Source organism: Musa acuminata, chromosome BXJ1-5 (assembly GCF_036884655.1).
Source record: "Musa acuminata AAA Group cultivar baxijiao chromosome BXJ1-5, Cavendish_Baxijiao_AAA, whole genome shotgun sequence".
NCBI lineage: Eukaryota > Viridiplantae > Streptophyta > Magnoliopsida > Zingiberales > Musaceae > Musa > Musa acuminata.
In genome coordinates, this window is record NC_088331.1 from 3,331,959 (window position 1) to 3,472,309 (window position 140,351).

General features: G+C 39.4%; 15 protein-coding genes and 1 long non-coding RNA gene across 22 annotated transcripts; 8 read left to right on the top strand and 8 right to left on the bottom strand.

Annotated features, from left to right (window-relative positions):
* The first annotated feature begins 7,244 nt into the window (after window positions 1-7,244).
* On the top strand, window positions 7,245-9,032 carry LOC135673035 (CBL-interacting serine/threonine-protein kinase 5-like). Its single transcript, XM_065181710.1, has one exon. The coding sequence runs from the start codon at window positions 7,630-7,632 to the stop codon at window positions 8,962-8,964; it is 1,335 nt and encodes a 444-aa protein (XP_065037782.1). The 5' UTR covers window positions 7,245-7,629; the 3' UTR covers window positions 8,965-9,032.
* Window positions 9,033-9,559: 527 nt separating this feature from the next.
* On the top strand, window positions 9,560-10,732 carry LOC135673036 (probable CCR4-associated factor 1 homolog 7). The gene has a single exon (XM_065181711.1). It carries the CDS (start codon window positions 9,815-9,817, stop codon window positions 10,640-10,642), a length of 828 nt encoding a protein of 275 aa, XP_065037783.1. The 5' UTR covers window positions 9,560-9,814; the 3' UTR covers window positions 10,643-10,732.
* Window positions 10,733-17,684: 6,952 nt separating this feature from the next.
* LOC135673037 (uncharacterized) lies at window positions 17,685-21,663 on the bottom strand. Its single transcript, XM_065181712.1, has 5 exons — window positions 21,007-21,663; window positions 19,975-20,011; window positions 19,084-19,320; window positions 18,899-18,946; window positions 17,685-18,160 (listed from the first exon to the last, which is right to left on the bottom strand). Exons 1-5 carry the CDS (start codon window positions 21,309-21,311, stop codon window positions 17,900-17,902), a joined length of 888 nt encoding a protein of 295 aa, XP_065037784.1. The 5' UTR covers window positions 21,312-21,663; the 3' UTR covers window positions 17,685-17,899.
* Window positions 21,664-25,501: 3,838 nt separating this feature from the next.
* LOC135673038 (serine/threonine-protein kinase VPS15-like) lies at window positions 25,502-34,870 on the bottom strand. 3 transcript variants are annotated; one of them, XM_065181713.1, is made up of 12 exons: window positions 34,356-34,870; window positions 34,213-34,287; window positions 33,713-33,835; window positions 33,484-33,529; window positions 33,232-33,392; window positions 32,507-32,586; window positions 31,456-31,561; window positions 31,033-31,209; window positions 27,777-30,950; window positions 27,017-27,264; window positions 26,826-26,925; window positions 25,502-25,946 (listed from the first exon to the last, which is right to left on the bottom strand). In XM_065181713.1, the coding sequence occupies exons 1-12, from the start codon at window positions 34,551-34,553 to the stop codon at window positions 25,770-25,772; spliced, it is 4,665 nt and encodes a 1,554-aa protein (XP_065037785.1). In that variant the 5' UTR covers window positions 34,554-34,870; the 3' UTR covers window positions 25,502-25,769. The 3 variants fall into 3 exon arrangements, with proteins under 3 accessions (XP_065037785.1, XP_065037786.1, XP_065037787.1); XM_065181714.1 differs by lacking the exons at window positions 34,213-34,287; window positions 34,356-34,870 and having other exon boundaries at window positions 33,484-33,564; XM_065181715.1 differs by lacking the exons at window positions 32,507-32,586; window positions 33,232-33,392; window positions 33,484-33,529; ... (1 more) ...; window positions 34,213-34,287; window positions 34,356-34,870 and having other exon boundaries at window positions 31,033-31,250; window positions 31,456-31,546.
* A 196-nt stretch (window positions 34,871-35,066) lies between these two features.
* On the top strand, window positions 35,067-46,730 carry LOC103983928 (26S proteasome regulatory subunit 6A homolog). Its single transcript, XM_009401286.3, has 10 exons — window positions 35,067-35,236; window positions 35,347-35,463; window positions 40,278-40,385; window positions 40,990-41,181; window positions 41,419-41,610; window positions 42,464-42,582; window positions 44,052-44,139; window positions 45,141-45,260; window positions 45,389-45,529; window positions 46,356-46,730. The coding sequence occupies exons 1-10, from the start codon at window positions 35,120-35,122 to the stop codon at window positions 46,431-46,433; spliced, it is 1,272 nt and encodes a 423-aa protein (XP_009399561.1). The 5' UTR covers window positions 35,067-35,119; the 3' UTR covers window positions 46,434-46,730.
* Window positions 46,731-47,262: 532 nt separating this feature from the next.
* LOC135673041 (phosphatidyl-N-methylethanolamine N-methyltransferase-like) lies at window positions 47,263-50,918 on the bottom strand. The gene is made up of 2 exons (XM_065181717.1): window positions 50,633-50,918; window positions 47,263-47,699 (listed from the first exon to the last, which is right to left on the bottom strand). Exons 1-2 carry the CDS (start codon window positions 50,890-50,892, stop codon window positions 47,450-47,452), a joined length of 510 nt encoding a protein of 169 aa, XP_065037789.1. The 5' UTR covers window positions 50,893-50,918; the 3' UTR covers window positions 47,263-47,449.
* Window positions 50,919-53,690: 2,772 nt separating this feature from the next.
* Window positions 53,691-58,720, top strand: LOC135673040 (serine carboxypeptidase 24-like). Its single transcript, XM_065181716.1, has 9 exons — window positions 53,691-53,999; window positions 56,767-56,874; window positions 56,953-57,048; window positions 57,127-57,219; window positions 57,288-57,373; window positions 57,461-57,861; window positions 57,948-58,043; window positions 58,136-58,241; window positions 58,345-58,720. Exons 1-9 carry the CDS (start codon window positions 53,753-53,755, stop codon window positions 58,486-58,488), a joined length of 1,377 nt encoding a protein of 458 aa, XP_065037788.1. The 5' UTR covers window positions 53,691-53,752; the 3' UTR covers window positions 58,489-58,720.
* A 4,918-nt stretch (window positions 58,721-63,638) lies between these two features.
* LOC135586408 (hydroxycinnamoyltransferase-like) lies at window positions 63,639-66,459 on the bottom strand. Of its 2 annotated transcripts, none has more exons than XM_065181718.1 (3): window positions 66,353-66,459; window positions 65,605-66,087; window positions 63,639-64,831 (listed from the first exon to the last, which is right to left on the bottom strand). In XM_065181718.1, exons 2-3 carry the CDS (start codon window positions 66,013-66,015, stop codon window positions 63,905-63,907), a joined length of 1,338 nt encoding a protein of 445 aa, XP_065037790.1. In that variant the 5' UTR covers window positions 66,016-66,087; window positions 66,353-66,459; the 3' UTR covers window positions 63,639-63,904. The 2 variants fall into 2 exon arrangements, with proteins under 2 accessions (XP_065037790.1, XP_065037792.1); XM_065181720.1 differs by lacking the exon at window positions 66,353-66,459 and adding an exon at window positions 66,182-66,322.
* A 1,456-nt stretch (window positions 66,460-67,915) lies between these two features.
* On the bottom strand, window positions 67,916-69,427 carry LOC135673043 (noroxomaritidine/norcraugsodine reductase-like). The gene is made up of 5 exons (XM_065181723.1): window positions 69,270-69,427; window positions 68,933-69,140; window positions 68,557-68,776; window positions 68,358-68,464; window positions 67,916-68,254 (listed from the first exon to the last, which is right to left on the bottom strand). Exons 1-5 carry the CDS (start codon window positions 69,341-69,343, stop codon window positions 68,078-68,080), a joined length of 786 nt encoding a protein of 261 aa, XP_065037795.1. The 5' UTR covers window positions 69,344-69,427; the 3' UTR covers window positions 67,916-68,077.
* A 567-nt stretch (window positions 69,428-69,994) lies between these two features.
* On the top strand, window positions 69,995-70,453 carry LOC135673044 (uncharacterized). The gene is made up of 2 exons (XR_010513215.1): window positions 69,995-70,133; window positions 70,252-70,453. It is a non-coding gene; the product is annotated as an uncharacterized LOC135673044 (long non-coding RNA).
* Window positions 70,454-77,413: 6,960 nt separating this feature from the next.
* LOC135673042 (heat shock 70 kDa protein-like) lies at window positions 77,414-79,521 on the bottom strand. Its single transcript, XM_065181722.1, has one exon. It carries the CDS (start codon window positions 79,519-79,521, stop codon window positions 77,551-77,553), a length of 1,971 nt encoding a protein of 656 aa, XP_065037794.1. The 3' UTR covers window positions 77,414-77,550.
* A 1,010-nt stretch (window positions 79,522-80,531) lies between these two features.
* On the top strand, window positions 80,532-93,074 carry LOC103983935 (translation initiation factor IF3-2, chloroplastic). Its single transcript, XM_009401292.3, has 10 exons — window positions 80,532-81,018; window positions 81,476-81,515; window positions 81,601-81,660; window positions 88,794-88,855; window positions 89,092-89,147; window positions 89,228-89,261; window positions 91,107-91,179; window positions 91,252-91,344; window positions 92,445-92,620; window positions 92,743-93,074. The coding sequence occupies exons 1-9, from the start codon at window positions 80,750-80,752 to the stop codon at window positions 92,583-92,585; spliced, it is 828 nt and encodes a 275-aa protein (XP_009399567.2). The 5' UTR covers window positions 80,532-80,749; the 3' UTR covers window positions 92,586-92,620; window positions 92,743-93,074.
* A 300-nt stretch (window positions 93,075-93,374) lies between these two features.
* Window positions 93,375-96,666, bottom strand: LOC135586655 (putative leucine-rich repeat receptor-like serine/threonine-protein kinase At2g24130). The gene is made up of 2 exons (XM_065181721.1): window positions 93,980-96,666; window positions 93,375-93,911 (listed from the first exon to the last, which is right to left on the bottom strand). The coding sequence occupies exons 1-2, from the start codon at window positions 96,522-96,524 to the stop codon at window positions 93,493-93,495; spliced, it is 2,964 nt and encodes a 987-aa protein (XP_065037793.1). The 5' UTR covers window positions 96,525-96,666; the 3' UTR covers window positions 93,375-93,492.
* Window positions 96,667-98,211: 1,545 nt separating this feature from the next.
* On the top strand, window positions 98,212-104,739 carry LOC135673045 (pentatricopeptide repeat-containing protein At4g30825, chloroplastic-like). 3 transcript variants are annotated; one of them, XM_065181725.1, is made up of 4 exons: window positions 98,212-98,293; window positions 98,437-101,540; window positions 101,828-102,064; window positions 104,472-104,739. In XM_065181725.1, exon 2 carries the CDS (start codon window positions 98,473-98,475, stop codon window positions 101,350-101,352), a length of 2,880 nt encoding a protein of 959 aa, XP_065037797.1. In that variant the 5' UTR covers window positions 98,212-98,293; window positions 98,437-98,472; the 3' UTR covers window positions 101,353-101,540; window positions 101,828-102,064; window positions 104,472-104,739. The 3 variants fall into 3 exon arrangements, with proteins under 3 accessions (XP_065037797.1, XP_065037798.1, XP_065037796.1); XM_065181726.1 differs by lacking the exon at window positions 101,828-102,064 and having other exon boundaries at window positions 98,437-101,566; XM_065181724.1 differs by lacking the exon at window positions 101,828-102,064.
* Window positions 104,740-105,817: 1,078 nt separating this feature from the next.
* Window positions 105,818-111,772, bottom strand: LOC135673046 (uncharacterized). Of its 2 annotated transcripts, XM_065181728.1 has the most exons (7): window positions 111,369-111,772; window positions 110,948-111,199; window positions 110,324-110,497; window positions 110,135-110,241; window positions 107,597-107,928; window positions 106,122-106,669; window positions 105,818-105,992 (listed from the first exon to the last, which is right to left on the bottom strand). In XM_065181728.1, the coding sequence occupies exons 1-6, from the start codon at window positions 111,525-111,527 to the stop codon at window positions 106,140-106,142; spliced, it is 1,554 nt and encodes a 517-aa protein (XP_065037800.1). In that variant the 5' UTR covers window positions 111,528-111,772; the 3' UTR covers window positions 105,818-105,992; window positions 106,122-106,139. The 2 variants fall into 2 exon arrangements, with proteins under 2 accessions (XP_065037800.1, XP_065037799.1); XM_065181727.1 differs by lacking the exon at window positions 105,818-105,992 and having other exon boundaries at window positions 106,007-106,669.
* An 8,856-nt stretch (window positions 111,773-120,628) lies between these two features.
* On the top strand, window positions 120,629-135,191 carry LOC135673047 (protein REDUCED CHLOROPLAST COVERAGE 2-like). Its single transcript, XM_065181729.1, has 24 exons — window positions 120,629-120,966; window positions 121,037-121,134; window positions 121,237-121,298; window positions 121,436-121,528; window positions 121,780-121,852; window positions 122,440-122,811; window positions 122,909-122,973; window positions 123,097-123,228; window positions 123,315-123,356; window positions 124,118-124,651; window positions 124,731-124,891; window positions 125,044-125,524; window positions 125,868-125,930; window positions 126,026-126,127; window positions 126,270-126,590; window positions 126,675-126,767; window positions 126,846-126,947; window positions 127,044-127,148; window positions 129,689-129,822; window positions 131,341-131,524; window positions 131,713-131,844; window positions 131,954-132,066; window positions 132,349-132,430; window positions 132,520-135,191. The coding sequence occupies exons 2-24, from the start codon at window positions 121,065-121,067 to the stop codon at window positions 134,599-134,601; spliced, it is 5,598 nt and encodes a 1,865-aa protein (XP_065037801.1). The 5' UTR covers window positions 120,629-120,966; window positions 121,037-121,064; the 3' UTR covers window positions 134,602-135,191.
* The last annotated feature ends 5,160 nt before the right edge of the window (window positions 135,192-140,351 follow it).

A 140,351-nucleotide genomic window follows, 5' to 3' on the forward strand; every position in this document is an offset into this window, starting at 1 on the left:
GCATCATTATCATAAGTTGAAGTATTGCATGTATAATACCAAATCATTATATATATTTTTAAAATATAAAATTATCATTACATGCATGATTCCAAATCATCATTCATAATTACATCAATATTCCAATCATTATTTCAATCATAAAAAATGAAAGATCAAGTCTAAAATTCAAGAAATCAATATCATAATCTGAAAAATGTATAAGAATAATTTATGCATTTGGGAGATCTAACATATCTTAGTTTATCATTCAAGCTAGCAAATTTGGTTCTCTTGAGATGTTACCTATTTTCTTTTCCCCTTTTGTCATTGTAAAATATTTTAAACATTTCAAGATATATAAGCCATAAATATAAAGAAATCATGTCATGAAAGATAAGATCACTTGAATACCAAAAGATATGATTCATATAGTAAATCTCTTTTTTAAATAAAATACCAATAAAAAATTATAGGAGTACAAAGAAGAGATCTTGTTTAAAAAGAATCTCAAGTAATAAATCCAAGAACTCACAAGAAAAGTCATGATTCATTTAGAAAATCTTCTCTTAAGAAAATACCAAGTAGAATCGTAGGAGAACAATTAATAAAAAACCTTGATTTATAATAAATCTTAATTTGTAAATATCAAGCAATCAAGATCATGATTTGGATAAAAAATTATTTAAATTTAAATCATCAAAATCATTTTCAAAGTCCAAGAGATTCGTAAAAATGATACAAATAGATTCATCAAAATCAATAAGATAGAGAAAAAGAATTTTCAAGAAAAATGTTTTCCATTTTTAGTTGTTTCAATTCATGTGGTTTATTTCATTTATGTCAAATAAAAATATGTATCATGTTTAAAACCAAATGTGTAAGATTTATTCGACAAAGATTAATAAGCCATAAATCACCCAAAAATCATCGTTACTTTAAATCATCATGTATAATTTTGAAAGATAAATTTATTAAGCACGATCATTATGCATTACTTCAAATCAAACACGATTTCATTGATCATAGAGCATCTTCAATCAAAATCGAAAAACAATACAGAAATCAACATGATACACATTAATGCTTATTAAAAACATATATAGGATTTATCTTAAGAATTAGATTTAAGTCTAATATTTTATTCCTTTATCATAAAATATGTAATTTTCATTATCAATTTCAAAATTAGCATATTCATTATATTATTAAACATATAATTTTTAAGAAAAATATTTTTTCTAAACTAAATTAAGAATAACTCATGAAAAGTATCATGTAATTTTGAAATAAACTAAGGGGATTTTGATTACCTCATCGTCGAAAGCCGTTAAGGCGTAGTTTGCCACCTCGCCTTTGTTGATTTTCTCCTCATCTTCGGAGGAGCTCGATTCATCCCAAAGTGCTTCCCTCTTCTTGCATTCATAACAAGTAGTTGTGTTCTTTTTGTTTTTTAATTTTTGTTTCATGAACTTTTTAAGTTTCATAGTGAGGAGTTTAAGTTCACCATCGCTTGAGCTTATGCTCGAGTGGTCTTCGATTATTATAAGTCTGAAATCCTTCCTATTTTTTGGAAGGTGATTCTTAAGTTCTTCACGTGCATTACACGTCATTTCATAGGTCATCAAAGACCCTATAAGTTCTTCAATTGAAAAATTGTTCAAGTTTTTTTTATTCTTGAATAGTCATTTCTTTTTAATCCCATGTTTTAGAAAGTGAGCATAAATCTTTATTCACAAGTTCAAGATTCAAAAAACATTTGTCAAGAGCTTTTAAACTATTGATGACATCCGTAAAGCGGGTGTATATGTCAACAATAGTTTCGCTCGGCTTCTTTTGAAACAACTCGAAATCATGCATTAAAAGATTAATCTTCAAAACTTTTACTCTACTAGTGCCTTCGTGTGTGGTTTCAAGAATGTGTCATATATCGAAAGTCATTTCGCAAGTAGAAACCCGATTAAACTCAGTTTTATCCAACGTGTAAAATAAGGAATTCATAGCCTTTACATTTAAAGAAAAAGTCTTCTTCTCCAAATCATTCCAATGGTTTATTGGAAAAGAAGACATTTGAAAACCGCTTTCGAAAATATTCCATAAAGTCAAATCCAAAGAAAGCAAGAAAACTCTCATTCGAGTTTTCCAATATGTGTAATCCGTCCCATTGAACAAGGGAAGACGAATGAGAGAGTGACCCTCTTGAAAGTCAAAAAGAGCCATTTCTATTGGGTGTTAAACCAAATGAGAAATCATGAGGCTCTGAATATCAACTGTTAGGAATGAGTCGGCACTAAGAGGGGGGGAGTTAGTGTAGTGGTAAGAGCGTTAGTTTTGTAAAATCTTCGTTCGTCGAAACCATTTCGTAAAGATAGCTTGAAAGCATTTTCATAAGGTAGTGAAAGCAATAAGCAAGTAAGATAGTTTGCAGTTAAGGTAAATAGCAAAATAGAAAATGCAAACTAGATTTTATAGTGGTTTAGTCATCGTGACCTACATCCACTCCTGATTCCTCCTCCGTCGAGACCACCGACATCCACTATCGATCTTCCTTCAATAGGCGAAGACCAACCACTTTTTATAACTCAATTCTCCTTTTACCAGGTTTAGGAGATAATCCTTACACCCCCACTCACTCCTCTCTCAAACTATTCTAACACTTAAAACTTTGAGAGGAGTTCACATAAGATTATAGCAGCATTTCTTTCTTTTTCACTCTCAAGTCTTGTGTTGCTTAACCAAGGATGAGAGGGGTATTTATAGGCTTCAAGTTGATTCAAACTTGGAGCCTAAAAATATCTCATCCCGAGTTTCCTAGTTGTTGGGCGGTACCACCGCTAGTGTCAGTTTGACACTAGGTGGTACCACCGCCTGATAGGGATAGTTGCCACCTCCTGGCACCCTACCACTGGGCGGTACCACTGCCTGCAGCCTCTCGGAGACTGTGTCTGGGCGGTACCACCGCCTGACATAGTCTTGGAGACTATGCCACGACGGTGCCACCTCTTGGGTCACTATTTGGGCCTTTTCATTGGGCCCAACATAGTTCATACATAGGCCCAATTAGCCCATAATTGGGTTGGCCTAATTTTAATCTCAATTATGTGCTAACTACGAATTCTAAGACATTTACTAAGCTAAACAAGTCCGTAAGTCTAGTTTTTTCTAGCGATCTTCCAGCGAACTTCCGACAATCTCTCGGTAATGTTCCAGCGGACTCCTGGCAAGCTCCTGGACTTCATGACAATTTTCTTGGCGAGTTCCGACAAGTTTCTTTGGCAAGCTCCTGGACTTCTCAATCAATTTCGGTAGAACTTCCGACGAACGTCCAGACTTCCAACGAACTCTCGAACTCTCGAACTCTCAACGAAATCACGTTCTTGACTCCGAGACTTTATTTTGCTTTATGCCTTGCTATCGTAGTTAATTCTACACACGTAAAACACACTTTGATCTAGAAAATTATTACTAAGTATGAATCATGTTGTTCGGCATGTCATTGGTCCATCGACGCTTTGTTCGATTTTTCGATGCATCGTCTTCTCTTGCGGCCTATTGCCCAATCGTCCATTTGACCTCGGCAACTCCGATATCCTTGGCACAATATCTGCTCTTCTTGGCTTGATGCTCGAACTCATGGCCCGAAACCTTCATACGTCGACCGATCCTCCGGCCCGACGTCCAATCTTCTAACATGTTTCTCTGGCCCAACATGATTCTTCCTACTTTAATTATCTCTCCCTGATCAAAGCATCCTATATCACTCAAAACATAGTTAAATCATAAATAATTATCAATTGGTTTCATCATCAAAATATGAGATTCAACAATATATACATATGATATTGTATGTTGGGTTATATCTATGAGGAAAGAATTCAAATATTGCTAAATGATGGATACCTAGGTCCATTTGATTATGAATCATATATAACCTACAAGTGTTTCCTTCAAGGAAAATAGACTAACTCTCTATTTAGTGGAACTAGATAGAGAGCCATTGAGTTGCTATAACTTGTATATATTGATGTATGTGGTCCTATGTCGACTTAGGCCATAGGTGGTTATTCATACTTCATTACTTTCACTGATGACTTCTCTAGGTATGGACATGCGTACTTAATGAAGTACAAGTCCGAAGCCTTCGAGAAATTCAGGGAATACAAGAATGAGGTAGAAAATTAGACTGGAAAGAGTATTAAGACTTTTTGATTAGATCGAAGATGAGAGTACTTGAGTATAAAGTTTACCAAGTTCCTCAAAAACCATGGGATCCTATCCCAATGGACCTATCCTTATATATCTCAGCTCAATGGTGTATCGGAAAGGAGGAACCGTACACTATTGGATATGGTGCGGTCTATGATGAGTTTTACTGATCTACCTATCTTATTTTGGGGATACGTTATAGAGTCCGCAGCTTACCTTCTTAATAGAGTTTTATCTAAGGTGATAGTATCTATACCATATGATATATGAAAAGGAAAGAAGCCCGATCTTAAGGTTGTTAAGATTTGGGGCTGCCCTGCCCATGTTAGGAGATACAACTCCTACAAATTGGAATCAAGGACGGAACAACGCAAGTTCATGGGATACCCTAAGGAGACTTATGAGTATTATTTATATTATCCCGAAGACCAAAAGGTCTTTATTGCTAAGAGAGCAGTATTCCTTAAGAAGGAACACATTCTTGGTAGAAACTATGAGAGCGTGATAAAATTGAGTGAGGTTGGAGAACCTAACTCAAGCACCATTCTATAGGACGAGTTTGTTCAAGTACATAGGAGTGGTAGTCAACCTTACGAGGGCTATTGAGTGTCGATAGAGGATTATCCGTTTTTAGTATCATAAGAAGAATATCTCATGTGCTCTTGCTCAGACAAATCCTTGGCCAAGGTCATTCGTATTGAGAGAGAAATAATTCTCTTAGAAAATCTGATTAGAGTGAGACTCGAGGAGAAACCATATGAGCTTGATAGCACCACGCCCAATATATGGTATCTGAGATATTAGATGGATAAGGGACTATATGTACATGGTAATTGATGATAGATAGGTCTAAATGATTGAATTCCCTTATATCGTCTATGGACTATGGCGTAATGACCTAGTACATCTGTAGTTGATGAGTCAAGTGAATTATTATAGAGATACTAATTCACTAAGCTAGAGGAGTTCTAACAGGTATGACTCATTGCCAACTCGATATTGGGCCTAGAGGGTCACACATATATGGTAGGTGTTACAACGAGTAGAAGTTCAAATATGAGATATCCGTCGAAGCCCTTATCTTATTGGATATCCAATAAGCCATTGAATTATTGGATCCTATGGATGAGATCCAATAAGAGCCAATGAGAGATTATCGAATAAAGATCCACTAATCTAAGAGGCTTCAGATGAAGATCCAGTACCCAATAAGGCTGGATCAATTAGGGTTAAGTTAATAGGGGACCTTTATAAATAGGAGAGAACTAAAGGGTCATAGACTAAGCTTCTTGGTTATCACCTTTTATTCTCCTCTCCCTTTCTCCTTAGATGGTAGATGTGGAGATTTGAGTAGTGATTTGAAGAGCATCTTCGTAATCTCAGTTTCACTTACTAGTTTTTACACACCTTTGAACGACGATGAACTTCCGCTGCACATGTGATGCCGCCCTTAGATTTTTCTATACCTAACATATAAGTTCGAACTTTGCATAGATCTAATAGAGAGTCTAACCCTCCTAAAAGATATATAGGATATATCAAAAGTAATGATATTGAGAATATCCATCACCAAACTCGATTAAAAATAAAACAAACGATGAACTATTCCTCGGCAATAAATATCACTCACCATACTGAATATTCTCGGTTGCTGCCTCGCTATCCAGTCCTCGAGAGCCTTATCCATTGCTCATTACAGGCCAATTCTAAGGTACTGAAAACACTGTAGATAATGCGGCTAGCGACCTGATACTTGGTCCCAATCTATGCTGGTCTCCCATTGACAACGCTCGTCTGAATTTTTCCTTCATTTGCAAGTTCCTTTGTCTTGTGATTTGGACTGCCACTTCTAAAGAGCTACGGAGGATGGCGTCAATGATGGCCCTTTTTTGTTCTCCGATCACTCTGCTGCTGCTTTGTGAGGTGAAGTTGTTTTGCACTGCTAAGTTAGCGAAGGCATCATCACATGAAGTCGAGACATGATAAGGAAGGCTGACTGAGACCACTGTTTCTTGTCAGTAGCGAGAGGAGGATGGATTCAACGAGTGGCCTCCTGCCCTTTATGATTTGGCTTCACTTGGGTGGGGCCACTCGCCCCTCGTGCAACCATTCGGTGCCATGTGTCGACTAAGGAATGGTCATTCTCGGCATCCATTATTTTTTTTTATTTTAAAAATAAAATAAATAAAATTAAAATCGAAGAGAATTTCAATCTTCATCGATTCGACATGATAATTGAACCAAAAATGTCGAAAGATCATATAACATTGAATCATTCAACAAGATCGATCAAATTAAAAATCAAAATTTTGATGAATACAAAACAAACTCATAGTTCAAGTCTAAGTTATTAATTTTTTTATGAATAAAAATGTTCAAAAAAATAAAAAAATATATTTATTTGAATATTTTTTATCTTTAAAATATTTTTTTATCATTGGTCTTATAAAATTAAACTAAAAGAACTCCACATATCTTCTCTCACGTTATTGTGGTGATTGGTTCTTGTCAGCTGGTGATGGTGTTGTTCAGAGGATAAGTATTATCCTATTAAGCCTATGGAGGTTGCTGGATAGAGAATGAAGTGAGAGAACATAGAACGTAATCCAAAGCCGACTTCCAGTCATCTTTGAACCATTTCTTCGGAACCTATCCATGACGTCATTCGTGGACCTTCTCGATGCTGCGATGCACCACCAAACCATTTTTCCTTTATTTATTTATTAATATATCTTATGTAACTATTCTAATGAGGAGATTGGATGTGAGATAACGTTAGATTTTGGTTATCTTTGTGTGTCATGAGAGAGAGAGAGAGAGAGAGAGAGAGAGAGAGAGAGCAAAGCTCATCTTTGAGAAGAACCATCCATCGCAAAGGAGAGTTGAACTTGGATGACAAACAGATCTCGAACTTGTTCTTAAGATTTGATGGACTTGTACATAAACAAAAGATAAGAAAGATTAATCTGTAGATAAGGGATAGGTTGATGAAGACTTGTTTCTCGTATGCTCTGCTCTCTCTCTCTCTCTCTCTCGGAGTCGAGAAAACGAGAGTAGCACAGCAGCTGATGAGCCATCTCCCTTCCCTCTGCTCACTGGGAGCGTACTAACCTTCTCCCGACAGTTTGATTCGAGTACGGTGACAGGAGGAGGGGAATAGGACTAAGAAGTCGGCAAAAGAATCCATCTTTGTGCAATGTGGAAACTAAGGACGAGGGAGAAGAAGCGGCGGCGGCAGAAGGAGAAGAAGCAGGCCCCATTTCGCACCATTTCGGCGCGTGGGCAATGCCAACTTTTGTTGCTTTAAATGTCGACAGAGGCGACGTGATGGGAGCAATGGCAAAGGTCGCGACTTTCTTCGACATGGTTGTGTCCCCTCCTCGCCTTCGAGTCGGAGCAGAGTAGAACAGCCGAGAGGAAGGAGAGGTGAGGTGGACGACGGGAATGGGAAAGGAGGGGGAAGGGGCGCAGAAGCTGGTGTTCGGGAAGTACGAGATGGGGCGCGTGCTGGGAAAGGGCACGTTCGCGAAGGTGTACTACGGCCGCGAGATCAGCTCTGGCGAGAGCGTTGCCATCAAGGTGATCGACAAAGAGCGGGTAAGCAGGGAAGCCGGAATGATGGAGCAGATTCAGCGGGAGATCGCGGTGATGCGCATGGTCCGCCACCCCAATGTGGTGGAGCTTCGGGAGGTGATGGCCACCAGGTCGCGCATCTTCTTCGTCATGGAGTACGTCCGTGGCGGCGAGCTACTCGCCCGCGTCGCCCGTGGCCGCCTGCCTGAGGACCTGGCCCGCCGCTACTTCCATCAGCTTATCTCCGCCGTCGACTTCTGCCACAGCCGCGGTGTCTACCACCGCGACCTCAAGCCCGAGAACCTCCTACTCGACGGGCACGGCGACCTCAAGGTCTCCGATTTCGGCCTCTCAGCGCTCCCCGAGCAGCTCCGCCACGACGGCCTCCTCCACACCCAGTGCGGAACCCCCGCCTACGTCGCGCCGGAGATTCTTCGCCACCGCGGCTACGACGGCGCAAAGGCCGATCTCTGGTCCTGCGGCGTCATCCTTTTCGCCCTACTCTCTGGGTACCTCCCCTTCCAAGACGAGAGCTTGACGGCGATGTACTGCAAGGTGTTCAAGGCGGAGTACCGAATCCCGCCGTGGTTCTCCAGAGAAGCCCGCCGCCTCGTCTCCCGCCTCCTCGTCGTCGACCCCGAGAAGCGCATCTCCATCACGGCAGTAATGCAGCACCCGTGGTTCAAGAAAGGGCCTCGGCGCCCGGCTCCGATCCAAATCCCTCCGCCACCGCCAAAGGCGCCAGAGGAAGAGGAGGAGGACAACCCAAGGACTCCGAGATTCTACAACGCGTTCGAGCTCATCTCCTCCATGTCCTCGGGCTTCAATCTCTCGAGCCTATTCGAGAGCCAGCGGAAGGCGGGGACGGTGTTCACATCGCGGTCGCCCGCGTCGGCGATCGTGGAGCGGCTGGAGGGAGTAGGGCGAGCCCTCGGGTTCGGCGTGCAGCGAACCAAGTCGTACAAGGTGAAGATGGAGGGGAAGGCGGAGGGGCGGAAGGGGCGGCTGGCAGTAGCCGCGGAGGTGTTCGAGGTGGCGGCGGGAATAGCAGTAGTTGAGTTTGCCAAGACTTCGGGGGACACCTTGGAGTACGCCAAGTTCTGCAACGAGGGCGTGCGGCCGGGGCTAAAAGACATCGTTTGGACGTGGCAGGGCGATGACACAGCCTCCGTCGGCGGCGCAACCAACGGCGACGTCTCCTTCTAATTCTTCCATGCAAATAACTGTCGTTTTAGCTCTGTGTAAAAATGGGGAAGAAAAAGAATTCATGAAAATGCTGAGGCGGTAATTCTATGATTTTTTATCTTATTATATATATATTTTCTTGTACTAAATATTTTTTTAAAATGATTTTTATTAGCTATAATAATATTTTTACGAGAACAACTGATGATAAAATAACTTTGTAAAGTAAAAACTTTTGATGATCAAAGTGAAAAGGTGTTCAATTAAAGAATTGGAAGGTAAATTTTTTTACTGAAATAAACTCTGAATGTCTGTAATTTAATTAAGGATAATAAACTAATCAAAGTCATTCCGATTACTTAATGACACAAGAAAACCGACAAATAACAGACCCACCAAGTGGGCCCCCTGGACTCCAGCCGGGACCCAACGCGATGCACTCCCATGGAGCAGAGAAGACCCGACCCGCAACGTGAACCCGGGCCGCAAACTGCGCCGGAGAGGACCCTCCTCGTCTCACCAACCAGAGTTCGCCATGCAGCCTCTCCTACCCGGGCTTAACCGCTGCTAGCGGTGCACCAGAAACGCGTGACGCCACACTATTTCGCCCTCATCTCTTTCCTTTTCTTTCTCCTCCTCTTCCCTTCGTTGCCTCCTCCTCCGCCATCTCCATGATCGGACCTCTTTGAGGGCCGGCTGATGCCGCGTCCTTAGTCACCACCGCCCGCGCTTTCCCCGCCCCTCCCCTTTGATCCCACGAATACGATCCCTTCTTCGTCCTCTGATCCGATCCCTCAAACCCTAAATCCCCTCTCCGCGTCCTATCTAGATCGATCTATTGGGGTTCTTAATCTTGATTGATGTTGGTGCGATGTCGTCGATCCTTCCCAAGAGCGAGACTGTCGAGATTCGCGAGGTGTGGAGCGACAACCTGGAGGCGGAGTTTGCCCTGATCCGCGAGATCGTGGATGATTTCCCCTACGTCGCCATGGACACGGAGTTCCCCGGCATCGTGTGCCGACCCTTGGGATGCTTCCGGACCAGTTCCGACTTTAACTATGCCACCCTCAAGGCCAACGTCGACATGCTTAAGCTGATCCAGCTCGGCCTCACCTTCTCCGACGAGCTCGGCAACCTCCCCACCTGCGGCACCGACCGCGGCTGCGTATGGCAATTCAACTTCCGCGAATTCGACATGCAGTTGGACGTCTTCGCGACAGACTCCATCGAGCTCCTCCGCCAGAGCGGCATCGACTTCAAGAAGAACAACGACAAAGGGATCGACGCCCACCGCTTCGGCGAGCTCCTCATGTCGTCGGGTATCGTGCTCAATGACTCCATCTACTGGGTCACCTTCCACAGCGGGTATGACTTCGGCTACCTTCTTAAGGTGCTCACTTGCCAGAACCTCCCCGACACCCAGGCCGGCTTCTTCAATCTCATCAGGATATACTTCCCGACCGTGTACGACATCAAGCATCTCATGAAGTTCTGCAACAGCCTCCATGGGGGGCTCAACAAGCTCGCCGAGCTGCTTGATGTTGAGAGGGTCGGGATCTGCCACCAGGCTGGTTCCGACAGCCTGCTCACGTCGTGTGCTTTCAGGAAGTTGAAAGAATCTTTCTTTAGTGGCTCTACTGAGAGATATGCAGGCGTGTTATATGGGCTGAGTGTTGAGAATGGACAGACTGCTCATTGAGCCAAGAAAAAGCAAGGAAAATAAAAAGTGAATTATTAAAAAGGCTCCTCTGCTGGCATACAGAAGCCTTGATCTCTCATAATTACCTTATATCTTGTTGTGCATTGGGATGTAGATTCTTAGTATTCTAAGCATCCATTTTGTGCAAATTTGAATAGTCTAAACTGCTCTAACTAAATTTCCTAAACATTACGCATGGGTGTCCTGCCAATGACATGGGATAGTGTCCTCTTCAATGGGACCGGCCAAAGGGAAACTATTTCTAGGTATGCATCGATTTCTCGTTGAAGTTACACAACCAATGCAGTTTATAGATTCAAGATAAGTTATAGTTGTTTCTTTCCTCTTCCTCTTAATATAGCTCCTTTTGTAAAGCTTGTAAGGTATTTTATTTCCTTGTGCATGTCTAAAGCTGCTGCGGAAAGAAACTAGAGAAGCAATAATTGACCTTTCAGTTGATACCTTATGGGTAACTTGATATCACTGAGCATGTTGATCCCGTTCATCTCAGTGTCTTCTCATTTCAGAAATTTTGGAGGTTCTCAATGGTGGGATGTGCTTAAGGTTAATAGCATCATGTAGGTTTGATGAAGTGCTCGTGTCATCCTAAAATATATCTGAACTCTAATTCCAGGCCTTCTGCATGCACTTTTTTATGCTATACAGAAGAGCATTGCTTCCTACTTAAGACCTTGTTGTTTTCCCTTATGTTCTTTTGAGAAGATCAGAGGGTAGCTTTTCCCTTGTGGGAGTTCAATTGTATTTATGTTAGCTAAGACTTGAATTTGCACCTGTTCATGTATGGATGCTTATAAAGTAGTCTTCTCTTTTATGTCTTCTGTATAGTGTATATTATCAGAAGCGGATTGAGCTAGTCTTGTTTAGTCAATCAGAAAGATATTGACAACTGCTTGTTAGTTATTTGGCTTGCCTTATTAAATTTGGAATGTATCTATTGGTATTCCTGCTGGCTTACCACCTTTTAACACTATATGTTGTCATGTTGATTGCAACAATTTGTTTTGGTGGGCTTCCTTCATTTGCAATGTGTCAAAAATGCTCCATCATCATTAACAATGGCTGTTTCTTTCTTTTGTACATTTTTAGAGCAGTATTTGGAAGTTTCTTGTAGCTGAAATCCTGTTGCAGAAATTAATTGTCTAAACTAACTATTGGTGTTAGAGGTTGTCATTGTGATGTGAGATGGATCCAGATAAGAGGGGTCACAATTATCCATCTAGGTTGGTTGATTGAATGTATACCATGATTTTATATTATTGAACTTGTGTTAAAATTTGTAGAATGAAAAATGAATTAGAGGCAAAACAAACCACAGACATCCAGAGGATGCTGGTTTTAGGAGCAACTTAAGTAGAATGACATCTCATTGTGGTTACCACTGATGGTTGGTATGTCTCCATGTGAGGTTTGCTTCAATGTATTAAACTTGTGGAATGGCATTTTATGAACTGCAACTGCAAGATATAGGTCATCATTTGAAACCCCCGAGGCAAATGCATAGTGCTGGAACCTTTCCATTCTTGCCTATATTATCATCTTATGTGTATTGCTGCTAGACATGCTACCATAATCATCCATCCATCTCAAAACAAACAGATTTTGTGCTGCTGTAATGGAAGCGCAGCAGAGGAGAGCTTTCTGTTACGAGTAAAATGCAGATAACAAAAGAATTTTGGTTAAGTGGAGAACTTTTGTCCATACCAAGTTAATATGTGGGAATAGGGAAAACTAGAGTGATTAGATAGAGTTTAATGAGAAAGAGGGCAATGACAGGATAACTACATCATCTACCAAAAAAGATCAATGGGTAATAATCTCTCTCTGTTTTAGTAGCACCTGAATCGTGTTGCTATATAATTGTGATTTGTGATTGTTGGTGAATGTGGTGTTACTGAGTGCAAAACACCTTCTGATGGTCTTATCTAGGGCATACTACTTGCAAAGCAGCTTAAAGATATGCTGGCCATTATTGGACCTTAAGCTATGCTAGTTTGTTTGCTTCATGTGAATAATCCGGTACAAATAAGTTGAAAATTATGTAGGTTACGAGTAAAAGGATGAAAATTATCTTTTTTTTGATATTTTCTTTGTTTCCTTTTTTGCCTTTTCTGCTGGAGGAAACTGATGTGTCACCTACTGACGAATGACAACTGATAATTTAATGCTTGGACGATTATAGGTTTCCGTCTAGTTAAATTGCAGTGTTGCCACAGCCGTGTATCTTATAGCTTTATCAAAGTTCTTATAAATTCATTTTGATTATTTCATCGGTCTTCAGTTTAATTCGATTATAGGTCTTCGTCTAGTTTAAGTGTATCTTAGAGATCCAATATTGTTGAGGGTGATGGTCGTTCGTGGTCATCAACCCAATCGTGAGCAACGATTGCATACAAGTGCGCTATTGTATAACAACAAAAGTGTCGTAGTGTACGATAGTCATAAGCGGTCTCAGGCCAGCCTATCTTGATCGTAAGTAGTTGTAGTAGTGTTGCTACCATGACAACTACAACAATGATGCGATTCCCAACTATTGCATTGGTTGTAAGTAGTTGTAGTAGAGTTGCTATGGTTGTAAGTAGTTGTAGTAGTGTTGCTACCATGACAACTACAACAATGATGCGATTCCCAACTATTGCATTGGTTGTAAGTAGTTGCAGTAGAGTTGCTATGGTTGTAAGTAGTTGTAGTAGTGTTGCTACCATGACAACTACAACAATATTGCGATTCCCAACTATTGCATTGGTTGTAAGTAGTAGTCGAGTTGCTATGGTCGTAAGTAGTTGCAGTAGTATTGCTACCATGACAGCTACAACAATGATGCGATTCCCAACTATTGCAACAGTGCTACTAAGCTCGACGGCTACAATTGTGTCCTTACCAACAACTATAGACGTGGAAACGTGGGAACAGCTACATGTGGGTGGAAGCATGGGTCATTGGGAGGCGCATGTGCATAGTAGCAAGTGGACACGATGGCATAGCACAACATGATGATAATGTGGTTGTCAGTCGGTGCACAATCGCGTGTGGGCATGACAGCGTGGCGATGGTGTGGTCGCCAGTCTGTCATAGACATAGCTAGTTTTACCTAAGTCATGCGGCACCTTTGTATATCTATCTATGAAAGGTCAACCTCCCTGAAATCTCTTATGATCCCTAAAGAACCTGCAAAAGAGAAAACGGGTTAGAGAAAACATTTTACTTAAGATCTCACAAGTAGTCATTTCAACAAACACTTGATACGTAATACAAATTATAAATATATATATATATATATCTAATTCATATAAAGTCTCAAACTATTGACGCCCTTATGTGTACATAAATAAAATCAAGAGATAATTAGATAGAAAAGTTAAAATTATCAGATCTAATATATGTGATAAATTTTATGATAGTTATGATCAACTCAATCATAATTCTAATTCTTCTATTAGATTCCAATAAAAGCGAAGTATTTGCGATCAGTATGTTTTATCACAAGTGTCATAGTATAATGTAATTGTTAAAAGGTGAAATTGTACTCGTATGGATATAGTTAGGAATATGATAAGTTATTCTTTTATATCCGAATCAATGTTAAAAAATCTCTAAAGATAATTATATATATCTTGAATATGATTCCTAGTAATTTAATTTTATTAATTTATATAGATCGGTAAGAAACCCAACTTAAGACATTTACAATATTTAGGATTGCATTATGGAGATAAAAGTCTTCAATTCACATGAAAAAAAATAATTCAATGACTATTTTTGGGTATTTTATTATTTATCCAAAAAGATCCAAAAGGTTATATACTTTATTATTCTAAACATAATATGAGGATGGTTAAATATGCACGATTCCTAGAAAATTATGAATAAGTGGGAATATAAATTTTAAAATTTAATCTTGATATTAAGAAAATACATATTGATATTTCTTTATTATTTTATATTCGAAAGATTGTTGTTCCTCAAATCACTAAAAGAATTGACGAGTGAATAACAAAATAATATTGATGAACTCTTATAATGCTGATATTGTTGCTAATAATTTTATAAAATAGCCACAACTAGCAATTTTAAGAAGATTTAAAGGGAAAGGAGACCTATCATTTTTTTATTATTATATGATATATCTATAAGAATTATATTATAATATAGGAATCAAAAGTATCTCTCGTTGTTTTCATAAGTTATAAAATATAACGATTTTAAAAAATGATACATGTAATAAAAGAAGAATAATTGAAATCAATGGACTAAAAAGAGAACTCGTTGAATTATCTAATAATTATAAGACAAAGAGCCGGTTGCAAATAGATCTTTTAAGACAAAGTGTGACTTAAAGAGTAATATCAAACAATATAATGGTCAGACTTTATGGTTAAAAGTTTTACTCATAAGGAATATATCAATTATAATGAGATTTTTTTCTTTAAAATTTTAAATAAACTCATTAAGAATTATCATGACATTAGTAGTTCATTATGATTTTGAGAAAATAAGGATCTAGATTTATCTAGATTAACCTAAACAATTTAAAGAGAAAATAAAAAATATATATATAAAATTTGATATGAAAATTTAGGAAATTCATTTATGATCATAAATAAGCTTCTAGACAATGGTATATAAAGTTTCTTGAAATCATTATTTTTTTATATTTAAAAAAATATATTATTGATTAGTATTTATATCTAAATATTAGTGGGAGTAAGCTTGTTGTATTGGTCTTGTATATGAATAATATTTTATTTGCTAGTAATAATATTGGTTTATTATATCGAACTAAAAAATTTCTCACTAAAAATTTTAAGATATTTGATATGAATAAGTTATCTTATGTTATTGGTATTAAAATATTCATGAATAAATCTCAAGGATTGTTAGGACTATCTCAAAAAAAAAATATTGATCGAGTTTTGAAGAGATTTAGCATACAATTTTTATTTAACAAATGACAAAAGTAAACTTTTCAAAAAAATCAAATAAAAAACTATTTATTATGTATACATAGTTGAAAATTTATTATATGCTCAAGCCTATATCAAATCAAATATCAATTTTGTAATCGAAATACTAGGTATATATTAGAGTTATTAGACATGAAACACTAAAAAGCTACAAAGAAAATAATAAGATATCTAGAAGGGATGAAAGATTATATCCTCACATATATGAAATTTAATTAATTTTAAAATATAGTATTATGATATGTTGATTCTATTAATTATTTTAATAGTAGAAAGTTTACTTTATATTTTATATTTGTTAGTTGAAAGGGCAATTTACAAGGAAAAAATAAAGTAATGTATTATTACGTTATCAACTATAAAACCTGATTTGTGGCATTTTTTAAGACTATTTAACAAGTTTTATGATTATAAAATTTTATCTCAGGACTTGATGTGGTTATTCTTAATTGTCAAGTAATTGAAGATATTTTGTGATATATCACAGTAATTTTTTTCTACAACTACTTTAGTAGTTTTACATATTATAGTAAAAAGTACTTGATGGTTAGAAAAAAATTCAGAAATAATTAATATCAATTAAGAACTTAAAATTCCATATTTGAGAGGATATTATAATTAATATTTTTATTTACATAATTAAATTATTTATTGCTACTATCATATATATATATATATATATATATATATATATATATTATAAGGGTTATTTTAGACAGTATTAGGAAGAACTAATAGTATTATCATACATAAAAGGAAATATGATATTATTGGTAATCAAACTTTATGTGATATTATTATATTTATTGGACTTATTAACTTATTTTATAAAATTTATGAATATATATAAATTATTTTATAAACGTTTTAAAATATAATTAAGTAAGATTATTTTAAATAAATTTTTATTTTAGTTATTTTGATTTTATTTTGTATATCTTATAAATTAATGGGTCGAGTAAGAGAATGTTAGATTATGTGACACTATTTAATTAGATAAGATATATTATAGATATGATTAGATTTTGATTATGATTATCGGTTAACAGAAAGAAAATCCAATTATAATAGGATTACTTGATGAGATGACTGTGATATGTGTAACTTTTCTAGTTATTTATTCTAGACCTTTTGCTCTCGTCTATAAATCGATAGGATCTTCTAGACACTCAATCCGAATATATGACGTGATATTATTAAGAGATCAAGGATAATAGAACGATGAGTCTAACTTTCTTTACAGATCAACATAGATCTATCTTTATTTGATTTTAAATTTTTATTTTAAAATTTTCTATGTAATAATAGTATAATCATTAATTTTATATTTATAAGACTTACGTATAGTGTTTTCCGTTTGTCAAAATGTGCACTGACCATGGTGCCAAGTGGATTGCAAAAATCTTGAGAATGGAAAACAAGCTTGCATGCATGTGGTTGTTCCAGATGAACTGGGAAAGACTTTGTGGTTGCAGTCTAGCATAGAAGATGGGAACTTAAATGTATTTGTGTCTTCTGGGAAACAGATTTCTAGCTAATGGATCAGGCAGCTCGTGGTTGTGGTTGTAGTTGTAGTTGCAGTCTAGCATAGAAGATGGGAACTCTCAATCTCTGTCATCCGCCACTTTTCTCCTCCCAATGATATTTTAGAAGCTACGCAGGTTGGTGGTTGGGACCGAGCTCACTTGAGATTTCTCTCTTGGAATATCATGTAATTGATTGCTCCTCTGTAGAATTTTGTCGACCGAAAGCATCTGATTTCAAATACCATTATGATAGTATGCTTTTTCTCGTCTTTCATTGATTTTACAAGGTTTGTGTCACTTATTGATTTTGTGTCATTTATTGTGTTTATGACATTTATGATAGTATACTTGTTTCCTGTGATAATATGTTCCTCATTTATTGATTTTGGAAGGCTTGGAATCCTTAGTTTACCGGTCTTGCTGCATTGCACAATGCACAGGTGATTCGATGGACTGCGGTGGGTTAGATAATCTTCAAAACAAAATCTACTAACAAAATTACAGCATCAAAGGGAGAACATCGTGGGAAAGATCTAAGAAACAAACCATATATTTTGCTTTGGAAGTGGAAGGTGTTTACATGAGCCATCAATCTGGCAACTCAAACAAATAATTCATTCGATTCATGACCACATACTTGATCCCAGAGGACATGGATTGCTACAGGATCTCCTAAAGATTAGTATTCTGTACTGCACTATGTTAACGCTTTCTTGGTAGAACATGTTCTTACTGAGCCGTCGGAACAGCTATCGCTTGCCAAATCTCAAGCACTTGTTGTGTTTCACCTCTGTGATGGTTGATGTGGGCAGACTGCTTTGCGTCGTCTGTTTTGCGACAGAAAGTTTCTCCATTGCATTGATAAATCTGCGCAGGTGCCGGATATATTGGGGATACGACTCTAAGTTGCAGTGACCACCTCCCTTGATCCATAATGGATCATACTTCTCTTTGGATAATTCCCACAAGCGTTTCCCATGAGTCCAGTCGACGATATCATCAGCAGTTCCCTACAAACAAATGGCACATGATTAAGACCTCATGTGATAGTGGTGTACTTCTAGAATTGAAGTCCTTATTTTTTATATAACATGGATCATGAACATCAATGAAATGGGTGGATTGAAAGATTTGAAACAATATACACATGGTTCATGTTCAATAGTTTCAGGAACACCACAAAAGAATGTCAATGTAAGAAACTTGAATGCTCCTAGAGAAAGTCTACTTTGGCATTTAAATGATACTTTGGACTTATTTTAAGCATGGAAAGCTTCCAACTCCAGAATAAAATTAAAGCAGGTACCAGCGGTCAGCAGAGAAAAAATTAACTAGCATGCACATGACATGCCCTGTGGAAGGTAACCGATACAATAAACATTTTATATTTGCCAGCTAAGTGTTTCGGGATCAGGACAGGTCCTTTTCTTTCCTAATTTTGGAAGTCTATTCAACCAAACTATTTTTGAAAAGGTTGATCTCAGATTGGCAGCTGCTTATAGAATGTCACCAAGTCTTTTAGTTGAGCTTTCTAATTTTGCTGCAAACAAGGTTCAGGAGATGATGAGATGACAAAGTTGGACGTACTAATCATATTATACGATGGCAATGCACTTGGGAATTTCTAGTGCTAATTTGCAAAACTGATGAGTTTATAGGATAATCAAACCAACATGCAATGTAGTATTGCAGTACCTGGTTAATCAAATAAAATCAAATTAATGAACTGGCTGATGAAAAATGCTTACATGTATAACGAGAACTGGGCAGTTTACTTGTCGAATTTTGTCAATGTTCTGCAGACAAAAAGCCCATGTTTCACAGTAATAATTAAAGAACGCATCAAAAAATTACAGGAAAAGCAATAGTATGAACATGAATATGAACAAATAAAGCAGAGAAATAATCGAATAGCGATGAATTCCCAACATACCTTGAAAATATCAAACCAGAATGTCAGTTTCACAGGATATAGGACTCGTATGCCTGACAGGATTGCACTATGGAGGACAACGCCTCGCAGTTTCTGTAATCGTGCAGCCAGGTGCAACGTCGGTCCGCTACCAACAGACTGGCCATACAAAATGAGATCTTCTTGTTTTATCCCATACTCTTTCTTCAAACAATCGTACACTGCTTCTATGTCATAGTACGTGTTGAACTCAGATGGCTTTTGGGCAGGATGACGAGTAACAAGGAAAACAATACACACAGTCAGAAGTGAGAAGTAGGCTACGATGCATGCTTCTGATGACAAACTTTAGTTTATTGAGAACATATCTTATGACATAGAGAGGTACTTGTGGCTGTTGCTGTCAATCTTTATTATCACAGAGTTCTTGAGGAAGCATGTGTAGACTTAGATTGTGATTCCAACATAACTCATGCAACATATCACCTTCACATAGATCGGATGTAACTCATTCCTTATTCAAGCAGTCAATTCTAAGCACCTAAGAGGGTAAATATTTTTGCTGCATACTACTATCTTGCAGGTGTAAATCACCCCTGAAACTTATGGGCACACACATCAAGTTTGCTGGAGAGTGTGTCGCCCATGAAAAACTTCAAGGTATTCACCCTTGCTAGATAGCAGTTTTGTTTGTGGAATTGCTACTGCTATTTACTATCACTATTTTATGGCCCATCATGTGTGATGTTTGCTTGCTTCCTTGAAGGAGAATCATCTATTTAATTCAACTGATTTAGCTATCTCAAGCACAGCATATAACTTTGTTGTCATACTATCATACAACTACAAAGCATACAAAACAAGTAGAGAAGGCAGGAGGAAGAGAACAAGAACATGTTTGCAAATGTTTACCTTCCCTGTCGATGCTCCATAACCTGAGTAATCATAACTGCAAAACAGAACATAGGGTCAGTAATTAGTTCTGACTGCGTTTTCCATCGAAAAGCAATTTCTGATTTCATTTTAAAGTAATAAAATATTTGTCACACTATCCAATTTGAACATCAAAACATCTTAATACTAAACAGATCTGCACATTGCATCCTTGAGGTTGGAGTGGGGAACAAAAGCAACAATAAAATAATAACAACAATCAGCCATAATGGCCCAACTATGTCGGGTCAGCTATATGGATCTTCGCAAGACATGAACTTGTATTCTCATAAACTCGTACTCCAACAATCAGAGATCATCATAGTTCTCCCGACCCATCAAAAACATAAATAAAGCAATTTTCGTACAAAACATGTCCGACAGAAATATTAAACTAAATGGATCATCAAACTGGAGAAAAGGAATCAATTCTGCCTACTTCTGTGACCATTATCTCAGCATCCCTAGAGCAATCCTTTTGTTGCTGTCATACACATACAAAAAGCTCTTCGAGTACAATAAAATATTACATGCACAGGGCTCAGCACCTCACGTTTCATATCTACTTGTAACAAGTTACGGATGGTTAGCAGAGGAATCCATCTGAAGCCACATATAACATTAGAGGGAAGCAGAAATATGTTTAGAAGCCTAATCTCCAATGTTCTTGACAACCATGGAAGCAAGAGATGGATCATATGAAGCGAAGAAGAACAGAGATTAAGCAGGCACAACCTTGGATTCTCTCTCAGAAACCTAGGGGATATAAACATCAAAATTAACCCCTTTTTTCATTCAAAATCCCTAAGGTCCTAATCAATTACCAAGACCAACCAATGTTTCGCCTCCAAAATCTAAATCTAGGAACCAAGCTTATTCAAAAGAACCCATCTTTTGCACAAAAGATCCAATCTTGCGAACTGAGGAATGAGAAAGGGAATGGGAACGGAAGAGAAGAGGACAGGGGAAGAGAAAGGCAATGGTAGACAGAGAAGCTTCTGTGTGCTCTACCTCATGATGTTGACCCGGAGATGAGCGCGGAGCTCGAAGAACAGGTCGAGCATCTGGCCGAGGTCAGCCGCATTGCCGTGGGAGTAAAGGAGGGTGAAGCGGGCCAAGGGGTGGCGCCAGAAGGTGGCCACCACCCGGTTCCCGACCTTGGTCTCTACCAGGTGTACCGCCACGTTCCTCTCCGGCGACAATCCCGACAGGCACAGCCGCCCCTCCGCTCCCCCCTCCCGGAACACCTCGTACGTAGCCGGCTCCGGCGGAAAGAACGCAAACCGTGCCGCCACCGACGACGTCACGTTCCCCATCTCGCCTCCTCCCCAAACGCCCCAAAGATCCCACCTTTCGCCAAATTAATGGCACTATCCTCTCCTCTCAGCTCCCTACCTCCTCCTCTGTCTTCATTTCCTTTCCCAACCTCTCCTCTTCTTCTTCTCCTTCTTCTTCTTCTTCCTTCCTCTTCCTCTCTATCCCACAACGTCCTTCTTCTATTCCTCCCCTTTTTCTTCTTCTTTTGGTGCTGTTTTTGATGGCAATTTGTGAAACAGAGAGAGACAGAGAGAGAGAGAGAGAGACAGAGGAGAAAAGGAAGAGAGAGAGGGGGAGGAGGAAACCAAACCAGGTGGCAGAGGGCGGTTTGTGTTTGTTGTTTGTTAATCGTGTTCTTGGACGCATACACGATCTATAAGAATGGAAGGTGGCGATGTAGAGAGAGAGAAAGAGAGAGAGAGAGAGAGAGAGAGAGAGGGAGGGAGTTGAAACGAATCGAGAGGCATTAAGAGAAGCAGAGATAAATCTGATGAAAGATTAGTTTTTTGATGAGCTGGAGCAACTCAGAATCCAGGATTTCCCTGTCATCTGATGAACACAAAAAGGCCACTGCACGAATCACGAGGGAACAAAGAAAAGTACGATTGACGGCTCAGATTGGGTCAAACGAGGTTCCAAGATCCGTCAGTCGTGACTTGTGGTCAGACATCCTTCGTGGGGCACCAAACCTTTTGGTGGCCGTCATCTCCGACTCACACACACACACACACACACCCACCTCCTCAGATCACATCGTAATTTAGTGTAGATCTCATGGTAGTTTGGACTGGGTAGCTCATTGCCTTTTTTGGAACGTACTTCCATTTGCTCCTCTAACCTCGCTAGATTCTTCTTAGATTCTATTCGCAGATGCGTATTCAAGTCACAAAATCTAGGGAGGCGTGAGATCTTGGATGGACGGTCTTGATGATCGCATCACAAAGCCTTCGTCCTCGCCGTTATGCTTTCATATACGCAAGCTAAGATGAAGCCAATTAAGAAGTGCAATTACAAGTAATTCATGATCAGGATTAATTTGAAATTTGAGCTTCAAATTGTTATCATGATGTATTATCGACTTGGATAGCTTAAATTTTTTTCCTAGCATAGTCCAAACCAAGAGCTAAGATTAATTATTGCCACAAGTTTTATGATGAGTTGGGGGTTAGGAAAACTTTTAAGGGCCAAAAGAGAGGAAAAAAAATAAAAAAGATCCACACTTAAAAGACCTAACTCAACTAGATTAGTTTTTTTGGCTTTATTAAGCAAAATTAGGCTTTGACTCACTAACATCTCTCACAATCATTTTTTGTCAAATACCCCCACAAGTTTACAAATGTTGGAGAGACTCTCAAATGTTAAAATAATGTTGATTATCTTCAAGATTTCTATCAAAGTGGATGAATTAATGTTCAACAATTATTGTTCTATTTTTAACATATTTCTTAAGATATTGGAAGCTTACTCATTCAATCATATGAAAAAAAAAGTTCTTAAGATTAAAAATGAATTTGTTGGATAAAGAAACATATAAAAGATATATGAGAAACTAAATAATACTATGGGAAAGACAATGAATACATCTCCAAAAATATTATATATATATATATGGTAGAGCATTTATCCAATAGATTGAAAAATCATAGGCATAGCTTAAAGAAATGTTCATGCCATCCAAAAATATTAGGTGACTTTTGAAGACCAAGTGACTGATCTCCAAAGAGGAGAATAGCAGTAGTAGTTAACATTGATGTGGTCCAATTTGAACCAAATGCATTGTCACATGTCATATGCAGTGACATTGAAGAGTTGCTACGAGTTGCAATCAATCAGATGCCAATGGAGTTTCTTCAGAGGTGAAAACAGGTGCATGTGATTCTTTAAATTCTTTAATGTGGAGTGTATGGATGAGTTGGTATGCATCCCTTTCCAATTGTGATGTCCCAATTCCTTCTTCTGTAGGGTGGTGACAAGCGGATAAGGAAGAAGTGGTTGTTCCTCCGAGTTCTCTTTTCAATCTAATCATCCTCCTTTTTCTCTGAACAAAGAAACCATAATATTTCATTCGATCAATTAAAAGTTCGCCAAGATAATGAGCACTCTCCGCATAAAACAGTAAGGTCACAATACAATTTAGACAGATCTTAGCGAGTGTAGGTAATCTTACAAGAAACCAGACTAATAAGATCGGTGTTGTAGATCCAACATCATGTTTCGACATATCTGAAAACCCAAAACCAGATCACTCTCATCAGCAAATTAATGTCTTTGGCAGATGATGCAAGTGTTTGTCCCCTTCTCTCAGCCAAGAAAGCATTCAAACCTGTTGAAGCTAAAGGCTGGGGTGATTCTTTTATGACAAAGGGAATAACTGAGGGCATGTTCATGATTGTTCTTGAAAGCATCACAGTACTTTTGAAAAGCTTCTTCGCTCATGGTGGCATTTGGTAGCGTTTAAAGCGGCACGCATGCACCGTAACGCATGTCTCGAAAGAGCTAAAACACATCTCTTGATCTTCGCAGCTGAGGTAACGAGTGCACATATCGGAGTACGAAAGGAAGGGAAATGGAGAAGAACAAAAAGCGAAGTCACATTGTTATCGCTGATTGCTATGACTCGAATAGCATCCAATCTCAATGGGTTTTAAGCCAATAATAAACCATTTGCTTCTGCCGTATATCTGCACAGCTCTTGATTTCCAGCTTTACTGATCAAGATGATGAAACTCTCTTTCGGTGTCAACTGTGTTCGAGAGAGGCCATCAACCTAATGGACGATTTCTACATTGCATTGCGGTGACTTCACAAGAAGAGGACATAAGAGTATGGGTTCCATCTATCTACATCAGATTCAGATAGAGATGTTGCATCTGCTGAAGTGATAAAATGGAATGCTTAAAGATCATAATAGATTCTTCCCATTCACTGCAAAAAACCATCATCAAATTTGTACGAATATATAGATAAACTCAATAGCTTTAACGGAGCCATACAACAATGTGGTTTTACTGAGACGAGAAACCTAGTGGATGGTCCATGTCTAGGAATGTGCGCCCCGTAAGAGAGAAAGATCGGAAGAAGAAGCTTTGGCAAAGTTGAAGCCGGTCCTATGACCCAGCTTTTCCTTACGACGTGGTCATCATCCCCATTCCCCAGAATCATTTCTCTCCTCCACATGAGATGTGGTCAAGAGAGAACTGGGTTTTGTTATCATTCGTCTCTTTAGTGTTCAAAGCAGGTCATGCACACCCGTAACTCTGAGCAGCCATGGCAGGTCTTTTTTCCCCCTGCCTGCACCTTTGTGAATGGGATGGCGATGGGTCAAAGGATAAAGAGACGGGTCAACATAGATGGATTGACAGGTATGGTTGTGGAAGTGCGTGCCCTGAGAAAAGAAAGAGATGAGCAGCACAGGGCCAGCATATGAATATGATGGCATCTTGCAACTTCCATTGCACATCATCATCATATATGTATTGGCGTGGGCCATATGGTCTCTTTTGTTGCCACCTCAGACGGTGGAGATGAGACATCTGCACTTCCCTGTTCTTTCAATCACGCACTCGACACAGTCAAAATCTCACGAGGAAGAGAATTCTTTGCTTTCGGACGAGATTTTTTTGTTATGATATTTTTCTTCTTTTATATTTGATGAAAAAAAAAATCATCTAATCATGACTATATACTTAAATATTATAAATATTAGGTTGATATAAAATATTTTTAAAAAAATATTTAGTCTTAAATTGATTGAGGAGTATGAGAACCAAAGACTCATAGGTCCGTGGAAAGTCTCGTACGTCGCTCGATCAATCAAATTATCCCTTATCTCGTATATATATATATATATACATATATATATATATATATATACATACATATATATATATATATATATATATAATCATAAAATTAATTCTTAATATGTTTGACAAAAAATATAAAAAAATATAAAAGTATATATTGGCGAATATTGAGAATTGAGAAAAATGCATGTCAAGAGCAGTGAAGCAATACTCTAAACTATTAAAAGAAACGTCGAATCATTCATAGTCTTTTATATAATCAAATGGTTATAACGGAATAAATATATAAAAATCTTCATTTTCTCTATTCCCGAATAAACACTCTACAGGTGCTAAATTATATTGATGCACTAATAACAATATCAATAGCACTATTAAGCAGGTACTCCATCAACTGCGAAGAGATGTATTAACTCCTTTGTAGATTAATGTAATCAGACTCAGGTACATGCAGCAATTGACCAATTAAATTATAAGCCAAAACTTGCAACTCCGCGAAAACATATCTAAATTCACTTTGAACGAAAGAAGAGTAACTTTCAACTTTTTGGGCACATGGTTATCCACATGCCTTTAGATCTAATTGTCCATATTCATGTATCTACATATGTACAACGCAATCTTCACAATCTAATTGTTTTTCTCCAGTTCTTATTTCCAGACCTTGATTGCACCATCTCTGCTACTGGATATCAGTAGTCTTTGGCTCAACTTGGCGGATGCTAATGAAAGCACTGAGTCGCGGTGGCACCCGGCAGAATCGGTAGCTGCCATTGAGAGAAGTGCCTTCTGGGCCAACTTGGATGCAGCAGGCCTCTTGTTCATCTCCTGTTTGACATTTTAAACAACCAAGTTGTACCGACAAAAGCGTATTAATTGGCTCATTTTCTACAACAAGAGAATGTAACAACTCCAGGAACGATAACAGCACAAGTTAAAATGCTAAAACCAAGCATGAGCACCAGGTTGGTACATACTAATTAAGATACCAACATGATTCTTCTTTGGGAAAAAATGCATAATCAATGTATATTACACATCCTTCTATGATAATATTCTCAGGTAAATATTCTATCTAATCAATGTAGGATGTAGACAAAACCTAGAGAACAAGTCAGATGCTAGTGAATCAGCATAACTCAATACTTGGAACTGTCTCATAGTGTGTAAAATGCAAGTTGTCTAACGCTAGCTAACCTTCATCAGAATGAGCACAAGATAAATTCAGTCAATGAATTGATAGGAATTAGGATCTTTCTTTATAGAGATAAACTCAATCCCATCGGATTCCGGATAGAAACAATGTGTGTGGCATTGTTAGTTCACATGATCCTCTAAATTGTTTTTAGAAAATCCAATCGAGGATATGTCAAAAATACAGTAGATAAATCTTTTATAACACAGATGCTTAAAAAGAAGCCTATCGGCACCAAATGCAACATAAGCACAAATGACCCATCAAAGTAGCAATCTAGATGAAAGATCACACTCACTTATCTTCAAGTACGCACAAGTACTACATGAATTGAAGAAAAAAAATCAAAGTAGAACTAGATATCTACAGGATTCCATGAATCTTTCATGAGAGTACACAATTCTTTAAAACAGTTCCAGAAATGCAGCGCTTAAACAACATTAGTATGGAAATAGTAGTAGTAGAATTGTCCAGGAAAGAATTGAAATACAACAAAGTTACTTAAATTGTACCTGAACAACTTGTATGCCAAAGCTAGACCTTATATCGTAGTACTCATCATTCCTGACACCTTTTGTTGATGGACCGCATACACAGTAACTATGATCAGGACTGCAAGATCATGAAAAGGAAAATAAAAATCCACAAAGGCAGATTTATTTTGTGAAACCATTTATTATAAATGTTGAATTTAAATGATAACCTAGAATGATCCCAGTATCGTATCCTCAAGTCTGTTCCACCAGTTAACAGGTCTCCTCCAGGTAAGGGAAGCAATGAGCGGATACCCTGAAGACGAGGGGCAGGTTCATTCAACTCATCAGTCCTATATTTGGAACTGGTACCACGTTTCCCATCTGGTTTTGAACTTTGTTTGCTAGAAGGCCTTGCCAGTGCTCGAGTAACATTGGATGTTTCAGCTTCATTCTCACCACTAGCTACTCTCAGCACCTGCAATATTTTGGAAAATATTATGCATAATGGCAAACACAAATATCAGCATTATATTTGCATAACCTTCAAGAATCAATCAATGTATTACTAGTTGGGACAGAAATAAGAAACAACTTCCTACAAAACCTGAGCCCATGATTTATTGCAATATTCAAAGACACTAAATATAACTACTTTTGCAATTAGTAAACTTCAACTTTTTGCATAAGCAAGAATAGAAACACTTATCAAACAAGTAGCAGCTATAACATGAGAAAATTAAACACTAGAATTAAGAAAAAAAAGATAAATTGTAATTCAGATAGAAAAGATCCATTTAAACAAAAAGTGAAGCTTAAATAACCTAAACCATATAACAAATGTACAAAATAGCTCTAGATAACCCACATTCCTACAGTATGTCTCAGTGCAACCCACCATGGTTATCTTCCTAAGTAGATAACTTTTTACCTTCGTATACCATAAGGTATAAGGAACCCACAAGGTACAAAGAAGCATTCTTCAATTACCTGATGGCAACTTCCATTCTCTGCATTCCAGAGGGAGACCTCATTATGCCCAGCAGCAACATAAACTAACGGCCTTGTGACAGTAGACGAGGAATTGGCTGGTGGAATTAGCAAGCATAACTTTTCCACAGGGCATACAGTGGGGTACTGCCAGGAGTTAACAGGCAAAAGGAACCTGAGATCCCATAGTGTCAGAAAACCCCTTGAAGAACCCGACACAAACCAATTCCCACATTGACCCATTACGAGAGATGAGACATATCCCTCATCAGGAACAGCTTTGAATGTCCAAGCTTCTGAGTTCATCCTTGTATCCCAAAGATGGACCCCACAACGCTGGGTGCTGAACAAAACAGTCTGACTTATGCAGCTATCTGCACTAGAACAGTTTAGAAGGCTAAGAATCGCGCCTTCACCAACTTCTCTCTTCTTGATATCAGCAACACCCGAGTACCTTTCAATTACATTACCAAACCCTCTAGATATATAATCCACAGAAAACAAGTGAACTCTTCCATCACTTGCACCAAGAACTACTTGTGCAGTGCCTCGAAGCATAGTTGCACATAAAGCCCGGCTACCATCAAGAGAATAAGTTAACCTAGATCGAAAAGAGATGTCCTTTTCCAACTTTCTAGTATCCCATATCTTAACAGTGGAATCATCTGATGCACTTATGAAAAAGGTGTGGTCATTTGAAATGGCTATATCATTCACAGCAGAACGGTGCTCCTGGAGGTGTGCAACAAGAACTCCACGAGGCTTCCATTCTGTGTCAGGAATTGAAGATGCTCTTGCTAAGGCAGACAACCCACCTAAATCAGACTGTGAGGCATCATCTCCAGCCATAGACGAGCTTCCCTTTAGAGTGTCACAAACAGTAATATCCTGGAACTTGCTGGTCACATAAGCAGATTGCTCAGAGTCCCTGGCTTCTGGATCTTGTGCTGGCTTTTGGACTTGCTTGACATTGTTGCTGATGTTAAAAAAAGAGCTTGAAACAAGTTTAGGAGGAACTGAACTTGATAAGCCAAACTGCTTGTTAACAGGCTCCAGCCAAGGCATGCATGAAGCAGCAACCCCTTTAGGATTCCAGTTCATTGAAGATTCAGAACCTACAGACACTCCAGCTGTGCGCTTATCCACACAAACAGAATACAAGGGTATGCCTTCACCAGGCCCATCACAAAGATAATTATTTCTTGCTGTGATTTGCGCGGAGATGAAGCCAGAGAATTGCAATTTTTCAGATGAAAGAGAGTCTCTTATGTCCACTGAACCAGAGGTACTTTGGAAGGGAGTCCCTGTTCTTATGGCAACATCTTCAATGATAGGTAGAGGCGAATTCTGTGTAATACTATTGACATATTTGCCACTTTGTGCATTGGATTCTCTTTTGACAGGACTCTTAATAGATTTTACATCACCTGCTACCTTCCTAGTATGTTCAACAGTTTCCCACTGGTTTGAATTGGAGGATCTGCAATACCATATTTTTCTTTGTCTTTCCAACATGTAAGGACTCCTTGCATTCTCCACAACTTGATAGTATACCGTCTTACTGACTGGAGGCTTCAGACATGAAAGGAGGGATGTCTCAGAAGATAAAGAAGTTGGCTCTCTGTGGAAGAAAGAGCGCAAAACTGGAAAAAGATAAACATAGGAATCTACTGGTCCTAAGCTCTCGCTGCTGGCAGCAATAAAAGTGACAGCTGACCTTCTAACCCATTGGATTGGATAACATAACAAAGGAAAAGCTTTCTCAATCAGCCCACGAAGCATCCTTTTCTGTAGAAAACCACTCTTGCACAACATGGATAAGCATTCTAAAGCATTCACAATTACAGCCTCCATTTCATCGCTCAACGCCTGTTCGATATAGGGCAAAAGGTATTCCTCAACACTTATTTGACCGACAAAAAAGCAGACAAAAATTATCTGCCCGTAAAAAACTGCTCGAAGTTGCTCATCTCGATCATTAAGAAATGCTGGTAGGATGGGCAACAACAAGTCATTACTATGCCTCTGCCCAAAGAAATAACAAAGACGACCAATATCTTGCAGGAGAGCTCTACGGATATTTGGAGTTTGCTTTGCACCCATTACCAATTCCTGCACAATTTCAGCTATGGATTTTCTCAACTGCACAAGCTGACCATCAACTTTATGGCCTTGCTTCTTTCTTGGTGATTCCATAGGAAGGGATTGCGATTTTTGAACTAGACCAGATCTATCAAGAGGTACTCCATCAGATATGTGCTCGGAGCGAATCAAGAATCTATAAGCAGTCATTGCAATCTTAGAAATGTTACTTGCATAACATATCCTAACACTTTCTTCTGGATCATCAGGAAGCATGGAAAGCATTGGAAGAATATACTCGGGAAATATCATTGCATCACTCGGAGGAAAGTCTTGGACTGAAGGCAAAATGTCACACAATGTTTCAAGAGCAGCACAACGCACAATTGCAGCTGGATCAGAGAGCATCACAATAACATATGGAAGTACATGTTGCAAACGATCTTCATCATCAATGTATGAGGAAGAAGTCTTTAGTAAAATAAGACCAGCCCTCCTCAGCTGTGGTTGCTTTACACTTCTTATGCATGAGCAAACTAAAGATGCAATTAGGACCATGCCTTCGCAGCTGACTTTACACTCTGACCCTGGAAAAGACGGCATGCCATATGTATCTGTCTGGCTATCATATTCATCCATCAGAGCGTCCAAGTCACTTTTAAGGATCTTTCTTAAAAAAATTGTTTCTTTCTGCTTATGTCCTTTGGAATCACCTAAAGCCTGTTCTTTCAAATGCATAAATTGTTTAGAAAATGGAGTGCAGGCGGCGTCAGAGTCATTTGAGGAGATCAATGTAGATTTTCTCTGTGCTACATCCGAATGTGTTTTACGGCTTATGTTTTCTGCATCCTTGAGAAGTGAAGTAATATCTCCAACAAGCTGTATATGGTCAGCAACTGTGACTTTCTCCAACTTCCCTCTTTCATTCCCTCTTGCCGATTGCATGCTTTGTCTCCCACCTTCTGTATGTTGAAAACCTTCATCATCTGTGGATTTTGAACAAGTGGATGGATCAGAAACAATGTCCTCAGATGATCTAAAATTCATCATTTGCTCATGTATCTTCTGGAAGGCGCTTTGTGTGGCTGCAACCTATAACAAAATCAAATTTTAACTTGTTATTTGTATAAGTTTGTAACTAGCTTACAAAAACAAGATCATCAGACTTTCTCACCCTTGTATCCGAGTCAAGAGGAACCAGACAAGAAAAGAATTTGTGAAGAAATGGTGCAAAATAATTCGGAAATATAGAAGACGCATAATTTTGCAAATAACTTTCACATGTTAGCCTTGCATTTGGGTCCAACTGAATCATGTGAAGTATCATTTTCCGGATTCCATCATCTTGTATCTACAATAATTAAGCACATGATCAAGCTCTGCTTAATGAATCTGAAAAAAATGAAAAAAAAAAACAAGCTAATAAAACCTATAGTGATAATGCTTTTCACTATTACGAGAAACTAAAAGAACGAAATTAACTCAAGTGCATGATGACAAAAGGACCACAATACCTGATATTTATTAAATAAAATGGTTAAAATACTTCAAGTTGTTACATGAGACAGATTGAAGTAAATATCAGCATAAAAATAACCTTTTCAAGGTATTGACTAGGGTCATATTGCCCTCGGCGATATGAAAGTAGCTGGGATAACTCAAATAATGGTTGCCCCTCCAGAAAAAGCTCAGCAATAACACACCTGAAAAGACAAGGCATCAATACATTTCATGAACCACGTATAGGACAGAATGAATCTGATGGCCAGATAAACTTTTTAACAACAATAATTAGACACTACCAAGGTTCTTATTTGTGCTCAAGAGATAGACCATGGATTGCCATACAAGTCCATTCCATACAAGCATACATACTTATTGACACATCCACCCTATACTAGGATAGGTCATATTCCTTGGACTGAAGCTACCTGCACTATCCTAACCAATGCATATCAATACATGTCCATGCCTTATTTCAACCTAGAGATCCTAGAATCAATCTAACGCCCAACCTACTAATCGGGTGGTACTCTGTGGAACTCCTAGATTCAAACAACAGATACCATCCTGTAGATGTCAATTCATTCTGATCAAACATGCTAGGCTTTTACACATCATCCACCTTCTACAAACACTGTATTACCTAGATCAAGAAACTTTATTCTTGTAAATCATTTCTCCTCTAAAATTTTCAATAAAAGCTGGAGATTCTAACTGGACATCACAGAATTTTCAAAAGAGACAAAATTCCAAAATATATTTGTGTACATGCGAAATTGCACCTCACAGCTTCATCTTGAAATGGGTTAAGAGACAAGAATATAAGGAAAACAGATCTATCTTATGGGTTGTTTTATACAAAGATACAAATAAACAAGTAATATCCAACTTACGAAATGGTACAATATGAAAAAAGAAATGGTTGACAATTGGGATTATTATAACAATAAATCTTGGAAAATAGATTACTTTATAGAACTCAGATGATGAAATTGTTTTCAAAGAAATAAAACAACTGTGTCAAGTTACAATAGCACCCATGATGCATCATTCTTGTTAAGTCAATCATAGAGATTGAAAATGTAACAATATGCAGAGACAGTCAAATGTAGTGACGTGCTCCTTTATAAAAAGAAATTTCATACCCCAGTGAGAAGATGTCCATAGATGGCTTTAAAGGTGCATCCGCTGCAACTTGTGATTCACTTCCATGATCATAAAATCTCTGAAATAAGTAAAACCATATATAGATCGGTTACTTCTCTAACAAGATACTTATAAAAGATGTAAACAAAACATCCCACCAACTAGAATATGAGACATGGTAGTCCAAAAGAAACACATGAAGTATAACATGATCATAGAAGATGTGCCTAAAATATGAGTGGATAAATTTAACAATGAAAATTAAGGAGAGAATTTGTTAGCTTCAATAAGATGAGTAAACATATATTCATTCGCATATGTCACACCAAGCTCCACATTTGGAAAGTCAATACAATGTTATAATTGATGACTTCATTCTTGTTACATATTCAGAAATACCACCAGCAAATTTTATCTGACAACTTGCTGTGATTTCCAATCTTCATGTCAGCAGTACTCATTGAAACTGGGTCTACCTTGAGATGTGTTATTCTGCAACTTATTAAAGGGTATAACAAATTCGATTTAGAATATTCCATCGCCGTCCACTTCTCTCTTTAAGAAATCAAAACTCCTAAACCATCTCTCTCACAAGGCTATCTTAGGGGATCACTCATACCTCAACCCTCATAATACCTTGATGCAAATTTATTATTTAAACCAGCTATGAAAAAGTTACAAAACCTGCAGATCTCAGGAAAATAGCTAGAAGCAAGAATCCCACCTCAGGTGCGAGATAACATCGCCTCCTCCCACCAGTGTCAAAGAAGAATGAAAAATCTGAAGGGTCATCATCCGGTATGTATGTTGGCTTGAAAGATGCAAAGTCGGCAAGATATAGCCAATTCCAAGAAGTAACAAGAACATTCTCACACTTGATATCACCTATAGTAAGCAAAATGCCTTGTTAATAACAACTTCATGTCAAAAAATCCAAAAGTGAGCCATTTTTCTCCCTCCAGAAATTCCTTCTCACCATGGCAAACTCCTTTGTTGTGACCCTGCTCCACAGCACAGAGTAACTGCACAACCAAATGATCTAAGTCCACAACCATATCTGGAGAACAGCAATAGAAAGACTTATATGACCAATGGACTGAAAGCATTTGGAGACAGTTCTATTAAAGCCGCAGCCAAGTTTAATAAGTACTGCTAATAGTCTTTCTGTTTTCTCCTATGAAGAAGGAACAATTAGAAATATATACCTGAAAAGCAAGCCACTTCTTTTCAATAAGGCTGAGGAAGGGCCTCGTGCTCAGCCGATCATGAAGGTTGCTGAAGAAATATTGCCTCAAGAGATAAGCTGCCTTATCAGTCTCCAGCCAGAACTATATACCACTCAAAACCTCAGAGAAAGGTTCAACAAGAAGCAACACGAGAAATACAAGACCTGATGCTAATGTTTCCAGTGCAGCATAGACCTTTACAAGCTTTATTTTAAGAAATTAGGTAAAAAAAATCTATATTCATTAGCCCAATTAGCATTAACTGCTATTGCATCAATAATCAAATGCACATGGAAGAAAAAAATAAGGTCAATTCCCAGAAAGAACAAATATGCATATCAATATGTGATTGAAATTACTGTCTCTAATGCCACACATAAATTTCAAAAATTCAACACGTAATTCCTCAATAAATCATATATTAAAAAAATGTAATATAAAGAAGTATAAAAGGGATATCAAAGAAGAGAAAAACTCACTTGAAATGGCCAAACATGGGGATGTTGCATGGATTGGAAGATGTCCCTGATCTGAGCCAACCTCCTCTCATACTCCTGTATAACGCAGGCATATCAATGGTCATACTCAACGTCAAGCTCAAAAAGCTAGGGAGGGAAGGGACCTTGAGGTCGAGGGGGTCGCCGCGCTTGAAGTAGACCTTGACAAGAACGAGGCCCTCGTCATGCTTGCAGAGGATGGACTTGAAGAAGCGTCCCCGGCCTAGAATCTCCACAAGCACCAGGTTATAGGTGGATGGGAGGTCGTGGAGGTAGTACTCGGTCGCGGACACCTGGGTGGTCCTCGCGATCTTGTTCCCCATTGCACCGCCGCTCTCCGCAAAATCCCTCGGATCCCTTCACCTCCCCTCCTTCTCCTCTTCCCTAATTGTTCTTCGCCGGCGGAGATCGGGCAGGATCCGCAGACGTCGCCGTGGGTAGGGTGAATTAGGGCTCTCACATGGCGCCTCGGCTCTCGTCGGGATCGAGAAGGCAGAGGGAATTATTAGGCTGTTCGCAATTCGCCTCTCTCTGCCCTTCGTCGTCGCCTCTCCTCCGTCCCTCTCCTTCCTTCGTCTTCTTGGTTTTCTCGTCTCCTCCGGTCGGGTGAAACAAAGAAGACCGGTGACGAAATATCCTGATGCTTCTACCCGAGGGTAGCGTGTACGAGTGTTAACGGATTGGACCGGGCCATGTCGGATTCGGATTCAGATTCGGACGCGAAACGCACTGGATTTGTTCCTAAGTGGGTTACCGGATCAGAATTTTCGTATTGGATCGAATCCTAACTGGGTTACCGGATCATAATTTTAATTCTGACTTTGGTGAGGAGCCCCGCACTTCGCAAATAGAACTCTTGCGCAGTTGCGCTCTGCTTCAACCCCAATCCATGGCGACAGCGATGGCGGAGGATCCCAACTTCGAGGACGACCAGCTCTCCTCCATGAGCACCGACGACATCATCAGGGCCTCTCGCCTTCTTGACAACGAGATTCGAATCCTCAAGGTTTGAAACCCTAGTTGATTCTTCTTCCTTGAATGTAGGGTTTTATGATTTACTCCATTTTTGTCTGTTCGACCCAATCTGATTCCTGAATCTGTTGGCGTTGGATGCAGGATGAGCTGCATAGGACGAACCTCGACCTGGAATCCCTCAAGGAGAAGATAAAGGAGAATCAAGAGAAGATCAAGCTCAACAAGCAACTGCCTTACCTCGTTGGGAACATCGTCGAGGTCAGTTCCTTTACCTTCCCTTTTTTTTCTCTGCATTCGTGAAACCATTAGTTTGCTTCTGTTCCATTTTGGGTAAAACTTTATCCTTCGTTTTCCATTATAATTTCAGTAGGCATATTAGTTTTTTCTTAAATCTACTTGTGCCCCCAAGTTTAGCCCGACATCGGGAAGTGGGTAAAGACTTGAATTGTCCTTGTCCAGAAGGGCTGGATGAGTTTACCATCATTAACCTGACTTAGGATTTTGAGCTAGTGATCACTCTTAATGAGTTAATTAATCAATTATTATATGATAAGACCGTAGGGTTTTATCATAGAAAGGATTTTATCATAGAAGAAAAGAAAGAAAATGGATGATCACTTCGAGGAGATTAGCCTCCTAGGGTTTGCCAAAAGACTGGAATAATATTTCATAGATATATGAAAAGAAACAGATACATTCATATTTATAGAGTTTCACCCCTCGAGTTTATCAGGACTTGGACTCCTAATAAATAAATAAATCTCAAATAAGCCCCTATCCGACTCTTATTGAGCTAGACAAAATAAAATATTATTCAAAGCTAAAAAAATAAAAGGGATCCTAACAATTCATCCCCCTTCAAATCAGTCTTGTCCTCAAGGCTGAGCAACATCAAACTCTAGGAGCTTCTCTTTTAGCACTTCAGTCACACGATATCTGCGACGCATCGCAACTTGTTGATCAAGTAAGTAGGGTTTCCACTTCTTGATAATGTAAGCAACGGGCCGGCCTTCCGGTGTAGTAGTCATTGCAGTCTTTTGAAGAACCCTCTCCATTCGATGGCTAGTGGTAGTTGTGACTTTACTTTCACGTCTTCTCTTTAGGATCATCTGCTTTCCATTAATAAAAAACTTCATAATTAGTTTAGAAAAATTTCAAGAAACATCACCTAGGGTTGATAGTCATTCAATTCCAAGCACCACTTCAAAGTCTTACAAGGGTAACAAAAAGAAATCTGCAACTCTTGGCCTTGTATAATCAACTCTTGGCCAAGCAACTCTTGGCCTTGTATAATCAAGTCTTCCAAGGCTATCACAAGTTAAAATTCGTCCATCAACGACTTTTACTTCGAATTTTTCATAGCCTTCAATGTGGTAGGCCAATCAGTTGGCAACCTTACTGTCCATAAAATTGTTAATGCTACCAATATCAATCAAAACTGTAACAGGTTGATGTTCCAAAGTTCCTCTAACTTTCATAGTTTGCGGGTTAGAGTAGTCGGCTAATGCATGCACTGTTTGTATGATAGGTCCAACATCTTCATCAGAATACATACCTTCATGATCGGAGTCCACATTATCAGCTTTCGATTCCTTCCCAATTGGTTCAATCATTAGAAGTTGCCTTTGTTTACATCGGTGCTTCTTACTCCACTTTTTATTACAGTGCTAGCACAAACCCTTCATTGATCTTTCCTTAAGTTCTTCTCAGGTTAGTCTTCGGATGTTAGGATTTCGACTGAGAATAGATGGGGCAGGTGGCTTGCTGATCATATGTTTGTTGTTACTTTTGTTTCGACGATTCTCTCTGCTGATTTTTTCCTCATGCAAACGTGCAAATGAGATTGCGGCTGTCATAGTACGGGGTTGGCGAGCTTTGACTTAACATCGGATATCTAGATTAAGTCCTTCAATAAATGTTCCCACCAGTTGTCGTTCGGATCAGTCTCTAGCTTGATTTGACAATTGTTCAAATTTTTTCTGATATTCTAACACTATATAAGTTTGATGAATTTTAACGAGCTGCCTATCAACATTCTCGTATTCAGATGGTCCAAATCGAACGAGAAGTCCTATCTTAAATTGCTCCCATGAGGGGACCCCGTGACAGGCTTCATATCAATCATACTATTGGATTACATCTCCATCTAGTTAGATTGAAGCTATTTCTACCTTGGATTATTTTGGAGTTCTGTGAAAACGACAAAATGTTTCTACCCTAGAGATCCAACTGGTTGGATCTATATCTTCCCATCTTGGGAATTTCACCTTCATGCAGGGGTAGCTTATGTTCTGTTCTTGGTTCCTTTTTCCGGTGTCTCTAGGTCGGTTCAACGTAAGACTTGAACTTTCATCTTGTTGAAGTTTGTTGAAGCTCTCCAGTAGGCTCCTTATGAAATCATTAAATTTTTCTTCCATTCTGTTCTCAATTCTGGTTTCCAAGGCTTCTAGTTGAGCTTTCACTGAATTATCGATAGTCATTCCATACCACTCTAGATCTGTAATCCCTGACTCTTGCTTCTGGTGTCTAGTCAAGGGCATCAGCACTGCCCTATTCGGTGTGACTGTTGTGAAGTTTGGCTTGAGGCAGCGTTGAGGGCGTGAGAGATCGTGAAGCTATCGAGGAAGCGGACGTCGAGAGCAGCATGAGGGCTCGCTGCGAGGAGGGCACTGCTGCCAAGGTTGAGAGGCAGCGATGGTGGCGTGGCTAGGAGCAGCGTTGAGGGCGTGAGGGATCGCTGCAATGCTGTCGAGGAAGCAGACACCGAGAGCAGCATGAGGGCTCGCTACGGTCGCTACGGGGAGGATGCTGCTACTGAGGTTGCTTTGTTTCTGTCACTGCGTGGAGGAAAGGTTGTTGCTAAGGCTAAGAGGCAGCGGTGGTGGTGCGGCTAGGAGACAACGACGATCGGTATGGGGAGTTGCCCTGTTTCTATCATTGCGTGGAGGAAGATTGCTGTCGAGGCTGAGGAGAGAGATGGCGGTTGCAATGGCTAGGGTGTGAGATGGCGATGGAAGGGGTTACATATGTCGATCGCGCGCGATCGCTATGTGTGCGGTTGGAGGCAAAAGCGTTGCCGCAAGCGGCTGCGACCCAAGATGAGGCAGCGAGGGTTGCAGGTGACGTTGGGCGCTACTGGCGACGGCGTCTTTGGCAGAAGAAATGGTCTCCTTCTCTGCACTAATCGCTTGACAATAGTTGAGGAGAGAGATGGCGATTGCGGTGGTTGGGGTGTGAGATGGCGACGAAGGGGGTTGTAGATGCCGATCATGTGTGGTCGCTACGTGCGTGGCTGGAGGGCGGCTACAGTGAAAGGTGGGATGAGTCTTGGGCTTCTACAGCAGAAGGTGGGATGAAGAACGACCACGATAACATCTAGGGTTCGGAGCAGCGAGAGGTCGCTGAGGCCAAGAAACAGCGGCGGTGGCCCTTTCTCACTCGAGCGAGATGGGGCACGACTACCGACTACACTTTTTTCTTTTGTTTTGTTTTGTTTTTTTTTTTTTTTTTGAGATGATAGCTGATGATGGCTGCGGCGATGAAGTGATGTGAGAAATTGTAATGAGAATGCTGAGGATTGCTGCTCTGATACCAAAAGATAAGATCCTACGATTTTATCATAGAAGAAGAGAAAGAAAATGGATGATCACTTCAAGGGGATCGACCTCCTAGGATTTGCCAAAAGATTGGAATAACATTTCATATATAGATGAAAAGAAATAGATACATTCATATTTATAGAGTTTACCCCTGAGTCCATCAGGACTTGGACTCCTAATAAATAAATAAATCTCAAATAAGCCCCTATTCGAGTCTTATTGAGCTAGACAAACTCAACAAAACATTATTCAAAACTCAAAAATAAAAGGTATCCTAACATTATCCCTTGATCTGGGCATAATAAATGTCATCAGAGACACTGATCTAAAACTTGACACGGTGAGCAATTCGACTGGGAAGGGGTCATTTGTGTATGAGGCCAAATTCGTGGATGAGGCCAAAGGTACATAATAACATGGAGCCACCACTAGGCAGATTATAATGCCTCCGGTTTAGTCCCACATCAGAAGCAGTTGGAGACTTGAATTAACTTAGAATATGTCTTTACTACTAATTTGAACCTAAGCTTCTTTAGCCAATGGTTTGGGCTCAATAAGTTAATTGGTCCATTATCTTATTGTGAGATAATTTAGATCCTTCAAAACCCTTGTATTTGGGAGCTTAATTATTAACAAAATGTCTTTCTGCTGTAACAGAACTTTATATTGTTATAAAAGCTTCAACGAGGTAAATTTCTGTTTACAATGACTTCAAATTTAGTCTTGCAAAAAAGATAGCTCGTCTCGGCTATTGCTTTGCCATCTCAACTGGGACATGTTCTGTCTCAATTTTATTCTTCTCTTTCTTCTGTTTAATTTTCATATAGTGTGTAACTCTTCTCTCTTGCACAAATATAGAGGGATATTGTTTTGATCTAATACTTGTCCCGATATGCACTGTATGATACAAGTCTTAGCACGTATGGTATTCTGATAATTGAAGCATACGGTTGGCATATGAAACCAAAGTGGCTTCTAGGAAATTAGATACCCACCAATCACAAATTTGAAAAAAAAAAAAAAAGATAACTAATAATTAATTAATTGTAAACTGCTACTGTATAGAACTTGGGATAATTTAGGTGTCATTTGTTGAATTGGAAATAAATCTGCTGTATTCCATTAGGATACTCAACATCTTATTATATCAAATTAAATCTAAATTTGTTCTCATGTTTTTGCATTTTATTTATTTTTGGTCAATAAGATGAATGTTTTTTAAAGCATCATTAGAAGTTTAATAATTAAATTGACACAATGAAACTCTGGTAACTAGAAACAGTACCTTATTCTTTCTTTTATTGTTCCTTGTGAGAGTGGTTGTGGATCCCAGATGGAAATTCAAATATTTTCACCCATCTTATTTGTGTTATAGCATATAATTTTACTTTTTTTCTTTTATTTAGTGAATGTGCATAATTCTAGTAAATTAACTGAGGGTATACTGATCATATACGCTTTTGTGTTGTCTAGATTTTGGAGATGAATCCAGAAGAAGAGGCTGAGGAAGATGGTGCAAATGTTGATCTGGATTCTCAAAGGAAAGGAAAATGTGTTGTCTTAAAGACTTCCACGCGACAGGTAAGCTGGAGCCCTAACTCATTTCTTCATTTTTTTTGTCTGCTTTACGCTGCTTGCTTCTATTCCATATTCTCGGGTGTTTGGTGGATTTGTCTACTGAATGTCTTGATAATTGATCAGCTAAACTTACTGAAAGTCAAGCTGTGGCATACTTTGATAATCATATGGCTGCACAAGTTGCCATTGCTTCTATTCCTAATTTTTACAATTGTTCATTTTGTTTTAGCTGACTCTTCTTTTTGGATTTTGTTAGTTACTTGAAAGTTAATTGTGAAGCATCTCTGTACAGTTTCATGTTCTTATTTGTCCTTTTTTCAAGAAAATTAGGCAAGTGATCGTCTGAAGCTTTCAGAATAATTGTAGTATGTTATACTACAGACTTACTGCTTTCAACTTTAACTAACTGAAAGTCAGTCTTTGGGTAGGAAAATGAAATGTGATAACTATAGGCAGTTCTGAATGGTATATCTCTTGCTTCATTTATTGCAATATGTCACTTCCTGAGAAGCTGTGAGTTGATGGTTGTTCTTGATACCTGACTGTGTTTAGCAATCTACTGAAGGTAATGGAGGCTTATTCTTGTTTGTTTCTTTTTTTTTTCCAGACAATCTTTCTTCCTGTTGTTGGGTTAGTGGACCCTGATAAGCTAAAACCTGGTGATCTTGTTGGTGTCAACAAAGATAGCTACTTGATCTTGGATACTCTACCATCAGAATATGACTCACGAGTGAAGGCAATGGAAGTTGATGAAAAGCCAACAGAAGATTACAATGATATAGGAGGCCTTGAGAAGCAGGTACCTTAAAAACTTCCTGTGTCCATACAAGTAATTTGACCACCAAAATTTTATTTCTGTCATGACTTTGTTGCCAAGACTAAATGTTTAGGCCTCAGAGTTATTGGACCCTTCCCTGAGTTTGTCTTCTTAACTTATATTTCTTCAAGTAAGGAAGTGGTCAATTATTTCTGAAACTCGTTCTTTGTACTAGAGAACCTGTCGATATTAACTTTTTACTTCTGTTTGTAATTTCAGATCCAAGAACTTGTTGAGGCAATTGTGTTGCCAATGTCCCACAAAGACCGCTTTCAGAAACTAGGGATCCGTCCCCCTAAAGGAGTGCTTTTGTATGGACCCCCTGGAACTGGTAAGACTTTGATGGCACGTGCTTGTGCAGCACAAACAAATGCAACTTTCTTGAAGCTGGCAGGCCCTCAACTAGTTCAGGTACTTTTAAAATCAATACTTCTTTTTTCTACGTCGAAATCGTAATAAATTTTTGGCTTTGAATATGTATCAGTTGAATTGCATAACATTTGAATGTTTAATCAAGAAAATTTGGCTTTTGAAATGTTGATAGTTCTGGTTAGGTTTTTAATTTAATTTCACGATTCTTTGCTAGTGAATGATCCAGAAATTATCTGTTATTAGATATTTGTTAGTACTTAATTTTTTTTAGTCAGTTGAATGTTTCCTATTTTAGGGTTTGGTAGGATTTATGAACTTGTAGTCATTGCTAAGTACAGCTAAAAAAATTGGGGTCTATTCTCTGAATTGCATTTTTTTTTTTGTTATTTTTTTTGCTTAACTATCAAGTACATTTTACATTCCAGCATTTGTTTCTTTTGTTATCCCTTTTCCATGGATGCCTTTTGGCACTGTAAGAAGATTTGTACACTTAGACCAGTACATCATGATGATATCACCATGACATTTAAAACTTTTTTTATAAGCCTGCAATAAAGCCTCTTCTAAGCTTTTATATTCATATCAGATGAAGTCTTGGTCAACTTGATGATTAGATGCATGCATTACTACATGCATGATTAACAATGTCATTTTATGATACAGTTATTTCTTTACATTTTACTTTCTGAACTTTTGTGTTGGATTCATATGATCTGATGAATTCTTGGACATCTTGATTATTAGGTGCATGCACTAATACATGCATGATTACAATCACATCGTGTGATGCAGTCATGTCTTTGCATCTTACTTTCTGAAGTCTTGGATTCATTAGGGGACTGATTAATGCTGATGTTTGGCTAATTAGTGATTGTTTATCCAATTAATGCAGATGTTTATTGGTGATGGAGCAAAACTTGTTCGTGATGCCTTTCAGCTAGCAAAGGAGAAATCACCCTGTATAATTTTTATAGATGAGATAGATGCAATAGGGACAAAACGATTTGACAGGTCTGTCATCTCTTTTTTTCTTTAGACTTTTGGACAGTTCATGTTTTTGTTTTTAACAGTTGATAAGGTCTTACAATGTTGCAAGCATGTCATGATCATTTTCTCGGTGGCTAGGTCAATGTAGCACAAAATTTGACCCATGGCATTTTTTCACTGGCACCAACAATATATAAGTCAATAACTTAATGAGCATGACATTTATTTTGAACATCAAATGGTAGGGTCTGACAACCATTGGGCACTTCATTGTTATACGAGTTATCTTCTTTGATGCATTATAATGTCTTTTTTGTTATACTAACAAGTTTATGCTTTTGTTCACTTCAGAATAGGGTAGCATGTTGATGGCTAGCTTGACATATTCATTTCCTGTTCTATTTTTCTTTGTTAGAACAGTTTGTTTGTTGAATTGTTTGCCTTGCAAAGAAAACAAGTAGAAAAAAACAGATATACACACAATTTTCATATTTTAGTCATCTTTAATTATGGCGGTGAGATGGCTAAAGAATCGCCTCTCATGAAATCCTGGGAATTAGGTTCATACTGATGCAGGATGCTTTGAGTCTAATCTACTAATTAAAATTTTACATTATATAAGGATTTGGTATAGCAATTTTCACAATTCTAAAATGTTAGGAGCAGCATATTTGTCAGAGCATTTCAGTTCTTCTGCTAATCTACTATACAGTTAAGAAGCTACCTAGAGCATTCAAAACTTTTGAGAATTGGAAGGAGCTGGAATCACGGAGGGATGCTAAAGAAAACTCCTGGTATACAAGGGTTTGGTTGTAAGATTATGCATTGGCATTACATTTATGTGGAGGGAGTATGTGTCAGTTATGCTGTCAGTTTATGTAATTGGATTGGTGGAGGGCCTTTATTTGTTACCAGAGTAGCTCAAATTTTAGAGTGTTTCCTTTATAAGAGAGCCCAACTCAGTATCGGTGGTAAAACTATAGTTCTCCTTGCCATGGTCATGTGAATAGCTGCATTTTATTATTAGATGTGAAATACAGTTTACATGCACCATATTTAATCATGGTATAGAATAACAAATTATTTGTCATTATGCATAAAAGATGCTGTTGATAACCAGTCCTGGGGATGAGAGTTTTGTTTAAAGCAAGATAGATTTGACTAAGTATTAAATTGCTATTGGTCAAGGAAGGCATTTAGGAAGTTCACTGGATATGGGATTGTTGTATTTGATGCTTATAGGGCTATCTTTCTTAATTAGAAACATAATCACCTACATTGAACTCTCAGGGGCATGTTTTTGAAGTGACTCTATTTGAACCTTTTGACTTCACTGCTTAGCTATTCGTGTGGGTTATTAATGTTATACTTCCATAATAAAAATCTGAGCCAGTGATAGCAAAGAAATTTTTGCACTAAATAATGTCATGCCATAGTTGTTTTAATGACAAGACATGATGCTCGAAAATTCTCTTTTTGCACTACCATTTCAGTGAAGTAAGTGGAGATAGGGAGGTGCAACGGACAATGTTGGAATTACTTAATCAGCTTGATGGTTTTAGCAGTGATGACAGTATAAAGGTCAGTGTTCTTGTTGATCTTGTGATTGGAGCAATATCTTTCCATTTCGATAGAAATACCCATGTGTTTGTAGCTTGAATATGATTCAGTTTAATGTAGTCTTCCCTACAGCACTACTAGCTTGTTTGTCACATGTCCTTTGTTGTTCTTTCTCTGAATCATTTAAAAAAAATTTTGTGCTGCATCATTTTTTTCTCTTTAGACCAAATTTAGTGATCCTGGCTACCTATCTGGATCAAAATTCTTAAACTTCATATGATCTCCTCCTTTTTCCTTTGCATGGCATTGTGCATAGCTCTCCCTAGGTAAAAGTATTTGTCATTAGTTGCAGTAGGTAAGTTTATGGTGAAGCCTATGATAATGTTATGCATGAGATTCTTGGTTGTGTAGTACTAAATGCTATAAAAAAAATGTAATTATTCATGCTTGCTAGAAGTACAGGTTTGAATTTATTCTTTTGAGGATGCAGAGAGGTTTTGGAGTACATAACCAGCTTTTATGTGACTAAATGTAGACCATTAATGCAATAAACTTTAGAAATGTTAGAAACAAAATTGTGTTTTATATATGTCACACATGGTATGCTGATCTTGATTCTTGATGGAATCAATTTCGCTGCACCAGAGAGAGAGAGAGAGAGAGAATATTTGCTGACACATGCGATGTCATTAATTCCAGAAGATTCTTGTCCATTAGGTATTTTTGGTAACAAGCGATAACACTATAGCACTGCACCTTCTGAGAGAGCCTGGATCAAAGTTGTTGGGTTTGGTAAAAATTTGAGACCAAATAACAGCTACATGTGTTAGTCATTCTTAGGTACATGGTAAATTCAAACTATGTAACAGTGTGGTGCTTGCTTTAAGGTGTATTTGCTTGTCTTAGTTGATCTATGAATTTATATAGTTTGTGGTAAATGTGGCATTCTGATTCTCTATTACTTTTTTCTTTCATCTCTCGCTCTCTCTCACACAGACATACATGATATGGTTGGTTGTCAGGTTATAGCAGCAACAAATCGTGCTGATATACTTGATCCTGCTCTTGTGCGTTCTGGACGTCTAGATCGGAAGATAGAGTTCCCTCATCCATCTGAAGAAGCACGGGCTAGAATATTGCAGGTACCATAGTGTTCTTGTTGCAAGCAAATGCTTTACTAAGTTTTCACGTTGATAAAGAAACAGATCTATCATTTAATTTAGAAATACTTTGAAATGAGCGTGTATTTTCTTTTATTTATAAAATTTAGATCCACTCGAGGAAAATGAATGTGCACCCTGATGTGAACTTTGAGGAGCTGGCTCGGTCAACTGATGATTTTAATGGAGCACAACTTAAAGCAGTTTGTGTGGAAGCTGGCATGCTTGCCCTGCGTCGAGATGCAACTGAGGTTCTGTTCTGTTGCTTTCCTAATATTGTTCTTAATTTACACCTATACTGAATTGAACTCTACACCCCACATAATTACGTTAGTTTGTGACTTCTTTATAGAAAAATCTTACATAGTGTCAGATGATTAAGATAGAAATTGTACTGCCTGTTCAATGTATATTCCTTGTAGCTTGTTTCCTCTAGTAAGTACAATCATGCCTTCTGGTCACAGCATGTTGTTCCCTGTTCTATATACATAGGGTTTTAGAAAGCTGTAAGAGTTATGCTGCAAGACTTTATATATACCTGAGATGCTTCTAATCAGGAACACACTATGTTTTCCCTCTGGTTCTTATTGTCATCGAGTCATCAGACATGAATTAGGATGTCAATATCAATCTGGAACTGTGGGAACTAGACCGATCAAATCAGATTTGACCAATTTTGACCAGGAAATAGGTGGGCTCAGGGAACTTTTGAACATTGGACCAAGTCGGTTCAGGGACAGTGTCACTTTTTTTCTGTTCTGCTGTATCCTTGTTTATTCTATATTTATTATATATTTATAATCTAATCCTCACCAAGGCAGGACGGATCAAAACTGATCTAGTCGGTTTTTGTACGAGTCAGGAATGATATTATATTCAGCAACCTGAACTGTGGATGAGACGGGATGGGATAAGATTTTTTAGTCGTAGAGTGGAATGGTCACTGCCTTGTTATCCCTTTGCATGGAATGGCTTTGGTCTTTGCTCTGGATGTGATCAATTCATGTTTCATGGCTCTTTATATTAAGGTTGGTGCGATGAAAGCACTCGTCAACTAATATCATACTTTTGTTTCAGGTGACTCATGAAGATTTCAACGAAGGGATAATCCAAGTTCAAGCGAAGAAGAAATCCAGCTTAAATTATTACGCTTAGTGATGTGCGAGCAGTTAAACAAAGGTGTGCTAAGTATCCTTCCATCTTTCACGGCCTCTTAGTATGTTGTATCGTATTTTACTCGAGTCATCTTGCAACTCAATGTCATGGTCTGGTACATTGGGATCATGCTCCACCGGATTGAGACTTAGTAGTGCATGATCTCTACAGTATTGTATTTATGTTTTTGCATGTATAAAGGTGTATTGAATAAAAATGGTGTCAGTGCGTTCATCAGGTAATCATTATTGTTCTCTGATTGGCTAATTGATATAAAAAGTGTGGCGTCACAGTGCAGATCTGTGTTCTTATTTGATATATCATTTGAGATAATATACAAATGTAAAAGATAATTAATATAGATTTATGTTAAGAAATAATCATGCCTCGACAATGCAAAGGTGTGCGAGGCAGAACCATCTATTACATGCATGGGAAGAAGATAGCAAGCTTACAAGGTCTGACCTTTCATTCAACCCAACTGAAATCATAAATTGAATAAGATAATATTTTTTATCTAAAATTATCATCTCGTTTGTAGAGATGAAGTGAAAAATTAATTATATAATAAAACATACCGAATACAAAATAATAAAAAAAATACGAATGGTATTACACCATTGGTAATTTATTTATGTATTTCGATATCATGGAACAGAATAATAGAAAAAGATAAATAATGAATTATTACAGTCGAGATAGTAAACTGTGCACGGAACATCCAGCTTCAATAATAACATGGAGAGAGGCTTGGAAACAAGCAGTGGAGAGACTTGAGACAGCAAAACACACTTAATTATCGAAAGAACATAGCAAGCCAACCATTCGATCACATCAACCACCACCAATAATAACAAGGATTAATCATGAATGTAACTCTGACAGAAAAAGAATCCCTATGATCAAGTTCATAGATCTCATAAAAGTATACAAATTGTTCATCCAAGCAAAAAGAACTGAAAAGATATCGCTCCGATGTCGGAAAAATGTGCCTCTTGGATTCCTTGACTGATAAATCAGTTTAGGGGCTTAGCTCTGGTTGTTGGATCTTCTGTGGATTCCACCCATATCATAAAAACATATCCCAGAATCCAGAGGAAAATGTACTGGAAAGGGACCCAACATAAGCATGCCAGTAGACTCAGGATGCTTCCAACATATTGCGGATCCTTTATGTACCCAAAAGGGAATTCTGTAACCCAGGGGATATTCTTGCCGAATCGTACACCGTAATAAGTGCCTGCCTCACCGAGCAACTGATACACCCTGAAAAAGGATACGAAAATAGTGTCAAGAACCATAATCAGTACATTATCAAACTGAATTCTCGGTTATCGATCAACCAGGAAACGTTGACAATGAATAATTCCAACTTTGGTTAGAATAAATGAACACATCAGTAATTTCTAAAACTAGCTCCTTAGTTTGACATTGGCATTAACCCAGTTGCATTGACTTTTACTACTAGAATACCAGAATTACATGCATGTAGATCTCAACATTATCCTCGATAACTAAAATGTAATCCATGTGTAGCTGCATAATTAGTAGATCAGGAAAAGAAAAAAGGAACTAGGAACTATGTGATACGTCAACACGATGGCATTCACATGCAGTATAGGAAAAGAAATTAACTAATGATATAAAATGGCTGTTCGATAAGTGACTTTAAGTGTCTTCAAAGAAGAGCATTTTTTTGGTGGATTAAAAAGTGCAATAATGATGATCTCATTTGCTGAAAAAGGTTGAGAGTAACTAATTGCCAATAGACCAAAAAACATTTTGGGTTCTGGTTCATGCTGTAACACCGTTAACAAGCATTACAACACAGCTCAAAATGAATGAAAGTAAACTTAGCTACTAGGATGGAAATAATACTTCAGAAAAACGCTATAAAGAGCAATGCTTGTAATTTATCTAACAGGTCATGTAAAGGACTCTCGACTGTTAATCAGCAGAGGAGCTGGAGAAGTTAAGAGTTGATCGCTCTCGGTGGTGAGAGGAGGAAGAGAAAGGCCTACAAAGACTTCTACAACAAAAAATCATAAAATCAGGGTTGATCTCTTAGTTTGACTAGTGACCGTAAGGCTTGCTACTCTTGTTGCTGAAGATGCTAGAGTAATCCTAGGGAAAACATGCTTGTAAGCATCAACTATCAGATTTTTTTTTTCTATGGCTATCACAGAAGCTCACATAAACTTCTATAAAATAAAACGAGTCTGTTATGGGCTACAAGAGCTTATCTAACGTTCTAATACCCTATCCCATCAACATCCTATGATCTTCTTCGCTAGATTAACGACGCTCATGGCAACAGATCCGGCATTTACTTTGGATGAAAGCATTAGACAAACGAATCATATTTACCACTAACTACTTTTTGAAGTCTTGGCTCCTGAAATCTTATTCTTTCGGCAGGTCAAGATGTTGTGTCAGAGTCTCAGCTTCTCATCATTGTCAAACTATTCCTTGCTCCAGGTATAAGGTATTCATGCTTTCAAATTAATTTTCCTCTTCATAATCTGTTGATACCAGACAAGGATATTAACAAATCATAATTAAACCTTTGACTAGTAATTAATAATCTATTTTGTCAATCATTTTACCATGATAATTTCATTGTCCTCGACATTACTAGTTAGGCTCATTATAGAGCTCAATTGGACAAAATCTACCTGATCCAGTAAAATATTAAAGAAGCTGATTAATCTCGCAGCAAATAAATTAATTAAATTGACAAACTCTGCATGTGTAAGGAAAAACTAAAGCAGGGTGCTAGATTAAACATAGACAATGATGTTCCTTTGGATGTTATATTTTTCCTTCTTTTTTAACATATTCTAATTGGTTAACTGCGCATGAAGAACGAAAGAAACTGATTGTGAGATCAGGTCTCATATCAAGTGCATTATGTTGATCAGTCTAGAGAGACACAACCATAAGTAAATGATGCATAAATCTTGATGACGATATCATGGCAAAAGCAAAGGCGATATCATGGCAAACAGTGTTACAGGAAATTAGTATAAAGAAAATGGATTAATGGTTAAAAGAGAGATAGAGAGGTATATTCAACTACAATCAAGAAATATAATCCTAAATGATGGAAAGGTTCATCTGCTACATTATACTCATCCAAAACAACAAATAATTTGGTAAAAGGAAATAACTTTGGGTTATAAAGCAAGCTTGAAAGCTGCAGAATTCTTCATCCCAAAAGAAAAAGTATAACCATTGACAGGACTTTCTTGTTTGCAAAAGAACGCCGGAATTCTGTGCAATTCAGATCATAGAAAAGTGTTCCTTTCCATTATCTTTCAACTGCTTCACCTCTTCCTAAGCTGGGACTATTGACAGTTACCTACCCATCACAGAAATTTTGAAGTACAATGCTAACAGAGGTTAGCTACTGCTCCACATAACTCAAAAGCTCATCTTACATCAATCACTACAAACCAACCCCACAAATGCTGAACTTCTGCCAAAAGTTTGTTCTTGCCATCACTAGCAATGCTCATGAACAAATATATATAGAATTCCTGGTTTATCTCACCAATTACCAGTGTGTCACATATCTGCATATATATATATATAGCGACAAACAACTCTCAAATAATCATTTCATACCAAGAAAATGAATAATGAACTTTATACAAAGACTCCCACCACGGTGGTGAAATGAAAGAGATTCGTTTAAGATAGTATAGACATGTGCTCAAATGATTACCGTTGGTTAGTGATACGAGGAGAGGTAGAGAAAGACTAAAATGATGTTAATAAAAAAATAAATAAAAATTGAAATACTCTATACTTCACGTATGATTTTATACATGGGATAACTAGCACAGCAAATATATTAGAATGAAATATTCACAAAAGATTGCTTTTTAAAAATGAAAAATTATATGATCAGCACGTGAACTTATTATGATGAAATATTTACAAAAATGAGCTAGCACAAATAAACAAGAAAGAAACCAAAATGCATGTCAAGTTTCTATAGTAACCATCACCAAGAAAACAACTTTTTTCTCCAACATGGTAATTCTAGTAATGCCCTTCCAAATCAAACATAAAAGCCCGCATGTATTAACCCAACATCATCAGTAGTTGAGACAGTAGCACAGCCACGCTGAGTTCCCACGCCATTGTCACAAGTCATTTTGATCCCAACAAGAAGAAGAAGAAGAAGGGCTCACTTGAAGTTGAGGAGCTGGCCGAGAAGGAAGAGGACGACGCAGTACCACGGCGGGCGGGAGATGCGGGCGACGGAGAGGAGGGAGACGAACTGGATGGCCTTGAGGGCGTGAGAGATCTGGGCCATCCGATGGGAGGGGTCCACCCCCTTCCCGCACAGGTCCACCCACGCCTGCGGGTGGTTCCACAAAAGGTAGTAGAATGGGAAAGGTAACACCACCCCCACGCTCACCGCCACCGCCACCGCCGTCGCCGCGCCCATGGTTCCCCCCCCACCCACGCTTTCCGACCCATGGAAGCCTTTTCCTAAATCGAGGTCCAGCGGTCCAATCCGGTCCAGCGTGACATCAGGCGGTTCGAACCGCTCGGTTCGATTTCTAGTTTCCAAGGCTAATTAATGGTTCATAGGCTTGTCTTTTGGGGAATGCATGTGGTGAGGTCTGAGTATTTATATCGTCACTTATGAGAAAATGTGATGTTGTGAATTAAGGATTAATTTCATGGCTCAGTCAGTAATTAAAGGAGGAGCTATACGTACAACGGTTAATTTCAGTTTTTAGTTTATTTGATGTTAATCACCAAGTACAATGGTCTTCATCAGTTTGACTTAAATCTTTTAGGAACACCTAAAAAGTCAACATTGACCACGAAACTTCGGTGTGACCAAAAGAAGAAGATCATAAAAACTAAGTTCATCCAATTAAGACTGATAACGTAGTCAAACCGAGGTGGTCAAACCCAATTATATCGGAATATTTCATTTAATTGTGAATATAAAATTTTATTTGTTTTATTATTAATTTAAATATCAAAAAATATATTTCACGTCTTAAATGAATTTAAAATTTTTAAGATTTAAATTAAGTTATTTGACTTAATGTATAAAAAGAATTATACATTTGAAAATTATTAAAGAATAGAATAGAAGATAAGAACAATTATTGAAGAAATTTTATTGAAAAAATAAAAATGCTTCAATAACATGTTTCCCTCTCCTGTATATACAAATTAGGAGAAATGATTTCACTCAACAGAATAGAGGATTTTTTTCAATAGAATGAGATTTCCTCTTGGGGATCATGTCCCGTGGAGCCTCTTAAGAATGTGGCTGCAACGACATTGGTCACTAGCCGAAGATAAAGACGAAGCTTCACTTTTTTCAACAACATTGATCGCTAACCAAAGGCAAGAGTATCATTTTTTTCAACGACGTTTGGTCAAAGGCAAGAGCGAAACTTCACTTTTCTCACTGCTCTAATACCATGATGAAAATAATAGAAGACAAAAACAATTATGGAAGAAGTTTTATTGAAGAAATGAATATAACTTCAGAAATTACAAGGTCTTCGTAGTCACATCTTCTCCTACCTCCGGCTAAATCAGAATTGACCTTCCCAGGAAGCTTTTGCCAACTCCCAGGCCTGCAATAAGATAATAGAAACTTTTGGGAATGCTCAACTGCTGGCTGCTGGTGAGTTCGTATTGATTTTCCTGCCAATTCACAGCCCATTAAATTCCCCATCCGTCGCTGCTGCTGCTGTTGCATGTGGATAGAACACTGCTCGCTGAACAACACCCACTTGATTCACTCCAGATGAACAGTCATTCCCTTTTTAGTTGTTCATCCTGAGTTACCACACTCTCTATCTTTCATGTCAGAACTACAGCATCAGATGCATGGTTTCAGAAATGAAAACAAGAACAAAGTTTACCTTGTGTTCTCTTTAGTTAGGCTTAGCTGGTCCTGGAACCCATCACTGCTGTGTTTGACCTTGTGTTCTTCCTTCCTGCTTCCTTTTGATGGCAAAGCATGCTCATTTATATCGCCAACCACACCTAGAACTTGAAAAGATCCTGTAGCGCGGCACTGAATTCAAACCTCGAGTAGTGAACCTAAGTAATTCTCCACCTTCTCTCCGCATGGTATCTTGTTCTATGATCAGAGCAGTTAAGGTTTCTGCTGCTAGTAGGTGGTCCTCGGCTCTGCTACTTCCACAGTCAATCCCACCTCATTAATACCACACCCCTGTGTGTAGTAGTATGTCCATGTCCCAGCTTGCAGCCAAGCCTCTTGAGAATAGCACAATGGATGACAGATCTAATACAACCAAATCACCCAAAAATCCCGGTACATGTGACCCTGAAAAGAGACTCCCCAGTGTGGACTTTTGCCCAACCTAAGCCATTGTGAAAAAATAGTAGAGCGAGAAGAACAGCCATGTTTGACCAACTCTGCACTAGTCCGCACATCACATCTTGAAACAAGTGATGATAAGGGTGGCGATGGTTTGGATGGGTTGTAGTATATATATGTATGTAAAACCATTAGTAGACATACAAGCATCAGCTTAGTGCGCGGTATGAGCTTACGCTGAGAACCATGGCTTTAAGAGTGCAATGAAAGAACCCAGCTGAGGAAGCTGCACTTGCCCATGCTTGTCTGCTTCAAGCTAGGGGGGACAAGGGCAGGAAAACCTGTTGATCCAGCAACCAAGTGATAAGATATTTATTTTGGGAGGTCAAACGGTCAAACCCTCACGAACAAGGGTAACCATGAGGGTCCCATTTGTGTGGACGAGCATATATTCCATCTTCTACCTTCACAATTTAGGTTAACATAGCTACTGAAAGAGGTCATCGTTCCTTGACAGTGAATGTTGCAGTATCGTTTCCTGTTTACTTCTAATGAAAACTCAAATGGAATCATTCTTTCTCTCTCCATCTGACTTCAGGACCACATGCAACACTCACAAAACAAATACAGGCAAGAGAGAGAGAGAGAGAGAGAGAGAGATAGACGAACGTACATTGTGTTGCATTTATGGTACTGTTGTTTGGGTCTGCAGTAAATACTAATGGCTAACACATAGAGCGGCTAACCTTCCTTTACCTCTCACCTACATTACATGTGACACAATTGTTTAAGCATTTAACTCCCTTTATGGAGTCCACATAGCTTTATATAAAAACATATTTACAACTTTAAATCGTCATCCGCACAGTCCTCGTTTGGCCTTCTATATATATACACCAACGCATACCTATGAGCCAAACGTCCCCCTCCCTCAAGAGGAACGCAGGAAACAGTGCGTTGAGGGAGATTGCTTTGGCTGGCTGCAATAATGGGTGGACGGTGGAGCGGCCCCTCCCTATCTTTGTTCCTCATCTCTCTCCTCCCTTTGCTCGCTGCCGCCGATCGACAAGCTCTTGACCGGATCTCGGCGCTCCCGGGGCAACCGCGGGTGTCCTTTGCGCAGTTCGCCGGGTACGTCACCGTGAACCAAGAGAGGGGAAGGGCTCTCTTCTATTGGCTTACCGAGGCTGTCACTGATGCTGCCAAGAAGCCTCTGGTTCTTTGGCTCAACGGAGGTCAGTCCTCATCGTTCTATGCTCTCTCTTTTTACTCACTCGAGACTCATGACTTCTTGCTATAATTCAACTCATTCTACTCTTAGCCTTCTTTCTCTCTTCTCTCTACTTGGGTCGTTGGTGTTCGACGAAAGAGAACTTAAGATCTTTTGAGCATGAGTTTAAGATCATGCAGTTTGAATCTTGATCAGGCTATCAAAGAACATAGTCGTTCTTCGTCTGCTCCTTTCTATTGCTAGCCTACCTTTGATCTCCTACTAAGATTAAAGAAAGAGCATATCCTTCAACACTTTCATCAAACTCCTCCCATATTTTGTGTTCCTGTTGTTTGTTTCTAAAGATTTGGAAAACGCCATTGATTTCGAAATGATGAGGAGGCTGTCGTTGGTTTACAATAACTGCGCACAATAAATAGCCAGGCCGACACTTAATGACCCTATCCCAATCTCCTGCTGACGTGGAATCAGATCTGGCTGCCGCCGAGGCATGCAGGAATCCGACAAAACCCTGAAAGTTAACATGCTTAGCGCAGCGCATAAAGGATGTACGCATACATACATAATACATACACAGAGGGTAAAATGGAAACCGTGGAGTAGGAATTTTGGGATATTACAGGGTTGGATTTTCTGAAATGTTTGCTTCTTTGCTTGTTGTGTCTGCATGTCAGCGTGTGGATTCACTATTCTCTAGGAAAGGGTACAAAGGCGTCAGCTCTTGTTATACTAAGCTGAATTATTGTGTTTGTGTTTGATCAACATCCTAAGAAATTAATATTCATTGCTTTAGTTGCTCAGACTATGATAATGGTGGTTGTGATTATATAATTTGAAGTAGTTTCCTTGTATCATATAGGCATTGTAATGATTCATCTTAAGAAATTCTTACTGAGATCTCAGTCTGCCGCAGCATATATAGTATATGGCAGACATGGATAGAACACCAAGCAACTTGTGTGTGTCAGAGTGTGTGTGTGTGTGTGTGTGTCTTCTCCTCCTCCCAAAATTTATATCTCGAGTCAAGATTACTAGCGGGAAGGCACTGGGCAACAAGAGTGGCAGCACTATGTTTTCATTTATTCTGCTACCGTCCACTGTAAGATGCATGAGAGTTCAACTAGACTATTATTGATGGTAATGGCTCTAGATGATATATATGGTCAGCACTTGAAGCTTGAAATGATATATATAGCTCGGAAGTCTCGCACTACCCATATATGATAATGCAGTGTAGGAAAGTTGGAAGCATCCCATTCTGGAAGAAAAGCCTCCACCATGCTTTTCTGCATTCAGTAGTGACTGCTGTGGTCACAAAGTGCTGCCTGCATGTTGGAAGATTAGCTTTTCCCCACACTCTATGCATTGACAGTAAAAGATAGATGAAGCTAGCTTTGAAGTTCTTCAAGCTTAGATACAAGTTTTAACATAAAGGCAAAGTCTCTCCTTGTTTAGATCATCATTTTAAAGTGATAACAAAGTTGTCCAATCTCAAGTTTCAAATGGTGCAGTAGAAGTGTGTTCGAGAGACTATATAAAATAGTCAGTGGGACATTTTGGCCCGAAGAAAAAGGATCAACAAATGGAAGTCTAAGCTGGTACGCTTGTGCACCCCCATGAGCAAAAGATCCAAGGCTGCAAGTTTGCTCATCTTTTCTTCAAATTCTCTTTGTTTCTTCCGCTGTCATCATCACCACAGTGGGGAAAGAAGCAACACCCTGCACAGGTGCAGCAACTTTTGCTTGCAGCTTTGCTGCCAAGTCTTGGTTTGTAGTCTGAAAGGGTTGGGGAAAAGGAATAGATGTCAGTGCCCCCACTGTGTGTTATTATCCTTAAGCTTCCATGTTTAGGTAGTCCCCATGGTTTGACTTGGTGGTGGCAGTGCAAATGGGGTGGGGAGGGGGGGGGGGGAGAAGGAGAAGGCAGAAGGCTATTGCGCCTTTAGAGCACGCGTGGTGGACAAGGATTGAGTTGGGTGGCTGTCCCTCTCATCAACAAAAGTGGAGAGCTTGATGTTTGACGCAGTGTTCTTCTGGGTGACTCATGTTGGGTGTTTCACTCCTGCCATGTGAGAGACACCATGGCTTCTGGAAATATTATTGCCTACCATATATGGGGTCCATAAATAATCAATTAATGAGAGGACTTGAAATTGAAACGACATAGAATTTATCTATCTTCTTTAATGAGTTATTTATGCATAATAACATTTTTCACTTTATATATATATATTTTTTAGACTGCATATTATTGCTTTTATGTTGTGTTATATTGCCCCATAATCCATCCTATAGACTATAATAAGATCTTAAGCTTTTATATTGTATTAGTGCCTTAATTTCATGCTTACTAGCCTGAAATCTCAAAATAGGATTCAAGGGAAGATGAGATATAGCCTAAAACAGTTTCATGTTGCTAGGAGAGAATAAAAAATCACATCATATTATATGGAGTTGACTAAAAATTTATGAGCTTAAGCTTTTACATTGTATTAGTAATCTGCTCGGGGTAAGTTGCACCATAATTATAAGATTTTTGTGCTGTGTAATTGACTCTTTTTTGCTGTGAATCATGGTTTTTTGCTGTGAATCATCACTTGATTTGCTCGAACACTTCAAACTATAGAATTGATATGATCGATAAGTTAAAGATGAGCATCAAACTATTACAATCGCATTATTAGGAATGGATAGATTGTTGTTGGATCCATACCCAAAATTTGCATGACCATGGTGATTGATCTTTTGCTGCCTCGCCAATTCTCGGAGCAGGACCGGGTTGTTCGTCGGTGGCTTACGGCGCTTCCGAGGAGATCGGCCCCTTCCGGATCGACCGAACTGGTTCATCCCTTTACCTCAACAAGTTCTCATGGAACAGAGGTGAGTGACCCCTGCAACATCCCTCGCATCTCCCCATCGCTCGATGTTTGATCCCACATCAACTCCTGATACGAGCAGAAGCGAACCTACTGTTCTTGGAATCCCCGGCCGGCGTCGGCTTCTCCTACGCGAACGTCAGCTCTGACCTCCAGAGCGTCGGCGACGAGCGCACAGGTAAAGGGAAGGCAGGCGGTTCACTCGCTGTGTTGACGTGCTCATGAGCTCTTCCTTCTTGTTCTTGCAATGTTGCAGCTCAAGATGCCTTGGCGTTCTTGATTCGTTGGATGTCGAGATTCCCGGAGTATAAGCATCGAGAGTTCTACATTTCTGGAGAGAGCTATGCTGGCACGTCCCTTATCTATGCTTCGGTACTGTGTCCCATTGCTTTATCTCATTGCTGTGTTTGGTTTCAGGGCACTACGTACCGCAACTAGCAAGAAAGATCGTCGAATACAACAAAGCTTCTTCCAGGGCTTTCATCAATCTCAGGGGAATTCTTGTGAGGATACTGAACTGAACGAAGTCAGCATCTTTTTCCTTTTGTATGTTGATTGATGAAACATTGCTTGGAGCTCCCGTTGTGCAGGTGGGCAATGCTGTCACGGACAACTACTACGACAGTCTCGGCACGGTCTTCTACTGGTGGACTCACTCCATGATCTCGGACAGCACCTATCAATCCATACTGTCGTCCTGCGACTTCAGATCCCCGAGGTCATCCCGCAAGTGCGATCACGTCGTCAACTACGCCGTCAACCACGAGTTCGGCGACATCGACCAGTACAGTATCTACACCCCCTCCTGCGCCGCCCCCAACGCCACCGACGTGCAGCGGCTGCGGTTCAAGAACAGCCTCATCCACCGCCGGCCGGCCGGCTACGACCCCTGCGTCGAGAAGCGTGCCGAGAAGTACTACAACCGGCCTGACGTGCAGAAGGCCATGCATGCCAACACGTCCGGCATCCCCTACAGATGGACTGCCTGCAGGTACATAGCTCACTACTCTCGAGAGTTGTCGGTTTCAGATACAGCTTCAGAGGTCAGCGATGAACACTCTTTTTGGGTTCTTTCAGTGATATACTGATCAAGACATGGGCTGATGCTGATATATCGATGCTTCCCACGTACAAAGAGTTGATCAAAGCTGGCCTAAGGGTATGGATGTTCAGGTAAAGCACTAGAATGTAGCATAATAAGAGGATGTTCCTTCTTCTTCTTCTTTGGTTATACTGTGATTGATGTGAGGTTATCTATATAACAGCGGGGACACTGATTCAGTGGTTCCAGTTACAGCCACCAGGTTCGCCATCAGTCATCTCGGTTTGAAGACAAAGATCCCCTGGTATCCATGGTATTCCAGAAGGCAGGTATGTGATCAAGTGCAATACTCATCTGGTTGATTGAAAGATGGCATCCGAGCTTCTTCTTCTTCTTCTTCTTCTTCCTTCTTACCCTGTTGCAATTGTGCAGGTTGCAGGGTGGACTGAGGTGTACGAAGGAATGACATTTGCCTCGGTGAGAGGAGCAGGGCATGAGGTGCCTCTCCTGCAACCAAGTAGAGCACTCCAGCTCTTCCAATCATTCTTGGCAGGGAAACCGCTGCCCAAGTCCTAAACAGCCAGCAGCCACATTGATGTCTCGGTCTCTCATTTCATCTAAAGCAGATGAACATGTGAGATTTGTTTGCTCACACATAAAGGGCATAACTCATAAGAAATCTTCGGATTCCTTGGTAGGTGATTTGTGGGAGATCTCTGATTTGTGATCGTTGGGATCCGAAACATTTTCTTATAAATGTATCGAATTGAATGAAATAATTGGAACTCTCTCTCTCTCTCTCTCTCTCTCTCTCTCTCTCTCTCTCTCTCTCTCTCTGCATTATCAAGAATCATATCATATAGGATTAAAATAAAAGCCATGACAATGTTATCTAAACAGCTCAACTTTTCTTATTTCTTCTGTTCAGTAAGAAAGAATGTAATGCCCAAAAAACAGGTGAATGTTGAGACATTCACCAACCAAGTAAGAAATGCATTCACCAGGTCAGAAAGGTAGAATCAATTGCTTGGTTTTTCAGGTCAGTATTTTTTTTTTTTTTGTTTATCCCATTCAAATTATTTAGCATGTATAGTTCCAGGATTATAAAGCAAAACTATGATCACTTGGAACACTTACTAGAGCAAAGACTACAATACAACAGCAGTCTAAAATTTATATAACAGTATGATGCAGAACAGCATAATTAGAAAATATTGCATAAGTGACATATTAGCTTAAACATAGGGTTTGTAGTGGTGGATGGCTGTTTCATCTTCCAACAGGCCACTTTACTGAGAGATTGGAGCAGTAATTAAGTAGTAAGTAATGGGGCTTGATCTTCCATGCACATGTATTGTCCTGCTCATTTAGAACGAGACTACTTCAAGAATGGCACAAAGAGTGAAACTTTCTCTGCCAATTGGAAGAAAGAAGAGAGCTGCAAGCTGGTTCCCTGTGACTGTGGTCATAGAGAAGGAAAGCGATGCATCAGAGGAGACAGCTGAAAGGTGGAGCAGTTCGGTGAATTCAGAGATCATTATATAAGAACTCTTGTCCTCTCCAGCACCACCATGATCACAATCAGGTCTACCAAGGCAACAGCTGCAGCATCTGAGAGAAGTAGCAGACACTTGTCTTCTGCCTGAATGCAGCTCTTCTCTTTCATGAACCTAGAGGAAAGAAAGAAGCAACAGAGGATAAATAGCACAAGATAGCCTCTCAAGCTTGTAGCAAAGGAGACCATGTCCTGTGCGCTCCTATATCTCTCTCGATCCATCTATCTATTATCTATTTATTGGCACTGTCGGACCAAAAAATAAAGTATCGAAAGAAAAGAAAAGGAGACGAAAACTATTGAACTCTTTAGAAAGAAGGGATAAAATTGTCACAACAAGATAAGATATTCTATATTTTACTCATAGGTTTTTATAATTTCAGAACTCTATGTTTTACGACTTATGAATTTATATAGTTTCCAAAGATATATTATATTAATTATATTTAAAATAAATTATTCTTAAAAAATTTATTCAAGAATCAATAATCAATTTGACTTCTCCTTTCATAGATATTTAATTTATTTTTCTGTAATGAATCTATCTCTTAATATAATGAACATGAAATTAATTTCTTTATGACACTTCGACAAAATTTAATTCCAACATTCTTCACCCTTAAACTTATTCCATCTAACATGTCAAGTTTCTTTCAAAGTTATTGAAATATATATCTCTTCTTCAATAACTCTATTAAGAAATATTGATTTGACATCCATTTGTAAAATTTTTCATTTCATTTGAGCTACTAGGGAGATAAGTAATTTTTCTGTCTTTAGTCGAGCAACTAGTACAAATACTTTTTCAAAGTCAATCCCGTATTGTTATTTATATTCATTTGCAACAAATCGAGCCTTGTATTTCTTCACATCTCTTTTTGTATGTTTTTTTTTTATTTTGAAGATCCACTTAACACCGATTACTTGGTGGTCTTTTGGAATTGTAATAAGCTTCCATGCATTATTTTTGTTAATAGTACAAATCTCCTAATTGATAGATTGTCTTCATTTATTTTTTAAAGACAAAATAAAGATGGTTCATCATTGTTAGTATCAATCCTTTGAGTCACATCATATAACTCTTGAATCGGTCTTGTCCTTTTTATAATTGGACTTCTTGAATCATGTGACCTAGCTGATCTAGTTGATGATTTCAACAAAGTCACTTCGATGCTTGATTGTATTATATCATCCTTTTCTGAAACTATAGCTTTCTTATGCTACTCATCACTTTTTCAGTTTCAAATATGTTGCTCATCAAACTCAACATCTCTTGACATCATAACTTTGTTTGTGATAAGATTATAGAGTTTGTAACTACTGAAATTTTCAACATAACCTAGCAAAATAAATTTCTAACTTTTATCCTCCAGTTTTGTTCTCTTTTCTTTTAGTATATGAGCAAAAAATCTCAAATGATCAACTCTTGGTTTCTATAAGCTACATGCTTCTTCTGGTATAACATTACTAATTTGCTTTGTCGGAAACCTATTAAGCAAATAAACTGCATAAGCAACAATATCTTCCCAAATTTCTTTAGAAATTTTTTTTCCTTTAACATGCATCGAACAATATTAAGGATAGTCCTATTTTTTCTTTTTGAGACATCATTTTATTGAGGTGTGTATGGCATAGTGAATTGACGTAGATTTCTATTATTTCTATAAAAAATTTTAAATTCATTTGATATATATTCACCACCCCTATCCGTTCTTAAATATTTAATCTTATAACCACTTTCTCCTTTAATCAAATCTTTAAATTCTTTTAATTTGATTAAAACTTCTTTCTTTTTTTTTAACATGTAAACCTAAGTTTTGTCACTATGATCATCAGTAAACATGAGAAAGTACTTGCTTCCTCCAAGTGATACTAGACTGATGGGGCCACAAACATCTGAGTGCACTAGATCAAGTCGATGACATGCTTTTTTTGTTCTTCTGATTTTGAAAGGCTTTCTTTTCTGCTTACCTATGATACATACTTCATCTAATTTTGATGGGTCATCAATTCTTGGCATTCCTATCACCATATATACTTTTTTAGAAGTTTCAAAGCCTCAAAATTTAAGTGAGCATATCTAAAATGTCATAATGTAGAATTATCCTCAATATCAGTTTTAAAATAATTTGACTGATCAGAAATATATAAATGCAGAGAAAATATTCTGTTCTTTGCCATTTTCACATGTAAGATTAATTTTTTATTATCATCACAAATAGAAAGAATTATATCTTTTATTTCAATATCATAATCTTTTTCAGGTAATTGCTCCAAGCTTGTAATATTATTTTTCATATCAGAAACATAATAACCATCTAAAATGCATAATTCTTTGTTATTATTAATTCTAATTTTTTTTTTACCTTTGTCTCTTTTTGGTCTTTGAGACAAATCACTAAATGTAATGTTCTTGAAATAAATTATATCTATTTCTGAAAATAGCTCTTTGATGCCACACATGTGATTTGAGGCTCTTATATCTAGATACCATATCATAAATTGATCCTTTTTCAAATTATCATAAGTCATTAGCAAAACTTAATTTTTATTTTTATTTTCTCAATAAAATTTACCTTATCATCTTGATTATTATGATTATAATAATATTCATAGGAGTAACGTCCATACCTTTTGCAAATATAGCATTGTATTTCAGACCTTTTAGAATTTATGTCATGTCCTTAACCATAACTTCGACCTCTTTGGTTAAAATTTTCTTCAACACCTTCATTGTTTGGAAATTCTTGATTGGTTTGATTTCTGCCTCCTTTTCTTCTTTGTCCACGTTCTCTTCTTTTTTTAGAATTTAATTCATCTTTATCTTCAAGAGTAAGCTTGGTTTGTAGTACTTGCTCTATAGTTTTATCTTTTCTTCTTTTTGTAATCCTTTGTTCATGAACTTGAAGAGATCTAGATATCTCAGCAATAAAATCCATAGTTTTATCTTTTCCTCTTTTTAAATGGTAACAACAATAAAATCAAATTTTGGATCTAGATATCTCTGTATTTTTTCTATTACTCTTTGATTATTTATTTATTCATCATTTTGTCTCCTTTGATGAATAATAAAAATAAATTTTAAGAAGTAATAAGAAATAGTTTTGGAAGTACTTTATTGTAATTTTTCAAACTTGACTCGTAAAACTTGTAGACGAAATTTCTTTACCTTATCAATTCCACTGAATGCTTTTTGAAGCATTTCCCAAGCTTCTTTTGAAATATTTGCTGAAGCGATGATCTCGAACATTATATCATCAAGCCCTTGGTAGATCATGAACAAGATATTTTTCTCCTTCTTCCTTCTATCTTTGAGTTGTTTTCTTGCTTCTGCATTCATTGCCCCTTCTTTTGCTGGTTTAACAAATTCATCTTCTACAAACTTCCATACATCTTGGAAGCCTAAAAGAACCTTCATTTGGATACACCATATGTCATAATTTTTTTTTTTTTCAATATGGGGATATGAAGTTGGATGGTATTTGGGGAAGGGTCATAGCTTAACCTATGCTTTGATACCAAATGTTAAACTTGATAAGAAGATAGAGTTATCATACAAAGAAAGAGTAAGATAAGACAAGATATACTATATTTCACTCAAAATTCTTTATAATTTCAAAATTATTTCGATGTATAGAGTTCTCAAATATACATTACATTAATTGAAAATGAATCATTCTCTATCTCTTTCAAGAAATTTTTTTAAGAACCAATAGTCAATTTAACTTCTCGTTCCATAGATATTTTTTAATAAAATTAATCTCACTTGAACAACTTTGATTCCAATAAAAACAATACAGAATTGTGGACTTGTCATATTCTCAACCTGCTGTTCGAGTATGTATGCTTTTTTATGTTCATTAGTTCTCAAGATTGTCTAATAAAGTGGTACAGTTAAATGAGATTCATTAGTAGACCTAACCACAATCACAGTTCTGAACCGGGCAATGGTTCGATGGTTCCGAATCTAATCAGAATCAAGCTTGTTTTGACTGTTTGATTCCGAGAACCAAAAAAATCAACCGAATGTTCGACTAATATGGTAGAAAGAAACCTTATTTAAAAGGAAAAAAGAACCATATATATATATATATATATATATATATATATATATATATATATATATATATATATATATATATATATGAAACCTGCATTATTTACTGACAAATAAGCAATCACCAATTTTTTGTAGTGATCCATGTGCTGCGAAACATAGAGATGCTAATGGAATGTTTCATGGACTATGCTATCTATTGTGTGGACGACACCAACCCACTGGGAAAACACGTTGCTTTCTTCTTCCTTTTAAGGATGCCTCCTACACAATTGTCACATATATCCAAGTCCAGAACGCGGAAAAAGAGGTAATAAATTCGTCGACGTCTGATGTCGCCACTCTCCTTCTCGAGTAGCAGCAACCTCGAATCCTTTTGACTAGATGTCGTAAATGAGCTTCTGGAACTTTTGCATGTGGTCCGGCTGCAAGGAGATGGCGACGGAGAGGCTGCCGTCCCCGGTGGGGCTCGGCAGCACGAAGGCCAGCCCCTCGTAGGCGATGCCGCCGGGCCCCATGAACACCGGCCGCCCCCACCCGAAGTCGGCGTCATGGATGGGCAGCCGTACCCAGCTGGTGAGCCCGATGTTGGGACACCGGAACGTGTGGGCGCCCCGCACCAGCGCCCCCAGGTCCGGCTGCATCTCCAGGTAGTCCAGCGCCGACCACAGGTACTCATTGTCCATCCTCGCCAGCGATTCCTGGATCCTCCCCGCTGCCAGGGCCGGCCCCCCGCCCGCCGCCGCCGCCGCCGCCACCTCACCCGCCAACGCCACTGGCGTCGCCGTGAATATCACGTTCCCGAAATAGCCCTCCGGGAGCTTCGGCCGCAGCCGCTGCCGGCCGTCCGTCGCGATGTACATTTTCGTCGGCTGGTCCGGCGGGAGGTCGCGGGCCAGGCACACGCAGCGCCACACGTGCGCCGCTAGGAGCGCGTACGTGCTGAAGGCGCCGCCCGGGGCCGCCTTGCTCTTCAGCAGGTTCAGCTGGGCTCGGGTGAGCTTGAAGATGTTGACGGCGGTAGCGGCGGCGCCCGCGGCCTTGACCGAGTTGATTGGCGGCGAGGTGGTCGCCGGGGGCGCGTTCTTCATGGGAGGAGCAGGTTGGTACTCGACGTGGGGGTAGGACGGGGTGGGCGGGTCGCGGGCGCGGAGGAGAGTGCGGTCAATGAAGGGCCGGACGGCGATGCCGACGCCACGGGCGACGTCAGACCAAGAGTTGATGAAGTGGAGGCCGGAAAAGCCGTCGGCCACGTGGTGCTGCATGCCCACGCCGAGCGACACGCCGCCGCACTTGAAGTAGGTCACCTGATTCCATTAACAACCCGATCAGGCGACGTTCCATGAACTCAATAGAACAGGTGGTCACCGACCAACAACGCAAAGCGAAAACAATTAATTATGCATTTAATTATATATCTTTCAAAACCTACATGATTTAGAGATTTTAATTCAAGAAAATTAGATCACTAAAGAGGGACCCCAATCCTAAAAGCCATACGTGATCCATGTGCGACGACCACCAAGCCTTTTTAATTATGCCTGTCTGACAACTGACGCTGCTGAGATGTCATCGACGAGGATGGACATCACGCCCCACATGGTTCGTATGTAAACCATGCCTCAAGCTGTCCAAGAATAACAAGGACGATTCTTTCTGAAAACAAAGTGATCACCACATGCCGAAGCAACAACATCTATTGTCCTTTGGAATCTTTTCATGCAAGCCTAAATATATAGTAATTCTATTGGCAGAAATATTACTCCAATTGCGAGTACTATGAGGCTTCTTGTGGTCATTGCTTGCTCATTTTTGAGATCCATGTCACTTTCGACACCAATGCTAACTTCACACATTCACTCACCAAATCCAGCCATACTGCCTACAAATTTTCTGAACCTTCTCTAGAGGAATTGGGTTTTCACTTGTCCTCTCAGTGTCAGATGTAACATGAACCATGTTTATTGGTATATTTATTGCCAAATTGAAGTTAAGCGTGTAAGGTAAAAAAAAAAAGGAATTTTGAGCTGCACGCATCAGATGAATAGATACAACAACTACCGGAGTGCGGTAAGGTTACCTGGAGGACCAGCAGCGGGAATGCGGAAATGTCGTCGGTGTAGTCCACTTTGGGGATGAGCTGTTTCAGTTCCATGGTGGGGGCGAAGTCGCCGAAGTCATCCACCGACGCGCCGGTGTCGGCCTCCACGAAGAGAACCCCCTGGCCGTTACAGTCGATCTCGATCCGGCCGTCCTCGTCCCGGCCCAGCCGCCCGGCCATGGGGTAGAAGAGCACCAGCGCCCGGGCCAGCGCGTCCCGCATCACCGCCGCGTCGAAGAAGTCCGCCGACCCGTCGGGGCGGTAGAAGTAGACGCTCGGCGTGTGGAACCGCGGCACCACCAGATCCAGGTTCGAGTTCCACAGCTGCCGCCGCGGCGTCGGCTCCGCCGGCTGCACCATCGTCGATCGCCGCACGTTGATCTCCACCATGGTTCCGCCGCCGCCCTCTCGACCTCACGAAGCCTCCTCCCGGTGCGACCAACGCACACCGCCCAACAAACCCTAGCAATCGACCGGATCGAGAAATCACAAGTGTCGTTCAGATCGCACCGCTAAAACATAAGGTAATCAATGCTCTCTTTCTCCATTTACATACCCGATATATCGTAGTGTTATCCGACAACAAAACCCGGAGAAACTTAGAAATCGGATATTTTCTCGAAAAATAACAAAATCTGATCGGAAAATGAATCAGCGACGAGAAAAATTACAAATAGATAGATCAGAATTCTCCCAATTCGGGGGGAGAAAAGGGCAACCGAGATACCTGGGAAGCAAAAGCAGGCACGGAGCCGAGAGAGACGCTTCCCTGGGTTGCCATAGCGATCCCAAGGGCCGCTATATACACACATTTTCTTCAATAGAAAAATAGAAAGTAAAAAGGTTAAATGAACGGGGTGGGTCGGGAGGTGGGTGGGACAGCGCCATTTTGGTCACCGGGGCCCACGCGACCCTTACGTGGTGCAAAGAGCGCAATCGTGGGTTGGTGAGATGGTCACCCGACGGTGCTCGATCGGCGGGACCCATCGCCGCGTTGTGGCGCGAGCAACGCGTACGCAAAGGATCATCAATCTCGGGTTCGGGTCGACCTCACCCGATGTGTTCGGGTCCAGATGGAGCCCCAGTCGAGTCTAATTGGCCATTGAAATATCCGTATACACGTGGTTGCCAACAATTGGGACACTTCAGTCAACGTGATCATGGTTGCCACGTAGCTTGCACAGTTCATTGATTTAGATGAATGATGTTGCTGTTCTATATATTACGAGAGAACATGGGGCATGACTTGCTTCTAGAAAAATGATGAAGCGCGGCCACGAGCTTCCAGATATTAGGTGACTCGAACTTTTTTTTGGCTTTTATTAAGAATGGTGGTGAACAAGTCCAACTCAAAGACATTTCTAGTGGTTGTCACGTAAGTGTCTTGGCACGCCATCTGCTTTCGCCCCTCTTTGACCTTATCACTTCGTATTAAGAGTGGAACAACCGTAGATGCTCCTTACAATGGCCTATTTATCCTTGCACTTTCACAAGACAGATGTACAGGACATGGCAACGAAAGAAGCTGTGCCTGCTCTGCACTCTCCTCATGAACACTCGTTGTCAGCATGATGACCATCATAGAGAACAATTTCGAGTTAGGTCAACAAAGTCAACGTTGTTGGGTGTACAGCTCATGCTTGAAAGGATGGCATCCATCTATTGAAAGATCACGTGATCGGTCAATGCACGCAAGCCGAGTCAATCGGAGGAAACCGAAATGATACAAGCTGGTCATCTAATTTCTGCACGCGCGAGTTCATAAAATCTTGGTGGTAGGCGAGATAGCGAAAGAGATCGTAGCGTTGAGGAAGAGTGGTGAGAAACAATCAGTAAATTCAAAGCACAAAAAAACATGAGTTACAGAATTTTCTTGAATTTATATGTATTCATTCGTCTGTAGGAAAACTCGATAAATAATTTAATTTCACTGGATGTCCAAAGTAGTGAAGTTTTCCTTTAAATAGTTATCTGGGACTTTAGATACGCGATGGATAGATAATACATGGTTGGAAGCACTCTTTTAAGAGAAGAAGAAGAAGAAGAAGAAGAAGAATATACTTTGATAGATTTCTAAAACAAAGATTATATATAAGCCAATACCTCAATAATATTTACACAAGAATTTATTTTTGTCTCCTGATGCAATAGAATTTTATAATTGATGACTTTGATTTTTTATTGCAAAGATTTTGGATTGAATAATCTTCAACACTTAGCAAATAAAAGATTAATATTTTTATTATTTATTTATAGAATTTAAATGTAAAACAACCTGAAATGTTGGGAATTGGATAAGGTAGTATGTGATATTATATAATAGAAAATACAAGAGACAATCTATTACAACTTTTATTCATCATCATCGGTAATGCCACATCTTATTCTGGTTTACATTATTGGGAAAGTGATCACCACGACGTTATGAAGCACTAGTATCGTCTGCTGAGTCTCACACATTGCCGTTCACAGTTCGGCCTCCATCAACAGCGATGACTTGGCCAGTGACGTAGGAGGAAGCGGGGAGGCAAAGGAAAGCCGCCACCGCCGCCACCTCCTCCGGCTCTCCCACCCGCCCGAGTGGGACGCGGCCGCTCTCCTTTGCCACGAACTCCTCGTCCTCAAGCAACTGCAAACGACATCGGAACCATGAAGAAGAAAAGCGGTCTAACGAAAATGATGAAGCGTGGAAACTGTTTGAGCTACAGCAAGCTACGGTCGTCAGTGATCACCTTCTCAATTCCAGACGTCCTGATGCAGCCGGGGGCGACGCAGTTTGCTCGGATGCCGTCCTTTGCCCACTCACAGGCCAAGCTCCTCGAAAGCTGGTTCATGGCTCCTTACGGTGGAAAAGAAGACACAAGCAGCAGTGATGTAGCCGATTAATAGCTTGCTTGAGGAAGGAAGTGGATCTACGTGCTCGGCGTGTACCTTTGGTTGCTGAATAGAGGCAGATTCCGTCGAAGCCGACCAACCCTACCACCGAGGAGATGAAGACAATGCTGCTGCCACTTCCCGAGGCCTTGAGCAGAGGGTGGGCGAGCTGGCTCAGGTGGAAGGCAGACTCCAGGTTGGTGCTCATGACGAATTTGTAGTCCTCCGGAGTCTGCTCCGTGGCCGGTTTCCAGATCGCTGATCCGGCGTTGTTAACCTGCATGCAGACAACACAGACTTCGTTGTTCATCCTCCTCCTCGGGCAAATAACAGAGCAAGAAGACTGCAAATCTATTAGATGACGTCTTGATGGGTTCCTTTCTTGGTGGATTTCTATGGATTTCGACTAGGCACAACTCGGCGATCGACTCACCAGAATGTTGAGCTTTCCGTTGAAGATGGACTTGACTCTCTCCACCAGCTTCTCTCTCTCGGTCGGAGATGAGACGTCACAGACAGAGCCTGTGACCTTGAGATGCATGGCTCCCCATCGCTGCAGGCACTTCTCCAGCTCTGCCTCCTTCCGAGCGCAGGTATGCACCGCTGCTCCAAACCTTGCTAATTCTTCGACTATGGCATGCCTGAGAGCTCATGCAGCAACACAAACTCACTTCTTTGTGGCCAGAATCAAAAGCAAAGGTGATAAGAAACTCTTAACACAGATGATGGTGGTGGCGGAGACTATAGGGAGGCAACAACAGGGACAATACCCGATTCCTCTGGTGCCTGCAGTGACTAAAGCTGCTGCTCCCTTGAGAGACCATCTCTCTCTGTCCTCTTCCATCGTTTTGTCCTCTGCTGCAACCCGAAACACCTCACGTTCCCACCACCTGTGAATCAAAAAGGGGATCCCGTAGGAAACTTGGCACGCAGTCTTGAATGTGGATCTTATCTTCCATATGACGTGTGTGATTACGTCATAAATTATCGACCTGCTCTTCTCTTTACACTTTGCAGATCATCTCAAGATAAGTGTGAAGCAATCGACAACCAAATTTGAGATATATATATATTACTTCTAGAATCAAACATGGAACTGTTTGATTGCAGGAGAGGGAAACAAATAAAGTTGATCGATAATAGAAGTTGTGATGGCTGATGAAGATGTAGAGATAAGTTGACAAACTTGAAAGCCACTTCCCACGTATACATAAATCTTAGTCTCCGTGCTGAAGGCGTAGATATAGATAGATAGATAGATATAGCAGTATAGCAGCATCTGTCGAGAGTCATGCGTTCCCGTTCACAGTTCGACCTCCAGCGACGACGATGACTTGGCCATTGATGTAGAGAGAAGCCGGGAGGCAAAGGAAAGCCACCACAGCCGCCACCTCCGCCGCCTCTCCCACACGACCAAGAAGAGCCCGATTGCTCTCCGCCGCCAAAATCTCCTTGTCTTCCAGTAACTGTAACAGAGATACAAAACATTGCTTACATGTTCGAGTGAGAAGATGTTGAAATGGAGATGAGGAAGAAGCTGAGCTACGTGGTGATTGATTGGAGTCCTGATGAAGCCTGGGGAGACACAGTTCGTTCGATTCCCTTCCTTCGCCCATTCACATGCAAGGCTTCGGGTAAGCTGATCCATCGCTCCTGAACACTAGAAAACAAGACGTGATCGCCTGCATCTTCTACATTGAAGAGCTTAGCGGACAAGGGAGAGTTTGACATATGTCTTTCGATGCTGAATAGGCTGATACATTGCGTATGCCGACGATGGCGGCCACGGAGGAGATGAAGACGATGCTGCCTCTTCCTGATGCCTCGAGGAGAGGGTGAGCAAGCTGGCTCAAATGGAAAGCCGAGTCCAAGTTGGTGCTCATGACATGTCGGTAGTCCTCAAGGGTGTGATCTGTGGCTGCCTTCCAAATTGCTATTCCCGCATTGTTGACCTGCAAGGTGAACACATTGCATTGATCCTCTGAATGGTTAGCTGCAAGAAGTCCCATGGATTTATTGTAACATATGGATCTTTGTTAATAGATCTTGTAAACATATGGATGAAAGGAAGAATGGGTCTTAGTTTTCCGTATGCCATTTCAAGTTGCATCACCGGTCACATTTGGCGCGCACTTAGAATCCTGGTATATCTATCTACATGGATTATTATATATAGCTGGGTGTTGAAATATCAATATAGGCTTTATATTAAGTTCAAAAAAATGGTTGAAAGATCAGAAACTTTTAGTAATAAAAAGTCCAATTAATTGCAAATATCGACTGTTAGAGCAAGTTGAAATTTCATTAGGTATCGTGGCACTCCTCAGCTCTCCGATCAACACTTAAAAGCAAAAGTCCGAGAACCATCTACTCCATACGGTCGCTAGTGGTCATGTCGCTTGCTCCAGCTTCTAGGAATGGGCTCACACGAATCATTCCTGACTGATATATTAGCAAAAGGCATGCTTCCGTATTAATGACTAACGACATGGTTCGGTTTCACCAGCTTTCCCTTCCCGACGGTCGATGAAGGGACCACTCCCTGCCTAACCCAAAGTGACAAGAAAGTCAACCTAAAAGCGTCCCCCCAATAGTTTGCTCCAAGCACCAGAGGATACACGCCAACAAACTGCTCATTAATGCCTCCGTCATACAAGGGAGCCTTGGTGAACAAATGTCCATATCACTCAGTGCTCAGGTATAAAAACTAAGCCCTAGACCAAGCTAAGGTAGGCGGGCAAGAGCTCCTCGCTCTCTCACTTATATTGCTAACATTTCTTTCTGTCTCTCTGACTTAAGCATCGGAGGGGTCGAGCCGGGATGTCCTCAGCGTAGATTTGTTATGCAAGACCCCCGACACCATCCGAAGACGTAACCAAGAGGTAGCTCAACAATAAAGATGACCCAGCTCTCTAACCCGACTCCACCATACAACGGTTAGATCGCTCCCAATGAACTACCACCCCTAGTAGGCTCTTCACATTAGCTCATCATGCCAGCTCCTTGAGTTAGCATGGAGGAGTCATTAGGAAAAACCTGCACCTTCAACGGTCGACACCAATTGATGATTTCCATGTGTTAATATGACTAATTTTATTATTAGTATTTCCATGTGTTAAGCAAGTATGATGAAGCATCATTTATATCTAGTGGTAATATTAATACAAATTAATTTTTTTATGAAAATTCTGAAAGAAATAATATTATTTCCATTGGAAGTATGAAATTATTTTATTTTCTTAGGTAAAAAGTTTGGATAGTCAGTCTAATTATTTGTTTAAAGTATATATTGGATCTTTTTTAAAACGACTTACTTCCTTGAGATTTATTTAATTATTACCTAAATAAATCTTCGATCGATCGAGTAGTTTATCAGCTCGGTTGACTCAAGTATATGCAGCTTCCCGTGGAAGATGGAGGCCACTCGCTCCATCAGCTTCTCTCTCTCAGCCGGCAAAGAGACATCACAGGCGGAGCCCGTGACGTTGAGCTTCATGCCTTCCCATTTCTTCAGGCACGTCTCCAGCTCCGCCTCGTTCCGAGCGCACGTGTGCACTGCTGCTCCGAACCTTGCGAGCTCTTCGACGATGGCGTGCCTCCAGGGATCAAGCTCATCAACATGTACAGCAACTCAGTCTGTTTCTTCCTTTTTCTGATGGTGATGATGATACCCGATTCCTTTGGTGGTGACCAAAGCTGTCGTTCCGAGAAGCGACCATCTGCCATCCACCACTTTGTTATCCCTTCGACTCGGTGGATGGCTCGTTCAGGATCCAATTGTCCATAGTCAATCGACGCCCGGATGAGTTCCAGCACGAATTCCAGAAGTCACGGGGCGAGATGGGCGAAGGCAACTCGGGTGGATCCCCCTTTACTCAAGAAATACAAGACCAGCCTGTACCACTCAACTTCAGGTTGTTGGTATTGGAAACGTACGATGGCTGCTCCGACCCTGCGGAACATGTCGCTGCGTTCCGAGCTCAGATGGCCCTCTATGACACCTCCGATACTATGATGTGTCAGGCATTCCCGACTACCTTAAGAGGACCGGCACGAGCATGGTTCAACCGACTGCGCCCTTTCTCGGTCTCATCCTTTGATCAGCTCGCAAGGGAGTTCAAGCAAAACTTCCTGGCCAATGTGTGGCCCAAGCCTTCCATCGCCACCTTGCTTGCATTATCCTAACGCGAAGACGAATCGCTCTCCCAATTCATGGCATACTTTGCAGCTGAAATCCGGGGATTCCCAAACGCTCACCCTTCTTTGATCATGCAGGCGTTTCTGATGGGCTTGAGACCCTTGAGGTTCTTCTGGTCGCTGATTGAGAAGCCGCTCGTGACAAGAGGCCTCTCGCTAGAAGCCGCTCGTGACAAGAGGCCTCTCGCTAGAAGCCGCTCATGATGAGAGATCTCCCGCCAGAAACTGCTCGTGACAGGAAACTTCCCGCCATAACCTGCATCGCTTAGCTTGGCATGCCACGTGGCACGATGGCACATGTGTACGCCCTGATGCGCCACCCAATGCCTCGCCAGTCCCAAACCTGAGCCTGAGATCAGTCACTCGACCAATATGTCCAGTCTTTGCCCGAGTCACACAGCTCGGTCCCTCGACTTGCGACTTGCCAGTCCCAAACCTGAGCCCGAGATCAGTCACTTGGCCAACAAGTCCAGTCTTTGCCCGAGTCGCGCAGCTCGGTCCCTCGACTTGCGACTCGCCAGTCATAAACCTGAGTCCGAGACCAGTCACTCGGCTAATAGGTCCAGTCTTTGTCTAAGTTTCGCAACTCGGTTCCCCGACTTGCGGCTCGCCAGTCCTAAACTTGAGCCTGAGACTAGTCACTCGGCCAATAGGTCCAGTCTTTGCCCAAGTCCCGTAGCTCGATCCCCTCGACTTACAACTTGCCAGTCATAAACCTGAGCCCGAGACTAGTCACTCGACCAACAGGTCCAATCTTTGCTCGAGTCTCATAGCTCGGTCCCCTGACCAACGACTCACTAGTACCATCCTGCTTGGGCCCAGCCACCCGGCCAGCAATTCTAACCCACGTATGGTCGACCCTCGTACAGTAATATAAAAACCCCTTATTGACAACTGGCTAGGGAGAGGAAAAACAAAGAACCAAGCACTAGCTTACTCATTGAGGGGCCAAAGTCGGGAACCACCCGACGAGGGCCTTCTGTGCAGGAGAGTGGCCACCCCCCCCGAGGCGCAACCATCCTGATCGAGAGGCGTCTTCCTCCAGACGGATCTGACATCCCGATCGACGCCTAGGGCTTTTCGTCCAGGAGAACGGACATCCCCGAGGAGTGACCGTCCTGACCAAGAGACACCAACTAACATCCCGACAATAGTGCCCCGACTTGCGGTCGATCAACCTCGGTGACCCGTTCGGCCGACCACTAACTCCCGACATTGACCCGTGGACCACAGTGCAATCAAGAAGGGGTCAACCCTTCTTGTTGTCCACATGCCCTCAAACAGGAGCTACTAGGAGAGAGGAAGAGGAGAATAGGAGGTGATAGCCAAAAAGAGGTCTAGCCTATGGCCTTTTGGTTCCCTCCTATTTATAAAGGCACCATATCAACTTAACCCTAATGGATTCCATCATATTGGGTACTGGATCTCTATCTAACTATCTAAGCCTCTTAGATTAGTAGATCTCTACCCAATAATCTCTTATTGGATCTCATCTATATGATCCAATAATTCAGGGACTTATTGGATATCCAATAAGATATGGGCTCTAACGGATATCTCATATCTAAACCTCTACTTGTTGTAACACCTACCATATGTGTGTGACCCTCTAGGCCCATATTGAGCTGGTCGTGAGTCATATATTTCAGAACTCCTTTTGGCTTAGTGAATTATTGTCTTCATAATAATTCACTCAACTCGTTAACTACAAACATACTAGGCCACTACGCTGCAATCCCCAAACGATATAGGGGAATCCAATCAATTGGACCTATCTGTCCTTAGTTATCATGTATCTTAGTGAATTATTCTAGAGACTGTATACTGGGCATGGTGTTGTCAGGCCCATACGGTTTCTACTCGAATCTCAATATAATTGGATTCTCCTAGAGAACTCTTTCTATTTCAATCCGAATGACCATGGTCAGAGATTTGTCTAAGCAATAATACGAGTTTACGAGAGCTTCTTCATCTATGGACTAGGATCTACGATTTTAGGGGATTTATAAGTTCCCCTAGGTGTAAATGTCTCACACTCTTATGTAGTTTTTTGGTTTCTTGAGTTTTACGCTCCCGATCTTCGCACAACAATTTGATAAGATTGGTATGAGAAACCAGTTTTTGTTTTTACTTTCCACTGTGCATTTGATGCTCCCCAAGATTTCCTAACAACAATGGTGGTACTATTATCGTAACTTTTGACGTTGTAATTTCAGACTTTCTAGCGGTACTACTATCGTAATTTTTGAATTTTGGGTGGTATTACTATCACCCTAGGCTATACTACCACTAATATAGGCGGTACCACCTTCGACAGCACTAGCAAGCACTATTTATGCTTGTCGACTAACTCAGGGAGTACCATTGCTTGAGCCTAGCGATACCTCTTCCCAAGCCTGCATCAGGCTATTTGTTTAGCCTTATAATGGGCCCGATTCAACCCAGATTCAAGCCCATTGGTTTTCTCAATGAGCTAGCATGGTTTTGATTCTTTAATCTCGAAAGATCTTGATAAAGACTTTAACAATCCAACCATATATCCGACATAATTATGAAGCTTTTCGCATGTTGTATGACATTCACATCATCATTTCCTTTGGCATTTCGCTCGATCTATTAACATGTCAACTTTCTTACGACATTTGATCTTTTAGCATAATACCCGATCCTTCCGGCCCAATGCTCGAACTTATATAACACGAAGTCCAATTTTTAACACGTAGACCAATCCTTTAGCTCAACATCCAATTTCTGACATGATACTTTTCCCGACATAATATCCCATTCTTCTACTTCGAGAATTTATCCTTTGATGGTTCGAGTCCATGATCAAATTATTTTCTATATTGCATATCTCAAAAGCATATTAGTCCATAAACTCATTAATTGATTTCATCATCAAAATCCATCCATAATTTAACAAGTGAATCTTATAAGATCATCAAGAGAAGTATACAACGAGAATCTAAATAATATAAAATTTGAATATCAACCATTAGATCGTCGTGAATAAGTTCTAAAGGAAATTTGTACCTCAAAAGTGATCTATCAAAAGGTTACTTATGTACTCTACCATATTGATAACCTTTAATAACTTCATTACTATTAAAAGTAATAAGATTAGGAAGACCATTAATTAGACTTTTCTATATCATAATCTTTAATTAAAAAATATATATATGACTAAGCATAGCACGTTAGAGTGATACATCATTATTTGTACTCATCTTATCAACAACGTAAGAGTTAGATATTAATAAAATGTATAAATATTTGACCCTTTTATTAGTGTGTATATTGTATTTATATTTAATTCTTTATGTTGCAAAGAAACTTGATTTTATTAGGATCAAAAAAGAAAATAATTTAATGTATCAACTACATTTGTAACAGAAGAGATTTACACACTCAATGTAGTAGAATCATTACCAATGAATTTGGTATCATTACTAATGAGATGATGACTGCATCTTGAATCAACTATCCAATTATATTTGAAATTAATGGATATCATAACTTTCACTAAAATAGTTTCAATCATAAAACATTTGTCCCAATATTTATTGATAGCATTGGAACAATATTATTTATTTACAATATTTTCACTTTTAATATTAATATAATAATTTTTCTTAATATGTTCTAATCATACCTATAATACTTGATCTTGTTTTGATTTATACCATTGCTCAAAGAAAACTCTTGACTTATTGTTAACATCATAATTCTTCTCTTTATTTTTTATTATTAATTTTTATTTATAAAAAGGATATCTTCATCTCCTTCCAAAGTAGAAACTCCCATCATTTGATGAGCTAGTGATTCCTAAGAAATAAAAATATTTTTTAATTTTAAGAAGATTTTTCAACTCTACTACAGATGGTTATTGAACCCATCTTGCATAGATATAACATAAAAAATATATTTTTAAATACCACGAATAATATAACGTTTCGTGCATCAAAAATTTGCTCATTTGGATATGAGAATGATATCGCTAAATATAAATTTTTAATCTTTAAAAAGTATTAAAAATTAAGATATTAAATAATATTTACTAAATTCTTCTTCAAATATTAAAGTCGATTTACAATCAATGATGTATTCAAAGATATCATAAGAGATAGATCTCTTTAACATAAATTCAGTCTTTACATTTAATATCATCCAACTCTTCCGTCTAAAATTGTTGTTGTATTGTCACCGACCACATCCCAAGGATCTTTCCCTATAAGATAAGATAACTTGACTATTGTAATCTAAGTTATCTTTTTTTTACTACTACAAAAATATTGAAATACATATTATGAATTTGAAACTATAGGATGAAAGAAAGAAAATACATACAAGTATACTCTTTTCTAAATAGTAATAACAAACTCAAGATCAAATCAAATAAATTTTTTTTTTAAAAAGGATGAAAGTGAAAAAAATTATATTAAACGTCTTAAGATATTCAACTATCTTTGACTTGAGCTCTAATAAATACATCTGTTTATAAATTAAAATAATAATTAAAATAAAAAATCTGTTATCTTTAAATTATATTAATTAAATTATTTAATAAAAAAAAAGAAAAAAAATTAAAATTCTCCTAAAATAAATAAATCTTTAAATTAACAGATATACTGTTAGCGATGTCATCGATACATGGACGAAATAAAGCAAACTTACTAAACGTCTAGTTTCCATTTCGTGTACACGAACAGACAGTAGAGTCACAGCTACGGATGAAGCAACTACTGATAAAGACTTGAGAACTAGAAAAACCGTGTACCATCCGTCCATCGTCACTCACAGACATAGACACAAACACCTTCGGTCTACTTCTCTATGGCAGCTCACACAACACCTTCAGTCCACTTCCTCTATCTTCGGCCCGGCCCCGGCCCCGCCGCCACCGGCACCACTCCAGCCGTACCCATCTTCCCCACCCGGTGCTGACCCGGCCGCGGCGCCCCCGGCGTCTCCTTGATACATCTTTGCAATGATGGGGTTACAGGTGTCCTCCAGTTCCCGCAGCTTGTGCTCCAACTCCTCCACCTCTGCTAGCTGGTTTCCCTCCAGCCACGATATCGCCTCCTCCACCGCCCTCCCGATCTTCTCCCGATCCCCCTCGCTTAGCTTGTTCTTGATCTTGTCGTCCCTCAAGGTGTTCCTCATGTTGTAGGCGTAGTTCTCCAGGCTGTTCTTCGCTTCCACCTTCTTCTTCACCTCCTCGTCCTCCGCCTTGTACTTCTCCGCGTCCTTCACCATCCTCTCGATCTCGTCCTTGCTCAGCCTGCCCTTGTCGTTGGTGATGGTGATCTTGTTCTTCACGCCGGCCGTCTTGTCCTCCGCGGAGACGTTCAGGATGCCGTTTGCGTCGATGTCGAAGGTCACGTTGATCTGCGGGACCCCCCTCGGCGCCGGGGGAATGCCGGTGAGCTCGAACTTGCCGAGGAGGTTGTTGTCCTTCGTCCGGGCTCGCTCGCCCTCGTAGACCTGGATGAGGACGCCCGGCTGGTTGTCGGAGTAGGTGGAGAAGACCTGCTCCTTTTTGGTGGGGATGGTGGTGTTCCTAGGGATCAGGACGGTCATCACCCCGCCGGCAGTCTCCAGGCCGAGGCTGAGCGGGGTGACGTCGAGCAGGAGCAGGTCCTGTACCTTCTCGTCGCCCTCGCCTGTGAGTATGGCGGCCTGCACCGCGGCGCCGTAGGCCACGGCCTCGTCCGGGTTGATGCTCTTGCACAGCTCCTTGCCGTTGAAGAAGTCCTGCAGCATCTGCTGGATCTTGGGGATCCTGGTGCTGCCACCAACGAGGACGACCTCGTCCACCTGCCCCTTGTCGATCTTGGCGTCGCGGAGGACCTTCTCGACGGGGTCCATGCACTTTCGGAAGAGGTCCATGCAGAGCTCCTCGAAGCGGGCGCGGGTGATGGTAACGTAGAAGTCGACGCCCTCGTTGAGGGAGTCAACCTCGATTGTCGTCTGACTGGTGGAGGAGAGGGTGCGCTTGGCGCGCTCGCATGCGGTGCGCAGACGGCGCAGGGCACGGGCGTTGCCGCTGATGTCCTTCTTGTGCTTGCGCCTGAACTCAGACACGAAGTGGTTGACGAGGCGGTTGTCGAAGTCCTCCCCGCCCAGGTGGGTGTCACCCGCGGTGGCCTTGACCTCGAAGATTCCCTCCTCGATGGTGAGGAGGGAGACGTCGAAGGTGCCACCGCCGAGGTCGAAGATAAGGACGTTCTTCTCGCCGGTGCGAGCGGCCTTCTTGTCGAGGCCGTAGGCGATGGCGGCGGCAGTGGGTTCGTTGATCATGCGGATGACGTTGAGCCCCGCAATGGAGCCGGCGTCCTTGGTGGCCTGGCGCTGTGAGTCGTTGAAGTAGGCGGGCACGGTGACGACGGCGTCCTTGATAGTTTGCCCCAGGAACGCCTCGGCAACCTCCCGCATCTTTGAGAGGACCATGGAGGAGACCTCCTCCGCGGTGAAGCGCTTCTCCTCGCCCTTGTAGGTGACGACGATCAGGGGCTTGTCCCCGGGCCCGGGCACGACGCGAAAGGGCCAGAGCTTCATGTCGGACTGGACAGAAGGGTCGGAGTAGCGGCGGCCGATGAGGCGCTTGGCGTCGAAGACAGTGTTGTTGGGGTTCATGGCCACCTGGTTCTTCGCGGCGTCGCCCACCAGGCGCTCGGTGTCGGTGAAGGCGACGTAGGAGGGCGTGGTGCGGTTGCCCTGGTCATTGGGGATGATCTCCACCCGGTCGTTCATCCACACCCCCACGCAGCTGTACGTCGTCCCCAGGTCGATCCCTATCCCCTTTCCCTTCCCAATGGTAGCCATCTCAAACCTTCTTCTTCTACCTGTACTTGTTGATTCGATGCAGTCGGACATGAAGGAAGATATCATATATATAGCAGAGCGCTTGTTCTCGAAGGCAGCGGCACAGGAAGCCGGTAGAAGTCTCGGGGAGCAGCGTGCGATGAAGTTACTGAAAAGCCCTTACACCATGACTATATGTTACTTCATTCGGATGGAGAGACTACGACTCCATGGCAATTCTTTGACCATGTTTTGACCGGAGTCTCGAAAGCACGGCAAGGGATGTGCTCTTCTAGTAGCTTCTGATGCGCGCAGGTTTAAGCGGTGTGAGAGAGTGAGAGGTGGGAGCTGTGGACGGCGGACAGGTGGGGAGGAAGGCAGGGGTGAATGGTAGGAGAGGTTTCCAGAGAGCTGACGATATCCAGCAGACGCTGCCACTGAAACAGGAAGGAGGAGATGCATCTGTGAGTGAGAAGATAAGGGTGAGTTCTCCGGTGGCCTGCGAGAACCTGCTCCACGATTCCATGGTGTTATCTATTTTTATTCTATCACATCAAAGAGGATGTGGCTGATGACTACACTAATATGAATTATGTGAAAACCAATCAGGAACATCTCCATAATATTTTGTAGCAACTAAACAAATGTATTTACCATATTTAAAATTGGCTATTATTTGATTGTTACTTAAAATTTTCATTGACAATAACATCTTTAAAAAGATTATTATGATGGTGGTTTTTTTAAGGTACATATTGAGGCTTTTAATAGATGAAGAGATGCATATAGAAATTATTAACCTGAATTTTTTTAATGAATAAATAGTATTAAAATTTGTAACTGGAAATGTACTTGCTATTAGATCGTTACTACAAGTTACTGCGACCATCAAACTTGTTTTATAAAACAAAAAACATCATCCTTACTACTCCACTGTGTTGTTTCTGTTTCTAGCACTTAAGATTAGGAAAACAGGAAAAACAAAACAAAACAAACAGAAACACGGGTGAGAAACACTGCCCATTCGCATCCGCCTTTCGAGCGCGTCGTGTGGATAAGAAGATGAAGCCCACCAACAAAATCTGTTGCTCTGCGCTCATGGCATTTGATCCAAACCCCGCCCTAATCCGTCCTCCTCCTCCTCCTTCCCTCCTTCACCACTAGCGGAGGAGAGCATTAAGGGTTTAAGGTTTCTAATTTCTTATCCACCTGCTACTCATCGTCGCCGGTGTTCCATCGAAGCTGAAGCATGGCTAGAATCGCCGTCTGTTCCTTCAACCCTTCGCCCTCCTTGTCTTCCCCCGTCTCCGACCCCTCGAGGCGCCTCCGCGCGGCGCCGCTTCCCCTCCCATTCAAAATCCCTACGAACCGGGTCAGGGGGCGCCGTCCCCTCGTAGCCGTGGTCGCCCGCTTTGGCGGTGGGGGTAATTGGCGTGGCCCATCCAGGAGGCGCCCGATAGATGGCCGCGCCGCTGCGGACCCCGACTACGATCCTGCCCTCGACCTTGACAGGGTCAAGTATGCTTTTTCTTTCTCCCCGTGATTGAATTCTTTGGTGCATGGACATTTAGGGGTCTATCTTTTCTTTCTGGTACCGATGACTACTTTGCTTGAAATGGAGATCTTTAAAGCGTTGTTGATGAAAAGTAAAGGTTCGGAATTGAAATGTTTTTTTCTACTTAGAAGATTAAAATGTTTGGTGAGGCTTCGAATTGCACTATCCGATGTTTGGAAGAAATGATGAACTTTTGACTGTGAGCCATATTTTAATCTCATGACCTGCATTCTTAATCTTTGTTCTTGATGTATTGATGAAAGATCTACTTGTGTTATGATGGATCCTTAGAGGCTTATGCTGGTATTGCCAAATCATTCTGCCAGAGAATCCATCCACTTATTACATTTAATGAATTTTTGGTTTACCTCTTACTATTAACTGGGCCATGCAAGTATCATTTACCTTATCTTGTTTCAGGTCATCTTCTGTAAGGTTATTAGACGAGCAGCAAAATATGGTTAGTCTGGATTCCTGCCATTCTTTGGTGCTAGTCTTATCATCTGCATCTTTCAGTGGGTTACTCTATGTGCTTTTCTCTGTAGCTTGGTGTGGTGTCAATCGATGAGGCCATACAGATGGCAGATGATGCTGATCTGATTCTGGTATGTCTTATTAGCAATTCTGATGCTTATGACTATAAATATTTGCAAATAAAATGCTTTGATTTATCTTGATTCTAGGATAAAACAAGATTAATTTGGAACGAGTAACTTAATAGTTGGGGAAAGAAATTACAGAAAAAATATATGTACAAGTATAATCAATTTGTGAATTTTGGTCATCCCACAATGTTATTGACTTAAAGTTAAGACTTTTCAGTTTGTTGGTAAACCAGCTCATTAACACACAGTTCTGTAATTCTAAAGAAGCAGCAAAAGATGATGCCAAATAAGCGTAGATGCATGATGCCAGTTATAGGTATAGACACTCCCTGTGCCTGCTAAAATTTAGCAGGGAAGTTATATAATCTGTCATGGCAGAAAGGATGACCAGTATGAATATTGAGACTCACTAAGATTTACAGCCAGAAGTTTAGACTAAGACGAAAATCTGAGTATTTCATCAGCATGGCAACTGAATTGACATAGAGTTTATCTGGATTGATGTCTGGATAACTAATATATACACTTTCTCTCCATCAAAGTAACATAATGTCAATTTGAAAACTTGAAAGCATTCGTAAACGTAGTGAATAAGTAAATCAGTTTGTAATGAGAATGAAAAGCATAAGTAAATGCAAACCGATTTATAGTGGTTCGATCGTCCTGACTTACGTCCACTCTTGATTCCTTTTCATTCGAGGCCATCGGTTTTCACTATCAATCTTCTTTCAATGGGCGAAAATCAATTATCCTCTTACAACTCTTTTTCCTTTTCACAGGCTCAGGAGAGAACCTTTACACCTCTTTTAGACCTCACTTCTCCCTTAGAAAACTTCTAACTTTAGGAGAAAGGGACTCACTAACTAAGAGAGATTAAAAATTTTTTCTTAATGATTCTCTCTTTTTTTTTCTCTTTTTCTTGCTTACCTAAGAAGGAAAGAGTGGGGTATTTATAGACCCCAAATGACTTTAAAAATGAAGCCAAAAAAGGTATCATCCCGGGTTTCCTAGGTCCTGGCGGTACCATCGCGTGCCAAGCTGACAACTGGCGGTGCCATCGCCTAGTCTGGGCGGTACCACCGCCTGCCAGACTGACACTGGGCTGTATCACCGCCTGGCACTAGCGGTATCACTGCTTGTTCTGGCGGTGCCATCGCCTAACCCATCTTTGAGTCACTGAATGGGTCTCCCAATGGGACCAACTCAACCCCAAATCGAACCCAATGGGCCCCTAATTGAGTTGGCATGGTTACACCCAAAACCAACTCAATTATAACCTAAACTACTTCGATCTAGACAAACATGATTACAAGCATAAATCCTATGTTGTCCGGCATGTCATTAGTTCATTTGGTGCTTCGTTCAATTGTTCGACGCATCGTCCTCTTCTTCGACGTATTGCCTAATCAGTATGTTGACCTCCCGCAACATCCGATCTCCTTGGCGCGATCCTTCTAGCTCGATGCTCAAACTCATGGCACAAAGTTCTTCTGTCGGCACGTCAACCAGTCCTCCGGCCCGACGTCCAATCTTCTGACTTCCACTCCGACCCAATGTTTGATTCTTCCTGCTTCAATCAATTTGTCTTTACTTGATCGAAGTTAGTCTTGCGCCACTCAAACGCTGCTTAGGTCATAACTTTATCAATTGATTTTATCATCAAAATCCGAGATTCAACAATCTCCCCATTTTTTATGATGAAAACCAATTGATGATGGAGTTTAAACGAAACTCCCTCTATCTCTATGTCATATTGAATTAAACTTTAAATTCAAATAAATGATATCCTTCTAATCCAACTTGAAACGATTTTAATCATATGCAACACATTATATCAACATAAACATTACTTGCATCATATGCAAATCATTGCATACATTATCATTATAAATATAATTTCAAATCATCATGATGTATAATTCCAAAACATCGAAATTTGAAATCATAATTTTGAAAACATCAAAGTACATCATACCATGCATGATTCAAATTTTAAATCATCATCATAACTTCTCCCCCTTTGTCATCGATAAAAAGGAGAAAAGTGCAACTAGCAAAATTTTGAAACATGCAAGTTATATGTCACTTTAGAACATGCAAATTAATAAGTTTTAGATATGTGGAAGTTAACAATATTTGCTTCTACTTGAAATGTGCAATCTAGTAATTCTTGCTTCTCTTTTAAGATGTGCAAGTTTGTAAGTTTTGCATCTTGAGATGAGTAAGCTAGCACTTTTTGCTTCTCATGAGATGTGCAAGTTTAGCAATTTTACTTCTTAAAATGTGCAAGTTTATCAATTCTTGTTTCTCTTTTGAGATATGCAAGATAGTAATTTTTGCTTCTCTTGAGATGAGTAAGCTAACACTTATTGTTTTTCTTTACAATGTGCAAGCTAGCAATTTTTCTTTTCTTTGCGATGTGCAAGCTAGCAAGACTTTCTCCCCCCTTTGTTATTGTAAAAAAGAAGGGAATAATACAATGTTATAATTCTTTTCCCTTTACATCAATTTTTAAATCATGATAAAAGGTATACAACCATAGATATAAAGGAATTGTACATAATAAAACTCAAGTTGTAAACATCAAGAAGTCAAGTGACATATCATGATTTATTTGGATAAGTCAAATAGCGAAAAGAAAGAATCATAATAAACGATCTTGATTCATAAAAAAACATCTTAAGTTATAATTTCGAGAAATCAAAATAGAAACCATGATTCATTTAGATAATTTTCCTCTTTAGTAAATAGAAAAAAGAAACATACGAGATCAAAGATCTTGATTCATAAAAAATCTCAAGCATCAAATGAAAGATTTGAATAAAACTCATTCAAATTCAATTTGTCAAATCATCAAAATCACTTTCAAGAGATTCAAAATGACATAAATAGATTCATTAATCTCTAATTGAAAACTCGATAGGATAGAGATAAAGACATTTTCAAAAGAATTGCATTCCCCTTTTTGTGTTTCAATTTGTGTGATTTATTTCATACAAGCATGCTTTTGTTTTTTATGCCAAATCCATGTATCATCGTTTAAAACCGAAAAACAAGTTTTGTCATGACAAAGATCAATAGTATAACACATTAAAAAATAAAACATCTTTAATGAAAATATTTGTTAATAATTCTAATTCTAATGATCTTTCATTTATTGTTTCGACTAGGGAGCTTTAAAAAGTGTGTTGGATCTCTGATCATAAGTCTTGGGCATCCATAATCAAAATATCATCTTTTTCTCCTAGCTTTCGATTTTAGAGATGTCTACAAGAAGGGTGGGTTTGTTCTAGGTACTCATTTAGCTTTGGGTCCCTCGTGGTTGGATCTACCTATTTTAATTTTTGACATTAAGTCATTCATGGTTCCTTTAGGAACTCAAATCAATTTATGTGAGTCATACTTTTTAAATAAACATTTATAAGAAAATGACCACATCGACCATAAAAATTACACCTAACCTTATGGGGAACATGCAATGTTGATCCTTTAACAAATGTGGTTGGTTTTTGTTGAGTGTTATTCACAAAGTTGATTCCTTCATTTCTACGAACATGACCCTTATTGACAAGAATCATGTTTAATGATTTGCTACTAATTTTAAAATTTTCTAATGCTTGTTCTAATAACAAATTTTCTTTCTTAAGTGAATCTAACTCTTCATACTAAATGCAAGGAGTTAATATACAATTGTCATGCTCATTTTTCAAATTTTTAAATTTACTAGAAATAGAAGTATGATTATTTTTTAACAATTTATATTTTTTACCAACTAATTTAAATTCATCATACAGATCATGAAAAGCATCAAGTAATTTGTTGTAAAGTAAAGAAGTTTCAATTGAGTCGCATACCTCATCGTCGAAAGCCACCAAAGCGTAGTTTGCCACCTCGCTTTCATTGGTTTGCTTTTCGTCTTTGGATGCACTTGATTCATCCCATGTCACCTTGAATACTTTCTTTTTCTTTGGTAGTCTCTTCTTTTTAAGTTCGTTTTTTTTCTTAGATTCTTGTTTTATGAACTTTTTAAATTTTCTTATGAGGTGTTTAAAGTCATCATCACTTGAGCTTTCGTTCGAGTGGTCTTTTTTTGTTCTAAGTGTCAAATCCTTTCTGTTCTTTTGGAAGGTTGTTCTCATGTTCATCATGTGCCTTGCACGTCATTTCATAGGTCATTAATAACCCTATGAGTTCTTCAAGTGAAAAATAGTTTAAGTTCTTTGCTTTTTGAATAGCAGTTACTTTTGGATCCCAATTTTTAGAAAGAGATCGTAAAATTTTATTAACAAGTTCAAGGTTCGAAAAACATGTACCAAGTGTTTTCAAACTATTGACAACATTCGTAAAACAAGTGTACATGTTTTCAATGGTTTCATTTGGTTCAATCCGAAACAATTCAAAACTATGCATTAAAAGATTGATTTTAGATTCTTAAACTTTACTTGTGCCTTCATGTCAGCGATTTTAAAAGGCGCTCGGGTGCTCGCCTAGGCGCTCGGGCGAGGCAAGGCGAGGCCCGAGCCCAGGCGCTGGGCGCTTCGGGCGAGCACTTGGGTTAACCAAGGCGACCGAACCAGGATTTTAGGTCTGGTTCGGTCTTGGTTCGATCTATGATGGTTAGTTGGTTCAATCAAACCAACTAAAATTGATATAAGTGACAACCGAACCCTAACCCGCGCCGATCCCTATCTCGATCCCGCTGTCGCTTCCTCTTTTCTCAGTCAACAGGCTTAGCACCCCTATACACTTCCTTTTAACAATATACGTATACTGTATACTGTTAATATTATTAAGTTTATTTGAAATGATTAATTTTCAATACTGTTAATAGATTAATAATATACTATTTTGATTTTAATACTGTTAATTTTTATTTATTTGAAACTTTTTGTTAATGTGACATTGTGATTTTGTATCTTAGATTTTCTTAATTTAATAGTATATTTTTATTTAAAATTTTAAATAATTATATTTATTAATTATATTATATATTTTTATATTTTAGCGCCTTGCTTCGCTCGGGCGAGCGCTTGGGCAAGCATCTAGCGTCTCGGGCGTTTTTGGACCTTGGCGCCTAACGCTTTTTAAATCACTACTTCATGTGTAATTTCAAGAGTGTGCCAAATATCATGTATAGTTTTGCATATCGAAATACGATTAAACTCATTTTTGTCCAAAGCATTCATAACTTTAGCATTTAACGAAAACGATTTTTTCTTAAAATCATTCCATTCGTTCATAGGTTTAGAAGGTGTTTGAAAACCATATTCAATAATATTCCATAAATCTAAGTTCATAGAAAACAAGAAAACTTTTATTCGTGTTTTCTAATATGTGTAGTCCGTCCCATTGAACATAGGAGGACGAGTGATAGAGTATCCCTCTAGATTATCAGTAAAAGTCATTCTCTTGGGCAGTGTCTGCCGTACCGAAGCGTACCGGCCGTATCGGGCGGTACGTACCGGTCCGCCAGGTACTCGGTACGCGGACCGCCCTATACTGCTACAGTGCTACAGTGCTATACTGTAGTACCGCTACAGTGCTGCAGTACTATACTGTAGTACTGCTACAGTGCTACAGTGCTACACTGTAGTACTGCTACAGTATCGGTACACCAGGGTGTATCGTACCGAGCCCGGGTCGAAACTTCGTACGGTACGGTATGGCGGACCTTGCTCTTTGGTGTTAAACCAGTCGAGAAAAACTTAGCTCTGATACCAACTGTTATGACCGTTTCGGCACTAAGAGGGAGGGTGAATTAGTGCTTACGTAAAATTACGTCGATTCAGAAAACTTCATTCAATAAAGCCCGTATTAGAAAGATGTTTAACTTGAAAGCGTTTGTAAGCATAGTGAATAAGTAAATCAATTTATAATAAGATTGAAAAGCATAAAGTAAATACAAACCGATTTATAGTGGTTCGGTCGTCCCGACCTACGTCCACTCTCGATTTCTCTTCACTCGAGGTCACTGGCTTTCACTACCGATCTTCTTTCAATGGGCGAAGATCAACTGCCCTCTTACAACTCTTTCTCCTTTTCATAGGCTCAGGAGAGAACATTTACACCTCTCTTTTAGACCTCACTCCTCCCTTAGAAATCTTCTAACTCTAGGAGGAAGAGACTTAGTAACTAAAGAGAGATTACAACTTTTTTCTCGAGGATTCTTTTCCTTTTTTTCTTTTTCTTGCTTACCCAAGCAGGAAAGAGTGGGGTATTTATAGATCCCAAATAACTTCAAAAATGAAGACAAAAAAGTTCTCATCCTGGGTTTTCCGAGTCCTAGCGGTACCACCGCCTGCCAAGCTGACAACTAGCGATGCCATCGCCTGCCAGACTGACACTGGGCAGTGCCACTGCCCAATCTGGCGGTACCACCGCCTGACACAGCTTGGGAGACTGTCTGGGCGATACCATCGCCTGTTCTAGCGGTGCCACTACCTAACCCATCTATGGGTCACTAAATGGGCCTCCCAATAGGCCCCTCAGCCCCAAATTAGGCCCAATGGGTCCCTAATTGATGGCATGGTTACATCCAAAACCAACTCAGTTACAACCTAAACTACTTCAATCTAGAAAAACATGATTGCAAGTATGAATCCTATGTTGTCCGGCATGTCATTGGTTCATCCAGTGCTTCATCCAATCCTTCGGCGCATCGTTCTCTCCTTCGGCGCATCGTTCTCTCCTTCGGCGAATTGCCCAATCGGCATGTTGACCTCCCGCAACATCTGATCTCTTTGGTGCAATGTCCGATCCTTCTGGCCCGATGCCCGAATTCATGGCACGAAGTCCTTAAACCGGCACGTCGATCAATCCTCTGGCCCGACGTCCAATCTTCTGACATGTTCCACTCCGACCCAACGTCTGATTCTTTCTGTTTCAATCAATTTGTCTTTCCTTGATGGAAGTTAGTCCTGCATCACTCAAACGCTGATTAGGTCATAACTTCATTAATTGATTTCATCATCAAAATCCGAGGTTCAACAGTTTGACTTGCTGTTCTACTATTTTTCTTAGTTATCTATATGGTGGGTATTATGAGAAATCTTTGATTTTTTTTAAGCAGCACTTACAGTATTAAATGATAGGATAGTCTGGAAGTCTTTTCATGTGTACTCTTTTTTTTTCAGGCAATTTTGTCCATAGACGCAGATCCTCCGGTGCTTAGGCTCTTTGAGAGTTCAGACTACAAGTATGTACTGCATGATGACTAGACAGTTTCAGTTATTTTGCACTTGCCTTAAGTAGGTCAATAATTGTTTCATGTTAGTGACATTTTTCTGTCCAAGTGCTTAGACACCAGTTGCTTATCAGTTGTAATAGTTTAGACTTTTTATACAACTACAAATGTCTACAACATTATCTTTGAGTATATTACACTATGAAAAATAATCACTCCACAGTATTTTATTTATTTTACTTGTACAGAAAACATAAATATGAACAGCAAAAGAAGAAAAAAGTTCAGCAAAAGAGATCTGCTGGTAAATGACCCATCCTTTGTTTTTTGTTTTTGAGAAAGAAAATAATTTGCAGATACTTATTTATTCTTTACAATTTGCAGCAAACCGCATGGATATTAAGGAGCTTAAAATGGGGTATGTATTTCCTTGTCATCATTTATACTTCTCCATGATATTATGGTCATAATGTTTAACATGTTATTTTATCTGAATTTCTTTTTGTAGAGCCTTCTGTCCTTTAGTTTGTTCTTATGCTATAGCCTATCCAATATTGTCAATTGTGTTGCTGAGAACTGTTTTTAAAGTGCCTTGGCAGCAGTGATTGAAAGAGGCGCTCGGGCGCTCGCCTAGGCGCTCGGGCGAGGCGAGGCGAGGCCCGAGCGCCTCGCTAATGTCCCAGGCGGCGCGCTTCAAATAGGTGCCGCCTGGGCGCTCGCCCGAGCCCAGGCGCTGGGCGCTTCGGGCGAGCGCCTGAGTAAACCAAGTGACCGAACCAAGATTTTAGGTCTGGTTCGGTCCTGGTTCGGTTGTTAGTTGGTTCAATCGAATCAACTAAACCGATATAACCCTTACCCAACCCTAACCCGCTGCCGCTCCCGATCTCGCTGCTCGTCGCTCCTGCTCCCGCTGCCGCTGCTCGTCGCTGTTGCTGCTCGCGCCTCCCGCGAGCCCTCCCGCTGCTCGCGCCTCCCGCGAGCCCTCCCGCTACTCGCACCTCCCGCGAGCCTTCCCTCTGCTCGCGACTCCCGCTGCTCGCGCCTCCCTTTCCCTTTCCCGCCGCCGCCGCCGCTCGCCACTGCTTCCCGCCGCTCTTAGATTTTCTTAATTTAATAGCATATTTTTATTTAAAATTTTAAATAATTATATTTATTAATTATATTATATATATTTATATTTTAGCGTCTCGCTTCGCTCGGGCGAGCGCCTTAGCCAACGCCTAGCGCCTCAGGCGTTTTTGGACCTTGGCGCCTTTTGGCGCCTAGCGCTTTTTAAATCACTGCTTGGCAGTTGTAGATTATTGCTGATGCCACTGCTTCAAGTGTGACCACTCATCTCTTGTCGCGACTTCAACACCCATTTAACTGCAGAGGACATTTAGCCTGTTTAGCCATGCAATACCTAGAACTTAGACATGGAATGCATAACCATCTTGATTCAAACTTGGTGGTACATGGAATATATGATATCTAGAGGATATGATGATTATGCATTACATATTCAATTTGTTTGTCACATACCTAGATGATTTTTGCTAATCATGTATCACATGCAAGCATCAACCTGAAAAGCTTTACTTGCTGATGAGGAGAATAGCTTTCCATGGACTAAAATTTTTGGGTGTTGTGACAGTTGCACATAAACAGGACTAATTTGTTTTCTATCTGCATGGAGTAGAGTAGACCTTTTTTGTTGTTTGAATTCCAGAGGAAGACCCTGAGTTTCCTATCTTCCTGAGTTGCATTTACTATGCCTATTTTCTTAGTGTACAGAAGCTACTTATTTCTAATGATGTCGCACAGGTATGCTTTAACCTTTTGGACAACACTTACTTTCTAACATGACACATTTACTATATGGACATCCTTGATTTATTGCATAGCTGTGTGACAATCATAGTGAGCTAGATTGGAAGGGCACTGAGGCCACCTCTCATACATTGGGCATCTTCTTTTCTCTGCCCTTATGCCTTGGTTAATAATGTAGTTCAGCTGATTTTCTCATGGACATTTATATTTTTTCTTCCAAATTTGTTAAAGTGTAGAATTCAGTCAGCTTAACAGGTATATGATTTATTGGTGTTAATCATGTGAGTGATGTTGTCTATGTTCAGTAATGTGTGATCCATGAGTTTGAAATATCATGTTGTCATTCATCTGAAGTATTCTTATTTCAACAAGTTTAATTTTTTAACATTTTGTGCTTGGTTTTATGATTTACAAATTGCATTGTAGCCAGACAAGCTTACATATCCAATGACAGGTACAACATTGACTCTCATGATTATTCTGTGAGGCTAAAAGCTGCTCAGAAGTTTCTTAAAGATGGAGATAAGGTTCATACTGATTCATTGTATTCTTCTTGCAAGATTGAAGTGTGAGGCTTTTGCCCATCTAATTTCCTTCAGGTTAAGATCATAGTAAATTTGAAAGGCCGGGAAAATGAATTCAGGAATATTGCTATAAAACTTATCCAGCGTTTTCAGAGTGATATTGGGGAGGTAATTGATCTAAACTATATTACTTAGAAAAAAATCTTTTTGTTATTTCCATATGAACCTAATCATTGTGTCGAAGAATTTCGTTCTATCATATATATGCTTTTGGACAGAGAAATGTATTGAATTTTGTATATGTTCACTAGATCCTTGGACTGAGTTCTCAAACACCAGTGTCATGGCGGACTTCAAGGTCTTACCAACATGATGCAACTTAGCATGATATGACTGGCGTGACCTCAAAGGCCCCATTCTGGCTGGAAATTTAATTCTTCCCTTGGACCACTTCTATTTCTGCCTTATGATTGCATAAAATATGATAAAAAATATGACTGTCAAATGGTATAATCTTCAAAGTTGCCTGTTAATTCATTCTTGTATCAGACTCCGAAGAGGAATTAAGAAAATTACCCTCTTAAGTATTATTGGAAAGGTAGCACAAATTATTGGAACCAGGAATCAATTGATACATTAGTGTCAAATGGCACTTTGAACCAGTATGGCATTAATGACAAATCGATACATTTTAGATGAAGCAATTGGGATATTGTATGTTGAAAAAGCTGTCTCATGGATCCAAACTTATTTGTTACTTTATGTCACCTAGGAGACAAAAGGAGAGATATGAAGCCATATGTAACAGGACCAAATGGTTTGTGGATTAGTTATTGACGGTATTGACTGTGTATATATATGATAAATGTACCCTTGTGAAGGTATTGATTTCTGTATATCCATAACAATTGACTTCTTCTATGTCCACTAGAGTAATTTACTAAGAATTACAGGATAAGGCCATTTCTTTTAAGCAATCTCATTTTTTAGTAGGGGAAGTATCCTAAGCTGGTAATGCATGCCTTCAAAATGGTAGGCAAGATAACAAAATCCTTCTTTCTTGCACTTGTTGTACTGCATATACACCATTTATTTTCCTGATCAGCAGATTAATGAATTTAACCTTCCAATTGTTTTTTGGTTAATGTGTTGGTTGATGCATAGTTCAATTTTCTCATTTTCTTTAGTCTTCCATGGGAATTTTCTGTATAACACTGACAGTAAACCTGATTGTGCATCTTTTCGTTTTCTTGAATTGGAACTTTTAGTTGGCAACTGAGGAGACTAAAAACTTCAGCCAAAGAAACATTTTCATAGTTCTCGTGCCCAACAAAGTAGTTCTGCAGAAGACCCAGGAACAGCCAAAGAAAAAGGAAAAACCAGTTACAGAAGTTTCTGCAAGTGTTTAGCCGTGTGGAGTGTGATCTTGGGACCATAACAAGAGGTAATCATTACTATATTTTCCTGCATGGCTTTTTGGATTTTATGTATGCCTGTTCACAATATTGTTACAAGTTAGCTGCTTATACATGCAATAAATAGTAATGATATCCTTTTTTTCCCCAGATACTGTCATTTAGGTTTCATTAACAGGAGCTGAGGTGATTGCCCGACTGCATAATGTAAATATTGAGGCAGTGGATGATAGAATCAGATGTTAAAAACATCGTCATTTGTGGCCACAAAACCATTTCATATTATTCTGATGGAAATCATTATTAGGTAATGGTTCTGATTGCTGCTTTCATTCTAACGTCAAGCTGAGGCTGCCTCAAAAGATAAAGAACTGATGATTATGAGCGGTTGACTTTTGTTATCTTAGCAGTTCCATCATAGTAACAGATGCTGATTGTTGTACTTTTTCATGACTAAAATAATCATATAGTTATTATTCTTTATACATTAAACTTAATTTAGATGCAAGATCGTTATTTGGCGATTCTAACTGTTTGCCAATGTAGCATGGCATGGTTGGTATTTCCTGTTGGAATTGATTGTGCATTTTAAGACATCAGATTCTTAAATTCCATTTGTGAGTTAAGCCATTCTTCTTCAGCACAATTGGAGTAGGTGGCATCGGTGATGGATCAATTAATTTTCCTTGGGGATCGATAGATTTCGAATCTAAGAAAGGAAAAGCTATTTCTCTGGAATTTCTTGTGATCAACGCAGCAATGATCAGGTAAAGGAGTCAACACTGCTGATCAACAATAAGGAAATATTCATCTACCAACGTCCAAACCTTCCAACATCAAAACGTGTGCAATCCAAGTGTTCACACCAAAAAGGAAAAAAAAAAATTGAAACATCAAGAGACTACCAGGGATCTGTTGTGATGCTGGATGATGAGACTCCAATGCTGGATGTGAAGGTTGCGGTTGTCTCACCTCCAAGGTAATGTTTCAGTCTGTCCAAGTCATCTGCAGCATCAAGCATGGTTGGCCTACCTGAAGGGCTCTCATGGGAGCACACGAGACCCAGCTCTAGCAGCTCCACGATCGCTACCTCATACATGTTTCTCACCTCCAGATTCTGATCGCACGCCTCCCTCATCAGTCTCGAGTCCACGATGCTCTCCAGTCGACTGCGGTACTGCTGCTTCACCCATCTCTGCAAGCTCAGACCTTCGCCAAACATGCCGTCCGTCGGCCTCTTTCTGGTCACTGTTTCCAGCACCAGAATTCCAAAGCTGTAGACATCGCCCTTTATCGATGCGGCTCGACCGTATCCATACTCTGAATAAATCCATATTTCAGATTCAACTGCGTGTCATCTCAAACATTCGAAGCGATGCAAGTTTTACCTGGAGCAACGTATCCGATCGATCCACAGAGAACGTTGGCCGTCGAGTTGGATGCTGCTTCGCCTGCTGCGTTTGCTTCTTCCACGGTCATAACCAGCTTTGCAATTCCGAAATCTGATACCAGGGCAGTCATGTCGTCATTGAGCAGGATGTTGCTGGGCTTCAGATCACAGTGGATAACTTTCACTGGTGAGTGGTGGTGCAAGTAAGCTAAGCCCTCGGCGACGTCACTGCAGATGTTCACCCGCTCCACTAAGCTCAGCTGCGAGCAGTCTGCCTTCTCTGCCGCCGGGTAGAGATGGCTCTCCAGGCTTCCATTGGCCATGAATGGGAGCACCAAGGCCTTGAAATCTGGAAGACTGCAAGCTGTTATGATCCTCATCAGGTTCCTGTGCCTGATGTTCTTCAGCACATGGCATTCCCTGTTGAAGCTTCTGGTGGAGTTGCCGGATTGGAGTTGCAGAACTTTCACTGCAACTAAGGTGCCATCATTCAGTACTCCTCTGTAGACATGTCCAAAGCTACCGGACCCTATCAATCGGCTTTGCTCGAACCCTTCTGTAGCCTCGACAAGCTCTCTGTAAGTTATTCTCGGGTGACTCGATGAAAGGCGCAGAGAAAGCTTGTCGGGATCCCCATCTTCTCTTTTGATCATCTTCTTTCTTATGATCATGTAACCTGTGGCGCAGATGATTGTTACCAGGAAAGCTGATACGGTGACGGCGCTTACGAGCAGTATGAGGGCCTTGCGAGAATGTATCGCGCTTCTCTTCTTGCGATGGCAGCTGGGAATGCCCGGTAGTGACCCACAGAAATTGTTTCCTTGGATCCATTCCGATGTCAAGATGTCGAAGACACCACCCTGCGGCACCGGTCCGCTGAAGTTGTTGAAAGCGAGATCGAGTAGCCTGAGGCTGGCACAGTGCTGAAGCGAGGCTGGAACTTCTCCGGAGAGGAGATTGAATGACAAATCCAACGATTCGATGCTCAGTAGGCTACCCAGTGACTGAGGAATCTGCCCTTGCAGATGATTGCGAGAAAGATTCACCAGCTCGACCACTTCACAGCTTCCCAGACTTGCAGGAATGCGGCCTCTGAAGTTGTTCGACGACAGATCGATTTCCTTGACCTTGTTCAACATGCTCAGCTCCATGGGAAGTTCTCCATGTAACAGGTTGTGTGACAGATTGAAATAAATAGCCATGGAGCTCAAGCTTGCAACTTCAGCTGGAACCGTTCCTGTGAGCCTGTTGTAGGACAGGTCTAAGAGCTCCAGTTTTGTGCTTCCCAAGCTTGAAGGTATTGATCCAGATAACAAGTTCTCATTAAGTATCAGTCTTCTTAGCTGAGTTAGATTTGCTAAGGCTGTAGGAATGGGGCCAGAGAGCTTGTTCTTCGACAAGTCCAAGAGCCCTATGTTGTTTAGAGCATGAGGAGGAGATGGGATTTCTCCTGAGAGGGAGTTGTTGGACAACCACAGCCTTTGTAGGTTGGGCAGAAGAACTACTTCCAATGGAATAGTTCCACTCAAAAGATTGTTTGACAGATCCAGCCAATTCAACATGGAAAGCTTGGATATCTCTGATGGGATCATCCCCTGAATGTGATTGCCTCGGAGATCGATTTCCGACAGATTAACACTTAGATTGCCAAGAGATGCAGGTAGTTTACCTCCCAGGTTGTTCCCTGCCAGCTCAAGTTCCTCCAGATGAGTCAGTTTGGAGATGGCATTGAAGAAAGGGACAAGATTGGAGTTCTGATCATCACTGGAGAAGTTGTTGTTGGAGAGATGGAGAATCTTCAGAAAAGACAATTGCATCAAGGTTTCTGACGGTAATCTGCCACTCAAGGAATTGTCCTCAACATCAATTTCCTCCATGAGGGTCGAATTAGACACAGAGGCTGGGAAGCTGCCAGTGAGCTGGTTTGAGTACAGAAGAAGGTTCTGCAGAAGAGGAAGATGGTTTCCGAGCTGTGGAGGAATGAAACCAGTGAACCGATTAGTGGAGAGATCCATGTAGCTCAACTGCGAGCAATTGTACAAGAACTTGACGGGAAGTCTGCCATGAAGCTGGTTACTGCTGAGGTCGATGTATCGAAGCTTCGCAAGCATGGCGAAGCTCTTGGGGATCCTCCCTTGTAATGTATTCCCTTGCATGCCAAGCAGGCTCAACAGAGACAGAGATCCAAGTTCAGTTGGAATCCGGCCATGGAACGAGTTCAAGGACAAGTCAAGCCATGCAAGGCCAGACAGATTCGACAAAAATGGCGAGATTGTTCCTCCCAAAGATTTACCTCTAAGATCGAGTCTGATCACTCTTTCAGGTTTCATACGACAAACGATGCCACTCCACCAGCAGACATAGGTGCTCTCACTCCAATTGCCAAGAACGTTTTCGGGATCGACAACTATGCCTTTCTTGAACTCCAAAAGTGCAACTTGCTCGATCTGAATAGTGTCACTCTGATAAAAGGGATGAACAGATGAGAGGAGGAGGAGGAGGAGGAGGAGAAGTTTGGCTAAGACAACTGCATAGTAATCCATTTTGACAAAACTCGTTACTGTGACTTGCTATACTCTTCTTGAGCAATGGTGCCATGGAACTCCACATGAATTCACATAATGAGTGCCAACTAAAATGGTGGAGACTGCAATGGAAAGGACTGACATGTGAACTGCTTAGTGGATGTCCAGATCAATGCAATGACTCCGAGTCAACCGATAGAATAAGAACAATAGATGAGACACTCAGACACAAAAGTGTGGTATGAAACTGGTCTTACTCTTCAGTGGAAGCTGAATGTAGTGTGCGCTTCATGGATGGCTAATCTTTGTCTTCCACCTGCACTCATGGCTAGAGTGGAGAAAACAGCAAGATCTTGTGAATCTTATATAGTCAACTCTCGATGCTTTTTATGTCAAAAGAATTCCTAGTAAGCTTGCTTTCTTTGCAATTACTTGTCGAGGACTCGATACGAATCATGTCATCAAGCTCCCTGTTGTAGCTTCTCTGCCATGCCCTCCCACCAGTGTAATACATTGCCGGTGCTGCTTTTTTGACTTTGTGAAGAACTAATTAGGAAATGGACTATTAAAAAGAACTTTACCAACTGCTACTGCACATCAATATTAAATGCTCGATAAAGACATTTCAGCTTTTATCAGCTCAGATTGATGCAGAATTTAGAGAGACAGAAGATAAAGATGGAAAGCACACATTTGGTCATTCCTGTTTGTGCTGATAGTGGAGAGAGCAATCCGTAGCTCTTTTTCATGGTGGCCTGTGAAAGATCCTAATGCCTTGATGATCCATCTCTTTCAGGCCTTTGTTCCTACTTCTCATCATCTTGCTTCAGCCAGTAAAATCTCAGCATGCTCTGATGATGGTGCATGTACTGGCTTCATGTTGCCAAATTATCGTCAAAAAATTCACTGTTGCCTATAGAAATACTTAATTAGATGGCAATACATTGATACAAAAACACATGAGCAGTAAATAATCAAGTAAAATCTAATTCATAAAATAATATAATCTATAGATAGTAGTATTATTATAATAAAGATTACACTAGATGAATCATTACTATACGACATAGAGAGGGAGGTCATAAGCATCTATATCGTAAAATTAATTTTCGATGAAATAAAAAAGTCATAATCAAAATATACATGTTTTTCTCGTATACTATATATACTATGGGGATGATAAAAAAAGATATACTTTACATCTAAGAGAAACCATAATCTGAGATTGATTTTCGAATTTATCTTGTTTTGGAATACATGTATAGATGCCTAATCCTGTGATCAACTCTAACACTATCTTTTCTTTCTCATTCATTTTTCTTGAAGAGCTGCTGTAATTTCTCTTTTTAGTGGCTGATGATTAGTCCTTTTTCTTTTTCGAAAAGAAAAAGACCACCACCATACCAACATCTATTTGAATTAGAGGCATTTCATGAGCTTGGGTTGAACCGAACCAGTAGCCCAAAATCGGGTCGAATTCGCCGGATTGGGCTCGGACTCGGATTCAACCAACGACCCAACCAAACCAAGTCGCATCTACTTCCTCCCGCTGCATCTCATCCGTTAGATATGACACGTGATAACCATCTGCGATCGCCATATCCTGCGCTAGAGGGTGAAATCCTGTAGACCAGAGGGCGGATAAGAACGCCACCAAATCGCTGGTTCCTCTCTTCCCTATATATATATATATATATAATTCGGAGCCTTTTCTCCCTTCCTGATAGTTTCTGTTGGCTTCTTCGTTTCGTGTTCCCCTCCTCCCTCACTTCAACGATGCTGTGGAGGTAATGCTTGGAACTCCTCCTCGCGTTCGATCACTAGTTTCTGTTTGTTCTCTGGACCTGGATTCTTGATCGGTGCGCTGTTTTTGACCGGTCCTTGATCGTGTCGTGATTGATTTGGCGTTCTATCATTTTGCTGTGTTTAGATTGTGAATTCTACCGGCGAACCTTCAGAGGACAGCATGAGTTCGCTGAGTCTTGCTGCTGGTCCGGACATTTGTGAGTCGAAGCAGCGTAATCCCTTTCGGAACTCCAATCTGTGTGCCGTGGATTTGCTTGGCGTTATCTCATCGATATCGTGTTCGAGCATCAGGTTCACAGCGATCAGGAAGGAATTTGCTGGGGATAGTTTCGTGGTTGCCGGTCGATTTGGATTGTGTGCTAAACCGGGAGTTCGATTCAAGAACTACAAAGTTTATGGCTTGGACGGTATCGATCGGTCCGTTTCGACCATTGACTCTGTCAAAAAGACTGAGGCTGTTCAGATTGGTGATTCGGTAACCTCGGAGGCGAATATGACCCTTAATAATCCCGTTCCAAAAGTATTGGAGCTCCAGGGCAAGAATGCAGGTCGAAAGAGTGGAAGAAACATATGGAGTCGACTCCAGAGAATGCAAAAAGCATCACAACATCGAGTTTCGAGGATTGTTTCCGGTAGGAATTGTTCATCATTTGAGGACAAGATCAGTGATGGTGACCTCGAGGCTGTGATATCTGGCATTCATCCTGATTCTAGTGTGGATCATTGTAACTGGGTTCTAAAGGTGCTTGAGAAGAGAAGCGAGGAGAAGACTGTGGAGTTCTTTGAATGGATGAATTGTCATGGAAAGTTGAAGGAAAATACTGATGCATACTGTTTAGCCCTGCGAGCATTGGCTAGGAAGGAGGATTGGTCTAGAGCCATGATGTTGCTTCAAGAAATGACTTCTGATGAGTGTGAATTGAATGCTCAGGCATTCAATTCATTGATATATGTGTGTGCCAAAAGGGGACTGGTAGGATGGGGGACAAAGTGGTTTCACATGATGTTGGAACAAGGTATTCGTCCTAATGTTGCTACCATTGGCATGCTTATGGGACTTTTCCAAAAGAAATGCAGCCTTTCGCAGGCTGAGTTTGCATTTGGTCGCATGAGAAGCTTGAAACTGAAGTGTACCACTGCATACTCGGCCATGATCATCATTTACACTCGTCTGGGTCTGTATAACAAGTCAGAGGAGGTCATCAGTGTGATGGATAAGGATGAAGTTCTTCCAGATTTGGAGAATTGGTTAGTGCGTCTCAACGCTTACAGTCAGCAAGGCAAGATAGAAGAGGCTGAGACTGTGTTGAAGTCAATGCTTAAAGCAGGGATCTCTCCGAATATTGTTGCATATAATACCTTGATCACTGGGTATGGAAAGGTAGCTAATATGAAGGCTGCAAAGCATCTATTTCAAGCCCTTGAAAGTGTTGGTTTAGATCCAGATGAAACAACCTATAGATCCATGATTGAAGGTTTTGGCAGAACTGACAATTACAAAGAGGCATTGTGGTACTATGACAAACTCAAAAATTCAGGATTTCAGCCAAACTCTTCCAACTTCTACACTCTAATTAATCTACAAGCAAGACATGGAGATGAAAAAGGTGCTGTTCAAACTCTTGAAGACATGAGAAGGGCAGGTTGCCAGTATTCTTCAGTAGTGAGTAGCCTTATTCAGGCGTATGAAAGGATTGGAATGGTAGAAAAGGTGCCTCACATACTGGAAGCTTCTTTTTATGAGAATATTTTGTTGGATCCTACATCATGTTCTATTTTAGTTATGGCCTATGTGAAATGTTCATTGCTAGATGATGCTTTGAGAGTTTTACAGGACAAAAGTTGGGAAGATTGTGATTTTGAGGAGAACTTGTACCATTTGTTGATATGTTCTTGCAAGGAAGCTGGTCATTTTGAAAATGCTGTAAAGGTATACATGCAGATGCCAAATTCTGAGATCCATCAGAATCTTCATATAACGTGTTCTATGATTGATATTTACAGTGCCATGGGCAGATTTACTGATGCTGAGAATCTTTATCTAAAATTGAAAGGCTCTGGTGTCACCTTTGATATGGTTGCCTATAGTATAGTGGTGCGGATGTACATCAGAGCTGGATCACTGGAGAATGCATGTGTTGTTCTGGAAATGATGGAGAAAGAGAAAGATATTGTTCCAGATATTTATCTTTTCCGTGACATGCTTCGAACTTACCAAAAGTGTGGCATGACACAGAAGTTGGCAAACGTTTATTACTGGATACTTAAAAGTGGCATTGCATGGGATGAGGCAATGTATAACTGTGTCATAAATTGTTGTGGGCATGCTTTACCAGTGGATGAGCTTTCAAGGTTGTATGAGGAAATGATGCAGAACGTACATGCTGCTAACACCATAACTTTCAATGTAATGCTAGATGTCTATGGAAAATCCGGGCTGCTTAAGAAGGCTAGAAAGGTATTTTGGATGGCTCGCAAGCAGGGTTTGGCAGATGTTATATCTTACAATACCATGATAGCAGCACATGGGAAAAGCAAGGATATTAAGAGTATGGAATCTGTTATCCAGAAAATGCAGTCCGCAGGTTTTCCTGTTTCTCTTGAGGCATACAATAGCTTGTTGGATGCATATGGAAAAGACAACCGACTGGAGGAGTTTAATGATGTTTTGCAGAAAATGAAGGAATTAAAATGTGTTTCTGATCATTATACATACAACATTATGATAAATATCTACGGGAGAAAGGGTTGGATTGAAGAGGTCTCTCGGGTGTTTGCTGAGCTGAAGGAGCATGGACTGGAACCTGATTTGTATAGTTACAACACGTTGATCAAAGCATATGGAATTGCTGGAATGGTGGAGGAGGCTGTTAATGTTGTGCAAGAAATGAGACGAAAAGGAATCAAACCTGATCGAATAACATATACTAACCTTATAACTACCCTCCAAAGGAATGAAAATTTCCTGGAGGCTGTTAAGTGGTCACTCTGGATGAGGCAGATGGAACGCCAAGTTGAATTCTGCCCGTCATTAACATGACTGCCAAATCTGCCAAGCAATTGGATGTTGTGATTGACAATCGTTGTGGACTCAGCCCAACTGTGTCACAAATAGGACTTTCATTGGGAAAAAAAAACTGACACAAGGTACCTGTATTAACTTCCACTTTGACGACGACATCAATCATTCTCTTCAGAAGATCTCCTCAATATTGAAGCCTGTGACAAGTTAGTTCCTCTGCTAGTTTTCCAGTGTACATTTCTTAATCTTGGATCATAAATTTTGAACTTCTAAGTTAATTGCATAGTTTGGTACCATTTCACATTATTACCTCTAATTATCAGCTCAAATATTGATCTTCAAGGATTCATGATTTTGTTACTTAAATCTTGCCTAGCTTATATCCAATTATTTTATGGAAGAAATAAAAGGGAAAAACTACATGGTTCTTTTTATGGTATTTCATTTGACGTACATCCTGATTTGCTAAGGATCAATATTTCTTTAACTGCAGGTGTGATGAAACTTGATTCATTTCCAAAGTGTGTTCATTAGCACACATGATTACCTCCAATTATCAGCTCAAATATTGATCTTCAAGGATTCATGATTTTGTTACTTAAATCTTGCCTAGCTTATATCCAATTATTTTATGGAAGAAATAAAAGGGAAAAACTACATGGTTCTTTCTATGGTATTTCATTTGACGTACAACCTGATTTACTAAGGATCAATATTTCTTTAACTGCAGGTGTGATGAAACTTGATTCATTTCCAAAGTGTGTTAATTAGCACATTGACAAGTAGTTCTTTTTCCCACTAGTGAAATTTTATGGTAGCCAGAACCATCTAAAACTGATACTAAATATGTGTTGCAGTTGCATCTACTTAAGGATTTGAAGTAATCAAAATTTAACTTCCTTACTGTAAAGGTGAATCCATATCTGCATATTCTATCCAAAATTTCCCAGAGACATTGGAGAGGATTTTTCTTTGGACATATATGTCCATTTATTTGGATGAAAGCCTGTAGTTGCTCTTTCTCATTGTTTGTTTCTCTTCCTCTCTCATCCCCTTTGCATGGTATATTTTGGAAAATATCATGTGATATTTTTCTCAATTGTCTGCATAGTTAGATACAACTTATATCTAATTCTATCAGCATACAGTGAATCAAACAGGACTCTATTCTAATCAGAGGTTACTGTTGTTTCCAGCAGATAGAACTGAAATTTTTTGCAAACTGAAGAGATGACAAGCTATAATTCTGGAATTTGCTAATACTCCAAGTATACCACTGTCTTTACAGAGTCTAGTCAGTCTCAACAAGGAAGAACTTCTTTGAGTTGTTAAAGTAATAGATAGAAAAGAAAGATTCTCAAGGTTGGGGCAGCCCTTCACTAGAAAATATTCTTTTCCATGAAGGTTATTCATAATCTGAATATATTCATGGGCTATGAACTCGTCAGCTTCACCAATATCAAGGTTTATTTGTAGATCCAATGATGCAACACAAAAAGAACAAATAGGATAAAGGGAATAAAGAGTAAAGGAGATAGAAGACTGGTAGGAAACATAGAGTTACGAGTTGGATTTCATGAGAGGCAGAACAAAGAAGATGGTCATCAAGTCTGTTACATCCTAAAATTAAACTGAAATTAGACTACACCCAACCCTAATTAAATCTAAACCCAAATTGAATAGGTGACCAGCTACCTAGATGCATCAATCATTTTCACTGCATTAATTTCGGTCCTAGATCAACCCATTGTTGCAAGTCTTCACTTGTTTGAGAAAATCCCCATGATATGGTGATAGAGGATTGACTTCCATCATTGTTCAACATGTCCAACATTCCTTCCTACTATAGGCATTATATCACAGTCAAGTTTTAGAGGATGGATCTTCATGGTTGCTTGAGTTGATAGAATTGTTTAATGATTTTTATGTGCATATGGTGGAGGATGATTCAACCATGGTTTAATATTTGGCCTAAACCAGTATGAACTGCTTGATCCAACCATGGCATAATGTTTTGTCCAAACCAATATGTACCACACCTACTAGTCTGGGTTTGAATCGGAACATGGACTGCCTAATTTTAAGTGGTCCACATGTGGTACATGACTTGCTGTCTGGTGAATCAGGTGAACTGGGCTTACTGTCCTTTTTTCTTAAAACTCTAATAAAAAACACTAATAACCCCCTTCCTTACCTTTCTCATTTGCACGATTCCCCTTCTCATGTTTTTGTCGTCGCCCTCTCGTTGTCGCATCGTATGTTTGCTGTCTGCCAGTTCATCTAGTGCTCCTCTCCTCTGCCTTCGCCCCCTCTTCTTTTGGCATCCTCTTCTTTTTTGTTGTCTCCTCTCACTCATCTTGTTAACCGATCTTCCTCCTTTTCTCCTCCATCCTTTTCGTTGTATCACCATAAATACTGTTACAAACTGGACCCATACTAGTTTATACTTGACACATATTAGTCCGACTATGGACTGGCATGAGTCTGGAACTTGAAATGTAAAACCTTGTATCGGACCTTCATGATGATATTTATCATAATAAAGGTTGTCTAGTAGCTAAGGGTATCATTGTAATTTTGTATATTGGCTACGAAAAATGATCGATGTGCTCTTGGTGTAATGTTCATCCACGGTCACAGATCATGACTTAATTTAGTCAACGAGCTTCTCATGCGTCACACTATTCGTGGAGCTCGTTTAATCATTATTGGACCAATTACATGGCAAACTTAACTATGTTGTATAACCGTTTATAACTATGGGTTCTACCTTTAGTGCCTAAACAGAGAAGCATTACTTGGAATATTTAGTTTAGTGTTAGTTAACCCTAACACAATTGTTCCTCCTAACAAACATTGCCGCATGGCTATGTTGTCATCCACATTATACTACAGAGTATTCAGCGTAAAGTTACTAAATGTGGAATACACAGCAAAGTTATATTGATTTCTAGTGTCGTGCAGGATATTAGCTTTTATATATTAAAGGTTTGTGGGATTCTAATACATATCAGATTAAGGTTTGTCATTCCTTATTCAGAGATGTTATTTTGCAGGAACATAAATATCAAATACTTCTTTGTTGGAGTTTCTGTATTTTAAGATGACTGAATTGTGGATTTAAATTGCCTATGCAGGTGGATAATGCTTGCCGATTATTGTGCGTGGTGTTTCTTCTTCGCTGGGGACAACCCGGAGAGGGCAGCTTGAGATCGGATGAGAACAAGATACTGGTGCTGGCATTGAGTAACTTGGTTGGTGTTGAGAGGAAATAATTGTCTCTTGCTCGAATCTAAATTTGTACTCAGTGGAGGTTGTTTAAAGACACCAATAGTTATATGTACAGAACAGAGGTTGCATCCTATTAATTCAATTACATGATCAAAAGTATCTTTAGTTATGCAACACACAGAGATTGCATGGCTCTTAGGCTCACCAGCCTCCATGGCTATCACTCTCATCCCTATTTACCTCATGTGAATGCCTCTATTCTAGTTTTCAATCTTATGTGAATACCTCATGTAAATGGTATACTACGATGGATGGATAGATTGATAATGTTTAAAGCACGGACTATGCCGATAGGTGGTATCGGTCCACGGGCAGATCGATCGGTATCGGTATATCATATGTCGGTATTAAAGTTTTTTCTTTAGATTTTTATCCTAATTTAATGATAATTTTATTATATTTAATTAAAAATGATGTGTATATGAGACACAAATAAATGCATAAGAATATGATTAATCTTAAATACTCTCGATTTGAATCTAAATGTAAGAAAATAGACATAATTGGACTAATGCAAGATAATGATCTTAATCATGTTTAATATTTGTAAGTATGTTTCTTTATATGTCTTTGATTATATGAAATAATAAATAAAACATAGAAAGAAGTTTTATAACTTCAAATTGAAAATTTTCACTATATTGCGAGTTTCAACCCATTTTTTATTCAAATCAATAGCTTGATTGTCATTAATTTTCAATCATGAACTTTCATATAAAAAAAAAAAGGAGGATGAGTGAAAGAGGAGAAAGGACGGGATTTAAAATGCCTTATTGGGGTCAAACTTGATAAGATTTAGGCTACTAACGAGAAAATTTTGGATCGACAATGATCTGTATTAATTGATATAACATGAGTTTAAATCATATTGATCGATATTTAACTCTTTTCTATTTATTTCTTGGTGTCGCTTGAAACGAGCTGATCTACGTACAAAATGAGTTTCGAGTCGCGGACCGGTACACACCATTTGGAGTTGTACATCAAACATTAATTTTAAGTAATATTATGCAGTGGATAACTCTTATATTTAAATCTATAAAAAAGCATCTCGTACGTAATTTAACATAAATGATAAAATTAGCCAAAAACTAACGCCAGGAAGAAACCCTAGCAGTAACCTCGAGAGGCTGCTTCCACAGATCACTGTCGATCCCGTAAATATTATCATGTGTTCCTCGAACTAATTCCGTACGCACCCAATCAAACTCATCAGTTCTAGAATTACATGTCATCACTCGTGCAAACATAGTATCGTGCACTCTTTCATCAAACATACGTGCAGCAAACTCACGCATACCTGTCCTTTGATTCACCAGTGAAATCTTTATCATAAAATCCATGATGGAGAGGGGCATGAAGATGTCCTGTAACAACGATCTTGGGAATTCATTTTATTTTTCATTCGAAACGTTGATCTTTCAAAAGCATCTAAGATGGCAACAGCAACTAGAAAATAGAGAGTTTTTGAAGTATTTCTAGTGATATATACATACATGTTGGCGAAAACCAAGCTATCTCGTTTCCTTTTCTTCATCCTCGGATATATTGAACAAGAACTTCGGCATCGAGGCTATTCGAGGAAGTATCAGAAGCTCCCCAAAAGACTCTTTTCTTGTGATGGGTGGTTGTGCAGCATCAACAAGCTCATCATCGGATCCAGCATCAACTTGCGCTTCAGCACTGTCCTTCGTTTGAGAATTCTGCGTCGTGCCTGTTCTGTTATCTTTCTGGAGCAGACAGCAAAGAGAATTAACCCTTGAGATGATGGATTGTTCGTCAGAAGTGGCAGAACACTGAGAATCATTGAGAAGATACTGCGCTATATCTTCCAGAACCTCTTTGTCCGGTAGAGCATCGCTAGGCAAGGACGGATTGACTGAAGTCATCTGCTCGGAAATGTGTTGACCTAGGTGGTTTACAAGATCAGTCATAGACATAGATCCTCTTAGTCCAGGCAATTTCAATTGTTCCCACCAGTCAGGACCCCTTTCTTCCGTCTCCTTACTAGTGTTGTTTTCTTCAGTTGACCGAGCTTCGACTCCTACAATGATAGTTTATGTTCATATTTAGAAAAAAAAAAAATCAAAGAACTACTGGAAAGATCATCAATACTGAAAGTAACCTGTATAAGAAAGCAACACACAGTTATCGGAAATTCATAGTTCCAAGTATAGCCTCCTCCTAAGGTATATATCACCCAACTTAATAAAAGATCGCTAACATCAGAGGGTGGTAACAACTGCTGAAAGACAACTGTACATAAGCTCGGTGATGAATGCAAACTTTTCTACTAGGTTAGTAGCAGCTACATACTGCTAATATCACATCAATTTTCCCAAATGACAAATATCAAACTTGACTGACGATTACAGACACCAGATGATATATCAAGCAGGAAAGCAACATGACATATGCAGGGCTAAGATATCAGTCCTCCAAGAAAAGAAAGCAAACATGATAAGATGATCTAGTATATCAAAATAAAGAAGTTGAAAAATGAGTATGCCAACAACTTAATTTTTGATATTAAACTACAACAGGTGAAAATGAAAAAAAATTGACCGAAAGAAAAAGGTCCAGTACATACACTCAAAAAGCCTTAACTGCAGAGTTGAGGAACCCTTTATATGAGACTTCGATAATTTGTTGTTTTGTAACTTGTCATCGAGCATGTAGGTGCGATGATCAAGTATCTTCTTTTAAATGGGAACACGTTTATGAAAAAGGATTTCTATATGCATGATGTGCAAAAACAAAATTCTACCACTAGCTTCCTAATCTTACCAAAGATATGTGATACCAGGAAATGGTTAAATTTCAGAAGGTTACAACTGAAGGCATGTGTTTCATTAGCAAACTAAAATCAATAAGCTAACTTTTACCATAGATCAAAAGGTTAGATGAATTACCAAGAAATAAATCATATAAAACCAATCCCATAACATACTGCTAGAGCTAATCTCATTACCTGAGCATGGTGAAGGAGTATCTTGTGGATCAAAATCTGGTGTCCTTCCAAAAGAATCCCGTACTTCACTCTTATTGGACAGTGATGAAGTTGCACAAGGAGAACCAGATTCACAAAAGCCTGAGAAAGTAGCTCCACAATCTTCCTTACTGCCATCAAGTATATGGCTTTTAGAATCACTGTGATCCTCAAAAACAGAGTATTGAGGTTCAAAGTATGGAGAATCTAACACATCTGGTTGCTGACTAAGTAATTTTAATCTAGGATCGCAATCAATGAGCTTCTCAAAATTCTTGCTCAACAAGCCTTGGGGACATTGAAGGAGATGCCTCCTGCAGCAAGAATTTTGATACAGTTACAATGAGAACACATAGAACTTGATTGAGGTAAAGAAAAATTGATGTTTCTTACAGTATGGAAAACATTTATTTTCCAAAGGAGCACAACAATATATTTGATTCAAATCAAGAATCAACATCTCAAATGGGTTGAAGCTTTCAATTCTAATGAAGCCTAAAAACTAGTTAAGCAATGGTATGTCATCATTTCTAATTTTGTACTTATACAATAAGATACAAGCAATCTTTCTTCTTATCTCTTGATTTTTCTATTTTTTGTAGTACGTTTCGAGGCAAATTCTGTATGCAAATGTCATGCTAAAAATACAAAAGAGATAGGAAAAATTCTTCAAAGAGAAAAACATGGAGAAGACATGGAACAAAGGAGACACAGAGCATAGTGTGGTCATTATGTTATACTTTTGTATCATTCTTTTTTCCTCTTTGTGCATGGTGGGTTCTTGTCTTATTTTTTCTGTTCTGCTGAGAAGGAGATACTAGGTGCCATGCATATTCTTTCAAGTACAGGGTTCTTATTTTCAGAAAAGAAAACATAAAGGACATTGAAGAGCCTCTACACTAAGTTGGGAATTGGGAGAAAATCTATGACAATCAACATAGGCTAACACAAATAATTAATGCCAAAAGTGAAAGAAATCACTGTGATTAGTTTTCAACTTCAAATCTACAGACTTGTGGCAAATGAGGTATTCAATATGACTCTAAAAAGGAAAAACGAATGCAGCTGCTTATTAGCTTGGCATCTCAAATATTTCCCCATAACTGACTGAGACAATGTGTTATATTTAAATTAATATGTAGGTTAATATTAATGATAATATCCTAAATTGGTTTTAATTAACAGTTGGATATGGAGATAGGATTTCTTTTTTATCTTGTTGGGATATGTGAGTTGGGATCATATCATTCAGAGTGCATAAGAGAGAGGAAATATTAGAGACAAATGTCATCGAAAATGAGGGAAGCAATCACAATGCCATCAGAGATAGAGCGAGGTAGATGCCATATCGAATCTGAAACCATTCCTATATATTCCGTTTATCAAATTTTGTCTTAATGACTATCCCACTATCAGAAACTGCTAGTTAATTTAGATATTTTAATTAATAATTTAGTGTATTTTAATAGTAGTGATGAGACGTGGGTATGATGTATTTTGTTAATTATTAGAAATAACGATCATATTGATTTAGATCTTGCTCTGCAAGTACAATTTCTTTTATGATGAGCTTATGAACAGTATGACCTCATTGTATGAGATGGGTCATATCGCAATGCCTCAGATGGACCTAGCAATGACAATGATACATGGGAAAGGAAGAGGTTGAAACTGTACTGCAATCTGGAACTAGGAACTGAATGTTTTTTTCTCTAAAGAATGTAATATACTTATAACCAGTAATCATCAATCATGAATATATGGAAAAGCCATTGAGAAGTATTTCTTCGTCTCATGATTTAAACTAATCTTGAAAAAAGAAACCAAACCATCTACAACATACTTCCCACTTCATAGTGCCTAATATGAGTAAGATTTTAAAATTCTAAGAATTCACATGTCAACTCTATGTGAAAAGAAGTAAGATTGGTTAAAGGATAATATGGATTATGAAAAGACGCCAGCAGCTGTTCAGTAATACCCCATGGACTTGTATATCACATTTTCATTAACGTCTGTCAGTACGGTGGGCCTAGATAATGAAATACCCCGACAAAATCATATAAATGGACTGGTATCCAATCATCTTAAGCACTATCACTTTGACATCAACATAAAATTCAAGCTAGCTTTAATGAAAATAGGTAAAAAAATGGAATGCATAATTCTCTTGTGAATTCTTTACAAGCAGGCCCCAGATATGGTCATCAACAGGAGAAACACAGTCCTTTATACAGAATGTCAAATTGTCAACACAAAGCAAAAATGCTAAGCTCAAGTCTGTTCAAATTACTTTCCCCTTTTTCAGAAAAATAAAGGACTATTCGATCATGCAAGCCATTAGCATATAATATCTCATCAACAAGTGCTCAATAATCCAACTGCAGAGCCAAAATGTGCCCTCTTGAAAATATTTCAGAAAACCAAAACTTAGCAATGTATATAAAGAACCAAAAAGGACTAACAGAAAGACAAAGCAGTTTATATAGTGTCAGTCAGAGCAAGAAAAATAAAAATTACCTATATATGCTTGCCTGACCATTGGTAAAGTCTTGAGTTGCTTGCCAGAGTGTATGCTTTCTTGGCTGAGGATCAGTCTCCCGGAAAAAAAGTGGTGGTCTTGCCAACTAATAAGCAATCATGGCTTGTTAAAGAGATGATACGACCAACTTAACTTAAACAACACCCATCGACTAAACAAAATCCTACCACAATATCCAAGGTTCCATGGCCACCTTCAGAGAATATTGCCTTAATTGCAGTGATGTCAGACCAGTGAAATTCAATCTTGCTCTTCAGACCACCTTCGAGAACTTCCCATACAAGTTTATGTTTCGCAAAGTAGCATTTTGCTACTAGATCACCTTCATATCTAGATACACACTGTTTGCCAAGAGAAGTTGAGTAAACTTTTCCACAGTTTCATACAAAAAGACAATACGATCATACTGTTCAACATCATCATTAATAATTCATAACAATGTGTTGTGCGCCCAGTTAAACTATGTAATTCATGATAGACTAATCTGATTAATCATACACGAAAATCCAGAAATTGAAATTATTAAGTGATATGCTCTCTTGTAGCTGTCTCATTGAACCATTTAACAAGAAGACATGAACACAGAATAAGAAGCAGAGAATACACAGTCAATCTCTTCGTAAAATATTTGTAATGCATAGGCAAACAGAAAAAGGAACGGTTTAATACATCATGAATACGGAAATGCACCACAAAAGTGACGCAGAAAATGACTGAATCTTCACATAACAGAAGAGATTAGTAGCATCTTTTCAACATACCACCATATTTGTACCTAATAAAATCCTCACCTCCCATGTTCCGATCCTCAAAAGTGTTGCAGGAAAGTTTGAAGCTTTGATCTTGTTCGACGAGCTCGAAGCAGCTGAGGACTTCAGTTCTTTGTTATCGCCAACCTCCGAGCTACCCAAACTAGTAGCACATGATGTGCCACTCGATTTTGCTTGAGAAAGCCTCATCTGAATCAAATCAGCCAGAGACGGACTCTTCCTGAGTCGAAGGCCCAACGGTCCAGGTTCCTCAAGCACATTGTAGTACATAGCCTGCAGCAAGGCAGGATCAGAAGTTCGTATTACCCCCCTTTATGACCAGACAATTAACGCTATGCAAAAGCTCTGAGAAGACGTATATCAATTTCTTTCTTCCAAATCATGAGATCCGAATAGAAGTAATAACACAGCGACGATCTGAGAAATAGAGCCACAGATCTACCTGCTGATTTGGAGAGCTCGCATCCTTGGATCTCTTGTTGAGAGGGCCGTGTTCGTCGACCAAGGGGTCCTCGATTTCCAGCTTCACCGCCGCGGCCTCCGGGGCAGCGTGCGGGGTGGAATCAACCCGGCGCTTGCCGGCGTCCGGCAACTGAACCATGCCGCTCGAAGATCCCCAAATAGGAAACCCTAGCACACCGATTTCCGCCGGTCCGCCGCACTTATCCCCTCCGATCTCGAGCGATCTCGGAGAAGAATCGATTGAACCCTAACCCTAATAACAAGAATTCGACGGAAAACGAGGACAGCAATACGTATACAAATAACTCGGATCAAACCCCCAAAGACGGAGAACAATTTCGCCGGAAAGGAGAGGGAAGGCGAGACAAAAATGGCAAATTTAGAGTGCACTAGAGAGGGGTTCCGAAATAGGGAATAATACCTGACCTAATTTGGTAACTCCACTAGCTGACGGGACTCCCACGCACGTGGCGTTACCTTTTCCGAAAATTTTCCCTTTTTATTTTTTTTAAAAATAATTTGACGACTTCTCCCATTAAAAAAGTAAAATTTTATTTGTTTTATTTAAAATTTTTTTTTGATGACTTCGCCCAATAAAAAAACTAAAATTTTATTTTTTATAATTGATATAAAATATTTCGACATCTGGGCCACTAGCTAACAGTCATAAGAGAGTCAATGTGGAGGATAGCGCGACATTTATCTGATATAAGAAAAAGCTGAGTGGCATCGTCTCAATCATTTTCTATCAATCATATGCCACGTGGGGCGGTATAGATCAACGCCACGCTACAATAGTCTAGATAGGCCAACCCACGTCGTTGGGAGTTATACAGGTCGATCGCACGCATGAACGTGTCGTAAGAGATACAAGCGACCCCTATAGCCCTAGTTCTCTCCCACCGGCATTACAAGTATAAAAATCAGTCCTTGGCACCTAAAGAGAGGACCGATCTCTAAAAAAAACCCCACCTAATATAAATCCAATTCCTCGCGGTTAACTTAAGCTTTATAAGGGTCGAGTCGAGAATTCCACCTAGCGTCAACCTATCGTGTAGGGCCCTAGCAAAGATCCCACCTACTCCAACCTCACCTCAAGATAACCTCATAATCACCCTCGCCAGCCCTAGTCCAACCTCAGTCACTCCATCCCTCTCTCGGGAAGACTCCCTTGGACAATCTTGCACCTCGGGACAAAAACTAGCCATACCGATTGGTAGAACCCTTGCGGATTCTAACCTTGAGGTTGATTAGCCTTCTTAAAACTCTATAGGGCTTGCTACTCAAAGACTGCTAAAAAGATTTATTTATTCCTTGTCAAAAGAGGATGAATACATGACTATTTATAGGGCTTCTAAACCCTAACTCTTAATAGGACTCCTATTCAAGATTCCTACTTTCAACCAACTCCTAATGCTTCTCTAAGAAGCAACCTCCAAACTAATCCTAACCTTAGTCAGCCTCTTCACCTCTTTAATAGGGGTTGGCTAGGTAGGTTTTACATGAATGCCTCTTTCTATAAAACTCAATTAGAACTATCATAGCTAGAGTCCTAATAGACTCGCCCTCTTCAAATTAGTCTTGTCTTTGAGGCCGACGATCTATGAATTCTGAGAATTTGATTTTCAAGTCGTCATAGTTCTCTCAAGTGGCATCTTCTGTCGGTAAGTTCGCCTACTATATTAGCGCTTCAATAGTGGATCGTTATCGTCGTCGAGTCACGTTCCGTCGATCAATAATGGCACTCGGTTGGGTCTGAAGTTCTCCTTGGGTAGTCATATTTGGTAGATGGTTTTGGATTGTCTCGTTTTGTCCCAACTTGAGTTTTAAACATGGCATATGGAGGACTGGATGGATTCAGGAGCTGGCGGGTAAGTCTAATCTATATGCTACCGCTCTGATGCGCTCCAAAATTTGATAGGGTCCATAGTTGAAAGCTTCATATATGCTCTATCTGAATTGATATTTGCTTATATGGTTGGAGCTGTAGGAAGACTTAATCTCCTACTGAAAATTCTCTTTTACCTTTGTGTTGATCATATTGCTGCTTCATCCTTGCTTGAGCTGCAATAAGGTTATCTTTTAGCAACTGCAACATTTTGTCTTTGTCCTGTAGTTCCCTATCTACTTGTTCTACTTTAGAGGTGCCTAACACATATTTTGGGATCACAGGAGGAGGTCGACTCTACATAGACTCATAGGGAGTACATTTTGTGGATGAATAATAAGTTGTGTTATACCACTACTTGACCCAAGGAAGCCACTTTGTCCACTCTTTTGGTCGGTCACTAATGAAGCATTTGAGGTATGTCTCCGAGCACTTGTTCACCACTTCAGTCTGGTCGTCAGTTTGTAGGTGATACGCCGTACTCATTTTCAATTTAGTGCCCTGCATCTAGAATAACTCTGTATAAAATATGCTCGTGAAGACCCTATCATGATCACTTACAATAGATCTCGGCATCCCATGTAATTTTATAATATTCTCCATAAAGATTTGAGCAATACTAGAAGTAGTGTAGGGATTCGAACAATGTCAAAGTGAGCATACTTTGTAAGGTGATCAACCACGATAAGAATTATACCTTTTCTTTGTCATGAGGGAAGTCCTTTGATGAAAACCATTGATATAATAGTCCATATTGAGTTTGGGATGGGTAGAGGTTGCAGCTTTTCGGGACTTGCCACTATCTCTCCTTTATGTCATTGGCATACATCACAATGTGCCACAAATTTAGCAATAATATTTTTCATCCCTACCTAATAAAATTTTTTCTTAATTCTCTTATAGGTTCTAAGGAATCCGGAGTGCCCCACCATAGGTGTGGAATGCATCTCTTGAAGGATGGTCTTTATACAAGTAAAATTCGGCACAAGCACAATGCGTCCCTTATAGCGTAATTCTTTTAAGTTCCAATTGTAATAAGCCATGGAGCTTCGTATTTTCTCTATTTTTTTTATAATCTTACTGGTCTTTGGATCTTCTTGCCATTCCCTCTTAATATCCTTAAGGAAATTGCTAGTCGGAAGTGAAATGGCTAAAAATTTAACTTGCTCGAGTAGCTGCGAAAGCGTATCTGCAATAACATTCTCTTTCCCTTTTTTGTAAGTTATTTCATAATCATATTGTAGAAGCTTTGTTACCTATTTTTGCTACTCGGTGGAAGATATCTTCTACTTTAAGAAATATTTTAGACTTTTTATGGTTGGTCTTGATTTAAAAGCATCGCCCGATCAAGTATGGTCTCCATTTGGTCATCGCATTCACAATTGCGAGAATCTTCTTACCGTATATAGTCATCTTGAGATGGGTAGGAGATAATACCTTACAAGTATAAGTGAGGGGGCGACCATCTTACATTAGTATAACAATAATTCCGACTCCGGAGGCATTGGCTTCAATAACAAAAGTCTTATTGAAGTTAAGTAGTGCTGGTACGGGTGTTGTTGTCATTGCGGCTTTAAGTTCATCGAAGGCGGTGGTGGCTTTGTCCGACCATTGGAAAATATCTTTTTTCAGCAAGGAAGTAAGGGGTATACTGATCTTTCTATAGTTTTTCATGAACTTACAGTGGTAGCTTATTAAACCGAGAAAGCCGCGTAGTGATTTTATGTTCCTCGAGGTCGGCTAGTTATGCATTGCTTCAATTTTGGAAGGCTCCACCAACACACCTTCTTCTGATATGATATGTCAAAGATATTCCACCTTCTGTTGAAGAAAGCTGCACTTCAATTTTTTGATAAAAAGAACATGTTCTCACAAAAGGGTCAAAACAAGTCGTAAGTACTGAAAATAACTTTCAAGAGAAGGGCTATAAATAAGGATATTATCGAAGAAAACCAGCATAAACTTACAAAGATAATTTCAAAAAATATTATTCATAAGGCTCTGAAAGGTCAAGGGAGCATTAGTAAGACCAAAGGGCATTACTAAAAATTCGTAGTAGTCGTTGTGTGTTCGAAAGGTGATTTTTGGTACGTCTTCTTCGCACACTCGTATTTGATGATACCCAGATTGAAGGTCCAACTTTATGAAAACTTATGCTCCCTTTAATTCATCAAGCAATTCATCTACTACTGGAATAGGGTATTTATCCTTGACGAATATGCCGTTGAGAGCTCGGTAATCAACGCACATTCGCCATGTTCCGTCCTTCTTTCGTATGAGGAGCACCGGTGAAGAGTAAGGGCTGCAACTTGGCCGAATAACTCCTATTTCGAGCATCTCATTTACAATCCTTTTTATTTCATCCTTCTGGAGATATGGATATTGATATGGCTAAGTATTTGCTGGAGGTTTGCCTAGAAGAATCGGTATATAATGATTATGCCGATGAGTAGGAGGTAGGTTAAGCAGTTCGTCAAATATATTTGAAAATTTAGCAAGCAAATGAAGTAGGTTTAGATCTTCAAATTCTGTTGGCTCTCCTTTAGTTTGCTACTCAAGTTGTATCAAAAAACCGCTGCATGCTTGTACAAAATCTTCTCCATTCGTTGTGTGCAAATCGTCGTTACGTCGTGTCACACCCCCCAAATCAATAATATTAAAATTCAACAAACAATCCAGGATCCAAATACACATTTAAGGATACTGAGAAAATATTCAAATCACATCTATAATTTCATAATTCATAAGACTTGTGCAGCTTAAAATCATATACCACGATGAATCGTAAAATCTAAAATCCAACTCACCAAGACAATAACAACCTCATAAATCCACAAGTGTGGTATTCTATACAATCACAAAAACCAATGTTTAGCACATGTTCATATCATTACACAAATTTACTTAACACTCCAAAATCTTATACATGAGAGGTTTTTTAAACTTTTACAAAACTCATAAATTCATATTTACTATCAACATTCCATTAGGAACCAAGTGTACTTATACAATAAAAACATATCATCCGCTAAAGGTTTGCCCCAAAATCTTCTAGTTTTCTATAGCCTCAGCCTAATTTAAACATTTTAGTGAGCGATAAGCTATCCTGAAAATTTTATATAGTAACGGAGTGAGCATATAGAGCTCAGCAAGAGACTAACATATCCATGGCGAAAGATGACAGTTTCAAAATAAATAACGTACTAAATACAAGGCAGGGATATAAGAGTTCATAGATAGCTACTCAATGAATGCATAATTACATTGTCATCTCACTCGAAGTATATTTTGTTCATAACAAGAGAGTAAAGACTAATTAGAGCATGTCAATGACATAAGGAGTGTTTCGAAGTATATCAATGGCGTATGAAATGTTACGGAGCATATCGATAGCATATGAAGCATTTCGGAGCATATCAAGGACGTATGAAATGTTTCGGAGCATATCAACGACATAACATTTCGAAGCATATGAATGGTATATTAGGAACATATCAATGGCATATGAAGCATTTCAGAGTATATTAATGGCATAGGTAGCACTTTGGAGCATATCAATGACGGATGAAATATTTCAGAATATATCAATGGTGTATGAAATACTTCGGAATATATCAATGGCATATAAAGCATTTCAGTGCATATCAATGGTGGATAAAATGTTTCAGAACATATCAATGACAAATGAAGCATTTCGAAGTATATCAACGATGGATGAAACATTTCGGAACATATAAATGGTGTATGAAATACTTCGGAATATATTAATGGCATATGAAACATTTCAGAGCTTATCAATGGCGGATGAAATGCTTCGGAACATATCAATAACATATGAAGCATTTTGGAGTATATCAATGATGTATGAAATATTTTGGATGCATAAGAAGCATTTCAAAACATATCGGGAACAAATATGAAATATAAGCTCAAATGTCGCATTTGACATTGCATACATTTCATTCTTATCCAAAGCACATATAAAAGCATATAACCAAACATCTAGATATTATATCAAACAAATAAAAGGTGAAGTGGGATCCCAAACATAATCTCCCACGTTTGAGAGTGTCATCCATCCATCCACCATGAAGCCAAAAGGGACCGACAGAGCATCGCAGGCTCTAAGCATATACCCTTTACTATTTCTAACAAAGGTTCAGATAATTTTTTTATCATTTCTGGTAAAGTTTAATATAATCCCTTTGTTAAAAATTACTATTCCTAGCAAAGGTCCAAATAATCCTACAAATACATAGCTCATATTTTTCTTGTGGACAGACGAGTAGGGCCCATCTGGCCCATCTGGTTAACCAATCACTCTCAGCCAGTTATAAATCTAATTCAGCCAGTGTGTTCTTTTATCGATCTGTCACTTCCATCGAAGATTTCTATTGGGTTTATTCTCAACAGTATGTCGAATCCCACAAATTAGAGATTCATATCGATATTTTAATTGGCGTGATGATTGGTCGAGAAAGGTATTAGGTCGAGTCGGTTCCTTGATTTAATGTCAACCGAATGAATAAAATTTCACCTGATTAGTCTTGGAAACGTTAAATTTTCTTTTGCAAACAAACTCATACATAATTGTCTACAGATATGCACAACAATCAAATCATTGAGATAATTCATTGATGTGATTAGGTCACATTTGGTCGCACAACGATTTGGAAGTTAAGTCGGGTCAGTCCTTTACACTGTGTAGGCCTACTCGGAAGTCAGACAACACATTGGTGAGTCTTTCGTGAGATATCACTTGGACTGCGTTTGCGTTTGAGAAGCCATTTGACATCTGCCATGAGAGTCTAATATGTATCTTCAATGTGTATTGATGTTGATGATTTTTTTTATAAATCATATTTAGTATGAATGTTATATTATAAATACTTAAAATGTCGATGTTACTTTAGAGTCTAAGATATATTTTTAATATGTATTAATATTTGATAAATTTTAAAATCATATTTGGTCTGAATACTATATTATAAATATTTAAATGTTGGTGCTATCTTACAATAATATAGCAATTAACATTTTACTATTTATAAAATACTAATAATATTTTTAAAATTTTCTAAGTACCTTATGATATTATTTAAAATCATAATATTGCCATTATATAATAGAAATCTTAATCCTCATTTTTTTTTTTTAATTCCTACCATCTTCAACTCCTTATCTCATAAGTACGCATAGAGCAATTCCATCGACATGTATAGAATAATATTGAGTTGTTCTTTTTAAATTACTTTTCCTTAAGGTAAATTTTTTTTTATTTTTTTATTTTTTTTATATTTTATTTATATGATTATATTATTTATTTATTATATATCTAGGTCATACGAATTTTTTATACTACATTCATTTATTCATATTATTTATTCATATAAAAATATGTATTCTTTTTGAATAAATATTAACAATATTAAAAAGGAATGTCACATGATATTTAATGAATTTTTAAAATATAATTTTATCAAATAACAATTATGTCAAAACATATTTAAGGTATAATTTTCATCTATTAATTTTCACACAAGTGTTTTTTTTTCAAATATATATTAAAAATATAAATATGTTTTCAAGCACATCTTTAACTTCACTATGATCATGTTAGCTAAAAGAGTCAGAGGCAAGACCATAAGCCCATAGTATGTGCAAAACACATCCTACAAGCGCAAATGTGTTCCCAAACGGAGTGTCGTCTCTTCGATACGTCAGTTGGCCACACCATCATCCGAGTATAGTGCATATAAGTATCCTAATCGTAACCCTCGTCGGTTCGACACCAACATTGAAAGAGGATTCTATAAAGCATGTTTCCGATGCTCCTCCTCCTATTTCACATGATTAACCTTTTGAGTTCACCCGATCGGTCTTCACCTCAGTGCTCCTCTATTTCACATGATAAACTTTTGACTGAAACATGTGATCCTTTTGACTGGTAGCATCAAGTCTCTTCTTGAGAATGTAAGAGAGCTCAATGAAATGGTTTACAAGTTGGTGAACATGCCGGTCTTTAATTTCTAAGATGAAGATACAACATCATCATCAGTGCTTTGACTTGGAACAAATCTCCTTGTGCCTCGAGTCTCAAAGAACCGGTGTAGACTGGAAAACAAGAATGGATTCAACAACTGCAGTGGTATCTGAAACTGGATTCTGTCAGAAACAGTAAGAAAGATGACTTGCCAAGTGCTCACGATAAGAGAATTCATTCACAAGCTTGTTCTTCCTACAAAGGAAACCAGTTAGGATAAATATTGACGCTACAGATGCCTGGGCATGCAAATCAGGCTTCCTCATTCACTGGGCGCAACATGCTGCATGAAACACATATTTTTTATGCTATTGCAGATGTCTAAAATGAAAAGTCTGACTTCTCATCGAAGGTCACATATGTTTGCAAGACCCTTCAACATCCAATGGTTTTTCTTACGTTAATCGGAAGACTTCCGCTTCAAGGTGTTGCTGAAGAAAATGCAACTCAAATGGCATGTCCGATCTTAAGCCTCAATGTCGAAGGAACGAGAACTCACCTGTTCCTTCAATCTAGAAGATAATTTCTAGCCAACACTGACGGAGATTGCTTTGTGCGGTGGTCACTAGTTCATAAGATGCTAAAAAAATGGTTCATTTGAGCCTCTTATACTTGTTTTGTACAGCTCTAGATGCGACTCCACTGATGGAGAACAAGGTCATGTTTTCCTGGAAAATGGGTTTTCTATGTGAGGTCTGCATCTTAATCAAGAACTTCCAGATTTCACACGAGTTTAACATGTATCATCTTGATCGAGTGCACGAGACTCCCATCAATCAACGATACTGGGGAGAATCGATTTATGCAGCCTTATCAAACTAATTATTAAAAAGAAAGTTAACCGACCAGGAGGCAGCAATCATCAATCAACTTTGTGGCAATGCATTTTGGTACGAAAGCACAGCGAGATTTAAAGTTGGAAGGATTAGAGCACCCATAATGGCAGAAAGACCGTAATCAGCATACAGACACAAAGGTCTTTGCCGGTTGCTTGGCAAGACAAGGCAAGAAGAACTCATGAGGCTCATGCACTAGTAGTCTTAGCTAACCAACAGCTGTGCACCATCCAAACCCCATCTCCAAGCAAAAATTACCACGGTGACACATGATGCAGATTTATCGCAGGAGCTGCTGTAGAGCATTATGGTCCTTTTATTTCCAGTAACAATCACAACAACTTATCTCCATGCAGTCAAAGTGGAGGCACGAGAAGCGGAAGCTTGCGGAGATGGATTGATAGTGAGAGATTTGGTGATGAGGAAGTCTTGGCCATAAAATGAGAGGCCCCAAATCCACACAAAGCTCCTCCCCAACACCCAAACACCCCCCTCCCCACCTCTCTCTATCCCTCCAAGGCTTAAACCTCCAGGTGCGAGCAGAATCCATAAAACCTTATCCTCTATCCACTCACCTCATCTCCTCTATACCGTATACCTCCTCTTCACCTACCTCCCCACCCTTCTCTTCCTCCCTTCATCGCCCTCACTCGTCCTCTTTCTCTCTCTTTTCCTTTTCGCCTACCTTTAGCTTTCATTCTTTCCTAAACATTCCCTTGTTCAAAAGCTGCACCTTGGTTTCTTTCTTTTGCTTCTCTTGAATTCCAATTCCCGGCCGTGCCAGTGAGTTACAGTTGGAGTGCCGCTGCAGGTGAGAAACCTTATAGCATTTTAAGTTCGTCGGATCTGTAGCTCTCTGCTCAAAAGATTTCTTGGTCCAGCGAAGAAGAGGAAGAACTGTGACGCCAGATGGCTCCCAAGTCTGGGAAGGCGAAGCCTCACAAGGCCAAAGGGGAGAAGAAGAAGAAAGAAGAGAAAGGTCAATCCTCTATCTTCGTATCTCTTAGATCTCTTCTCTCTCTCTCTAAACCATCTGTCTATCTATCAATGATTGAGGGGTGACAATGGAAATTGGATGCAGTTTTGCCGACGGCACTGGACATCACGGTGGAGACACCGGACTACACGCAGCTCACGCTCAAGGTCTCGTAACGCTATCTTTTCCCTTCTGTCCTTTTGCTTTTGCCTTTGACGGGTGGAGCTCGCGTCAATTCGCGCTCGGCGCGTCGGGCTCGATACGGGCGTGTGGCCAAGGGTCCATCTAACGGTCGTCTCCGCAGGGCATATCGACGGACAAGATCCTCGACGTTCGCAAGCTGCTGGCGGTACACGTGGACACCTGCCACCTCACCAACTTCTCTCTCTCCCACGAGGTAATCCCACGTCGGAACGTCTTCAAATCGGATGTCCCTACCATTCGACAAGGATCGGACGGCCGATGTTCGCTTCAGCTTCTTTGACTAGATGTGGACCACGATTATTTACGACAATACTTCTTTTACCCTACCCAACTTACCTGTTCGTTTACCCCCACAAAAAAATGTGGGCTCCAACGCGTAGAGAAAGCACCGTATGCGAATTTAACGGAGTGTGGTGACACGCGGTGCAACTTAACTGATGGCAGGTGCGAGGAAGCCGGCTGAAGGACACGGTGGAGATCGTCTCGCTCAAGCCCTGCCACGTCAGCGTCGTGGAAGGTACATACGACTCACCCTGTTGTCTTAATGGCTTCACTTGAGGCACATTTATGAATACGCATCGTTGTGCGGAGGCCGACGTCGTTCGCTTCATTTATGAATACGCATCACATCGACCGTACACGTTCATTTAATGTTATGGGGGGGACACACCGAGCACCGAGTTATTAGTCCGTGCAATTGTTCTCGAGCTCACACTTCTGACTCAAATTGAGTGCAATTGGAACGTGTTATCGAGCGCAACTTGAATTCCCCTAATTTACCAATGCTATATATATATATATATATATATATATATATATATTCTCTTTTTAATATAAATTAAAATGTTAATTCGATAAGATTTTTCCGGATGACTAAATGCACCGAAGTCTATTTCGATGAAACTTGTGAGCACTTGAGCTATTGCCATCCCCAGTCATTATTTTCCTTAATTTAAGTTCAAAATATAAGAAATTAATACCTAAAATACTTGTAATAGATGAAGATAAATAAAAAGGGAATATAATTTTTTAAAAAAGATTTAATGTCAATGTTCGGAGATCTATTAGAAGAATAGATATGATGTTTTTGAGAATTATGTACAGAGGAGTACACGGAGGAGCTCGCCGTCGCCCACATCCGCCGCCTGCTCGACATCGTTGCCTGCACCACCGCCTTTGGAGCGGCCCCGCCGAGGCATGCCGGAGGCACGGCGGCTCTGTCTTCGGGCAGCATCGAAAAGGGCGACACCAAGCCCGGCGACACTGCGAAGGCGGCCGAGACAATTAGCGAGGCGCCCAAGACCGAAGCAACCGCAAGCAGCCCGAAGACCAAGGCCGGGAGCAAGAAGCCCGATTCTCCAACAAGCGCCACCGCAGGGGCCGCTGCTTATAAGGACGAGCCCTTGTACCCTCCGCCCAAGCTCGGCCAGTTTTACGACTTCTTCTCCTTCTCCCACCTTACGCCGCCGCTACAATGTCGGTATCTTACTTCTTATTTTCTATATTTCTTTGGTTATATTAGTTTTCAGGATTAAAAACCCGACCTTGAATGGGATTTCGTGTTTTGTTCCAGATGTGAGGAGGTCGTCGCGACCGTTCGTGGAGGACAAAAGAGAAGATGAGTTCTTTCAGATCGATGTGCGATTTCCTTTTTACTTCGATAAATATTGGATCTTGTAATACAAATTGGTAGCGATAATCTACTATTGCCTTTTGGGGTTATCCCAACTTGATCTAAAGGTTTTGGAAATCGATGGGCAGGTGAAGATTTGCAATGGGAAAGTGGTGACGGTGGTTGCATCTCGAAATGGGTTCTACCCAGCTGGGAAAGGGGCGCTTTTAAGCCATTCGTTGGTTGGCTTGTTGCAGCAAATTAGCCGGGCTTTTGATGGTGTAAGTTTCCATATTCTTTCTTCAGTGTCTTATTCCACTTATCTAAATTCAATTTGCTGCTTGATCAATAATTAATTGTATTATAGGCATACAAGTCCCTGATGAAAGCTTTTGTCGAGCACAACAAGGTGGGCTTTCTTGTAACTTCAATTCAGTTGTTTATTATTGTTTTTCTTCTTCTAAAAGTATGTTCTATTATCTTAATATTGTTGATGCCTATTTTACCTTCGATGTTAATTTGGAACATATCATGAACGTGTTAGTTTTTCGGTTTCATTGGGAATTGGTAATGAGGTAGTCGGGATTATGTGAAGGCTGATAATCATATTCATCTCCCTTGGTACATATTTCAATGGAGAAATAGCGAGAAAATGTAATCCTTATCTTTTCATTCTTCTTATTCTTCTTATGATAAGTTTTCATGTTACGTTTCATAATCAAATCATAATTGAAGACAAATGTTCCTTACTATGATTTTGTTTGTTTTGGCCCGAAGTGCACCAAGACCAAGTTTATACAAGTGTTGTATATACTACTTTAGAATCTAGGATTAATTGCATTGGAATCAAAAGTTTAGGTAGGTTTCTCATTGTTTCTTGTTAAGTTATTCACATGTGACATGACTAATATAGATACCTCTTCACCTGCAAGTCTTCCTCATTGAATGAATGGGATGGTACCTTATTTCCTATATTGTTGAGGGTGGCTATTAAGAAGAGACATTAACAGTTCATGAGAAGGGTGTGTATAGATACATTCTCTCATCTTGTGGTTATTTAATTTATTCATTTTTATTTATTGGTGTGCCTGTAGAACAAGAAAACTAAAAATACATTTGTTATTATTCTGATTTGTTGAAGCTAAAATAACAGTTTCCACTTTGTTTCAGTTTGGAAATCTTCCTTATGGATTTAGAGCAAACACTTGGGTGGTTCCTCCTACAGCTGCAGATTCGCCGTCGGTTTTTCCTCCTCTTCCTACAGAGGATGAAACTTGGGGTGGAAATGGTGGCGGTCAGGGACGAGATGGCAAGCATAATCAGAGGCCATGGGCGAACGAATTTGTAATCCTTGCAGCGATGCCTTGTAAAACACCTGAGGAGAGACAGATCCGTGATCGGAAGGCCTTCCTTCTTCACAGCTTATTTGTTGATGTGGCTGTTGTCAAAGCTGTTGAGGCTATTCAGCATCTACTATTCAAACATGAATGCTCAAATGAAGCACCAAATGACCCCTATGCTGCAATTTTACATGATGAACAAGTAGGGGATTTAAGAATCACAGTCACGAAAGACAAAGCTGATGCAAGTGCTAAATTGGATGTCAAATTGGATGGAATTCAAGCTCAAGGAATGTCTTCTAAGGATCTTTGTCAGAGAAATTTACTCAAGGGAATAACGGCTGATGAGAGTGCGACTGTTCATGTAATCAATTACTTTGTAACTAATCAACTTAATTAGTCTTGAATGTTGTAAAAGCTGAAGTAGCTTAATGACTATGCAGGATACTTCCACTATGAGTGTGGTGGTCATTAGACATTGTGGTTATACGGTTGTTGTCAAAGTTCCAGTTGAAGCTGGTTTAGATGTAGTTCCTGTAACAGAGCAGGACATTTATATTGAAGATCAGCCTGAGGGAGGTAGCAACTCCTTAAATGTCAATAGGTAACAACTTGGGAGATGAGGTCCATATCATCTCTCTCTAAATGGCTTTCTATGTTTGCTTTTGCTGTCAAATTTGAAGTTTTAGGCTATTTTGACTAGAGAGTATCTTTGTCATTTAGGGAAAATAGTTAATTTTGCTTTGAACTTTTCAGCTTGAGGATGCTGTTACACAAGTCCACTTCATTCTGTGGAGCCCAGAAGTCTCAATGTGCAGATTTAGAAGATCTGCAGTCCTTCAGGTCCTTAGTGCGAGAAGTATTAGCAGATAGTCTGCAGAGGTTACAAGAAGAAGCTACCCAACAGAGAATGTCAATAAGATGGGAGCTAGGAGCTTGCTGGGTGCAGCATTTACAGAATCAATCTTCAGGGAAAACTGAATCGAAGAAAAGTGAGGACAGTAAAGTTGAAACAACAGTAAAAGGTCTTGGGAAACAATTTGGTCAGCTGAAACAAATTAAGAAGAAGATAGATGATAAGGGTTGGAAAACTGATTCTGCCAAGGAAAATTCTTGTGCTGGCATGGACGCGGATGGTGCCAGTCCTAGGGAGGATAAGGAAATGGCATTGCACAAGTTGCTTCCTGAAGCAGCATACTTACGCCTCAAAGAATCTGAAACTGGCCTTCATGCTAAGGTTTTATCTGCTCCATCAAATTGATCCATCCTTAGTAGTACTTCATTGCAGTGAGCAACATTAAATTGTTTGGGTTGGGTATCGATTTTTCCAAAATTCTTAGTTAAAAGTACACAACTTTGATACCAATTACAGTCTATTGACTAGATCATTATCGAACTACACTATGGTTGCAGTAACTGTGACACTGGAATTTGGCTGGTGTGACCAGTTCTCTAAATTGTACATCTAAAGTCAAGAACCTTTTTTTCACAAAATCTTAGCTCCACAAATACTTGCTTTATGATTCCATCTTAAGATATTTTGATATTGCATTTGATTCATCTGGATCCCTTTTTGTCAGTCACCAGATGAGTTGATTGAGATGGCACAGAGATACTATGAGGATATTGCCCTGCCAAAGTTGGTATGATTAGTTTAATTGCCTTCCTTATGTTTTGTTTATGTGGGTTGGTGTCTTCTGAGTTAATTCACTATTGTTACCCTGCAATTTTCTTTCAGGTAGCAGACTTTGGTTCACTCGAACTGTCTCCTGTTGATGGAAAGACATTGACGGATTTTATGCATACCAGAGGTTTGCAGATGTGTTCACTAGGACGTGTGGTAAATATTTGAATATTTTCTGTAGATATATTTTTAGTCTCTTCAATCCAAATTCTAACTAATGCATGCCAATCATCAGTTATAGATGAAAGTGGTTTGCTAAAGCCTTTCTATTTCTGCTCTTTCATTGGTTTCTGAACAGGTTGAACTTGCAGACAAGCTGCCTCATGTGCAGTCCCTTTGTCTACATGAGATGATAGTTCGAGCTTATAAGCATATACTTCAGGCTATTATTGCAGCGGTTGGTGATATAACTGACATGGCTGGGACAATAGCGTCTTGTTTGAATATTTTGCTTGGATCACTGCCAGCAGATAATGCAGATATTAACTTAGACAATGACTATCATCTCAAGCAAAAGTGGTTAGAAAGTTTCCTTTTAAAGAGATTTGGATGGAGATTGAAAAACAAGGACTGCCATGAATTGAGGAAGTATGCAATCTTACGTGGGCTTTGCCACAAGGTTTTGGACTTGTCTGACATATGTTTCCTTTCTTTTTTCTTTTCTTTTTTCATCATCAATTGTGAAAATAGCTTTATGCTGCAGGTAGGACTTGAGCTAGTTCCTAGGGACTATGATATGGAAACTCCACATCCTTTTAGGAAGTCGGACATTATCAGCATGATTCCTGTATACAAAGTAAGGGTGCATTTCTGTTCCAGGAAATAATATTGACTTAAGTTTTTCCGAAGTGATCAAGTTGGCTTTGTATTGCAGCATGTTGCATGCTCATCAGCCGATGGGCGCACTTTGCTGGAATCATCTAAGACTTCCTTAGACAAAGGAAAACTAGAGGATGCTGTTACCTATGGGACCAAGGTAAAGATCTTTATCAGCTTTTTTTTAATTATAATTCCTTGTTTTCACTTTTTAAAATTCCTGACATCTTCTTCTTTTGTTTACTTTAAAATGAAGGCATTGGCAAAACTAGTTGCAGTGTGTGGTCCTTACCACAGAATGACAGCAGGTGCATACAGCCTTTTGGCTGTAGTTCTCTACCATACTGGTGACTTCAACCAGGTACATGCCTGGAAGAAAAATTTTCAAGAAATTTGAATATCATATTGTATGTTATAGAACTGATTTCTTAGAAAGAAAAAATATGTTGATTAAGATGTTTTGGTATTGCTAGTTGTAATAAACATGAAATCAAAATGAACTAGAATTCTATATTACATCATGCCTACGTTTTATTTTTTCCACTTGTTATAGAAAAGACTGAATGTTGTGGGCTCATTCAGTTATATAGTTGACAATGATGTGGGTCTATGGTTCTGACTGGAGAAAAGTTGTTTATGTGATTGATGTAACAGTGAAAAGCAATTCCTCAACCTGAGGATTCTTAAGAATCTTGATTTACTCAAAATAACACAAAAGTGTGGATGCTGCAGAGAAGTAATTATATGGACCAGCTTTAGAATAATATCAGCTAGTTGAAGACCTGCTATGCAGATGTTTTTATAACTATTCTTGGTTGGTTGAATGTATAACTAGATTATTTGTCCAATAAACAAATTTGCAATGGCAGTTACAAGATTCCATTGTTCTATTGATAATTTCTGATACTTATTCATTCTTCTATGACCTTGGTTTCTTCTTATAAATTTGGGAGGTGCTACCCAGATTTCATACAAAATTTTCTTAGATGAGTAAAAGAAAATTTAAAACAAGCTTAATTTATTTTGCTGTTTACCCATATGAACTTTCTTCAATAGGATTTTTTTGACAATACAACAACAACCAAGCCGTAAGTCTCAACATAGAGATTTTTGACAATGAGAGAAAAAAAAAGTCATTAAGTGACATCTTGTTGTCACCTTTTATGGTTTGCCACTTACTCTTAGTGGTATATAACTTTTCCAAATTACTCCTAATATATCTTATCATTTTGCCTTTAAAATGACAAGCTCATGATAGCTTTCTTGATGGCTAGCCCTATTTTGGTGCTTAAATTTTTTTTACTGGTTTAGTATACTGTCTTTGTTTCTTATAAATGAGTCTGGTTCTTTGCCTCTTTCTCAGAAAGTTGTATCTTGTTTGTGCCTCTTAACTTATTAAATCTACAGAAATGTGGCTGTAGAGTAGCTTTGCTATTCTAAGAGTATAATCTAGGATGTATACTGCCAGATCTGTAGAACAAGTGCCTTGATGTCAGGATGCTGTAAGATGGATGCATGTTGGACCCTTGGAATAATGAAAATTGTTCTTTTTCTCTCTACAATGTAATCTTCATGAAATATTGAAGGGAAGATATTACGTGATATAATAAGTTTGATGAATACTAGAGTCACTCTTAACTTATAAGATTAATTTCCAAAATAAAGGTTTTGTACCTGCAAACATTTTGCATGTAGATGATGAGATTGCACCATTGGAGATTAATACTGGACCCATTTTCATTAGGAATTGTTTCTAGGAATGTGATCTTACACCACTTGCATATAATATGATAAGCAAAAGTTTTACTCATTCAACCATCTTCCTCAATGCAACTTTTTTGTCCCTTTTTTGAAAACCCCTAATGACAAGGCCAGAAATAAAAATTATAGGAATAGGGAAAAATATAATTAAGGAAAATACATGCCCAAGCCTAATTGATCTTCATAATTTTTATTCTTTTAGGAAGTGAAATTATTTTGGTAGATTAACTTTCTTTTTAACAAAAATATTCGACTGATATAAACTGCCTTCTTTGTAGACTCTTCAATCAAGTTTTAATACACTCATAAAGTTAAAATTTTCAATCAAGCCCTATAATCTTGAATCAAGCTCAAACTTATATAGAAGATGTTGTCATGTGTCAACTTATGATATTTATAGAACATCTTTAACTAATATACTTAATTACAGAGAAATATAAATCAAAATAGCCCCGAATGGAAGTTCCTATGTGATATTGGTTCAAGAAGAGCCTGGTGGTATTCTATAATGCAAAATGCTATATAATTGCTAATAAATGATGAGGGTGAGATTTGAGAAAACAGTGAGCATAATCCAATAAGTCAGGAGGGTAGCCAATTATAGCAAGCATGATTCATATCATGATGAATTTCAGATTCGCTTACTTCAACCAAAATCTTAATCCAGAATCTGGTGACCAATCCTAAATGGACAAGATTTTGTGAACCTTGAAATCAATTTGAACTCCTTGGGGAAAATGAACAACCTCATGGTACACCATTTTGGAAGTTTTCCAAGTGGAGTAGTGAATGATCTCCAGTTGCAAAGTATGCTTCCATCGGATCTAGGTTCCCATAGGCGAGAAGTTAAAGCCACACCAAATTTCAGAAATATACAACAAAGAAGTTCCACCATCTATAGGACCAAAAATGAATTTTACCAAAGTGAGAAGAAAAAGTTGTTCCTCTTTGATCTGAAAATAATATTTGCTAGTTAGGGATTTTGTTCACATAGAAAAGCACTACAATTTGAGAAGTTAATCTGATTTCTCTTCCGGTTTATTGTTTCTTCACAAAAGTGAATTCTGTATGTATTTGGATGAGTACTTGTAGCATAGAGGGTGTTGTTTACAATTAGCTGTGTCTTTTTTTTCTTCTCAGGCAACCATCTACCAGCAAAAAGCTCTCGATATCAATGAGAGGGAACTTGGTCTTGATCATCCAGATACAATGAAAAGCTACGGTGATCTTGCTGTTTTCTACTATCGTCTTCAACATACAGAACTAGCACTGAAGTAAGTAAAGCCTTTTAATATAAGATTCATATATTCCATATAATGCCTAGATCTTCTGTCAAAAGATGATATGAAAAATATTCCCTCTGCTCACTTTATTTGCCATTCATTTTTATCATTTTCATCAACTTGCTAATTGAATTTCATCATATGATGCCATTGAACTTGTGTCCTATCAAGGTTTCTGAGGATGCTTTTTTTCTTGTAATGGTTGATTAGAAGAGTACAATATAGTATGGCCTGCCGTACCGCTCGAAATGGTACAAAACGGGCAGAAGGTTCCAGTCCAAGGGCTGATCTAGATGTGGATCATCCCATTTTGGCCGATATGCTGAATTTGTGAGGCATACCAGTTGGTACGTCTCACATACCATTGGCACGATCGAAATTCGACCACCACCAATTGGTATCGGTCGGTGATGATCGGGTTTTGACCGGTACCAGCTCAAAATTGACCATTTCAGCCCCGATGTCCAATTTCTATTTTGGGTTATACAAGCCCCTCCATAGCCCTCTTTCATTCTCATTCTCACTCTTTCCCATTCTCATTAAACATGGTAATCTCCCTAATCGATGATCAATGGAGGTTAATTTGGATAAAAGAGGGAATTCAAACTCAAGATTTTGTGGAATGCCTTCAATTAAAGTAGTTCAATTCGAGGGAATTCCAACTCAAGATCAATGGAAGCAAGTTAAGCAACTTTCTTTGATGGAGGATTGTGCGGTAAAGTTCTTCCTCGATGAATATAAGAATTTCAATTTTTGATCCTTATAACCTGGAATTTCTATTCATTTATGGCTTAGATATACTTTATTCTTATTTAATTCTAATTTATATACCAAGAAATTAAGAGAAAAATTCCTGAAATAAGGCTTTTGTCAATTTCAGCTGATTTTTCTATCAAAATTTCAGTGTGTGAGTATGCATCGGTATATTGTTGTACACCGGTGTGACTGATACATACTGGTTTGGCTAGGGACCCATATGCTTGGTCGATACAAGATGACAAATCTTGCTATATAGGAAAGACACTGTCATATAAATAGTGCATAATACCTAAAATAGCTAATGACCCAAGGAAGAAGCAAAGATTGAAATTAAGCCCTTGAATCTATTTGAATCCACTCCACTTCAAGATAGCTAAAAGAATCAAATCATGCTTAGTAACAATAGTGCCCTAGCTCTGGCAATTTTGTGAAGTTTAATTGTAACTTTCTAAACATTTTTAGTGCAGATTACAGAAATGACCTACCGGCAAACAAGTCATACAGAGAAGCCTTAACAACATGGCCTAAAGTTTGATCTCAAACTATTAATTTCACTAGTCAGCCAGTCCAACTTACTCATTAGGGCATTATAAACAGCATAAAATCTTCATGTGAATACATCCACTGTGTGATCTGTGGAATAGACTGATCTTTCCTTTTTTATTTTCTTTTTAGTGTCACTTCTTATGTTCTGTTTTAGATTTCAAATAGGAATAATATAATAACTGTTTCAAGTTTCAACTGTGACAGGTATGTTAACCGTGCTTTGTACCTATTACACCTGACTTGTGGCCCTTCACATCCTAACACTGCTGCCACATACATCAATGTGGCAATGATGGAAGAAGGCTTGGGTAATGTGCATGTTGCTCTAAGGTACCTGCATGAGGCACTAAAGTGCAACCAAAGACTTCTTGGAGCTGATCATATACAGGTTCTTATACTGATCCACCTTCATTCTTCTTCTTTTGTCCTCTCTCTTGAACATCATAGTTATAAAGGTGCAGTGCTGCACTATAGGAGATACTTCATTACATTCTTCTAACTTGATTTAGTTAATGTAGATGCATAAATTGAGATTGCTTGCTACTGGCTCATAAGAAACAAAATTTCAATTTACAGACTGCAGCCAGTTATCATGCTATTGCCATTGCTCTGTCTTTGATGGAAGCTTATTCTCTAAGTGTCCAGCATGAACAAACAACTCTCCGCATACTTCAAGCAAAGCTTGGATCAGAAGATCTCCGAACACAGGTATTCATGCCTTAAAAGTACGGTTTATGACTTAGACTCTTGGTTGACAGTCTCATTCTATTAAGATATTTAAGCACTATCAAGTTCTTTTGAACATCATGTAATACAGGATGCTGCTGCATGGCTTGAGTATTTTGAGTCCAAGGCTCTCGAGCAACAGGAAGCTGCACGAAATGGTACCCCAAAACCCGATGCTTCCATCGCCAGCAAAGGTCATTTGAGGTAAAATCAATATTAGTAGTGATAGCATAACAAACTATCATACATAGGATTAGTTAAAGAAATTCATCCATGTAAATAACACTAGTGATTATCTTTTCATTTGAGAAATTTTTGAGAAAGCTTATTCTTGCAGTTAGGAACTTGGGTACTAATAATTCAACTGAGACATGCTTATGAATAATTTTCTACAAAAGCTTCAGACTTATTTGTTTCTTTCTGTACAATCCTGTTCTTGTCTCTGCAAAGGGTCTAATTTATGTTGAACTTTTTTTACTTAAATAGTGTATCAGACCTTTTGGATTATATCAACCCGGATGCGGAGCTCAAAGCAAGAGAAATTCTAAAGAAACAAGCTCGTGCAAAGGTATTGATTTAGTTTTGTTTGGTCAGAAGGAAGAATCACCGACTCTCTTTCTAAGCGTGGTTTTATTATGTTTCATTTTTGCTTCACAGATAAAAGGCAGAAATGGTCAGAACCAATCAGAAACTTTTGAAATAGAGGATGAGAAGGTTGACACACCAAAACAGGATTACCCATGGAGGGAGACTAATGATAAGGAGAACAACTCCTACATACAGCCCATGGAGCCTAAAGATGAGAAGCCCAATATCACTGTCATTCATGTCTCCAAGACAAATCTAGAGGATGATATCATCGAGGAAGACACAGCTGAAGAAGGATGGCAAGAAGCTGTCCCCAAGGGACGATCTCTGTCAAGCCGCAAATCTGTGTCAAGAAGACCAAGTTTGGCCAAAATCAACACAAATGCATTAAACAATGTAGAAAGTCCACGCTATCGAGTTAGGCCTTCCTCCAGCATCTCTTCCCCAGGAACACCACCAGCTGATGCTATCTTTCCTTCTTCTACTAGTCCCGCTTCTAAGAAGTTGGTAAAAAGTTCTAGCTTCAACCAGAAACTAAGCATCGTTGCTGCTTCAACTGTAAATGACACTGAAAAATCTTTGGGCAACAAGTTGGCATCTGCAAGTCCTACCATCACAGCTACAACTTGCAAGCTAGTTTCGTCATCAAATTCAATCACTAGTCCATCGACCAGAAAAACCTTATCATACAAAGAAGTGGCATTGGCTCCTCCGGGAACTATTGTGAAGGTCACAGAAGATAAAGTGACAAAAGAAAAACATTCAGATGACCAGGATAATGAAGTTTGCAAGGAAGCACCTAGTCTGGTTCCAATTGTAGGAGAACAGATTACAGATGATACTAGGGAGGAGATGAGGGATCAGGAAACCATTGAAGAAAAGAAACACACATCTTCTCCTGTGGGACATAAGGGCCCTATGGTGGAGGGAAAAAACCAGGAAAAAATGAATTCTATGGTGGCAGAAGCATCTATAGAATTGGATAGTTCTATTGTAGTAGACCGAAAAGAAGAAAAAGAATCTGCTATTGTTTCTAGTCCTAAAGAGTCGTTCACTTTGGAAGCCGCAAACATGACCTTCTCAGGACCTGAGATATCAGAAATAACTGATACAGCTACTGAAGATGGTAAAGTAGCTCCTGTAGTGGAAGAATCTTGTGAAATATCAGAATCAGGATGCTTTACAGAGAAAGAAACAGAAGCAAGTTCATCTGCTTCAGATGGAACACCTGCCATGCAAGAAAGTGACACCACTGCTTCTACTGAAGATGCAAGCAATGTTGGAGATGAGATGCAGGAACAGCTGTCTAGTGGCGGTGAAAGCGAGCCCTTGCCAATGAAAGAGAAAAAGAATGAAACAGGTGAAATTGCGAAAGAGCCAAGCAGTAAACTATCAGCAGCTGCACCTCCATTCAATCCATCAACAATACCAGTTTTTAGCTCGGTTGCAATGCCAAGCTTCAAAGATCATGGAGGAATTTTACCACCACCAGTAAATATACCTCCAATGTTGACCCTTCCTGTCCGTAAGCATCCCCATCAGTCTGCTACATCCAGAGTACCTTATGGTCCACGGATTGCTGGTGGTTATAACCGTTCAGGTCATCGTGGTCACCGTAACAAGCTGCCATTTCAGAATGGTGAGTTATCTCCTCATGATGGGAGCTGTTTCAGTCCAAAAATAATGAATCCTAATGCTGCAGAGTTTGTTCCTGGCCAGCCTTGGACTCCAAACAACCATCCAGTGTCCCCAAAGGACTTTCAAGCATCACCAGATGGTATTCCACTTTCCCCTCAAAGTTTCCCTCCGCCATTAGATAGTTTAGTGGCTCCACCAGATAGATTGATGGCATCGCCAACACCTATTCCCTCAGATGCCTCTCATAGTAATGAAGCTCCTGCAGACGGAAATGACGCTTTCAATAAAGTTCTTGAGGAACCAGTGGATGATAACCAGAATCCAGACACTGAGCAGTGTAACGAAAGCAAAGATGCTTATCTGAACACAGAGCAGAGTACTTCTGCAGAGACGACATTTGAAAATGTTCTACCAGCAAGTAAAGTTCCAGAAGCTGCAAAATCCACGGATAAGCAAAAGTGTTGGGCTGACTACAGCGATGGTGAAGTTGACGTTGTTGAGGTTGTGAGTTAAGGACAACAGATACATGGTCCACGGCGGAATAAAGTGGATTTGGTGGCAATGTTGGATGAACCTAAGAACGAAACTTTTCTCTGAAAGATATTATTTCCTTGCTTTCTAAAACATAGGTCCTGAAGCTTATGTAATGCTATCATGAAATATAGTGAATCAAAAGAGGGAGAACTACCGTAGGAGCTAAATGCTGAAAGCTATAGATGGCAAAGATACTAAGACAGCAGTACGGCTGATTCAGGTTTTCCTGCCTGTTTTTCTGCATCAATTTTCAGGTTTTGATCACTTGACTTTCATTGAAATTATTTGATCAGTAACTTTTTTATTTGTCACAAGACGTACCAAATAACTTTCCTGCTTTCTAGTGAGCCATGACTGAAAATAATTGCTCCATGGACAATAGTATAGGTTCTAGATTATTGTAGGTTGTTTACAAATGCCTTGTATCTCGTTACGTCATGTAGAGGTGGTTGAATCTTTGTGGTTTCTTTTCTGAAGTTTGCTGGAATTGAATTATGTATATTCAGGCTCAACTTCCCTGTTCATCTGACATCGCATAATGTAGTAGACATCCTTCAGTTTCATTTTCATTTTTTGTTCTACTGTGAAGCATATGACCAATTCATTGAAAAATGATGTGAAATTCGTTTTCCCTTACCATCATTCATATTATCGATATTTCCACGGAAAATGTATCGCGTAAGAGATGTTAATTTTAAGAATAGCCTTTTCTTTAAGGACTTATGGATCAGCAAGTGACAAAGGTTTATTACTTCCTGGTAGGTACCTGTTGTATCTTTATAAACTCTTGTGATCGATCTTAAACTGAGTCTTCGATGAAGAATTTCTAGTAATTTTGATTCTTTGACGAAGAAGAATTCAATATTCTAGAATTCCTCAACTAATATTCTAGAATTTCTAGTAATTCTTCTTCTGTTTGATCTTCTAACTGATTCTTCGACAAGGAATTTTGACAATGAATTCTTCTTCTATTACAGCCAGACAAATGATTTGAATCCCCTTCTTTTTTTTTATTTGAAATTTGAATCACCTTTGTTGCCATTATTTATGGGCTTATCACCCTGCACAACCTTATCATAGAGCTTTTACTATGCAATCCCAACAGGAATTTCTGAGTGTCTACATTCTTGCTACCATATTAGAGCACTCGATTGGCTGTCTAAATTGAATCTTCACATATGATCAAGATGTATGTAGAAAGATTTTATTGCTAGAAAGTTATATGGACTGTTAACTATAATGGCCACATTCTTGCTCTTTTGGTAGTTCTTCTGATTCAGTCATTAAAACTTTTATTTCAGTGGCAGCCATGCTGGGTAAACTTGCCCTGAGTCTCTTCAGAATTTTGCTTGAGCTTGAGCTTGACCTTCCTATGGTATTTTGGATGAGAGGGTGAAATAAGAAAAAAAGGGGGAGAAGAGATGGTCATAAGATCCAATCAGATCTATCCGGTTTACTCGGTTTGACACAAATTACGTAATCAAGATCAAATATATACTTGTCCATTTATTAAAACAATGCATTGGTGAATTCTCTCTCTCTCTCTCTCTCTCTCTCTCTCTATATATATATATATATATATATATATATGTATATATATATATATATATATATGTATATATATGTATGTATATATATATATGTATATATATATATATATGTATATATATGTATGTATATATATATATGTATATATATATATGTATATATATATATATAACTATATATTAATATTATTTAATTTTGTTAAATATTATTTAATACGAAAAAAAGAGAAGTATGATTCAATTGTAAGTCATGGGCGACACCTCTTTGGGCTGTAGGATGGTCTAAATAGGCTATGGGGCCTTTGGGTGGGCCACATTGGTCGTGGGCCTTAGGCAGGGGCCTTTAAAGAAGATCGTGGCCCAGTTCAGGCAATTGTGAGTCTTGAATCGGAGCCCATATATGTGGGCCACAAGTCTGGCCATTTTGGGTACTATGCCGAACGTAATTAAAGTATGCCTTTGTGGGCCATGGATAGGGCCGCTGTGGGCCTTGTGTCATCATGGTATGGGCTATTGTGAGCATGTGTCGAAGCCCACCGAATCAGGCCTTTTGGGTCATATATAAGCATTGGGTTGAGCCCAGATATCGAGTATTATAGGCTACCAATTAGACTAAGCCTATAGTATTATTGCTTTGCAACGGAACAAGCAAGGGCTATGCCCTTATGTGTTAGGAGTTGAGTTCTTAGTTACCTGTTAGTATGAGTTATGTCAGTTCTCGTTTTCAACATTAGCGAGTTGTTTGAACTTGTGTGTTAGAGTTCATAAATAAGATAAGTATGACTCTCCTTAAGGCTAATACCAGAATGACTCTTCTCAGGTCAATGTTCAAAAATGTATTTCCATAGCTTGTCAGGGGACAACACCCATTGATGGCACCCATATACGTAAGCTATCATGTATTGCTTGTTCACATCTAATGTAATAGTATAACTTTACTACTTATAATTAAATATAACATGACTACTTATCATTACTACTGTTAGAAGATTTCATTCTTGACGTATGAGTCGACCTGATATGGTTTGAACCCAAAAACATAAGAACATCTGAAGTGGTGATCGAGATGGCTCCGAGGTAGAGGTGTCGATCTCTCATGGCACTACCTGCACTAAGACTGATGTCGAGAAAATTGTTTAGACCTAGTCCCTCTAACGCTCAAGTTAGTGACCAAGATCTTTTATGAGTAAGAGTTTTTTTTTTTTGAAGAGAGTTCCCTAACATAGCATTGGGGGTTAGCTTTTATACCAAATATCAGAGGGAATAGCTTATAACTGTCTCAATGTCCCGTTTTGGTGTTTTGTCCACATGGGCAACATGAGAGAGATAACCTCAAACGACCTTTCTAGGATTGCTATCCATGGAGGCAGACAGGTGGAGTATGACTTGGACCTCTTCCTTCCATGATAGTTTCCACACGGTAATTAGGTGTCGGATGATGATTGACCATTAATATATTTCCTATTATTTATCCCCTCTCGAAGGCATGCTTCATATCTCTTGTTAGAAGGGTATGGGGTGTGGTGTTTAATTCAGTCGACAAGCCTATTACCAACATGTTCCTTTGTAGTGTGGAGGAGACACACATTGATGCTGGTCATATTTTCTCGACTCACATGCCTCAAGCATATTTTGCTCTACGCCTATGCCATAATAGATTTCTCTTAGCGTGGGTCGGGTTTTTTTAACTCACACACGTTGGGCACATTTTGTCATGCATCTCTAATGTAGCGGATTCCTTTTGGTGTAGGTGAGTTTTCCTGACTCACACTCCTCAAGCACATTTTGCCCTACACCTCCATCGTAGCGGATTTCTTTTAGTGCGGGTTAGGTTTTTTCGTCTCACACGTCTCAAAGATATTTTGTTCTATGCCCTACCTCCAATGGTGGGAGATATTGTCCTCTCAAATAGTGCCCATCTCATGGCGTTATTTGATAGTGTTCATCAGAGAATGTCGATATGCTGATATTACTCCGACCCACACCCTCTTTGCCCCTTGTTTCCAGTTGTACAAGGAGAGAAGTGGCTACCACTTAGCCGCTTGGGAGGGTTTCAAGGTCAATGATGCCCCTTATGACAACAAAGGTTGTATGAAGCATTTTTTCCTCATGAGTTCAAGTCAAAACCAAGGATTTAACTTTGCCTATCGGCATATTGCATTAATAGCACCACTCCCTTCTTGTCGGACGAGGAGGCAGATCAAATGCTTTGATTGAGAGACATATATTCTTCCTTCGAGATAGTCCAAAAGATGGCTGAGGAGCTGCAAAGACACTCCTCCAAAAGACATATATGCTAGTTGACGTGAGTCTCAACCTGGCTCCTCACTGTAGATGGTCGACATATGTCCTTCTCTTTAGTGGTGATCTACACTATAGGAGCTGCAAAGACACTCCTCAAATCGCTGCACAAACCTTCTCTTCACATGCACCACGGGATCAAGGGGTCGACCCTTCTTGCTGTCCACATGCCCCAAATAGGGGTTGCTGGCTAAGGAGAAGATGGGGAGAGGAGAATATGAGGTGGCATACAAAATGAGTCTAGTCATAGCCCTTTAGTTCCTTCCTATTTATAGAGGTCCCTGTAAACTTACTCTAATGGATCGTGTCGTATTGGGTACTAATTCTCCATCCAACTACCTAAGCCACTTAGATTAGTGAATTTCTACATAATAATCTCTCATTGGCTCTTATTGGATCTCATCCATAGGATCCAATAATTCAAGGGCTTATTGGATGTTCAATAAGATAAGGGCTCTGACGGATATCTTATATCCGAACTTCTATTCATCGTAACACCTACCATATATGTATGACTCTCTAGGCTCAATATCGAGCTAGCCGTGAGTCATACCTATCAGAACTCCTTATGACTCAGTGAATTATTATCTTCATAATAATTCACTCGACTCATCGACTATGGATGTACTAAGTCACTACGTCATAGTCCGCAAACGATATAAGAGAATCTAATCCATTGGACATATTTGTCCTCAGTTTCCATATATATATAGTCCATCATCTATCTAATATCCCAGAGATCATATTTCAAGCATGGTGCTCTCAGACCCATACGGTTTCTATTCGAGTTTCGCTCTAATCGAATTCTTCTAGAGAACACTTTCTCTCTCAATCCGAATGACCCTAGCCAAGGATTTGCCTGCGTAAGAATATATAGGATATTCCTCTTATGACACCGAGAGTGGATGATCCTCTATTTACACTCAATTTTTCTCGTAAGATTGGCTACAACTCTCGATGACCGGTCATGCTAAATCTAAAACTTTCAGACCTATAAGTCTGGTATCAAATAGTGTAGTACTCATACAGGACATCCTTGGTGTAGTCTAAGAACCAGATACACCACTACGATGTTGAAATCGATGTTTGATAAAGAGGTATCATTAACCATATAGTATTCCGTGAGCGGATCGATTAGTAAACTCATTCTCCAATGAGCACATGTACTGTATATTTAGTGTACGTACACAAGCAGCTATGAAACCAACTGCCTCCATTATATAGACGAATATACAGCACACTAGTCTATCTAGTTATCTCAATATCCCTCTCGAGTAATGATTGAAATTATTTAGGGTTTATGTTTAAAGATGAATCGGTCTTATTATCGTGATATCATCATGATCTGATTTTCACTAGTATTGGTCATGTGCATCACACGTGACCGCCTATAATAGTTGGGCTAGGTTAGCCTACAAGCTAGGGCCTGACTTGCGGGTTTGGCCTAGCCTACGGGCTGGGCCTAGTTTGTTGATTGGCCCTAATCAGTGAGTTGTGGCCCGACCTACGTGTTGAATCCCGCATTTTGATGATAAAATCAATTGATGAGTTTATAGAATAATAAGTATTTGAGTTAAGTGATACAAGAGAAACTTCGATCATAGACTTGAACCATCAAAAGATAAATCATTAAAGTAGGAGAGCCAGAGTGCATCATGTTAGAGATTGGATGTCAGGTTAGAGGATTAGTCAACATACTAGAGGATGGACTTTGTGTCATAAGTTCAGGCATCGGGTCGGAAGGATCTGGTATTGTACGAAGAAGATCGGATATTATAGGAGATCAACATGTCAATGGATGGAGCAATATGCCAAAGGAAAGGATGATGCATTGGAGGTTCGAACGAAGTGTTGGATAAATAGATGACATGTCGGACAACG

Bases quoted from the DNA above. Each gene is read 5' to 3' on its own strand.
- LOC135673043 (XM_065181723.1), bottom strand. From the start codon at position 69,343: ATGGAAGAGGACAGAGAGAGATGGTCTCTCAAGGGAGCAGCAGCTTTA. The intron at 68,777-68,932 runs GTGAGTCGATCG...GTCTGCATGCAG, and splicing joins ACGGAAAGCTCAACATTCTG to GTTAACAACGCCGGATCAGC. The intron at 68,465-68,556 runs GTACACGCCGAG...TTCCACCGTAAG, and splicing joins CCTCTATTCAGCAACCAAAG to GAGCCATGAACCAGCTTTCG.
- LOC103983935 (XM_009401292.3), top strand. From the start codon at position 80,750: ATGGCTAGAATCGCCGTCTGTTCCTTCAACCCTTCGCCCTCCTTGTCT. The intron at 81,516-81,600 runs GTTAGTCTGGAT...TTTTCTCTGTAG, and splicing joins TAGACGAGCAGCAAAATATG to CTTGGTGTGGTGTCAATCGA. The intron at 89,262-91,106 runs GTATGTATTTCC...ATCCAATGACAG, and splicing joins ATTAAGGAGCTTAAAATGGG to GTACAACATTGACTCTCATG.
- LOC103983928 (XM_009401286.3), top strand. From the start codon at position 35,120: ATGGCGACAGCGATGGCGGAGGATCCCAACTTCGAGGACGACCAGCTC. The intron at 35,237-35,346 runs GTTTGAAACCCT...CGTTGGATGCAG, and splicing joins ACGAGATTCGAATCCTCAAG to GATGAGCTGCATAGGACGAA. The intron at 45,261-45,388 runs GTACCATAGTGT...TATAAAATTTAG, and splicing joins CACGGGCTAGAATATTGCAG to ATCCACTCGAGGAAAATGAA.
- LOC135673046 (XM_065181728.1), bottom strand. From the start codon at position 111,527: ATGGTTCAGTTGCCGGACGCCGGCAAGCGCCGGGTTGATTCCACCCCG. The intron at 111,200-111,368 runs GTAGATCTGTGG...GCCTTGCTGCAG, and splicing joins CGAGCTCTCCAAATCAGCAG to GCTATGTACTACAATGTGCT. The intron at 110,242-110,323 runs GTAGGATTTTGT...ATTGCTTATTAG, and splicing joins ATGGAACCTTGGATATTGTG to TTGGCAAGACCACCACTTTT.
- LOC135673045 (XM_065181726.1), top strand. From the start codon at position 98,473: ATGAGTTCGCTGAGTCTTGCTGCTGGTCCGGACATTTGTGAGTCGAAG.
- LOC135673037 (XM_065181712.1), bottom strand. From the start codon at position 21,311: ATGGGGAACGTGACGTCGTCGGTGGCGGCACGGTTTGCGTTCTTTCCG. The intron at 18,947-19,083 runs GTATGTTGGGAA...TTTTGTCTGCAG, and splicing joins TCTGGTTTGATATTTTCAAG to AACATTGACAAAATTCGACA. The intron at 18,161-18,898 runs GTAAGCATTTTT...ATTTGTTTGTAG, and splicing joins GCCCAGTTCTCGTTATACAT to GGAACTGCTGATGATATCGT.
- LOC135673042 (XM_065181722.1), bottom strand. From the start codon at position 79,521: ATGGCTACCATTGGGAAGGGAAAGGGGATAGGGATCGACCTGGGGACG.
- LOC135586655 (XM_065181721.1), bottom strand. From the start codon at position 96,524: ATGGATTACTATGCAGTTGTCTTAGCCAAACTTCTCCTCCTCCTCCTC. The intron at 93,912-93,979 runs GTAAAACTTGCA...GGATTTATTCAG, and splicing joins GATCGGATACGTTGCTCCAG to AGTATGGATACGGTCGAGCC.
- LOC135673040 (XM_065181716.1), top strand. From the start codon at position 53,753: ATGGGTGGACGGTGGAGCGGCCCCTCCCTATCTTTGTTCCTCATCTCT. The intron at 56,875-56,952 runs GTGAGTGACCCC...TGATACGAGCAG, and splicing joins CAAGTTCTCATGGAACAGAG to AAGCGAACCTACTGTTCTTG. The intron at 57,374-57,460 runs GTGAGGATACTG...CCCGTTGTGCAG, and splicing joins TCAATCTCAGGGGAATTCTT to GTGGGCAATGCTGTCACGGA.
- LOC135673035 (XM_065181710.1), top strand. From the start codon at position 7,630: ATGGGAAAGGAGGGGGAAGGGGCGCAGAAGCTGGTGTTCGGGAAGTAC.
- LOC135673047 (XM_065181729.1), top strand. From the start codon at position 121,065: ATGGCTCCCAAGTCTGGGAAGGCGAAGCCTCACAAGGCCAAAGGGGAG. The intron at 126,948-127,043 runs GTAAAGATCTTT...TTTAAAATGAAG, and splicing joins CTGTTACCTATGGGACCAAG to GCATTGGCAAAACTAGTTGC. The intron at 131,845-131,953 runs GTATTCATGCCT...CATGTAATACAG, and splicing joins CAGAAGATCTCCGAACACAG to GATGCTGCTGCATGGCTTGA.
- LOC135673036 (XM_065181711.1), top strand. From the start codon at position 9,815: ATGTCGTCGATCCTTCCCAAGAGCGAGACTGTCGAGATTCGCGAGGTG.
- LOC135586408 (XM_065181718.1), bottom strand. From the start codon at position 66,015: ATGGTGGAGATCAACGTGCGGCGATCGACGATGGTGCAGCCGGCGGAG. The intron at 64,832-65,604 runs GTAACCTTACCG...TAATGGAATCAG, and splicing joins TCCCGCTGCTGGTCCTCCAG to GTGACCTACTTCAAGTGCGG.
- LOC135673038 (XM_065181713.1), bottom strand. From the start codon at position 34,553: ATGGGGAACAAGATCGCGAGGACCACCCAGGTGTCCGCGACCGAGTAC. The intron at 32,587-33,231 runs GTGGGATTCTTG...TACTTATTTCAG, and splicing joins GATGTTATCTCGCACCTGAG to AGATTTTATGATCATGGAAG. The intron at 25,947-26,825 runs GTACAATTTAAG...AATGTCAAACAG, and splicing joins TTGGCATACAAGTTGTTCAG to GAGATGAACAAGAGGCCTGC.
- LOC135673041 (XM_065181717.1), bottom strand. From the start codon at position 50,892: ATGGGCGCGGCGACGGCGGTGGCGGTGGCGGTGAGCGTGGGGGTGGTG. The intron at 47,700-50,632 runs GTGAGCCCTTCT...ATCCTTTTTCAG, and splicing joins GGCCAGCTCCTCAACTTCAA to GGTGTATCAGTTGCTCGGTG.